The 144179-nt window shown below is 36.1% G+C and overlaps 3 protein-coding genes and 1 long non-coding RNA gene across 10 annotated transcripts; 1 reads left to right on the forward strand and 3 right to left on the reverse strand.

Annotated features, from left to right (window-relative positions):
* Positions 1–34740: 34740 nt before the first annotated feature.
* On the forward strand, positions 34741–36979 carry LOC125646378 (uncharacterized). The gene is made up of 3 exons (XR_007359696.2): positions 34741–34807; positions 36237–36368; positions 36874–36979. It is a non-coding gene; the product is annotated as an uncharacterized LOC125646378 (long non-coding RNA).
* An 8036-nt stretch (positions 36980–45015) lies between these two features.
* Positions 45016–49477, reverse strand: LOC125646373 (alcohol dehydrogenase-like). 4 transcript variants are annotated; one of them, XM_048872620.2, is made up of 6 exons: positions 47957–49477; positions 47136–47258; positions 46582–46924; positions 46174–46478; positions 45891–46040; positions 45016–45776 (listed from the first exon to the last, which is right to left on the reverse strand). In XM_048872620.2, exons 2-6 carry the CDS (start codon positions 47250–47252, stop codon positions 45648–45650), a joined length of 1044 nt encoding a protein of 347 aa, XP_048728577.2. In that variant the 5' UTR covers positions 47253–47258; positions 47957–49477; the 3' UTR covers positions 45016–45647. The 4 variants fall into 4 exon arrangements, with proteins under 4 accessions (XP_048728577.2, XP_055998489.1, XP_055998487.1 ...); XM_056142514.1 differs by having other exon boundaries at positions 47375–49477; XM_056142512.1 differs by having other exon boundaries at positions 45016–46040.
* Positions 49478–57293: 7816 nt separating this feature from the next.
* On the reverse strand, positions 57294–95408 carry LOC125647453 (RNA-binding protein 33-like). 4 transcript variants are annotated; one of them, XM_056142509.1, is made up of 18 exons: positions 95347–95408; positions 88060–88151; positions 87548–87590; positions 87057–87385; positions 85484–85580; positions 85168–85284; positions 84226–84373; positions 80154–80374; positions 78438–78623; positions 77807–77915; positions 76119–76485; positions 74359–74562; positions 73533–73707; positions 72293–72434; positions 69587–70221; positions 65301–65408; positions 64951–65033; positions 57294–62233 (listed from the first exon to the last, which is right to left on the reverse strand). In XM_056142509.1, the coding sequence occupies exons 2-18, from the start codon at positions 88095–88097 to the stop codon at positions 62185–62187; spliced, it is 3051 nt and encodes a 1016-aa protein (XP_055998484.1). In that variant the 5' UTR covers positions 88098–88151; positions 95347–95408; the 3' UTR covers positions 57294–62184. The 4 variants fall into 4 exon arrangements, with proteins under 4 accessions (XP_055998484.1, XP_055998485.1, XP_055998483.1 ...); XM_056142510.1 differs by having other exon boundaries at positions 78438–78620; positions 95328–95408; XM_056142508.1 differs by having other exon boundaries at positions 95328–95408.
* Positions 95409–103317: 7909 nt separating this feature from the next.
* On the reverse strand, positions 103318–109422 carry LOC125647452 (uncharacterized). The gene is made up of 3 exons (XM_056142036.1): positions 109293–109422; positions 107809–107935; positions 103318–104697 (listed from the first exon to the last, which is right to left on the reverse strand). Exons 1-3 carry the CDS (start codon positions 109365–109367, stop codon positions 104018–104020), a joined length of 882 nt encoding a protein of 293 aa, XP_055998011.1. The 5' UTR covers positions 109368–109422; the 3' UTR covers positions 103318–104017.
* Between the last annotated feature and the right edge of the window lie 34757 nt (positions 109423–144179).

Consider the following 144179-nt stretch of genomic DNA (forward strand, 5'->3'; position numbering starts at 1 on the left):
ATATTTTGTGCGTTGGCAAGTTTGATTTACTATCATATGTTTACAACACTGTTCCTTGTTTAAAGCTCATATCATATAGCAGAATGTTATGTTCTGTAAGTCATAATTTTCCACTTTAAAGATGATCCCTTAGAAATGTTTATCAAAAAAAACACTGAAAAATGAAATGGGAGACATCCATTTTAGTGTGCTAAAACAAATCTTCCTAGTTCATCCACGTTTTAAATAATGTCTTATCCCACTGATTCATAATGTCTGGGTCAAGGATATTGCACTATAACCTGTGTGTAAACAATGGAGGAAATCCTCATATGTTCCTGGGTCAAGGGGTTGTCCTTCCCCACTTTTTTGACAAGATATTTTTCCGTTCTTATCACATGCAAAGTTGAGTAATTTTTGCGTGATAATTTCAATCTATTGTCACGACTGCAGTGTCGACGACACATTTTAAGGGAACACTTTCACCTGGTCTATATATTTTGGGGGGTAGGGTTTTTGATATTTCACATATACATTTAGATGCTTCATGAAGAGACCTTTCTTTTGGTAGCAAGACGCTTGACCTTGAATTTTGACCTACTTTTCAAAATCTGTAACCTTGGCCTTATCTTTCGAACAAAGGAGGATAGGGTTATTATACATGTATATCGAATACACAGACTGCGAACAAAAGTAATCACAGGGACGTAAAACAATATTCAATCAATCAATCGATCGCACGGGCGATGGCGGCCATTTTGTTTATCGATAACGCTTGACGGTAAACAAACATGTTTTTGGAGTGTCTAAACGGCATATAATTTGTAAATGCACAAATATGGTAAGAAAAACATTTTGTTTCTATCAATAATCACTATAAATAAATAAAAGAATGTAAAGTACCTCGGGATATACCATCGGGCCCTTTGAACTTGGCGCACTCGTTGTGGAGGGGTGCATGGAGATTTTGTATAATTTACTGTAAATGAAATCCAGATTTCCAAAATTTTGTGATACAGTTCATCACCAGAATTTAATGTGCAAATGCGATATTGAAATTTTCTTTTTATTACCAGCCAAATGTTTTCTATTGGGCATAAATCAGGTGATTGTGTGGGCCACTTCAGTGCTGGAATTTGTTTGTCAGTTTTGTAATTGGTTAAAAGACAAGATCAATGAACAAATGTATTGTCATCCATAAACAGATAATTGTCATCTTGAAAGAGTTTTGCTATACAGGCCACAAGTTATCTATGTATTGTTCAGAGTTAATCATGTTGTTACATGCATTTACTCTACAAAGAGTACCAACGTCATGACACATAATGCACCCCCAAATATTGGACTAATTACGGGTGTGTGGGGTGTGGTACAGTCCGGCAGTCAAGATTTATTGTACAAGTTTCGGGGGGGGGGGGGGGATACAGTCCGGCAATCAAGATTTGAATCACTTCTTCTCCAAATATATACACTCGACAGCAATCTAATTAAAATTAGATGTTAGATACGCTCATATATTCGCTACACAAACATCTAACAACATCTCATAGAGGGTCACGTCAGAGGTAAAATTTGCAACAGCCAATCAAATTTCCCCCTTCATATCGATATGGTATTATCCCACAATTCCATGTATTGTTTACACGAGGAAGAGAAAAAAAATGGCGGCACCCACGATCGTGACTTATTTATCGCGTGTTTTGTTTAAATTTTAAACTATGGCGACATCGGGGGATCTGTTCATGTATACTTCAGCAAAGATGACTTTTAAGTAACTGTTCTTGTTCATTTTCAAATCCTCGAGATCAAATATATTCAAAGCGGTTTTAATCGCTTCCATTTCTTCATCGGTCGCCATCTTTGATAAGTAACCAAATACAGTATATAATGAGGATTTTCATTGGATGCCGATGACATTCCACCTTTGTAGCGATTGGTTAATTTTTCATGCAAATTTGACCTCTGACATGATTTTCTCCAGGGGTGCCTCCGTGGCCAAGTGGTTAGACCATGGCGCTATCACACAAATCACACGTTTTCTAATCACTACCTTGCATGTATAAAGAGATTTGCAGACAACAAACATCATTACGTCACATTAATGACCTTCAACTTTTTAAATACATCATCGGTGAAAGGATAACTCATGTCTGTGCAAAGAGAAATAACCCGCAATGTATGTTACTCGATAAACACGTTTGAAAAACATCGCGAACATGCGAATACTTTTGTCCACAGTCTGTAGATGACTCGTAAAATCGATAAAGATCCCTCGACCTAAAACCCTAGTCTAGGTCACCTATACGTTTGTCAATGCAGTATTCTACGAGACAAGTGGGAAGTCAAACGGCTTGCGTGACCTAGGCTACCTAAAACCCTTGAAGGGTTCATGGGCAATAGTGACGTCACGGTCTCCATATGAACGAAAAATTCTTGAGCGTCCCGTTACACAATATACCACCAACCAACCTTTGTTTTGGTGACTTTTTATCTCTTGGCCTTGGACTTAAATCTATTTTCGAAACCTTTTTCCTGAGCTATAGGAGATATGATTTTGATATTTCATATATACCGGTTCAGATGCCTCAAGAAGAGTCCTTTCTTTTGGGTCGTGTGGGGATTCGGGTTAGAGTAGGTCCTCAGCACCCTTTTTCTTGTAAGAGGCGACTAAATGGTGCGGTCCTTCGGATGAGACAGCCAAAACCGATGCCCTGTGTCATAGCAGGTGTGGCACAATAAAGATCCCTCCCTGCTCAAAGGCCGTAAGCGCCGATTATAGCCTTGCAGCCCTTCACCGGCAATGTTGACTTCCCAATATGAGTGAAAAATTCTCGAGAGGGACGTTAAACAATATGATATGTTTACGGTGTGACCGTTGAGACGAGCGAATACCCATAACATCTTGCAACACGACTTGAGGCAGTATTCATTTAACGCGGGAAATATAACGCGGTTGATGTAAACTGCATTGTGACGTCATATTAGCTGCGATTTGTTTTTCTTTCAAATCAAGCAATTATCCACAACAAAATGTACGAAGGTATGGGAAAGCTTGTCTGGAATTTAAAATCATTTGTGGTATTTTCAAAACTATTCGTTTGTTTAATCTACAGGATTGTCAATGAAGTATTCCGCAGTGACGGCGACATTTTTCAGCTGATTAAGAGCAAATCACGTGACTCCATTGCGTAATCATTGGAGCGAGCTCGTCGCGTTTTTCGCGACGCGAGCTTCGCTCGCTCTTACAAACCAACCTTTCTTTTCAGGTTAGAATAGGTACTTAGTACCCCTTGCTTGTCGTAAGAGACGACTAAATGGGGCGGTCCTTCGGATGAGACCGCAAAAACCGATGTCCCGCATCACAGCAGGTGTGGCACGATAAAGATCCCTCCCTGCTCAATGTCCATAAGTGCCGAGCATTGGCCTAAATTTTGCAGCCTTTCACCGGCAGTGGTAACGTCTCCATATGAGTGCAATATTCTCGAGAGGGACGTAAAACAATAATCAATCAATCGTATCGAGTCTTTTTGACCTAGTGACCTTGACCTACTTTTCAATAACTTACTTGGGCTATATCTTTTCAACCAAGGGGCATTGGGCTTTGATATTTTACATATAGGTGCCCCATGAAGAGACCTTTTTTTTTTTTTGGTACCAAATCGTTTGACCTAATGATCTTGTCCTTGAAATGTATCATACTTTTCAAAAACTTTAAACCGGGCTTTGTTTTGAACCAAGAGGGATAAGGCTATGATATTTTAAATGAAGATGCCCCATGACGGGACTTTTCGTTTTGTACCAAGACATTACCTTGAGTTTCGACCTTTTCAGCAAAATATTAACCTTGGCTAAATCTTTTGATCCAAGAGTGATAGCGCTTTGATATCTCAAATATAAATCCCTCAGTACAGGCATTTCTTTTGGTACTAGTGGTGTTTCCTTGGACCTTGAACTAATTTTCAAAGACTTTAACCTTGGCTCTGTCTTTGAACGGGGGGGGGGGGGGGGGGGGGGGTAGGGATTTAGCAAAGTGAGGTTATAAAATGGTTGTTTAATACTTGTATGTATATTTGAAATGAACACTAACCACTAGCTGCAATAATGTAGCTGCACATCTGTCTGTCAGTCGAATTTCTTTTTCAGTTGTCAGCTCCTAACCAGGATATCATGCTCAGTGGTTAACTTGTGCACAGCTCTGTGACGATCCTTTCACAACTTTCTAATGGGCATTTGTACTAAACCACAGTAGGATGTATGGTTACTGGTTGTGTGTCCAATGTGCACTCTGAACTTTTTATTGTGCCGCACGTGTGATCTAGTTTGCCATTGGCAGTACAACCTATCATTGGGTCAAATGTTGTCTGACGTGTTTCATGCCGATTGTTAGATCGTTCTTTGCACACTGATTTTGACTACGGATAATTCCGTTAATCTGATCAAGATATAGGCTTCAAGGCGGATGTGACCGATCGACAGGGGATGCTTACTCCTCCTAGACACCTGATCCCACCTCTGGTTTATCCAAGGGTCCTTGTTTGTCCAACTCTATTTTGTATTTCTTATAGGAGTTATGAGGTTGATCACTGTCCGTTAACTTCACCTTACATGTATAATTTTCAGAAAAATCCATGCCGAGCACAACCCATGACTTTGACACATTCTTTTGAAGCTCGGTAAACTGATTTTGCTGCCAAGCTGGGCAACGTTATTGAGTTCCCCTGGGCTACACCGAATGAAAGTTGAAACATGACGCTTTCACTTCTGAGTGATGTTCTTGGAAGTCTATACACATCCAGAAGTGGCTTACCTAACACACGACTTTCTTGCATATTCTTCTTTACTCTTTTGGCCATGTAGGTAGATTGTTCATCCTCTTTCAGGGGGAGACATATTGTCTCTTTACTTTCTGTTCGTTCGTCCGTCTGTCTTTCACAAAATCTTGTGAACACTTCTCCTATATGACTTATCGGATAGACTTGAACCTTCGTACAATGCTTCAATGCCATTTGTAGATGCGCATATTCTCGGGACAGGGGGTCCAATTATTTTCCTAAAAGTTATAGTGGATCTAAGAGGGGTGGAAAATGTAAATTAGCTTGTGAATATGAAACTTTATACAATACTTCATTCCCATTTATAGATGTCCATATTCTCTGGATAGGAGGATCCAATTATTTTCCTAAAAGCTATTAATAGTGGATCTAAGAGAGGTGGAGGATGTTAAAATAGCTTGTGAACACAGGCACTCAACGTTTTAAATATTTATAATAAAAAAAATGTCTTTCTGTAAACATAATACTCACAAGGTATATCACGCCGCCATCTTGGTTTTCTTTTTTACCCGCTACATCGCTTAAAAATTTCGGTGAAAAGTTCGATATAATATGATTATTAAACCCCTTCCGTTTAGAAGCAACTCTGTCAAGGTCTTACCTCTCGCATCGTCATGGTGAGCTGGAAATAAAGTCCATTTATCGGCTATAATCAACCGTCAAATATCGTCTACTGCTTCTCAAATGCGAGAAATCGCGGAAAGGTGTACGTACGTTGACATAATTTTGGGATAGACCTTTTTTCATTGGTCGATAAAATTAAAAATAGTAGATATTATAATTAGCAGTTATGTTTTAGAGAGCGAGGTAATAGATCTTGAACACTATTCTATTAATATATACTTTATTTATTTTTTTAAAACTTTAAACATGATAACTTCACTTATTCATGCATTCGTTGTATTAAAATTAGCCTAGTTGAAAGTAAATGTCATACGTATAAGAAAAGTTCAAAATGGAATTAACACACACGTGTACGCAAGCGCGCCTACACGTGGGTATACTCTCAAACGTTCACAGTGACATTTATACATCTAAATGTCCTGTACTGCCTATCTGTAAATTTTCAGTGTTGTAACAATGGGTGACAAAACGTGGGTTAGTGGCGAAACGGGGGGGGGGGGGGGGGGGGGGGGGGGGGTGTCATGAGCATTTCCACTGTTGTTTTGGTGATGCGGTATATTTTTAAAATAAATTTCCCGTGCCAGCCTGTCCCGAAACCACACAATTGTGCCTGAATTTTATTGTTTGCAGGGCTGTAACTACCCTGAATTCAATGCCACCCCCTTTTTCCCGCTCAATCGTCAGAGGGTACATTAACAAGGGAATTATCATTTGCATAAGCATGTCAACTTTTGTCCATATTTCAGCGATTGTTCGCTTTTGAGAAGCAGTAGACGATATTTGACGGTTGATTATAGCCGATAAATGGACTTTATTTCCAGTTCACCATGACGATGCGAGAGGAAATGCTTACAGAAAGACAATATTTTAATTATAGATAGAGTGTCTGTGCTTGTGAATGCTTCTCCTAAATGGCATTTCCTATAGACTTGAAATTTTGTGCAATACTTCAATGTCATTTGCAGATGTGCATATTGCAGGGATAGGAGAATCCAATTGCTGTCCTTTAAGTTATAGTGGATCTGAGGGGTGGAGGTTGTAAATTAGTTTGTGAAAGCTTCTCCTATGTGGTTTATCGGAGTTCGTAATGTCTATGTTCCTGTTCATGCTTTCTCCTCCATACCATGCAATACATTAAGGGGAGGAGGTTTCATTTGGTGTCCCCGTGAGGATCCGGGTTAGAATAGGTCCTCAGTACCCCTTGCATGTCGTAGAAAGCGACTAAATGGGGCGGTCCTTCGGATGAAACCGCTAAAACCGATGTCCCCTGTCACAGCGGGTGTGGCACGATGAAGATCCTTCTCTGCTCAAAGGCCATAAGCGCCGAGCATAGGTCTAAATTTTGCAGCCTTTCACTGGCAGTGGTGACGTCTCCATGTGAGTGAAATATTCTCGAGAGGGACGTTAAATAATGTTCAATCAATCAATCTTTTGGTGCACTTCCAATTTGGGGAGCTGGGGAGATATTTGTTTTTCATATAAGCAAGCTCTAGTTCCTCAATTGTTTTTTATCCTGGCCAGTAGTAGCATCTTTTTATGGTTGTTTTAGCGAAAATGGCCGTGCACCTGCTACATCAAAGCACTCTATTTTACAATAAATAATAATTGACAGTGAGATATAGCTAGATGACAAGATTTTAAGATAATATATTAATAGTCAAATTCGACTGAAATTTAGCAGGGGTCAGTCCAAAATTGTAACGATGTTGTGTTTGTTAGTTTTCAATTTCACTTGACGAAAAATGATAGATTTATTATACATATATATTATATATAATATTTGTACTGCTCAGCATACTGTCAAACTATACGGCATTTTTTTTTCGATTTGAACAAAAACTGTTTCACTGATTTGAATGAGTTATCTTTCTTTGATAAAGTTTTTCTCCCAAAAAAATCCATACCCTTTAGTGTACACCTGTACATAATCTCACCTCTACATAACCTAAACAATCCATCTCCTAGAAAATGAACGATAAGGATGAAATATTTATGTCAATTCATCACGGGAATTTACCAAAAAAATCGAATGCCATTGGCTTAAATACTGTATTTGTATACGCAAACTTCATTCAACTAAATTATGATCAAATATTAATAACCAATTTTTTTAGACGAATTTACATGTAATATGTGACAACAAAAAACGTTTCAAATTGTTATACAGGTATTTATTTATACGCATATAAAAACTTAATAAATTGAGATAAATTATGAAAAATGTGTAGAACGTATATAATTCTTATACATGTACCTTGGTTAAAAATACAATTATGTTCGATTAATACGACACACGAGTACATCTAAAGAAGAAATCAATTAGTTCTTAATTTCTATAGCATTTTATATTTCGAAGGAGCATAATCAAAATCACAGGAATAGGTTGTTCTATAATCATGTTTTATGAAAACAACGCCAAGCATCCTTGCACTCACATGGATTATGACGTACTTCCACGAGCACTGTTTGTTGATATTAGATTGAGTCAACGAGAGTTCACGTCGCACGACCGAGTTTTACGGTAGCTGATCTTGTAATGCCCACCATCAATATTTACTCTGCATGCATGCTTTAAATTCCTTTCAGAAGAAACATGACCTGAGAATATTTTTCTACACATGGATACCTCAATGAACTTATAGTATTTGTTGTACGTCTGATTAAGCTGTTTACGACCACATGGTCAATGGGCATATTGCCAAATGTCATTCAACGAGAGTTATTTTGTTTACATCACAAAAATGACCGCCCGGGTTCTCGTCTTCCCCTTCGATATTTCCATAATATTGACTTTACTATTCATTAAACAAAACAACCCAGCGCGGGTACATGTACACATTCGCTGGAAAGTTGCGCAAATTAACTCAGATTTATACACAAATGTCAACGAAATTAAAACAATACTGCTCCATGTAAATATATGTATAATAGTAAATATATGAACCCTTTTTTGAACACCAGAGCCAGCCAGGAAAATGTTTAGAAATAAAACGATAATATACTCGTAAAACCTGTATCCGATGCCATTGCTCCATGATGTAGGGAGAGTGTGACGGACCTCGCACTTGACCGATATATACAATGCTATACTACAAAACTGCAATGTATAAAATTTAGTCTATCTACTAGGATGACGGCTAGAAAGTGACCATAGAACTCCTCGCGACTATACACTACCCTCACATTGGTCAATAATGGAGCATAACAACTCTATTAAAACATTACACTGTATTTTACTAGCGAACCGCGGGAAAATACGTTACTTAATTAATTGACTTATTGTAAGTTATGATAAAAAGATACTGTATCATTATCATGTGCATGCCAATATATGTAGTATAGGCGCTTTAATTGCTTGTACATGTACCATTGAAATACGTTTAACCTAACTGAAATGCACTGTATTGTATCTGCCCTCAATAGGGACCTAATTTGTTTTGTTATGTGATTCTTGCAATACAAGGACAACCTTGACACATTTTGTTTTCTTGGCTATATTAATGCAATTTATCAGGATCCACGTAAAGGCATCTCGCTCATCAAAACAAATTGTAAGGTGCTGGTATCGGTGTTGGGGTTAGTAATGCTTGAACTTTTCGTACTGAAAGTGTAATGTCGAGTAGAATGGGAACATTGATTAGATGCTGTCATAAGACAGTAATACCCGCACGCATGTATAATCCCCGTCCCATTTGTGTAACTAACAAATAAGTCAAAATAGTTACCACATAACATACCATATATATTCTTGCTGCATATGTAAAGATGCATTAAATATTATTTTGTTGGGCAAGTGCTCTGTGATCATCTTAAATCCTCTTTCATAATAGTTGAAATTGAGGTCCTGACCCCTAAACCATAAACAATGTATTTTCCTACTGCACATATCAAGATGCATTGGGTATAGTATTCTGTTGGTCAAGTGTCCTGGAGTCATCCCAACTTCTATCATTTTCTGTTTGTTCAAGTGGTTTTTAATGGTTAAGATTCCAACCCTTAAAGCAAATATATTCTTGTTGCACATGGCACAGACTAAGCACCATGCCTGGAGGTTATAAAACTTTTACCGCACTCATACCCAAACTCTACCATGTTTGTTTTGAGTACAACTCTGAGCAAGCTCCAAAGCATGCTCGTAAACTCTTGAGCATGTACTCCATTTGAGTATGAGAATAATTTTATAAAAATTTTATAACCTTCACCTTTGAGTATGAGGACGATTTAGAGCACATAGTTCGAGTATGAAAACGTGCTCAAAAAGTTTTATAACCGCCAGGCCAGATTTTTCTGGACGTTTTTCCACCCCATTTGCCCCTCAGGATGAAAAAGAAAATTCCAAAACCTTATTGCACATTCATAGAACTCCATCAATCATTTGATTTGGCTACTGCATAAAACGTACGAGGAGTTCTGGGAACCAGGTTTTTCAACAGAAAAACATCGTTTTTCATCCCCTCATTTGGCCCCCAGCTGGGTGAGTATGAAAATTCCGAAAATTTATTGCACATCTACAGGACAACATTGAACATCTTCCAAATGATCATTTGGCTAACACGTAAAATGCAAGCTGAGTTATGAGAAGCAAGTTTGTGTAGTGAAACGTCGTTTTCGACCCCCATCTGGCCCCCAGGGTGAAAATGAAAATTCCGAAACTTTATGCATATCTACAGGACAACACCAATCATCTTCCAAAAGATATTTAAGCTATTGCGTAAATGTATGAGAAGTTCTGGGAACCAGGGTGGTCTAGAAAACACATCAAATTTGACCCCTATTTGGCACCCAGAGTAAAATAAAAAATTCCAAAACCTTGCACATCTACCGGACACCACCTATCATATTCCAAAAGATTAATTGATTACTTGTTAAAATAAAAGAGAAGTGTGACAGATGGACGAACGAGGCTTTTTAGGGAGAGGAAAGTGACAGATGGACGGATGGGGTTTTTTATGGAGAGGAAAGTGTGACGGATGGGGGTAATATACTCTAACTTTCTTTAGAAAGTATGGTTTTAATGAAGGTAACTTCTTCAAAAGAATAACAAGACTACAAATTGTCAGTTCATTACACATGTATCCTTATGTAGTGTATATTCCTATGTTCAACACGTGGCCCTCGTGCTCACAGTTGGAATAATTAAGTTTTTATATTTGATGGGAAAACTCTTTGAAATGCTTCATTAAAAAAAAAATCACAAGTTTGCAAGATTAATTTCAGATCACCCTCATATCTTGTTTGATGCATGTTCGTGCACACTGGTCAAGGTTGGGGTTACGTTGGTAATGTTAAAGTATGATGAAGCCAGATTTTAGTGTGAATGGAGGAAGATCAAGATGATCAAGTACTGTTGTGTGGCTGCGCCGTTTTGGTGGTGGCTCAGTCATGGTTTGAGCAGACATCATGGTCAGTTACGATGGAGACACGGGCCTGTATGTCATAAGCAACTTTACGGATCTTTAACTGGTGTTTGCTCAGAGATGAGATATGTGCATGAAAGGCGAAGATAACGAACAGTGATCAATCTCATAACTCCTATAAACAATACAAAATAGAGAGTTCGGCAAACACGGAACCCTGGACACACCAGAGATCAGGTATCTAGGAGGGTAAGAGGAGTAAGCATTCCCTGTCGACCGGTCATACCTGCCGTGAGCCCTATATTTTGATCGGGTAAACGGAGTTATCCGTAGTCAAAATCAGTGTGCCAAGAACTGCCTAACAATCGTCATAAACACGTCAGACAGCATTTGACCCAATGATAGGTTGTATTGGCAAACTAGATCGTTATAACGACCATAGAATTTGCAAAATGCTGATTTTAAACGAAAACTGACCATACGTATAACAAGCTCCTGCGTATCGAATCAGTTGAAAGATGTAAACACCCTATGCAGGTGATAATGGAATGTTGCTACATGAATAGGGGAAGTTGAAATCTATCGTTAGAACTTATTCTGGTGCCATCGAGGATCATTTCATTTTAATGGACGATAATACCTGACCCCCTCCGTGAGAGGAAACAATCATCAGGAGAAATTGGACAGCAAAATAACCGGACTTAATTCAGTAGAACATGTATGGGACATACTCCAGAGAAGCCTAAACCAAGCAAACACGCTCCGTGAACTTGAAAATTCTTCTGGTTGAAGAATGCTATAGAATATTCCAAAATAACTTTCGGGATTTAATAACAGTTTTCCAAATCGATACAGGGACACAATAAAGGCTAAAGGTGGCCATCATACCAGATACGAGCACAGGTGTGAATTGTTCAAGTTCATCAGAACCCCCTAAAATATCATTGTTTTCTTATGAAAACCAGTACTGATGGATTTTTTCATTGTTGTCTTAATTAACTTTTGTTGCGTTGTATACTTATTATTGAAAAAATTTGTTGCTTGTATGCGGTTTACACTTGTTAATGTTGAAGAATAAAGCGCCTTTTCTTAAGATTTACCAAATTTAGCAGTAACAAGAAATGTTTGTAAAACATGTATGCCCCCTGGTGCAAATTTGAAAAGGATTATACACATGCATCATTAAATTGATAGTAGTGCCAAACCATTTCAAATATTGAGCAGACAATATCTTCCTATGTCCAGAGTGGATTGACCATGTGACTTAAAAGTCAATAGGTGCCATATACTCCTTATGCTGTACCAGTGTACCAAGTTTGGCGTCAATCAAGCAAATGATTCTTTAAAAAATATAGGAGACAATATATTACTATGTCCAGTTTAACTTTTGACCATGTGACCTCAAAATCATTAGGGGTCATCTTCTCCTGAAGAGTCTGTCAAGCAAAGGGTTCTCCAGATATTGAGCGGACAGTATATTCTTATGTCCAGCTTGGCCCTTCACCTTTGACCATGTGACCTCAAAATCAATAGAGGTCATTTTCTCCTGAAGGTGTACCAAGTTTGATGTCTGTCAAGCAAAGGGTTCTCTAGACATTGAGCGGTCAGTATATTCCTATGTCCAGTTTGACCTTGACCATTCAAAATCAATAGGAGTCATCTGCACGTTAGGATTACCACTGTACCAAGTTTGATGTCTATCAAGCAAATGGTTCTTAAGATATTGAGTTGACAATGTCTTCCTATATCCAGAGTAGGGGGTCCTCTTCTACTTATAACCAACATACATATGGAAATTATATCATTACAATCAAGTGAATGGTTCTCAAGATATTGAGCTGACAACATGTGGTCTACCGACCGACCAACAGGTGCAAAGCAAAGCAAAATGCCCCTCTTCTTTGAAGGGGGTATAAAATAGGTTTCTTTAGTAGTCCCTTAATTTGTTGTTATAATAACATCTATGCAAACTTTCTACTTCACAAGAACTACAAGATTGCATTTGGTCAAATTAATTGAAAGCATTCCCATGTGAAATATTCTTTGGTTAGAAATGACTCTTGAAAATGCGGTATTTTAAGTGAATGGGGATCGGACAGCAGGCATAGCCTATTTTAGCCCCCACCCTACGCTAATATAATTATGTATATGAGAGTAGAGGATATTTTTTCTCTCTTCCAATATTGAATTGGTTATGATTTTTAAAATAAATACAGAACCGTTCCTTATTACAAATCCTCTCTTTCAAGGTTTTCACCCCACGTAAATGTATTCCAAACATCGGTCAGTTAAAGTTCAAACCTTGTGACCGAATTTTACTACGGTGAATTACATATGTAATGGACATACCAGCTGTTTCCCAGCGTGACGATGTCAACAGTGTCTGACTGACGACTATACTAGGACACAGCCTAGTGTAAGAGAAACTTCGCCCGTTCTGTGCAGTGTCGTAGTCGTAGTCAAATTTTTTTTTGGCATGTCTTGCATTCCATATTCTATGCCTTTTTTGTTTGTCTGGGGGTGGGGGGGTGATTTGTTATTGTTTTTTAGTGTGCACGCGTTGGTTTTTTGTTTTGTTATTATTTTTGACTGGTTGTATATCATTTAAATCCTTTACTCGTATGGAGAGGTCACCAATGCCGATGAAGGGGTGCAAAATTTAGGCCTATATGCTCGGCGCTTATGGCCTTTGAGCAGGGAGGGATCTTTATCGTGTCACACCTGCTGTGATACGGGGCCTCGGTTTTTGAGGTCTTGCTCTTACGGCAAGCAAGCGGTATTGAGGACATATCCTAACCCGGATCCCCACGGGACGTTATTGTGTGTGTGTGTGTGTGTATTTTTTTTTTTTATTAATTTATTTGTTTGGTGTGTGTTTTGGTTTGTTTTTTTTAGTCTGTGTGTTTTGTTTTGTTTGTTTAAAGGGGAATCTTTATTGTTGTTGTCTTATGTAGAGATGCCAAGGTACAATCAGCACTTTCCAGAGAGACTAATAAAAACATTGCAGCAGAAAGTGACTAATTAAAACTGGTATTGATTTTGTTTTTACTCGTTATGAATGTTTTCGTTTCATTAGATAGGGATTCCTAAATATTAAAATTACAAATAACTCTGACACAGAAATTGAACAGTTGTAAATAAATCAGATCGGTCTAGTGTGAAGGTGAGAACAGTTGTAAATAAATCAGATCGGTCTAGTGTGAAGGTGAGAACAGTTGTAAATAAATCAGATCGGTCTAGTGTGAAGGTGAGAACAGTTGTCATAAAAAGAGTCTACAACTGACAATCAGGTATCTGGGGTTGTTGTTTTTTTGGCGGGTATATATAATTTTAGCCTATTTTGGCAGTTTTCAATGATTTACGAAAATAAAAATCGCTAAATTTTAGTAAATCAGTATACATATACATGTATGTATACATTGTATAAATGAATAAAAATAAGATCACGAAAAATGTTATCCATCTAAATTAATAATATGCCTTGTGGCCCAAATCCGCCAAATTTGTTTCCTGCCACCCCCACCCCCACCCCCGGTTATATGTTATACAATTGATAGAACTTGATATTATCTAATCGGTTATTAAGCTACCTGATATGGGATCTGATGTTTTGCAACTTTCCCAACACTACTAGGACAAGTCTAAGATAGGAAAATCAAAATGGGGGTCATGCACTCCATATAGTTCTTGAAATGCAATGTTTCCACAAAACATTTTTAGCTTTTGGTTGCATATTGTTTAATTCGCATATTGCTTGAGAATATTTCACTCATTTGGAGACGTCAGATTGCAGTTGAAGGGCTGCAAAAATTAGGCCTAGTCTCGACGCTCACAGCCTTTGAACAGAGAAGGATTTTTATTGTGTATGTGATACGAGACCTTGGTTTTTGCGTTCTCATCGGAAGGACCGCCCCATTTAGTCGCAAGGGGAACTGAGGACCAATTCTAACCCGGATCCCCACAGGATTAGACTTTTGATTCCATGTCATGGTACTGTCGTATGGATATTCCCACACACAGGGGTTTTTTGTTCTACACATACCCGGCTGATAGCGGTGTAGGCACTGCACTGCCATCACATTAGTAAAATACCTTGAAACGCCTATAACTCGCTCGGGTTACTGAGAAATGTGCTGCTGTGTCCTTCAGAACGTTCATATATAATATATATATATAGTAATATAGTCAAGTCTGCTAGCTGCTACATTATGTAACACCATCATGTTAAAATAAACATAACCGCAACACACATTTCAATCGGACACTACATGTTGTTTGTGATCAGCACTACTCGGTGTTTGTGATCGGGCACTACACGGTGTTTGTGATGGGCACTACACGGTGTTTGTGATGGGCACTACACGGTGTCTGTGATCGGGCACTACACGGTGTTTGTGATGGGCACTACACGGTGTCTGTGATCGGGCACTACACGGTGTTTGTGATCGGGCACTACACGGTGTCTGTGATCGGCACTACACGGTGTTTGTGATGGGCACTACACGGTGTCTGTGATCAGGCACTACACGGTGTTAGTGATCGGGCACTACATGTTGTTTGTGATCAGGCACTACACGGTGTCTGTGATCAGGCACTACATGTTGTTTGTGATCAGGCACTACACGGTGTCTGTGATCAGGCACTACATGTTGTTTGTGATCGGACACAACACGGTATTTGTGATCGGGCACTACACGGTGTTTGTGATCGGGCACTACACGGTGTTTGTGATCAGCACTACACGGTGTTTATGATGGGCACTACACGGTGTTTGTGATGGGCACTACATGGTGTGATCGGGCGCTACACGGTGTTTGTGATGGGCACTACACGGTGTTTGTGATCGGGCACTACATGGTGTGATCGGGCGCTACACGGTGTCTGTGATCAGCACTACACGGTGTTTGTGATCAGCACTACACGGTGTTTGTGATGGGCACTACACGGTGTTTGTGATCGAACATTGACTCTCGATGTTGTGGTGTAATTTGAAGAGTTCGTCCTTTCTGTCGGACATCGAATGACCACATTTATCATAGTTTATCACAGAAGTATTGATTGCTACCTGGGGATGAACTGAAAGCAAAACAAAAACTAAATGCCGAAATGTTAACATATGGGCTCATACACAAAATGAGAATATGAAATCATGAATTTTAAGAAAATATAACTCAGATGAATAACTTGTCTTTTAGAATGAAAGTTTCTTTATGATATTATGCTTTTCTAGCTGAAATATAAAAATCTGTAACACTCGACAACCACATTATCAAATACTCTTCATATTTCTGAACAAAAAAATACAAGATATCACTACTCTCCGTTATATGGTACATGGGTCTACATACATTACACGTAAATGTCAATCACTTTTGTCTCACATCTTACTTTCAACACAAGAAAGATAAATCGGCCTTTGAAACATTGATACTCTTTCCAAAGGCTCAGCATTTCTGCACCACACCTATTGATTTCAAAGAGCTATAAAAAAAAAAAAAAATCTCCTTTTGTGAAAATAGAAATAACTGAAAATGATAGATTATAAATCCAGTATTTCTATAGGCCTGGTATATAATCTAGAACTACATGTATGGACAGATTTGAACCCTTAGAAATTAAAACTATAGCTACTTACATAAACTACAAACGGGCCCCTTGCTGACTACATGGGGCGGTCCTTCGGATGAGAACGCAAAAACCGAGGCCCCGTATCACAGCAGATGTGGCACGATAAAGATCCCTCCCTGCTCAAAGGCCGTAAGCGCCGAGCATAGGTCTAAATTTTGCAGCTCTTCGCCGGCAATGGTGACGTCTCCATTTGAGTGAAAAATCATTGAGAGGGATATTAAACAACATACAAGCAATCAATACAAGCGTGGTGGGTACAAAACTACGAATTTTACAATGAATATGGGTAACTGACAGGATCTGACTGGTTGATCGTGAACAGGAAGCCATGCAGCCAATTTGACCGACAGTTGTCTGGCGAGGTATTAGTACTCTAGACTAGGCTATATATAACACACATGTTAAATAAATCCTTATTATCATTGTTTTTAGATTTATTATTGTTATTTTTATTTTTTATTTTTTTGGGGTATTTGTGGCCTGTTCGAAACCTAACTTCTTATTCCAATTAAGAGTTGTCTTTCTTTGACCTTGGATGGGTTCAGAAATTATAATTAATTTGTTCGATGGTATTTATTTGACCTTTTTAAAGAGTAAATCTACAGTTCAAAGTCCGTTTGGTTATCGATGGACAAGCTCAAAGTCCAGTCTCTCGCCATTTTTCATCCAGATATGATTATTTGGCAAGATATAGGGGTGCACAGAGTGACCTTCTTAAGGTTAATTACTTCGAATTCTTCGATCTCATGTCATGAAGTAGTACTGTACTAAGAATTTGGACCGCTAAAATCTAAATAGGCTGTCAATCTTATCAATAAAGGGTCCATACAAGAATAATAGAAAAAAAGGATAAGAGATGAAAAACCCTCTGATTGAGTCATTTGAATCATTACTAGTACTTAGAATTTTTTTTTTCATGGAGAGGTATATATACGTACGTACCTTCCACGTGTATATGGCATGTCAGATGTTGCAATATTCAATATATTCCATTAATATTACAATTTTCTTTGTTATTATATGGTTTTCCATTGGTTTATATAATTTTTCATTCGTGTTACATAATTTTCATTTTATCATGTAATTGTCTTTTGTGTTGTATATTTTTGCATTTATGTTATGTAATTTTTTGTTTGACTTGTATTGTATAACAATCAATTTTGTAAATTTTCTGTTTTCATTCTACAATTTTAACAGATAGATGATTATTTTTTCATTCATGCGAGTTGTTTTTATTTTTTTCGCCATTCGTCAGTACTCGTCCATATTCGCGTATATAGGTCAGGGACAGGTTGTACGTCATACTGGTCAGCGGACAGCATTTGTAAACAACAAATGTTGTTATCAGGTGCATAAAAAATTCTTCGGATTCCTCTACATGTATTAGTAAAGTCTGTAATTCTCTAATTGCTGTTATGATTTCAAAGTCATCACTATTTTAATCTTAATTATTTATAATGAGAATATGTACATGTATTCCATAATTTTTTTAACTTTTTTTTTTTTACTTTTTCTGGAAATGCGAATTCAATATTATGCATGCATTTTTGTGAATTTGAGTGATTTAAAAAATTCATTCAACACAAGACGAGCATTTTTAATAGTACAAATTATCTATACACAAGATACAAAACTCCTTAGGATACAGCAATCAGCTCAATACGTAGCCTACTTAAGCCTACCATAAATTCCGCATACCGGGAAAAGGTGGTATTATAAAACAGAAGTCATAAAACGCAGATTATAATTCATATTTCTATTAAAACTCCGTATAAACTCATTATAATGTACATATGTAATGAAATACCTCTCCTTATTGATAGCAAACTTAATGGAACGCACTATATTATGGGGTGTTTACATTTTTTGCACTAGGAGAAATCTAGGTCATGTAAATTAGATAATTCATCTGTTTCTAGAGGCATGGCGAATAAGCCCTACCGTTACCAAAGTGATGTCGCCCTCTAGGGCTAATAATAAATCAACATAACCATGTAAAGTACGTGTATGTTTCATTACTATTTTTCAAAAACACACACCACACACACTTTGGGGGTGCGTTATATAATGCAATAAAAGAATATGACAGGTCAGTAGCACACGAGAAATGAGTACAAGGGCTCACACGGTAGACAACGTGAGGAGAAATCACTGCGACCTCCATCCGTGTATCGTCTGCTGGCAGTGGGACAAGCGAGATATCGGAGTACATATAAACCCTGACGTTTCATGATCTTACATGTAGGGAACTGTCAATTGAAATTCATATCCCAGGGATATTACATCCCTTTGGGTGAGGAAAAAGGGGGAGGGGGCCAAAAGAAACGTTTTAAAAACAAAAGTAAAAGATGATATTGCGCAATATCAACTTTTTACAAGCACTGACATACAGAAATGTATCATCTTATATCTCTGAAATAAAACATGTATTTTGATGGAAGTGAACGACTAGATGATGTATTTATTTAAACAATAAATCTACTGTGAATTTATCTAATCTAATTGAATTCGCAATCATTCTCATACACAAGTCAGAAAATACAAGTGACGTAGACGGCTACAAATAGCTCTCTCTCTCTCTCTCTCTTTCTCTCTCTCTCTCTCTCTCTCTCTCTCTCTCTCTCTCTCTCCATACTGCATTGCTAAAATGGCATAGTGATCTCTACACAAATTATTTTTTTTATAATAAAAAAAACCCAATGTTGGTTAAAATTCAAAACATGTATAATTATTGTCAATATTTACAATTGTCATTTCGAACATTTTAATTTCGAAGCAAGAATTAAACAAGACAAGAGTACGTCGGAGTCCTACATTCTTTAACGGTTTCTTTCATAATTTGCATAATCTATTGGATACGTCTTGTGACCCAATTTCACGTTTTGACCTACATCTGTGGATTTCACTGTCAAAAACAAAGGAAGGCGATAATGTCTATCAGGGGTCTAATTTATAGAATATTTTCATGAGAATTTTTTCCCACCACAGTAGATCTTTGAAACACTTCTTTGTCCCATATAAAGTTTTAATTGTGACTGTGGCATATAGATGTGTGGCTGTCCATTTATAGAGTTCTATTTAGAGGAATTAGGAATGGCACCGTGTAATTCATGGACTGGAGTTATGGAGTGGAGTTTGGAGTCAAATTTTGGATTCTGAGATTTTTAAAAAATATGAATGGAAAAAGACGTTCAAGAATTTGCATTAGTTTGAAAGTCTTCAATATTTTTGTATGATTGTTGGCTGCTTCACATCTGATTAGTAATTCACAGGAACAATGACCCAATTAAAATTTATGTTTCTGACACTTAGTCAGAACTTAGGAAAATTAAACCAGAAGTGAATAGATAGACATGATACTGACGAAATAACTACGGTTCTTTCAAAATATTTGGAAATATTTTGAACATAATTAATCAACAGATTTAGTCTGCCTTACTGGTTGTTTAAATGCAGTTTCATTAGATGTGTTAACAAGCCTCTCAAGAGCTATTAGGTTCAGAGTTTATAGCAAAGAAAGCAATTTTTCGGTGTTACACCTACCGTTTTTCATAAAATTTTAAGAATATTAATTAATTAATTTTTAAAGCTATATATGGCGTATCTGAGCTTAAAAAATGATATGAAATTGAGCGTAGATATACATGGTATATGTTATGTACGCTAAAATTAAAATTATCATCGATTTTGAACTCGGTGAACCTCTTGTTTCTATAGTTAAATTGACATTCAACTTTTCTGTTGAATCTTAATAAGATCCGCCAGGCGCATGACTGCGGGAAAATACAGAATTAAAGCCATGATGGAAGAATGTACATAATATTGTTAATATAGCATAATTTTCTCTTTACTTCTCTCCATATCTCCCTATCTCTTCCTCGCTTTTCTCTCTAAATCTGTTAAACTGCTTGTGTTCGCTGGTCTACCCCTCGTTTTCATTGTTCGCCATTATTGTTGATTGCCTAGATATAGTGTCGTGGGATCAAATTAAGGCGGAGTTATTCAAATATATTATTTTTGTGGAGTCGGTATAAATAAATCGGTTATTGTTTTAGATTTTTTATATCTTTGAAACACGATTGATTTAAATTGTGTAATTAACAGAAAAAGTCCTATCTTTATAGAAAATAATAAAAACAAATAGAAAGATCTTTTTCATTTGGTTATCTGAACTTATCAAAAATATATTTAAAATAAGTTATACACTTATACCACTACATAGTAGTGATAGTCCACTCCCTCCCTCAAAAATTTGCACTCTTGTATTCCTATTCTGTAAGCATTCTCTCCCTTGTGCTAAATTAATAATTCTAACAGACAGATGCAATGTAAAATATCTTCATTAAAATGCTGTCTGAGAACAACAAAATCAGCCACGGGTCATATCACACCTCCAGTCAATTAAAGCAAAGTATTTATTGTTTTTGAAACAGTTTATCTTTATTAAACATTGAATAAACTGTCACAGTTTTAGATAGTACACTAATTGACAATGAAAGCTCTATTAGATTACATTAGCTCATAGATAATTTTCTAAGTGAAAGCCCAGAATCCTTACACCCTGAGTAAACTGTGAACAATGACCGTTTAATTTTGATCTATGTGACCTAGTGTTGGGTTAACTTAGTTTTCCGCAGAACAACATGAGTCACCAATATATTGAATGCATAGCAAAGTATATTATTTAAGTAAATGTATATGTGAATTGATAATCTTTTTAAAGTGCCATGTTAAGAAACCAAGTTGATAGTTGCATATTTAAAGTAAATGAGAGAAAAATCATTGAATAATCTTCCTCAATATGGATTATATGGAAATGCATATAAACCATGGAAGTAGCTATTTGAACGAATTTGCAAAAATCAAACAACCTTGTAACATTTTATTAACCTACATTGTACAGCTGTGTGGTCAAAAAACCTATAAAAGTTTTAGCAGACATAACAAAGATGTGACAGAAAGATAAAATTTAGTTTAGGGGTTTTATCACCTTCCAATTATGTGTTGAAAGCAATGGTGGTCATTATTTATGTAACAGTTAAATTTGATTAAAACATAGAATAAACTGTCACTGTTTTAGGTAACATACTAATTGAAAATGAAAGCTCTGTTAGATTACATTAGCTCATAGAATTGCTTTCCAATTAAGTGAAAGGTCAGAATACTTCACACCCAGTTTCAGAGATGCTGATTAAACTGTGAACAATGACCGTTTAATTTTGGTCTATGTGACCTAATGTCGGGATAACTTGGTTCTCTAAAATCCAAATCATCTGGGGCCACAGAGGGGTAAATGATATTCGCACATGCAATACAAAATTAGATTCCATTGAACACTACTTCTATTAACAAACAAAACCACAAAAGAAATTAATTTAAGTTTTTGCTTGAAAGCAAAAATTAAACTAAAGAAAAGAGAAAAAACAGACTCCAAAATTTGACTCCAAACTCCACTCCATAACTCCACTCCATAACTCCAGTCCATGAATTACACGGTGCCATTAGGAATAACATCTGTAGTGATACATTAGATCTTCAGACGAAAAATAAACACACACATGGCGGAGTCAGACAGAAAACCCCTTTACCTCTTCTGTATTCTAATTATCGACACTCGATTACATTGCCAAATATATGAAATGTTCCAAAAAGGAATTTTAAGTCCAGAATAACATATATATCTTTTGACAAATGTATTGGAATTCCCCTCCTGGTAGCACCATCTGACAGGAAAGACGGTGTACGCAACCCTCAACGACCCTGTGGATAGTCAAAATCAATTGATAGTAATAAAAAGTGATCTGACTACTGTAGATGCCTATACATACGCTAGGAAATTATTTTCACGTAATTTCGCAAGAAGCGCTAGCGCAGCATTACCCGCGAAATAAAATTATTCGCTTTCATTTTTATATTGCCAAAATACTTGTCAAAACTCTTGATTAACAAACCACTTGCGAATTCACGTTTTCGCTGTTTAACGTCTACGAGTCATTTCATGATATTTAAAAGTAGGCCTACTCGCATAAAGTAAGGAATCCACAAATACGAGCTTTGGGTTATACATATATGACGTCATGTATTCAAACTAAGGTGTAATTTAACTCCTAACACTAAAATCTCACTGTAATGATTAATTATCTAAATCCATCAGCTCCAATTCATTAGATGTATATATCTCTAAAAAGCGTCCATCGAAGAATTTCAATCCGGCATTTCTCAAACCTTTCAACATACAATTGTACATGCAAAATCACAAGCAAACATTGAACATGAAATATGTATCATGTAACACAATAATAATATATATCGCAGAATGACATAACCCCGGCTCACACAATAGTTGACCATCTGTTTTTGTCCAAAATCTGACAAGATGAACTTTCTAAAAGTACAAGTGAAACAATTAATATACTTTAGTAATGCGCTATTTAAATAACATTTATACATAGTTAATGTGGTAAGAGAGTGTTTATTTCTACAAAAAACCATTTTGCGTTTTAGATAATGAATGTCAAAATATGTTTTGTTCTTGCCCAGCGCATACGAAACGATTTGCTATTCTGTAATCAAGGTGTTACGACATAAATAAAAGATTAAAAAAAAAAGAAAGAAAGGAAATGAGCTCAGTGTACACATGATATTTACATAATCTCATAAGAAGATAAGATACGAAGTATTTTCATTTTATTGAGTTAAAATAACATGTTTTCACGTTTCAATGAAGTAATATACCATGGTGCAAACAATTTGAAAGATATGCGTTGTAAATTTCACTCTGATCAATGCCTGAATTAGAATGGCGAATAATGGGTCACAATGTCTTCATTAGTCAACTCCAAGTTCCATTGTTTCTACATGTCTGACATGCTGTTTATCGATCAGCACTGATTTATTGGTCTTTATGTATATAGTGTCTATTTTTTGTTTGCATATTAAAATACAGTGATGAGAACGTGATCAAAACAAGACTGTTGAATTTTGCCTTCCAACGTTACTCGATGTAAATTGCGACCTTGTCCGAAATCTAGATGTATTGTTAATCTAAAGATTGGATGTGTATTCAACAAGTAAATTTCAGCTTATTGTGATTAGATGAATTATCATGCAGATTTATTCGCCATTTAAATACATGTACGTGTATATTATCTGATGATTAAATTAAGGTCGAGAGAAGACAAGCAGATTTCTTAATCACATTAAAATCAGACTTCCTGTCCACATGTATCAAATGGTTAATTTTTCACTGTAAACTCTGGATATGATAAAAGACACATATACGATTTCTGCAATTCTCAAAATGTTTGAAATGTGTTAGCGAACAACATGTACATGTACCAAGAAGAAAAATATACATATCAACTCTCACACGCCAAGCTATCATTTATATGTATCAACTTGTACATGTCAAACTCTTATATATAGCAATCCGTATATATCAAGCTATATAGATACATATGATATAGGGCTCACGGCGGGTGTGACCGGTCGACAGGGGATGCTCACTCCTCCTAGGCACCTGATCCTACCTCTGGTGTGTCCAGGGGCCGTGTTTGCCCAACTCTCTATTTTGTTTTGCTTATAGGAGTTATGAGATTGATCACTGTTCGTTGTCTTCACCTTTCATCGTGCTATAATGTACAGCAATTCGTACACGTCAAGATATGATACATATATCAGCTTGTACATGTGAAGCTACAATAAGCTATAATACATATTCATTCGTATATATCAAGCTAATATCCTGAGAGCAAGCTATATTACATATCAAGCTAATTTCCTGAGAGCAAGCTATATTACATATCAAGCTGATTTCCTAAGAGCAAGCTATATTACATATCAAGCTAATATCGTGAGAGCAAGCTATATTACATATCAAGCTAATATCGTGAGAGCAAGCTACATTACATATCAAGCTGATTTCCTGAGAGCAAGCTATATTACATATCAAGCTGATTTCCTGAGAGCAAGCTATATTACATATCAAGCTGATTTTGTACATCGCTGATACCAGTTAGTAGGGTGCCGTGTGTTATTTACTGAGTGGCTGTAAATGAGAATTTTACAACTTAGCTGAAAATAACACAATATATATTATTTCTTATTCATAACACTGCATCTAGGGGTTTGTATTGTTTGTGAATGGTGACAGAGTGTTTTATTCTGTCTTTTGTTAAATGCTGTGGATTAGTAAGGTCCAGTTAGGTGTCGACTGAAGTAAAAGTGTAGAGTGAAGACGAATAGATTTATTGAACTTCGCAGGGGTCTCAAACTATCCACAATTATGTTCCCTCCAGAACTTTCTATATCATAAATATTTCAAGAATCTGATTAACAAAACACAATTACAGCACTAACAAACTGCAATTACAGCATTAACAAACTACAATTACAGCATTAACAAAACATAATTACAGCACTAACAAACTACAATTACAGCATTAACAAACTGCAATTACAGCATTAACAAACTGCAATTACAGCATTAACAAACTACAATTACAGCAATAACAAAACATAATTACAGCATTAACAAAACACAATTACAACATTAACAAAACACAATTACACCATTAACAAAACACAATTAAAGCATTAACAAACTGCAATTACAGCATTAACAAACTGCAATTACAGCAATAACAAAACATAATTACAGCATTAACAAAATACAATTACAGCATTAACAAACTACAATTACAGCATTAACGAAACACAATTACAGCATAAACAAACTACAATTACAGCATTAACAAACTACAATTACAACATTAGCAAAACACAATTACAGCATTAACAAAACACAATGACAGCATTAACAAAACACAATGACAGCTTTAACAAAACACAATGACAGCATTAACAAAACACAATGACAGCATTAACAAACCACAATGACAGCATTAATAAATACAATTACAGCATTAACAAACTGCAATTACAGCATTAACAAACCACAATTACAGCATGAACAAAACACAATTACAGCATTAACAAACTACAATTACAGCATTAACAAAACACAATTACAGCATTAACAAAACACAATTACAGCATTAACAAACTACAATTACAGCATTAACAAACTACAATTACAGCATTAACAAAACACAATTACAGCATTAACAAACTACAATTACAGCATTAACAAACTACAATTACAGCATTAACAAACTACAATTACAGCATTAACGAAACACAATTACAGCATAAACAAACTACAATTACAGCATTAACAAAACACACTTACAGTGTTTGTAGTATAGACCTATCTGTTTGTGGTATAGACCTATCTGTTTGTAGTATAGACCTATCTGTTTGTGGTAAGAATGGTACAACTATATTAATGCAGTCTGTGATGTCTGGGAGGAACGTGTCTGTAAAGTAATTAATGATACTCTCGTAAGATAGCTAATCTTGCAAGACGAGAGAGATAGAGAGATGAGATAGATAGATAGATAGATAGATAGATAGAGGAGAGAGAGAGATGAGAGAGAGAGAGAGAGAGAGAGAGAGAGAGAGAAGACAATCTGATTAAAACCAGATATTCGATCCGCTCCTCTTTTAGCCATGTCTTCTACGCGGCATGGCCAACAGAGGAGCGGATCGAAGATCTGGTTTTAATCAGATTGGAGATCAGAGAGAGAGAGAGAGAGAGAGATTAACAGAGAGAGAGATCGAGATCAGATAGAGGGAGAGGGAAAAGAGAGAGAGGTCTTGAGGAAGATCAGAGAGGGAGAGAAAAGAGTGATCAGAGAGAGAGAGAGAGAGAGGGGGGGGGGGGGTTTACCACTTGGTTACGGAAAACTCAAAAGTCATTACTTTTTTCAATGAATACATAATTATATCTATAATTAGTTATAAAAAAAATTAGTTTAAAAAAAACAAAAAAACCTGTAGTTTGTTATTATACCTAATATGTCCTTTCTATGTATTTAATTATTCCTAAGGGATGTTTTAAATTGTTTCATATGTTATTAGAGTAATCATATCATTACATTAGGCGCTATATATTAATAATAATCATTATGCATTTTAATTCTGACACTATGAAGATTTTATTCACATGTATGTGTTCATCGATTTTATATTATCTTTTCTTTCACATTTGTAAAGCGCTTTAGAGAACTAATGTTGATAGGTCGCTATATAAATCTTAATTACAATTACAAATTACAATTATATGTACATTTGTTGAGGGATCCCAAGGCCGCTTGTCTTAAAGTAAATGATATAATTTACTGATTACCACTAATAGGATACCAATCTCCAACTAATCAGGTGATTCTGACGTCACGTATGAGCCTCGGCGACCGATGTATAAACGGCTTGTAACCTCACCTTCAATTTATGAATTCCAAAAACTTGGGTGATTTGTTGTTGTTTTTTCTGAAAATTATCTATTTTTTGATCGAACAAAAAATTAAAATTGCAGAAGTTGATTAACTAAGCATTTTGTTTCTTTCATGACAGGTATTTTATTTATATACTCCTAGACAGGAGTGAATTTCAATTCGCTGCATTCATAAGATTAATTACTTTCTTGAAACATGATATAATCGAGAACATGCACATGCATAATGGTTTAGAATCTTCGCAGTTTTCAAGTGACCTCGCGCCATCGCTAGCCCACGATTGTTAATCACTATCCTCTGCACAGAGACAGAACCCAGCGAGAAAGACCACGACTCACTTCATTGTTTGCTACAGTTTTTAACTACAAATTGTATATTTCAAGAAAGGAACGTGAAGATTTAATTTTGTTTTAAAAGATATCATTACTCTCTTTAGAGTATTGTTTGAATTTTATTTAAACTCCAAGAAATACCTTTTACTTGGTGTCGGTACATAATTTCCACGTGTTTATCTCTATTCTGATTCGTTATTTTCATGTACATAATGTTAAAACTAAATACAGGAAACCATTCTCAGTCAGGTGATCTTTTCTCTCATTGTACAAAAATACAACTTTATTTCAATTAGAAATTGCCTTTATTTATTTATATTTTTTTTTTATCCACGGAAATGTTTTCGGCCACTACACATATACATGTATATATGGTTGCTATGAACTGAGAGAAAAAAAGGTTTCCGTTTATGTCAAATATTTAATCAACAGCAGAAATCTATTGATGAAATATGTACAAAATTCACAATTGAAATCATAATCTGAATTTGTTATTTATATTTCTAGAAATTATAAAAATAAAAAAATTAAAAAAAAGGTAGACATAAGAATTTTTAAAAATCCTGATTTCTCACTAACAAAATTTCCAAAATCTTTATTTTTCTGTAGTTGGCTGTATTTTCTTAAGGTATCAGAAACTTGCGTATAGAAATATTCACTATTGTAGTAAGACTTAGGGAAAACCATGTAGAAATTCAAACCGTGATAAAGTTTCTGTTTATCAATCTTTACTTGAAAATAAATCTATCATTGAATAAAATGTTTAAACGTAAATTTCCTTCTCTTGAAACATACATATTATAATCCATATCATATTAAATCACTATGCCGATTATCACACCGTGAATCACTAATTCTGATAAAAAGTTGATGTGAACTGCAATTAGAATTTACCCTAGTTCAAAACAATTAAACGCATGGACGGCGAACATGGGGGAGAAATAAAAAAACGTTTCCGTACTTTACACGATAGGTGAATCCGGAGTCACGAATCCTTGTTAGCAAGTAGCATTACAGAGTCACTCTTTGTGCACGTTTTGTGCATCCAGGTATTGTGAATATTAATTCTAAACAAAAAAAAAAAAAATTTAAAAAAAAAAATAATTCCGCGCTGTATCCGCTCTAATCATCGTGTGCTGTGTTAGCGATGTCATTAAATCTGTGGAAATGTAACAATCATTCCATAATTTGATGGAGAAATTAGACGGAAGCGTAACCTTGTGACCGTTCAGAATCAGCCTTGCATCGAAATCGAGTTAATTTGTTGGGTGGTGAAAATGAAATCAATGACAGTCTAAAGACTGAAATGAATTATCAATTTCAGACAAGAATTTTTAACTAAAAACTCACTGTAATAATGAAGAAACGATAGAAATATATTTTATTCTATTTCATCTATTTATCTCCGAATTAGATAAATTATTAAATATATAGTCCATATCATAATTCTTGAAATATCTAAACGATCATGAAAAAAGGTCGTGGACACTTCCGCTAGGCGGAAACATGCATGAAGGTCGTGTGTATTTCATCGCTGTTGTGAACACGCGCCAATCACGCCAATACAATCCCCCATCGATCTTTTTCCCCTCTCTATTCATAAATGTATGTTAGACGTGAAATCTGTACTTATCACCCCCGATCACTTATCAAGTGGATGCCTGATTACTAAGCTAATTATTTTTTTATATATCCATTAAAACGCCATAGGTATAGTTCGTGTTACCCGCCTGTCTTTTAATTTCCAACATATCTTCTAAATCAAAAAAGAAAGAAAAAAGAAAAGAAAAAAACTGTATCGGAAATTTCGCTTTGAAGATTAACTTCGATATTGGTAATATATATGATATAGATATGATTTGGGAATATTCTCACATACTTTAAACACGTGCTTGTGTAGCGGCACATTGATTGACATACCTATATATGTCCCCTTAAATATAATAACTTTTATTATTGAACTTGTCACGTTTTAAATTTTAGTGTCACCCTGTAAATCAGAATTTACCACCTGATAACGACAATTCAGACCTATTCCTGGTGTCTCAACGTCAGCATATACATTATGTACATCAGATAAAGCATTGTTAGTGATAAATATACCGCAGGTCTATGTAGGCCAATAATAGGATGTGAGGAACCGATATGAATGTAATAATATATATATATATATATATATATATATATATATATATATATATAATTACTTTTTTAGCTAAGTCTTTGTACATTATCTATTGTTTCGTCATTGGCACACTTCAGCAAAGACTGGGGACGCGTGGGGGGGAACACATGCAATGTTACTAAGGTCTAGTGAATCAAAATAGATACTAGATATTTTCAAAGACCCGTTATATAAATATCTACCAGTATTGTCTGAAGTGGAGACTTTTGAGGTATCATTGCTTTGTTGTTCTTAGAGTAGATGTGTGAATCAACACTTATTCTTAAACGATGGAAATAGCATATATATTAAAATTAAAGCAAATTACAATTATAGTAAATTCAAATCTTTTTGATAGAGTCGTAGATGGGTATTAAGTATAAAATACATGTATGTGTGAGATGTCGAATTGTTAAAAATCATTTTATTAAGGAAAAATGATTCATATGATAAGATCTTCAATCTCTGCATTTCTGATCCTTTGTAATGTTTGGGGGTGGGTGGGTGGGTGGGGGGGTGGGTGGGTGTATAACATTTACGTTTTCTTTCCTAGCTATTAAGTACTATTTCTAATTCATAAAACACTTCCTTAAAGTATTAAAATATACCTTTCTTTCATTTGCATACAATTATTTCTATGCACTTTACAAAACAGATTAACCCGAAATCTCTGACGCAATCCCAGCAAGCAACACTATAGAATCATTCACTGAGCACGGATCGCGCAGTCATGTATCGGCAATATTCATTTACTCTGAACTAGGGGGAAAACGGCACTGCGTAAACCCTAGCCATTGTTATACAGCCATCACAGAGAGTTCAATATTTCTAGCGTGAAAAATACTTTCGGATACAAATTGTTTCATGTCATTCATGATAAAACACCACCGCCACGTTAACATTTCCACTCTTAGACTTGTTTGTCTAATTCCAAAGACTATCCCACATTGATAAAAAAAACAAGACATGGTATGTGTCTCTAACCGATGATAATATTTTAATAATATTGATTATAGTTATAAAATAATGATTAATGATAATAGATAATACATGTAGTTTTCCTAAGCCATACAGGTTATTTTGCTTTATGATTTATTTGCATGATAATTATATTCTTTACACTGTCACCATTAGTATTTATACCGATGTGTTGTCAATAATGAATTCATGCTGTTTCTAGGTATCTTATTTCTCGATATAAACAATGACCTTTCAACCTGATAAAAACAACTCAGCTGACATCACAATATATGAGTATCTAGCAATAGGGAATGCTTTATACCAAATTTGAAAAGAATTGGAAGGGTAGATATCAAGAATTTTAGTATGTTTAACCTGTTAACGCACAACGGACGACGACGGACGCCGAGCAATAGGTCACCTGTGTGACTCAGGTGACTTAAAAACCTGTAATATGTAAGTTGTGTGTATTGTGAGGGTATAAATATAAACAATCGAATCTTGGGTTAGATTCCGTTCAATCGGCTTCCGGTTACACCAATGACGTCACGATTCCATTGTTTATAAACTTCCTCTCACAAATTCCTGATTGGTAGTTAAGATCCTTGTTCTTTCTATTGTTTTATTATATTTATCGTTTAGATTAGACAGGTCATAAGATAACGCGCTGTTATTCCTGCAGAATGTACCTGGATATTTCTCACCTCGATCAATCTAAAGAAACGGTGCCAAATTCCCGGAAACATCTTCAGTAGATCCGGTTCTGTCGTTCGTCAGGAAGGCGCCATATTTTATGTGCAAACATTCTAACTTTGAAATATTTAGATCCGTGCATCAAAGGGCCCTATTCGAAATAAGCTTTCGAGCTTTCATGGGTTATCCTTAGTATTTATGTATGTATGTTTGTATGTATGCATATACCGAATAAACATTTATTTATTTTTATTTGAATTCAAGAAATGCAAATTAAGACTTCATTCAATTTCGCTAAACTATGTTTCCCTCTTGAGCCACTGTGTGGTCATATTTAGATTTGTGGAACTGTAGACAATGGCGGCATTTTCTCTTAATCATCTTTATTGTCGGTGAACTTAGTACAAATTAAACTGTAAGTAGATCTAGTTCTTGGGGGGGGGGGGGGGGGGTTCAAATCTTATGGACATCGAGGTTACAATAATCACCAAAATAAGCTGAAGGCGGCCTCATAGAATCGTTAAAGATGCCAAGAGGAAAGGGCTCGTTAGCTATATTTTAGTTACAGTGTTCTTTCAAATTCTTTTTTCAAAAGCAACAACAGGTTGCTACAATTAGATAAAACAATAATTAATAGAAAATATTTTCAGAATACGAACATTTTAAAGCAGGTGCAGATTCAGGGATTTGTTGGGTAGAACAATACAGAGCATCCAAGCCTAGTGTGTTAAATTTATCTGATCCCAGTGTGTTAAATTTATCTAATCCCAGTGTGTTAAATTTGTCTGATCCCAGTGTGTTAAATTTGTCTGATCCCAGTGTGTTAAATTTGTCTGATCCCAGTTTGTTATATTTATCTGATCCCAGTGTGTTAAATTTGTCTGATCCCAGTGTGTTAGATTTGTCTGTGTTAGATTTGTCTGTGTTACATTTGTCTGATCCCAGTGTGTTAATTTTGTCTGATCCCAGTGTGTTAAATTTATCTGATCCCAGTGTGTTAAATTTGTCTGATCCCAGTGTGTTAAATTTGTCTGATCCCAGTGTGTTAAATTTGTCTGATCCCAGTGTGTTAAATTTGTCTGATCCCAGTGTGTAAGATTTGTCTGATCCCGGTGTGTTAGATTTGTCTGTGTTAGATTTGTCTGTGTTACATTTGTCTGATCCCAGTGTGTTAAATTTGTCTGATCCCAGTGTGTTAAATTTATCTGATCCCAGTGTGTTAGATTTATCATGTATTAGATTTGTCTATGTTACATTTGTCTAATCCCAGTGTGTTATATTTATCTGATCCCAGCCTTTTAAATTTGTCTGATCCCAGTGTGTTAAATTTGTCTGATCCCAGTGTGTTAAATTTGTCTGATCCCAGTGTGTTAAATCTATCTTATCCCAGTGTGTTAGAATTTGTCTGACCCCAGTGTGTTAAATTTGTCTGATCCCAGTGTGTTAAATTTATCTGATCCCAGTGTGTTAAATTTGTCTGATCCCAGTGTGTTAGATCTGTCTGTGTTAGATTTGTCTGTGTTATATTTATCTGATCCCAGTGTGTTATATTTATCTGATCCCAGTGTGTTAGATTTATCTGATCCCAGTGTGTTAGATTTATCTGATCCAGTGTGTTAAATTCATCTGATCCCAGTGTGTTAAATTCATCTGATCCCAGTGTGTTAGATTTATCTGATCCCAGTGTTTTAGATTTTTCTGTGTTAGATTTGTCTGATTACAGTGTGTTAGATTTATCTGATCCCAGTGTGTTATATTTGTCTGATCCCGGTGTGTTAGATTTGTCTGTGTTAGATTTGTCTGTGTTACATTTGTCTGATCCCAGTGTGTTAAATTTATCTGATCCCAGTGTGTTAGATTTATCTGATCCCAGTGTGTTAGATTTATCTGATCCCAGCGTCTTAGATTTATCTGACCCCAATCTGTTAGATTTGTCTGATTCCAGTGTGTTAGATTTGTCTGATTCCAGTGTGTTAAATTTGTCTGATCCCAGTGTGTTCAATCTATCTTATCCCAGTGTGTTAGAATTTGTCTGACCCCAGTGTGTTAAATTTATCTGATCCCAGTGTGTTAGATTTGTCTGACCCCAGTGTGTTAAATTTGTCTGATCCCAGTGTGTTAAATTTATCTGATCCCAGTGTGTTAAATCTATCTGATCCCAGTGTGTTAGAATTTGTCTGACCCCAGTGTGTTAAATTTGTCTGATCCCAGTGTGTTAAATTTATCTTATCCCAGTGCGTTAAATTTGTCTGATCCCAGTGTGTTATATTTATCTGATCCCAGTGTGTTAGATTTGTCTGTGTTGGATTTGTCAGATCCCAGTGTGTTAGATTTTTCTGTGTTAGATTTGTCTGATCCCATTGTGCTGGATTTCTCTGCTGGTGTAGAAAACAGGAAGATAAATGGACACTGAATGACGTATATCAGTTCAGATTACAGGACATAAATCTACTTTATTTGAATATATGGGTCATCCTCCTCACTGGCCGTATTTACGAATGTGTCGGTCAATGACCCTGCCTGAGCATGAGGTAGCTAATCCCATTGTTACCATTGTGGTTTTGTTTACTTTGGTACCTTTTCGATTTTTAGTAATTGCAAGCTGTGGTGTATTCTAGCATAAAAAAAAATCACGATAAACATGTTTCCATTCTTCTAGAATGCAAAACATGATAAACAGGATTACAGCATCTGGAATATAAGTCTAGGTTTGCTGTGTGTGTTTGTTTACTTTGTTTACGTACTACATTCGTTTACGAAAACATGCTCACGAGATGAAATTATTGTGTGACGTGTCATATTTTTGCCATGTCTATGGTAAAAAGGTGCTATATGTGATTTACATATTTTTGGTTCAGGAGTTATTTTTGTCACCCATTTATATCAACTTGTTAGATATTTAATTTCGACAGAAATCGTGTCGACTTGTCAAATAATCAATTCTGCTGCATTTGGCCAGAAAGGCGTATCAATGCCCTATACACAGATCAAATTCATTTTCTGATAAGTCAACACAAAGTCCACATACAATTATGGGACAATTCGAAATAACCCCCAGTAAAGTGGACCGGCAAAACCATTTAACAAGAGGCCCACAGGCCACATCGCTCACCTGAGCAGCAGTTCCTAGCAATAAACAACCTTGAGCAAAACTATAAAGCAGCTTGGTTCAGAAGAAAAAACCTTTCAAAGGTAACGACTGAAAATTCATTAATTATCAAACTTGACCAAAAATTCATTAAATGTCATATGCCCTTGTAGACGGGCATGGCCTTTCATATTAACAAATTTCACCCAATGATGTTTTGTGCCATTGAGTTTGGTTCCTTTCACATGTAAAACTTTGATACCCTATTGTGGTCCCATCCTAAACCCAATGGTGATGAGTTTTATCAACTTGAATTTCCACTTTGTCAAGAAGTTATTCTGGCTTAGTGGTTCTTGAGAAAAAGGTTTTTAAATGACCTCATCCTATTTTTGCATTTTTGTAATTATCTCCCCTTTGATTTCACCAAACTTGAATTTCCTGCACCTAAGGATGCTTTGTACCAAGTTTGGTTGAAATTGAACCAGTGGTTCTGGAGAATAAGATGATAATGTGAAAAGCTTATGACGACAACAACGACAATTTTTGATCAGAAAGGCGCACTTGAGCCTTCGGCTCAGGTAAGCTAAAAAGTTGACCAAGTCGACATAATTTTCTGAGATTTTTTTTAATGTCGACTTGCCAGGTGATTATGTCAACTTGTCAGATGTTTTGTGGACTGATAAGAAAAAATCGTGTCCGTTTGTCAGAGATTTACATCGACAGATAAATATGTAGATTTTTCAGAAAATTTAGTTGAGAATGGATGGCAGTTAAGGATGTTAAAACACCTTTTTGGTAAGATAGTATTACTAAGATTCTTGTTATCAGCATCGTTATATCTGACAAGTCAGTCTAATAATGATCTAGCAACTCGACAAAATTATATGACAATGGAAAGGGAGAAATATGTCGCCAAATGATATCCACCTGCACACGTAATCACAGCTGGTATGGTATATATAACATATCATATCATCCCTTTATTTTTGTATGGCATCTATGACTGAGATTTTCAATTTAATCCAATCCCAGTTTTAATACTACAGCTGTATATATATATATATTATATATATATATAAAGCTCTAAATAATCACAACTAGGTACTGAAAATTTTCGCCCCAGCCCGGGGTCGAACCAGCGACGTACGGCACCCACCGCCTAGCAAGATTGTCAAACCAGTGCGTAAGTCCACTCGGCCACAACGACTTCCCTAAAAAAGGAAGTTTTGTTATGCTCCTAAAGCGCTACTTATACACACTGATGCAATCTCACACAGTCGCTGTGTCATTCAGTGTTTAAGATATATATATATATATATATATATATATATATATATATATATATATATATATATATATATATATATTATTGAACAGAAGGTCAATACGCCTTAAAAGGTTCATCTACAGACCATGTAACATCTCAGTGATACATCTATACAGGAAAAACAATTGGAATTCTCACCCCACCCCACCCCACCCCACCCCACCCCACTCCCTGGACGCTTGATACTAACCGTTCACTAAAACAGTCTTTAAATAAAACTTGGTCATATCTGAAATAACGGATATATGAACTGTTTATTTATCAAGTTTCGTTAGCAAATTATTCAGAGAGACATAAGGTCAGTTGTTTCAGGTCACTGTAAGGAATGAACTGTCAATATGCAATTTTCCATATATCAGCTCTTCTGTGATGGAGGTACGTTCAGTATTCTATTGAACACTTGGGTGGGTACAAGATGCGTACACATATCATAGACTAGTTATGTAAATAATGATTAATAGTTATGATAGAGTAAATTTTGTTTATATCAGCCGTGGTATATATTAGACTGACCATATCAAGAATAATTTGTTTGAATTAGGAAATTAAATTAAATACGAAATTATTATTTATTTCCTCTTCGATACTAGTAATTCTTTTATCAAAGAAAGATGATGATTATCGATTTTAGTGTGAGCTATTTTATCATCAAATACTTATATATAAACTTACTAAGTTTGTGTTTCCTTAGAGTTCATGTAATTGCATGGTAGCTGGTAATCATCCTTTAGGCAATGTATGAATTTGTACTCACCGCGTGTGTAAGAAACATATTTTACGTCTCACCATACGTAAGAGCTCCACAAAGGGAAACAACTATTGGGAAACTCGGAAATTGCATATTGCTGCAACATGTGATGTACATTGAGGCCTATAGTCACGAACAATCTCTTTCAGGTATGTGAATTGGCCTTTATAACGATGACTTTGCTCAACAAAGGGAAACAACTATTGGGAAACTCGGAAATTGCGTATTGCTGCAACATGTGATGTACATTGAGACCTATAGTCACGAACAATCTCTTTCAAGTATGTGAATTGGCCTTTATAACGAAAATGACTTTGGACTTGTCCAAATAGCTATGATTAACTGTAATGACACATGCATAAAGTTATTTTTAATCTTAGACTAGCATTAGCCTTACTTGATTATCAAAGACATTATTAAGTGTCGAAGTCCTAGTGTCAAACGACAACATGATTAGACAAACTGCGAGTTTATAAGGGGGTTTAGGGTTAAGTTTGGGCAAGGATTAGTCCTAAAGGCAGGAAGAAGTAGGCTATACAAACTGTCATCGTTAGAATAAAGGCTCGGGTTAACTTTAACCTCGATGCAAATATGGGTCGTCATCGAAGTCCGGGTTTTGGTTTGGGTAAGATGAAATAGAGTGATCTTATTTTTCGTCATGGTCATGGGATACTCTTAGATAAAAAAAAACAAAAAAACCACCAGCTAGGTAATGGTAAGAACCCCATCTTTCATTACTAAGACACAACACGCGGTCATTTTTAAAATCGTTTTTAATAATTCCAGGAACAGTTTGGGCAGAGGATGCAAGGAAATCGGGATGTCAGATAAACAAGTTGTTGAAGCAAACATCGTTTGTAATACTTCTTTGAAAAATAAAAACATAACTGAAGCAAGGTCATTTTGTATTCCTGGACAATCTTCTTGTAGTAGGTGCAGGTTTAGGACACTCTTATTTCCCGTGTTATATATACTGTCAGATAGGTGTCAGTTAGCATTCCGCGTGGTATATTAAATGACTAACATATTAGGTCTTCTTTGATCTCGGTTTATCAGTCACTTACATGGCTAAAATCTAGAGAAACACAGAACACCGCCACGTCACGTTTGACCTACAGTATTTAAAGGACTTTATATAACACACTGCGTCACGGGTCCAATACACAGAAGTTAGATAAGATTTACTTGAACAAGGTCATTGGCTTTAGTCTGTATCAAATATGTTGTCAAGAATGAATGCCTTTGGTTACAGAAAAACGTCCAGTAAAAAGCGTACATTGACGTAAGATTGGTAGACATTGATTAAAATATTCATTTATTCATTGTTACCTATTACCTATTAATCAATGGTCATACAATACAGTGACACTGTTGTGCATTTTAATCGATATATATATATATATATATATATATATATATATATATATATATATATATATAATCCAAATAGAAAGAGTTGATATCACACAGTCAAAATAATTCAATAAAAAAAGCAGGAAAATATACAGTTCCAAAATATATTTAATATTTATATATATGAATATTTATAGCAGTTAATTTATTCAATGTATAGGAGTTATGAGATTGATCACTGTTCGTTATCTTCACCTTTCATTTAACACATTGAACATTTTATAAATTTTGCATGCAAGTGAATTGTCAACCCGACCAAGGGGATAGAAAATGAGACGAATGTCCATCTTATGACCTAGATATTACCAGTTAATTGATTGCTAATTAACAGAGAGGCGTGCAGTAGGAACTGACTGGTCCATCTAATGACCTAGATATTACCAGTTTATTGATTGCTAATTAACAGAGAGGCGTGCAGTAGGTACTGACTGAAAATGTTTCCTTGTATACTCATATTTAAAATTGATACTTTTACGTTACTATGTATATCATTAAATATCCGTATTTATGTTTTGTCATGTATAGAGGGAGAGGAGGAGGGGGGGGGGGTCTACCTGAAGCTGATAGAGCGTGTGTACGATCCCATCGTAAAGATATTCTGATCCCACCTCTGGTGTGTCCAGGGGTCCGTGTTTGCCCAACTCTCTATATTGTATTGGTATATGGGTTAGGAGATTGATCACTTTTCGTTATCTTCACCTTTCATTACATATACCATGTCCAAGGGTTGAAACCAAGAGAGTTTTGCTAATTTACGATACTTTCATATTTTTGTCAAGTCATTTTTACTTGAGGTCAATGTGACCTAATTTTGGGTCGCGACACACCCTCTTCCTGACGCATCAATTGGCAAAGTTTGATGTCATTACCCGCATTACAGACAGAAAAGGCACTGGAGGGACGCCTCTGTCATATCAATATACAACTGGTACACGGTACAGCATGAGAGACGTAGTAAATCTGTAAATAGGTAGAGTGCTATGACGTAGTAAATCTGTAGATAGGTAGAGTGCTATGACGTAGTAAATCTGTAGATAGGTAGAGTGCTATGACGTAGTAAATCTGTAGATAGGTAGAGTGCTATGACGTAGTAAATCTGTAAATAGGTAGAGTGCTATGACGTAGTAAATCTGTAAAAGGTAGAGTGCTATGACGTAGTAAATCTGTAAATAGGTAGAGTCCTATGAACGCCTAGCTGGACTTTGATCCTATAGTTTAAAGTGCTCAACAAGATTAAGGTAACGGAAAGAAAAAGAGAAACTTTTTGTTTTGGCCTTGTAACGGGATTTATTTCTTGCAATATTTTTGTTCCGGCAACATTCTTTTTTCTCATAAGATTCTTTTCAGCGCATCGTTTCTATAGACAGACAACCACAGACAACCACCCTCGTACTGTGAGAAATCTCCGTGTTGTTAGACTCGGGGGTTACAAAGCGAGAGAGCTTGATATCTTCACAGAATTACAAATGTACGAGTTAGATAAAAATGTTATTTCAAAGAAGATGAGACTTAAAATAAGGGATGTACTACATACACATACTAAGTGTTTTATACCTATATAATAATAATAGCATTGTGACATAACATTCTAAAAATACAATATGCCTTTTTTCTTCTTCTGTAGGTGTAGATTATATACATGTAACATATCATTTCATAAGATTTATTTATAAAAAATAACCTATTCAATTCTTTGTCACGTGATTGACATTTAATTTCTCTGCCATTGACCCAGATTTTGTAATAATTAAGTATTGAGATTTGAATGTTTATTGATATTCAATATTGACTTGCTAAAAAGGTGCCTTCTATGAAATATATCTGTAGATGGTCATTCGCCACTCGGACAGGGTTTTTCCTAAGATCCACCCACCGATTTTTTTAACAGGGATTCTATAGTTACCTCAAAATAAAACACATTACACAAAACACAAACGTGTCACAGAGTAGGATTATATCGTTCACGATGATTTTTTTTTTTTTATCTGTTTACATCCCAAAAATTAATATATTCCTTATATTCATATCTAACGAGTATCTTCTTAGTGCAAAAAGTCACGTGTTACTCTTAATATATCGAGACCTATAAACAATGGCGCGTCAAACGTTTATCAATGTATAATATTAGCAGAGTATATCTTCATCATTTGTTTATTTTAACTGGGTGGAAGTACACATACCCCAAGTGATATGTCGCTAAATAGACAGTATCTAGAGCTAGTACAGGTATGTATTCACTTCCACTGTGCTGTGTGTTGTCTAGGATTTATATCACATGACCAACTGTATTTGTACTAAAATAAAAAAGAAAATCGAAGGGAAATTCGGGATTCTGTGTGATCTTTCACGCATAATTCCGGTAACATGATATATTTTTTGTCGGCATGTCTACACAGATAGGTGGTAAGTTGACAACATGATACATTTTTGTTGACAAGTCTACAGATAGGTGGAAAGTTAATTACATGATACATTTTTGTTGACATATCTACAGATAGGTGGAAAGTTAACTACATGATACATTTTTGTTGACATGTCTACAGATAGGTGGTAAGTTAACTGTCAAGCTTTGGTTGGTTGGTTGAATAGTGTTTAATGCTCCTCTCGAGAACTTTTCATTCATATGTATAGACAATGCCGACAAAGGGCTGCAAAATTTAGGCCTATGCTTGGCGCTTAGGCCTTTGAGCAGAAAAGGGTCTTTCTCGTGTCACACCTGCTGTGATCACGGGGCCTCTTACGACAAGTAAGGGGCACTGGGGAGCTATTATAAGCACAGCATTGCCCAAGTCGTTCAGATGGGTGCCGTCATACCTAAATAGCTTTTCCACAGCAAAGGTAATAGTTGGATGCCTAATGACTACCCCCTTCCGTTCTAAGAAAGTTTTTGACCTTACGGTCGATGTCCTTGTGCTGACGCGGATTCCCTTGGGACGTCAAGCTTTGGCAATCAAAACTATTTCAGAACTCCTATGATCAGGTCTTCCAACGGGCTGTTGGAATTACCATGGGTACGAATTGTGTTTTTAGATTCCTATGAAGCAGATATTATTCAAAAACTTCTACCTGAGAAGTAAAAAAAATCTCCTGCTTTGGCCTTCAATTCGAAATTTAGACATATCGACGACGTATTTTCCATCAACAATAATAATTTTCATTCGTATGTCGATTCGATATATCGTTGTATTCTCTATTTTGTATTGCTTGTGGGAGTTATGAGATTAGTCACTGTTCTTTATCTTCGCCTTTAATGATTGTCTCTGATATATACCACATGTATACTGTATGATATATACGAAGTGTATTACATCTGATGTAAGTGTATTACATCTGATGTAAGTGTATTACATCTGATGTAAGTGTATTACATCTGATGTAAGTGTATTACATCTGATGTAAGTGTATTACATCTGATAGAAGTGTATTACATCTGATGTAAGTGTATTACATCTGATGTAAGTGTATTACATCTGATAGAAGTGTATTACATCTGATAGAAGTGTATTACATCTGATATAAGTGTATTACATCTGATGTAAGTGTATTACATCTGATATAAGTGTATTACATCTGATGTAAGTGTATTACATCTGATGTAAGTGTATTACATCTGATGTAAGTGTATTACATCTGATGTAAGTGTATTACATCTGATGTAAGTGTATTACATCTGATGTAAGTGTATTACATCTGATGTAAGTGTATTACATCTGATGTAAGTGTATTACATCTGATGTAAGTGTATTACATCTGATGTAAGTGTATTACATCTGATAGAAGTGTATTACATCTGATGTAAGTGTATTACATCTGATGTAAGTGTATTACATCTGATGTAAGTGTATTACATCTGATAGAAGTGTATTACATCTGATGTAAGTGTATTACATCTGATAGAAGTGTATTACATCTGATAGAAGTGTATTACATCTGATGTAAGTGTATTACATCTGATGTAAGTGTATTACATCTGATAGAAGTGTATTACATCTGATGTAAGTGTATTACATCTGATAGAAGTGTATTACATCTGATGTAAGTGTATTACATCTGATGTAAGTGTATTACATCTGATGTAAGTGTATTACATCTGATATAAGTGTATTACATCTGATAGAAGTGTATTACATCTGATGTAAGTGTATTACATCTGATATAAGTGTATTACATCTGATAGAAGTGTATTACATCTGATAGAAGTGTATTACATCTGATGTAAGTGTATTACATCTGATAGAAGTGTATTACATCTGATAGAAGTGTATTACATCTGATATAAGTGTATTACATCTGATAGAAGTGTATTACATCTGATATAAGTGTATTACATCTGATAGAAGTGTATTACATCTGATGTAAGTGTATTACATCTGATGTAAGTGTATTACATCTGATAGAAGTGTATTACATCTGATGTAAGTGTATTACATCTGATAGAAGTGTATTACATCTGATAGAAGTGTATTACATCTGATATAAGTGTATTACATCTGATAGAAGTGTATTACATCTGATATAAGTGTATTACATCTGATGTAAGTGTATTACATCTGATGTAAGTGTATTACATCTGATATAAGTGTATTACATCTGATAGAAGTGTATTACATCTGATGTAAGTGTATTACATCTGATGTAAGTGTATTACATCTGATGTAAGTGTATTACATCTGATGTAAGTGTATTACATCTGATAGAAGTGTATTACATCTGATAGAAGTGTATTACATCTGATATAAGTGTATTACATCTGATGTAAGTGTATTACATCTGATAGAAGTGTATTACATCTGATATAAGTGTATTTTCCCTGAAAATAAACAAGTAAAATCATATCGATTAATTTATCATTCAAATGAGTATCACAATATACCTTCGTTTTTCCAAGATTACAAAATATAGATGAGTTATGCGTTTCATCTACTGGTCAGAAACAGAAACATGAATTTCAAGTTTACAGGAATTTGAAATAAAGGTGTGTATACGGAACTTCGAGAGGCGTGCATAGATAAACAAAATCTGTGACAGATGTTGATAAATACGCATTTGGTGAGATCTTTTATTTGTAGAATCGGATATCATGTGGCAAATCATAAAAAATGAAATGTTAACACTCTCCCGTCTTTTACGCATTAGAGAACAGCTCCAAAAAGTAGGTCAGTTGACGTGTCATTAACACGTGCAAGGTACATTCTAGTAAACAAGTGCAAGGCGTCATGCTTTTTGTCATGTTTACATTTGAGTATTTTTTTTCGCGTAAACAACTCAGTATCGATCTATTGAAATTGCGCCTGCTCCTTTATCAGCACATGTAACTCTGAAGCAGTTCACGGGGTTACTCTCAAGTGTTTACGTTTTCTGTATTAATATTTAATGCAAGGCAGGAGTTGGATCTGTAACCTTATGTTGACTAAAAACACCATACTGTCGAGGTCACTACTGGCTACTGTTAAGATCTCCAGACACCGGTCTCTACACCAAAACAAATGTCTTCTTTATGAACCAAGATGATCACATTGCATGACTCTGATTCAATTGGCATCATTACATTTTTTTAATGTAATTATTGGATTGCGACAAGGATATGAACTGGAAAATGAGTGTCGGAAGACCTCACTTGACTTATTTATGCTTAGAAGCGGAAACATGGGGACACACACTACAACTCATTGTAATGTATATGGCTGAAATAATGTTCTCTCTAGTCTCTGTCTATCACCCCGTTTACCTATAGAGCACACCGGTTAACAGGGAATGCATACTGTTCCTTGGCACCTGGTCCCAGGCCACCTATGGTATGTCCAGGGGTCCGTGTTTGCCCCACTCTTTAAGGTATTCAATGTATAATGACCATATTTCATATCTAATAAATGGATGGTGGAATATTTGTAATCATGGTATCATTTTGAAGGGTTCATCAAATGAAAATAACCCACGGTAGGAATTTTCTAAATTTTGTTTACTGCTTGATATATTTCACCTAGAATTTAACATTGAAGTATATGGGAAAAGCATGTTTTATTACAATATTTTAAAAACAAATTATATTTTCATACTAATCTCTTGGTAAAAAGTTACATACACTTTCTTTTTATGAAAATATGAAATAAAATTAATCATTGACCACACACATTTTTAGAAAATTGGATTTTTCTTATTTTTACAAAGGGCAGACAACTCTTCCAAAAAGTCTTAAGTGCAAAAAGGTCAGCTTCTAATCATTTACCAGTCATGTGAATTTCATCTGCTTCACTTCCATCATTATTTAACAATAAAGTTTTATGTTGATCTAAATCCTTCAAAATTGTTCATTATCCTTTCATTATACATGGAATACCTTAACCTTGTATTACAGGAATTATGAGATTTGTGAATAGTCAGTCTTCACTTATTTCATTACTTCCTGTGTTTAGTAAAGACCTGGTACCGATCGCGGAAGTCACGTGGTTAAGATGTGAAGATCTCGGGTTTGATTGATTGAATATTGTTTAACGTCCCTCTCAAAAATATTTCACACATATGGAGACGTCACCATTGCCGGTGAAGGGCTGCAAAATTTAGGCGTATGTTCGGTGCTTACGGCCTTTGAGTAGGGGGGATCTTGATCGTGCTACAAATGCTATAATACGGGACCTCGGTTTTGCGGTCTCGTCCGAAGGACCGCCCCATTTAGTCGCCTCTTAAGACAAGCAAGGGGTCCTGAGGACCTATTCCAACCCAGATCCCCACGGGAATCTCGGGTTTGAGCATTGGCCCCGGCGCCGCACTAAACCTAAACTGTTGGACACACATGCAGGTAGTGATTGTTCCCTCACCAAGCGCCTGGATTAACGTCACGTGCTTTTTGAATGACCGTAAAAACAAATCATGCGTCACTGGAGAGACATTAGAACGATAAAGAAGCCACATTGCTCCATCTTGGAGCGCCATGCACAAGTTAAATGTTGTAGTACTTCACCTAAAGCTGGTCAGGTCACGTCTCCATATTACGAGTTACAAACATGTACAAATAAAACTATTAAACCTGGCTTTCCCAGACACCGTTTTGTATTTAACCATGGAACTCCGGTGAGTTAATGCTTGCATACCACTAAACGACTGTCCAGTTTAGTTATCCAGAGGCAATTTCTGGTAGGTGTCTCCATTTTATTGACGTAGTCCCATGTGTTCTTACAACACCTAGAACATTTGCCTCATGATCGACTATATATAATGGCATTTTATTAGTAATGCTTATAAGACGAGGAGCGAAGCCAGATGATAATGATGCCCTTGATGTCTCCTTGTTTATAAACGTGATCTAGCCGTTTACAACCGACTAAACCTGCGCTCTTTAAAGTTTGTACTTTAAATCCCAATACGGCCATCTGCGTAAAAAAATGTCGCATGATCCTCTTAACTTTATTCTTCATATCCAAATTATGTTAGTTGTAAACACGTCAACGCCTTCCAGAACATACTGCGGTTTGTCATGCTGCTAAATCTGGTCATCTACAGTCATAAATCACTGGCACACAAAGTTTCATGAATTTTAATAACTGTATAAAATTATACATGACAAACTTGCTATAACAAATAACATTTTCTCATTTTCACACAAGCATACGCTGTTCACATTATTTCACAACAATCTTGAACTACTTTCATGCTTATCTTCGTTCTCACACAATATCACATTTAAAATGCTACCAATAATGCCTCAACGGAAATAGGACAACGACTACACAATAAATTAATAACTAGTAGGCCTTTAAAGTCGCCCACGAACACGTCAAGCACATGAATGTTCCGTCATCGAGGTCAAGACGCTCCGGCAGACTATATTGGTATTTATCATGATTAATTATTGAACACCAGTGGCACGTCATTGCAGTAACAGTACTACAAGTCCACCTCAACTGACTGTCATTTCAGATCGTCACGTGGTCACCGAAATTCTCTCAGTCTCAAAGCGCTTTACACAGAGCACCATATACTTTGCAGATCATGGATTGAATGAGGAAGTGGCTGTCCGAATTTCAGTCCTCCCGGGACTGATGGGAAAAGCTCAGAATTCGAGGAAACCGCTATGTATTGCATGTCAGCACTACATTACTTCGAAATCTGTATCATTAAGCTGGCTTTGGTTTGTCCGTCTGACAAACAGTTCAGTTGTCTACTGTTTGTGAATGATTGATCTTCAGAATGGCTCTCCCCGTTATCCGACTCTGATAAAGGTCTTCGAAGACTTGATTAGCATCAGTGATGTCATGAATTGAAAACACAGGTGGTTTAACCTGAAATAAAGCAAAGTAGATCGAATTATATAGCAAGGATAAATTTTTATCGAAAATTTTAAATTTGATCACCGATATCACATGATAGTCGATGTGAAGGGATCCGATACTAACCTTCTGTTCAGCCACTAGGTCCACTAATTCCAGGAGCTGCTTGAGGGTACCCTTCGGTATTCCTACAATGCTTTGTTGTTTTGCTGCCAGGGCATTTAAGTTGATGCAGACCTCTGACATCGTGTTGCCTCCAACTAAAATCAACCCCTCCTGAAATACCAAACAGATACAAGCTATCAAAATCTGCCAAAAAAAAAACAACATCAAAAAAACTGCACTGGCATTAAAGGAAATTGTTTACATATCTCGTGGCAAAATAAAGACAAAGAAGAAATGTACTCACCCTATTAAGGACTCGGAGAGTTCTGTGAACAGTTCTTGGCGAGCTGACAAAATCAATGACTACATCCACTCCACCTTTGCATGATTCTAGCGTTCTCTCTACGATGTACTGCTCGTGATCCTCCTCGTTCCAGTGGATGACGTCATAACAATTATGGTCAAGGGCAGTTAGTAGTTTGTCAATGCTATTGTCCGATACAAACAATTTGATATTAGTCTGACTGAATTGTGAGAGCATGTAATTGGCTAACTGCACCGCCCAAAGTCCCATTCCTCCAGCTCCGACCACCAAGACATTGATTCCAGCTGCAAAGAGAATGACATTCTCCTTATTTTTCTTCTACCTTAATCAGAGTCTTGGCTCTTTTAGTGAATGAAATGACTGATAAACATCTTGAAAAATACTTACATTTGACCTCTTGTAGTTTCTGTATGTGCAGCTTGGCTTTCATGACGGCGCTGTAAGCCGAGAGAGCACTTCCTGGCAACATTGCCGCCACTTCTATAGGTATGCAGTCTGGGATCTGAAGACATTTGTCGACGTCATCGACAGCTATGTATTCCTGGTAGCCAGTCTCCGCAAAGTCTTCATCGAGGTACAGAATGACCCTGTCGCCGGTGCTGAAGTTCCTGTTGGGTATTGAGGGGCACACGTCCTGCACAACTCCAGCTACTTCAATGCCTGGCAGTATAGGGTGCAAATCCTTTCTCTTTATTTGCCCTTCTGGTGAGCACGCGCCAAGGCACTGAACCTGTGAAGAAATCGAACACTTCCATTTTTATAAACGCTACGACAGAAGCAATATCATTTCATTTTTTTTAATATCTCATTTTCAAAACGTACTAGGTCCTAGTTTATCATTCTGATTTAAAAGAACGTCCCATTCGATATTTTGAATAGCATTGAGCCCTCTTTTTTTCTAACATACTAAGCTTTATTAGTAGCAGCCCTTTAGTACTCACCCTGACCAGAACACCCCCTTTGGGAATACTGGGCATCACCATAGATGTGGAGGCCTCGATCGGACTACACAGGTCGTGGGCCGAATGTCTGTCTACCAACATTTCGTTGTCCAACATGATTGACTGTTGATGGAGAAAACAATATTTCTTAAGTGAAAAGACAGCTAATGAGAAAACAGTGTATTCACTTCAACGTTCTGAACAAAACAGTTCCCAAGTTTTATATTTCGAACACGTACATTCCGGTTGCTGTGCGATATATAACTAGGTATCGTTCAGAGATTCATCTGTCTATATGAACTGACCTCATTTCACAACATTATTTGTGCATGTTGTGATCATGCACTCGTCATTATGCAATATGCGCATGCGTGTGACTCTTTTGTTTATCAATGTTTGTGGCTATTTTTTTCAAGGTTTAACTCATTGAATGTCTTATAAAGGAATCCCACATAAATATATAGATATTTATATACTTGTCAACCTAAACGATCGCCGATAACAACGTGACCCTATCTGGTCACTCCGAGAACAGCTGTTTACAAGGAAAATAGGTCGCGTAACCTCACGCGGTCAATGAATGCTAAAGGCCCACGTCTACACACCGTGTCGTGCTCGATGCTAACTACACGTTTAATCAGAAATAAAATGCATGAATATCACCGTGTGTTTCTCTCTCTTCACATAAAAAAATCAACCCTCGTTTAGATCTCTTCAGACTAAATAGCCCTAGCTGCAGATATTTAATGGTAGCTCGATTAAGTTCCTAAATAACTTCCTAATCTAGTTAAATTAAGATTTAATTTTAAAATGCGGCTTACCTTTCTATTTCACAGAAAAATATTCTCAGTTTATATCATCCAAAGTTGCTTCTTCGTGTTTCAGACGTTTAATGAATTCCGAAGGCCGTTTGTTTATATATGAACCTACGAAAACATCCACCTTTCACGTGGACATGGAACTTTGTAAACATGATGGGCAAAAAGCGGTCGCCCTCCAACCAATCAAATGCGTTCACTATAGGCAAGTCTTTATTGTCCGTTTCAAAATTCTTAACGTTCAATACGATATTGTTACATATTCATAACATTTGCCTTTCTTCGGCATACTAACCCTTCGTGATTATGAGGCGATTTAATACATTTTATTTGAGAATAATGGTTTAGGACTAGGCCTGGTATGTGAAAGAAAAGCGTAAAATTATCGCACATTTTTTTTTTCATTTTATGAGAATAATATTACGGTATTTTTTAACAATAAAATCATAAAGTCATTAGTGATATTCAATAAAAAAAGAACAGATTTACATATACAAAATCATTAACAACAACAAAAATGTTATAAAATATTTACTGAATCAAACTACACGATTTGACAAGAAAGACGCAGTTACTCATCTTGATCTTTAATTGAAAGTTTCAACTACCTATTTTTGGTCCTATGTGGAAAAGATAATTCCTTATGTTCACCTGGAAGGTCTATTTTGGTCCTATGTGAAAAAAATAATTCCTTATATTCACCTGGAAGGTCACGTACAGGTAAACATAACGTAGTATGACTTCTACATTGTTAGATCTCAGCCAATTAGAGAGCTAGGAATTATTCAATCATATAATAATATAATATAATACCTACACTAACAGGTGTGATTAAGTTTCCATATTGGGCTGATATGTTGGATCTTGAAAATATTGAAGATGCACAATTGCAAAAGATGCTTTATTAGAAATGTATATTTCAGGAAAAAAGAAAGAAAGATTGTAACTCCGTGTAATATATAGACTGACGGTCTTGTACTCTTATGTAGTCAAGACAACCCATTCTTACCCATATATGTTTATTTATATACAAATAAAAATGTACAAAGCGAGGAGTTTAACAATTTAATTAAAATTAGATCCTTTGATCCGCTCACTTACGGGCGTTACACGTACTGCACTGTACGTCTACATCTGTAAGTAGATAGGTCGTTCAACAACCTTATAGATTGACAGTTTTACATAAAGTATTTTATATTCCTGTTTTTCCTGATAATTTTGCTGGTTTTTTCGGGTATTGCACATGAGTCAAGACATCTTTTGATCTCAGTCCATGTTCATGAAAATTCTTGCAAAAGTTGACCCCCCCCCCCTCCCCCCCATCATCAAATGTATTGGTGCTACATCCCAGACAGTGGGTTTTTCCTTGATAATCGACATCTTCCAGCATTAGTCTAGGAGCAGTCAGCTGATATGCTGTAAAACGTGCTAATTATGCTTATGCGAGAAATAATAGCCGCGCCGTGTTAAAAAAGATGCAGATTAAACAAAAATATCAAAAGTTTTATTAATTTTCAGCAACTTGCAAAAAAAAAAAAAAAAAAAAAAATCCACGTGCAAAGGAATGGGACCTTTCCTATTTAATAGTTGAATTCCCACGAGACAAAAACTTGCAATGGAACTGATTTCTTACAGAATACAAGTTTATTATAAGGGTCAACAATACATATTAATTCCCCACTATAATTAATTTAGATAACGGGAAATTTTAATAAACATTGGTATCCCCTTGTCTAGAAATCGCACGTGCATGTTCTTATCAACATTTATAAATCACAGAGAGATAGTCTTACCTTGAGGATGGCATCATGGCAGCTCATATGGAATGCTTTCTAGGAAGTCAATCCATGCCGAAACTTCACCGCCGTGCGTATCGAACGTGATTGCCGCGTGTGACCTCAAGGCCACACCACGGGAAGAGAGAGGGCATTTTCATCTGGTCCTTTTTGCAAAAAAGATCCATATGGTTTGCACAGCAGAGGACATGATTGCAACCACTATCAAATTACATTGCACATTGATGTAGATGGAATATGATTAATAATCAATTATTTTTATAAGACTACGAGTTAGTTTTCTTCATGTTCTACCTCAGCAAGCACACCTCTGCAACACGTCACTATCATCTATATAATATGTTAATTTGTCAAGGTGCGGTACTATTTTTCCTTTGATCTTAGCCACACTTTAAATCAGACAGAAAACCTTTGGCAGAAAACTTCCTTGGGGGGGGGGGGGGGGGGGGGGGGGGGGGGGGGTCTTAGCTGTACAATAACTTTCACGACACCGTACTATAACTTCCAAACTATGAACGCAGCTAGACAACAACAATTCTGTAATATTAATAAATGATGAATACATAAGAAATGCAACATATAAATGATATAAGTTTCGTGGGGATCCGGGTTAGAATAGGTCCTCAGTACCCCTTGCTTGTCGTATGAGGTGGTCCTTCGGATGAGACCGCAAAAACCGAGGTCCCGTGTCACAGCAGGTGTGGCACGATAAATATCCCTACCTGCTAAATGGCCATAAGTGCCGAGCATCATAGGCCTGTAGCCCTTCACCGGTAATTGTGACGTCTCCATACGAGTGAAAGATTCTCGAGAGGGACGTTAAACAATATTCAATCAATCAATCAACACACGCAGTGGCGGAATCCGATAAAAGGGGCCGGGGAAGTATAATTGACCAAAATACTTAGCCATTATGGGTCCGGAATCTGTAGTTCCACCCGCATAACTTCTGATTTCAATATGTTCTGCGCAGGATTTGAATGATTTCAACCTTATCATTTGTATATGCCACGCAGTAATGTCTTGTATTTGTGGCGGAAAGGGGGGCTAACCCAGGTCCACCACTCACAATGGCGGGGTTGCTGAAAGTAACAGATTTTGTATTACAGTATTTCCCTTTAAATCTTGGAGACAATTACTTTTAACATGTCCCTGGACAGACGGAAATGAGTTTTAAAACACTCAAGTGTATATGGTGGTATAGTAATCGTTCAAATAATGATTTCGTCCGATGATGTTTTGCAAGGGAAAAAATTTATACATATTCGCTAGCCATGGGTTTTGGGTCCACTCCGCTCCTCATTCATCGATCGAAAACTCTTTGCTAGCGAGATAGAAAAAATAATAAAAAAATAATCTGCAGGAGAAAGTAATTAACAGTACTGAAAAACATTCCTATCTACCGCATCTTCTTGTTGCAAAATCATACGTGCATAGATATGAATATACCTTTTGTTTGACATTTTGTGCCAACTGATCAGCCAGTGCTGATTAAATGACACCATTGTTGAATTTCTCGCCAAACTCGTTCAAAGTACACAGGGATCCAGTGGTACCAACGACTCACACTTTACTATTGGCAAATCGATGATGGTATCAATGGGTTTACTCGCTCATGTACTACAATGGTAATGATTCTCAACTGCAATAAGCACGTGTTAGCTAAAGTCTGCGACATACTTATTCTGCCCAATCCCTCATCTGCACTTTTTTCATTATCCATTACCATACATATTTAAGTTAACGTAATGTCATCCGAATCATTTTGAAACTCTAAAAGTCCGAGTCACCGATCTTTGATCAACCACAGACTTATGACGTCACAACGCATGTAATTTTGCATAAAATTTATTGTATACAGAGGGGCGTGACAATCTCGTCGCTGCGCAACTAGACTCCCACACCCCTCCGTACAATAAATCCTATACAAACGAAAGAAAGTACTGTAAATATATAACTTATGTACATCGAAAGTATCCTTGCATACCGTGAACTGAAAAAGAAGAAAAAATATTCTATCGATTGGCTGAACTCACATACTAGTTTGCGTCCAAATTGATGAAAATTATATCGAATTCCAGGATATGGAACGATTTTTTCGAAAGATTGCAAGGTGTCACGCGATTGATCAATGGGAGATAACTGCAAATGTTATGATAATGTAAAGCAAACGTTAAAAGTTTTTAGACGTACTGAAATTAGGTGATGCTTTGACCGACACAAAAAAGATCTTAAATTCTTCTGTCTAAAGGTTCAATGTGATCAAGGGTTTGGAATTTTGCTGAGATTATCCTTCACTCCAATATCAAAGTTAGTAGTCAACTCAGACTATACGACATTGAAGGTCAAGGTCATGTAATGATGTTACTGATTCACTATCCTTCTATGAATACCCATAGGAACGTTTTTATTCTTTAAGCTATATATGGCATATTCTTTGGATATCACCGTAGGAATAAAAAACCATGTATTTTATATCAAGCTATACAATAGTCTGACTAAAGCCAGAAGTGAATGCGTAGGGGCTGGCTTTAGTCAGACTGACTATACACTTTCTGCAAATTATGCTATTTAACTCAGTCGGATTAAAAAGAAATCAAGCCAGTTTCCTGTTTTACTACATGTCTGTGTTCCCTGAGTCGGATAGTGAATGCCACATTTCGAAATATTTAATATGATCACGCGGAATTTCGAAAGTAAACAACAAAGCAACGTGCAAGCGTGTACGGCCTGCAGGCTGTTGACAGGACACATTTAGCGATACAGATAGTCAGGCGGAGAACAGGGTAGAGAGAACCACTCTCAGCAATACAAGGGGAGTTAAATTTTAGGTTTAACATGAAATCACCATCCATTACAACTGTATACCGTAACTGCCACGTGTTTCTAATATTTTTCTCGCGCTTTTGCACACCACCTCCATAAACGCCACCCTGTCATGAATATGCACTAGAAATCGAAACATTGAGTAGACCATTACTCCTTGTATCCTTTTTCATATTGACAAAACTTAGGTCTAGTTTTTAACATCAAACAGAATACTGTTTAATACGGCACATATACCTTTTAAGTGTCTTGAATATTGCTCACATTTCGCCGGTGTTGTGAGTTTTGTGATGTATACAGAAGTCTATCATAATATGCATCTCTATAAATTCATTGACTTTTTAAAAATAGGTCAGTACGATGATTTAGCTACCTGAATGCAGGGGCAAAACTGTCTTCCTGTAAACAAACTAATCACTTAATAGTTTACAGGAAGACACTCATTTTTACTTATATTTAAAACGTCAAGTACCCATGTCTGAATGGTATAATATTCACTGGGACTGGCTACAAGAGGCTTAGAGCTAACAATACCCGGTCGGCCATCTTTATTAATAGCTAGAGTGCAAGACCTTGTAAAATGTAATTAAAGACGCAAGTTTTCAATGGAAGATCAAACAATAACTACTAATTAGTGCGTCAATTATAGCTCACATAGTTTTAAAAATCGCGGCAGTCCTGTTATATCAGAAGAGAAGTTATGCCTTTAATTGTAGGTAATGTTGATAAAACACAACAAATAATTTCATTTAAAATTTTTAATGATATAACATTTTATAAAATTAACAATTAAAATTTTTAATGATATAACATTTTTATAAAATTAACAATCCTCAATAAAGGCTATCAACATAGTAACAATTGTATACAGTGTAAAGTTATTTGGCACAAAGTCAGTAAAAACGTTCCACAGGAGGCATTTGAAAATTAAACTATTCTACATTAACAGTCATTATTATGAAACATGTTACATATCATGGCGTTCCACTTTCCTATTTTCTGTGACGTGTTTCCAATATTATTGGTCCTGGTTTTAAACAAAGTATATAGATCAGAAACTATAGTATAAAATGACCAAACAGTTACAGCCAAAAACATTGCATTCAAAATTCAGAAAACACCTGTATTCATAGAACAACCTTTGAATCACGTGCACACATTGGCCATCTCTAACACGAGGGTTTCAACAAAGAGTATGTTCACTTGCAGCGGTAAACCAAACTCCCGGTACATGGACAAAGTCAAGAAGTATAGAAACTTTCTGAAGTCTAAGGACAGTACAAAATACCTACATTTTCCGGGGGATGTATAAAATCTGTCTTGAAAAGAAATGAATAAAAACCATGTATAAAATCTGTCTTGAAAAGAAATGAACAAAAACCATCCCACTTGCAAAGAGAGATATGACCAGTCAAATTTTGCAATATTTAATCTTTTCCACTTGTAATTTGCATTGTGAAAAATGCATTGTAATGTACATTTTCATTTGTATTGTGTATGTCAGCATTGTAAACTTTCCATCTATATAGTACATGTATATTTTCAGTCTGCTTCATATGTATTGACATTTAAAAATTCTCGAGCGGAATGTTAAACAATATAAAACCAACCAACCTTTCAATTGTATTGTATAATTTCAATTGTATTGTACAATTTCATTTGTATTGTATAATTTCATTTGTATTGTTTAATTTTTCATTCGTATTGTATCCGAAGGATTGTTTATTTTAGCTTGTTACAAAGGATTTCAATTGGTTTAAACCATGGTTCGATTATCAAGCTATTATCTTTTCATTACTACTTTTTACCCACAAGTATATGTAGGTTCTACTGAACTTTCCCTTGCTTATAAACCTAATGTTTAACTAGTCCTGCGCTGAACATGATACAGACGAAATCCTTCATAACAACTCAAAATAAACCACTCCTCAGACACAACACAATGAAAACTTATACTACAAATAAAGAAAAATTTACAATACAAATGGAAAATATACAATGACAAATTATAGAAGGCAAATGGAAAATATACAATACAAATGGAAAATATACAATACAAATGGAAAGTATCCTATACAAGTGAAAAATTATACAATATAAATGGAAAAGATAAAATATTACAATATTTCATATACCATGTTTGATATGCCATACATAGAAATGATAGAATTCCTCCTAATCATTACAGAAAAGGCACATCTCAAAACCTGAAATTGTAATAAACCTGCCATAAAAACCCAATACTACAAAAACCAACTAAGTCTGGTAGGAGTTGGAATTCAAACAGCCAGACATGGGCGCCCTAACATCAATACAACACGGAGGTGAAAAGACTCAAACAGCCAGCTATGGGCACCCAAACATCAATACAACACGGAGGTGAAAAGACTCAAACAGCCAGCTATGGGCACCCAAACATCAATACAACACGGAGGTGAAAAGACTCAAACAGCCAGCCATGGGCACTCAAACATCAATACAACACAGAGGTGAAAAGACTCAAACAGCCAGCCATGGGCACCCAAATATCAATACAACACGGAGGTGAAAAGACTCAAACAGCCAGCCATGGGCACCCAAACATCAATACAACACAGAGGTGAAAAGACTCAAACAGCCAGCAATGGGCACCCAAATATAAATACAACACGGAGGTGAAAAGACTCAAACAGCCAGCCATGGGCACCCAAACATCAATACAACACGGAGGTGAAAAGACTAATCATCCCGATTCTTTATTTGGTTTCTATGGTTAAATGATTTGCAAAGCATCAGAGGCAACTCAGTTGCCAAGACGCTGTCTTGTTGTCATGGTAACCTACGTACTATTGCCTTAAATATATATGAAACAATGAAGCTATATATCAGAATAAATTGACACCCTCCATACAACAGACCACTGTGCTTCTCTAGATAAACCAATACATGTACTCCCTACAGCACAACCATTTCACAAAAATGAGAGACATATAGTTTCACATAAATTTCTTAATACAGGTTTATAAGTACTTTACTAAGCATTAATTATAATCAGTCAACCGAAACCCCCTAACAACAGAATACTGGGCTTCTCTGAACAAGGGGAGATACCCCTTCTCCCCCGGTACAACAGACCAATGAGATTCTCTGGATGAACAGATATCATTCACACAACAGACCAATGAGATTCTACAATCTAATAAACACCCCACCCCCTCATAGCATACCTACAAATGAACTAATATCCACAGCACAACAGACTGCCAGTAAATTTAAAACAATACTCGGCAAGAATAAATTCAGTGATGCTGCCACAATATCAAAACCGTCGATGACGATGCTAAATATCGAATGAATGTGGAAACAGATCACACACATAAACTGTACACATCAAAAACATCTTTTAAATAAATAAAATAAATAAAAATATACATTTTAACATATAGGATATTGCACAATATATGTTGTAGCTGCCAATTATAAGCTGAAAAACAAACTTGTTTAGATGTTAGCTATTATCATCAGATCACGCATGTAATTCAGAATGCGATAAATATACACAGGAAGAACCAGATACATAATTAATACATAAACAACTTTCTTCTAAACCACAAATAAAGAATGATCATTTTCAAATTCTTCTCTACCCAGCATGTAAATACAGTAATCTATATATCTAAGACAGGTACAGAATTACATACCATAGACAGGTGCTTGTACATACAGCAATCTACATACCATAGACAGGTGCTTGTACATACAGCAATCTACATACCATAGGCAGGTGCTTGTACATACAACAATCTACATACCATAGACAGGTGCTTGTAAAATACAGCAATCTACATACCATAGACAGGTGCTTGTACATACAGCAATCTACATACTATAGACAGGTGCTTGTACATACAGCAATCTACATACCACAGGCAGGTGCTTATACATACAGCAATCTACATACCATAGACAGGTGCTTGTACATACAGCAATACATAAATCAATGAGAAGTACAGACGACAGGTACAAATGTACTCACCGTAAACAGACTCAAATGGCAGGTATGGTATGCACAGCAACATCATTAAGTGTTTAGCTTCCTATAAAACCTATATTCTGCCTTACCATACAAAGCTATACATTTCCCTCTCACATCTTTCAAGAATCTAAAATTAACAGGGGATATGTATCCATGCAAAAAATCTTTCCATTTACAGCATGTTTTTTTGCTCATGATACAAGTCTCACATTACCAGTAACCTCTGCATTTTAATATTCAAAACTATTTTCTACAGCTTTTCCCTCTATGCTTGTGTTAAGATACATACTTTCAAGCATTCATAAGAACCCGATTCGAACTGAAAACTTGCTGCTTCAGGAAAGTTGTGCTGTAAATTGAAGGTTGTAGCTCCCTGGTATGCCAATGTCTCCCCCCCCCCCCCCCCCCCCCAGAGAACTACAGTTTTGCAACTAGTGCGTTGAAAGAGCAAAGGACAAGTCATTGAGAATTTTTGGAAATAAGCTCACATTCTGGGGAGCCCAGATTTGAGTTTTGAGAATACATGTCCATATTCAGAAAAAAATGCCCAACATTGTTGTGTTTTGAGATATGCCCATCTTTACGTTCGGGAATATGCCCACAATTTGAGGAAATTTGGGGGAATATGCCCATATCACGAGAAGATGCCCAGATTTGTGTTTTGAAAATATGTCCACTCTCAGATATTCAGATTTGTGTTTGGGAATATGTCCACACTCTCAGATATTCAGATTTGTGTTTTGAAAATATGTCCACACTCCCAGATATTCAGATTTGTGTTTTGGGAATATGCCTTCATTCTGAGATGTCTGCAGATGTGTTTTGGGAATATGACAAGCTTTGTAGTCTAGGAATATGCCCATATTGCAAGATGTCGGGCTTCAGGATTTGGGAATATGCCCACATTGTAAGGTCAGGTGCTGATGAATGGTGTTACACTATTGGGTATTTTTCCTTGCAATCTAATTTTCCTCATGATAGTGCAATAAAACTTCTAGTCTGTCACTTTCTGTATGATGATCGAAACTTACCTCTAAATCTCTTGTCACATTTGTCCAATATTTTCTTTCCCTCGAATGATTAAAAAATCTCAGATGTCATTTCTAATTCCTTACCCTTGTGTCCAATACTTTTTCTAGTTATAGAAACGACTCTTATTTCTACTGCCTCTGAAATAAGATACAGGAGTTAAAACATCTCAACAATTCATAAAACACATGAACTAAACCAGCAGTCCATGATACACTGATAGTGTGAGCTAAAAATGTACACACATTGAACACTACCAATGGACATAATAAATATTCTGTCAGAAATCTGTTATTCTGAATCTAGTAAAACCTGCTTAATCTGAACATAACACATTTTATATCAGAGATCACATAAATACAATAAATCACGTTTATAACAATGTGCTGAGGATCAACATTTTGATTTGCTATAAACGTAATAGTTATATCTCTAAGTTCATGATACGTTTCAAAACTACAGGGAAAGAAAATCACTTCACTATCAACGTGAATTCATTATAAGCCTGTTCAGTGTAACTGTATTTGACTGTACATGTATATAACAGATGAAGTTTGAAGTAATGAATGAAAATCAAACTTAATAATAAAGTTGTATGTCTGATTAAACAAGTTTCACTAAACTCAGTATAATACTCTATGAAAAATTTCATAATGAACAATTAATCTTCATTACAATCAAAAACAATCTTACAACATGAATGATCTGATGAAAAATAGCATAAAAAAAGAATGCAGATCCAATGTTTATCAGAAATAAATATATAAAAAATCATCTTATTGCAGACAATGTAAATACATTTACAAATAGCAAAAGTGTGAAATTCACACAAGGTTATATAAAATAAAACCATGAACATCAAAAAGTCTCTGCATTCTTCACAAATAAACAACAACAAAGTGACAAGAATCCATTAAGGTTCAAAGTATAACTATTTATTGACAAATGTAAATTTATACCATAATCATGTACACAAAACATACCAGTTTGTATTTTTGCAATATTTACCTCTTCAATATTCTAAATGGCATGTTAAGATGATTTTAAGTCACTCGTAAAATCTCAATTGATATTTACAACAAATTCACAATTGTTGAAGTTAATCAACAGCTCGTTCAAATATAAACAAAGTCAACATCAACATTTTTACTGTCAAATACTTCTAACAAATGACGCTCAACTCCTACATCACTTCATTTAAAAGCATTCTACAAAATTACAATGTAGCTCTATCAGTGTTTGACTTCATAATTTTTGTTTATAAGTCTTATTTTTTCAAGATTTGTGAAAAATAATGATGTAATATACAGAGGACTATTAGGGGATGATTACTTATGAGGGACTATGATTTAATGTGTATATATATATATATATTATATATATATATATATATAAAGTGAGTAAACTGTTCAGGCTTCCATTTTGCGTCCTGTAATATGTATCCTTAGTCCATTTCTTTCCATTGTAGAAACATTTGCACACACCGACAAGTCAAGCTTCGATATAAACAAGGTCACGTTGAAAAATCTACACACACCGACAAGTCAAATTTCGATATAAACAAGATCACGTTGAATAACAGACAATGTTGGGTAAATGCATGTTTTATATGAGATAGGCTGTTAAACCTTTAAAGTTTATGTAATCCAAGAATAATGAAGATCAGTCTCCTGAGACATACATTGTCTCTTCCACATTTTCACTACAAGTAGCATATTGTTTCTTCCACGTTTCCATTTCAATTTTCCCATTATTTCTTTCACGTTTCCACACCAAGTAGCATAGTGTTTCTTCCACGTTTTCATTTCAATTTTCACATTGTTTCTTCCACTTCTCTACCTCAATTAGCACATGATTCTACATTTCCACTTCAATTATCATCGTTCAACTTTCTCTGGTTACACATAGGACATATTAGAATAATTCATCACAGTTCACACTCGACTTCATCCCCGTTGTACAGTACAATGTTTTGTAACTGAATTGAGTTTTTATTACGCCTCTAGTCTATCAGTCAGTTACTCCTTTTATGTTGTTTCTTGTCTCCAAAGATTTCAACTGACTTTCAAGACTCAAGACAAGAAATGAACACATAGTTTATATACATGTATGTGAAGCGAGTGTTAGTTTATATACATGTATGTGAAGTGAGCGTTTGAGGGAGGGCATATTGTTACACGTCATCAGTGTGTAGTGGTATTCAATGACAATATTTCATTCCGAAAAAAATATAAGTCCTTCCATATTTACAAAAAAAAAAACCAAAAAAAAAAACCCACCACGGACAAGTTTGATTAAGTGTAGAGGCAGACATCAAGAAAAAGGTTTTTAAAAAATGATATTTTTGTTAAATGCAACCTAGCTAACTATAATCGGATGAAATGACATAAAATTCTTTTGTTTGTTCTAAATCAGATCCCCCCCCTCTTTCTCCCTCTGAAATTTTAGGCTATCTGATAGAAAAACTGTCACACATGGGACGGTCTGCATCATTGTAGGTTGAGCCCCAAGATCAATGTAGTGATTTTATTTATACTTTCTGACGAATTCAAATAACGGTTGACATACCGTCTATTTTACAATTATTCTGAGTTAATTTCGTTACTTGAACCCAGTCTATTTCCTTACTTTGTACAATGGTCAACATACATTTCAAATGTATTAGAAGTTTTCAGAGTTAGTTGTCTATGACATGAGCGATATGATTACCTAAAGATATCGAGGAACTGCAAGAACAAAATCTATTTAACTTTATAGTCATAGTCCTACTTCAATAATGGGAAACTTTAATCGTGATTACTTTTATTTTCACACCCTAAAACAGGTCCTTCCAGTCTGTTAATTTCATATTCATTTCCTTCTAGGTTTAAAACTCTACTTTTAACTTTACAGTTGCCTAGATATATATTCAAGCATTGTTTTATTTTGCACAATGGTGGGTACCATTGATTATCTAAAATCTATTGTACCTGTATCGGTCTTTTGTCTGCACTTTCATAAACCTAACTTTATTTCAACATATATAAGGTGCAAAATTAAAAAAACCCCAAAAATTGTGTGATTCCGGTTTCCCAACCTACTCTATTTTTCGATCCCTCGCCCAATTTTCAAAGCTCAGGATTGGGATCCAATTATTGTGATTAAATTATATGCACTTGGTAACCCCAAAATGTTGATGATTCAAAAGTATGGACGATATTAAATTTTTGAGTGACATTCACAAAATATTTCAGTATCAGAGTATTATGCATATTTTTCATTTCTCTACTGGAGTTACAAACATTTTCAATATTTCAATCACAGAAATGTTTTTTTTCTAACCTGCCTACTCTATTTCTGAAAAGCATGTCATGGAAACCACCCCATCAATTTCTTTTGGCCTAAACACAGAGAACAATTTCACTTTTCTTCTACCAATTAACATGGGCGATTAAATTGCTTAGTTTCCTGAACACAAAAAATAACTACACTCCTCCTCTACAAATTAAAATCGGAGATTAAATTTGCTTAGTTTCCTGAACAATCTAATTATTTTGATCATTTGAAGCTTTTCGCAGAAAGCAGATCGTCTTTTCCCCAATTAAATATAAAAATTCAACCTCAGTAACAAATGAGCAACATTTAATCAAATTATTTAACGTAAATTTTAAACCTCCCAGGAAAGAACATCCCCCATTTCACTACTCCCGTTTTAATCCTATAAATAATTAAATTTAAACTGAAAATTAATCCTGTATCTATCTCTCACCACCTCCTCAGTGCTGCTAACACCAGTGTGGTGTATAAAATTATGAAAATAGGTGTGAATGTATTCTAACAAGGAAATGGTTGACTGTAATGTCATGTTAATATCTCTGATTGGGTAATATACGACTGAAATTTACCAGCGGTGTTTATTACACGTCCATTCATCTAAACTACTTCCACTCCCACCTCTTCCCAACTCAAAAGTGCTTCTAAATGTCAGATATTACTTTCATTGAAATTCTACAAAAATATCACAGCTCTGGGGACCAAATACAGTATACAGATCTGCCACGCTGTTCTATGACATAAATACATTTCAATCATTTACCATAGAAGGCACAAACCACAGTAAAAAGTGTGGGGGGAAAATACACACCTGTGTGTGCCTTCATAGCAAAATACTACCGGGTCAAGTAGAAATTTTTGGAAAGAAATTGGTGCGAGATTTAAATTTGTATGTTGGAGCTTCAATTTGTTTTGTTTTTGTCTGTAATGTAAATTGTAAAGATGTTATCCATTTGAAAAAATAACCAAGCTAATAAAAAAAACCCACATAGATGTTGGTCAATGTCATTTTAGGTGACATTTTTTGTGAAGTTATGCTACTATCTATATATAGTTCATTTGCAATAAAAAAACAACAACAATTTCTCACTAATCCCCAACACGGTCTTCTCAAGTTCTATAAAGATGGAAGCTAATTCTGTCGAGATGAACTCTGTTCCTGAGACTGTTTTCCTTCGTAACCTTCTCCATATGTTGCCCCTCCCTCTTTCACTGTTTCGTCCTGATTTTTGATGATCTTGAGTTATGTTGTTTCAGTATCGTACAAGTGACACAAGGATTGTAGAGAGGTCTAGAAGTGTTCTGCAAACAAAGTTTATTATTTACACACAGGTTTTCAAACATGGATTACCTACTACGACATCAACATTTACAGTGAAGCTCCAAAGGATTTTCAAAATAGGCATAATATTAGTTATAAATATTAGTTATGGTGTATGAAATACAATCCAGAGTTAATGCTCTTACATCCTTGATTGGACCTGGATAACAAATTTATTATAACCAAAGGATATTACACATATCTATTAAAATTACGGGGAAACATATGCGAGAGTTATGAATTTAGCAGATGTGGTAGTATTGGCGATCGATTAAATTTTGTTTAATGTCCCTCTTGAAAATATTTCACTCATATGGAGATGTCACCATTGTTGGTGAAGGGCTGCAAAATTTAGGCCTATGCTTGGCGCTTACAGCCTTTGAGCGGGAGGGGGCGATCTTGATTGTTCCATACCTTCTGTGTCACAGGGCCTAGTTTTCTCGGTCTGAAGGACCGCCCAATTTAGTTGCCTTTTAAGACAAGCAAGGGGTACTGAGGACCTTTTCTAACTCGGATCCCCATGGGATTGTTGGTGATCAATTGGCTATTTATATTTTTTCACAGGTGCATAGGTTGGTATTGTGCTACACATGATTTCATCCTTGTATACAGTAGACTTTCAATGGACTACACCTCCTCCAGCCTATCCAAATATTGTTACATTCATGTCTATTTCAATACTGTTGCTTTTTCTTCTTTTGTAAAATAGATACATACATGTATAAGTCCAATCCCTGTTTTGAAGATTGGCAGATGAATATCAATCAAGTTTACTACACTTGTGAACAAAGCTCATTCTACATATAAAGTGTTTGTGTTTTATTTTACGAATAATTCATGTTCATTTGAACTGGTGATTCAGAACATAAATGCAATTATTTAGTGATGAAAATTAGGAAATTCATATCAAATACTTGAGGTGTTTAACAAGCTGGGGGTAAATAACATGACAACACAGTACACAGAATCAGAATTAATATGTTCTCAGTAACAAATGTCATTAATTTTATAAATACAAACAGTGACGTCATGTTATTTAACTTCAGTAGGGTGTACAGAGATTTACACCGATCTCATTAACTAATCAGAACTCATCTGATAAGCCACATAGGAAGTCATTTGTGATATCCAATGAGTCAATGGTTATTTTCATCTACGTGGAGGAATGAAAATCCCTGCATTATAAGCGGTAATTCACCCTATGAGGAATGAGAATCCCTGCATTATAAGCGGTAATTCACCCTATGAGGAATGAGAATCCCTGCATTATAAGCGGTAATTCACCCTATGAGGAGTGAGAATCCCTGCATTATAAGCAGTAATTCACCCTATCAGGAATGAGAATCCCTGCATTATAAGCGGTAATTCACCCTATGAGGAATGAGAATCCCTGCATTATAAGCGGTAATTCACCCTATGAGGAGTGAGAATCCCTGCATTATAAGCAGTAATTCACCCTATCAGGAATGAGAATCCCTGCATTATAAGCGGTAATTCACCCTATCAGGAATGAGAATCCCTGCATTATAAGCGGTAATTCACCCTATGAGGAATGAGAATCCCTGCATTATAAGCGGTAATTCACCCTATGAGGAATGAGAATCCCTGCATTATAAGCGGTAATTCACCCTATGAGGAGTGAGAATCCCTGCATTATAAGCGGTAATTCACCCTATCAGGAATGAGAATCCCTGCATTATAAGCGGTAATTCACCCTATCAGGAATGAGAATCCCTGCATTATAAGCGGTAATTCACCCTATGAGGAATGAGAATCCCTGCATTATAAGCGGTAATTCACCCTATGAGGAATGAGAATCCCTGCATTATAAGTGGTAATTCACCCTATCAGGAATGAGAATCCCTGCATTATAAGCGGTAATTCACCCTATGAGGAATGAGAATCCCTGCATTATAAGCGGTAATTCACCCTATGAGGAGTGAGAATCCCTGCATTATAAGCGGTAATTCACCCTATGAGGAATGAGAATCCCTGCATTATAAGCGGTAATTCACCCTATGAGGAATGAGAATCCCTGCATTATAAGCGGTAATTCACCCTATGAGGAATGAGAATCCCTGCATTATAAGCGGTAATTCACCCTATCAGGAATGAGAATCCCTGCATTATAAGCGGTAATTCACCCTATCAGGAATGAGAATCCCTGCATTATAAGCGGTAATTCACCCTATCAGGAATGAGAATCCCTGCATTATAAGCGGTAATTCACTATAAGAGCAATCCCTATAACCTTACTCTACAGCAGAGAACTAAGAAGTTCATTCCAGAACTGGACAACATTTACAAACACAACATTTACAAACACTAGAACCTATTGTATAAACACAACATTTACAAACACTAGAACCTATTGTATAAACACAACATTTACAAACACTAGAACCTATTGTATAAACACAACATTTACAAACACTACATTTACAAACACAACATTTACAAACACAACATTTACAAACACTAGAACCTATTGTATTTCTGTGCAAACAATGCTGCATGTTTCCCATCAATAAACACAACATTTACAAACACTAGAACGTATTGTATTTCTGTGCAAACAATGCTGCATGTTTCCCGTCAATAAACACAACATTTACAAACACTAGTACCTATTGTATTTCTGTGCAAACAATGCTGCATGTTTCCCGTCAATAAACACAACATTCACAAACACTAGTACCTATTGTATTTCTGTGCAAACAATGCTGCATGTTTCCCGTCAATAAACGTCACCAAGGCATCATTCTCTGCTCTCTCTATGCTCTGCAAACAAAGTATAAAATTTTGAGTATCACAAACATATATGACTTCACTTTTAAGATTCAGAATTCAAAATGAAACCACAAACTTCAATGAAAATAGATCTACCAAATGTACTTTTATATGATTTTCTTCTAACCTTTTTTCTCTCAGCCTTTTCTAATAATATTGATTAAACTACCAAAATCCTTGAGGTTCTTTAGAGGAGAAGCTAGAATATTTAATTAATATATTGTAATCCTCGTTCTGGAGAGGATAATTAATACGTACCTCCACTGGCCCTACGGTTGTACAGAGATTCTTGATCATCACATCAGATGTAGACACAGAGAGATTCTTCACCATAACCTTCTTCGGTTTCGAAGTAACAACAATTCTCTGAATTTAAGAGAAAAATTTAATAATTCAGACTTTTCCATAAACATACTACTTCCAACATGCAAATACACCAAACTAGGCATATTCAATTTATTTCATTCTGAATTACCTAGATAATGAATGACATTGGCCAAGACCATCATCGCTAGCAATGCTTACTGAGTCCTGTTGTACCTACTCTACATCAAACTGAGGCTGTATAATCAGCGAAACCATAGATTTTCATGAATATTTATGAAATGACAATGATATATCGACCAATCAGTCACGATGACACATTTTGATGTTTTAATTGCTGCACACACACAGGTAAAGGTTACAGTGTTTGTTTACAAATAGTAAGAGACAGAAAAATCAATATATGCACCCAGGGGTGCATGAGCCGAGTTGCATGGGATACATTGTAAAGTCAGGAATGATGTGGCATATTTATAATTGTGAAGAACTAATTTCAGGGTTAAACTTTTCGAGTTACTGTCCAGAAACCATATTGGTCTGAAGTTTTCAATCTATTTTCGGTCACTGTGACTGTGACCTTGAACTTTGACCTTTTTTTCTCCAAAATCAATAGGGGCCTTGCTTTGCTGGTATCCAACAATATCTCAAAGTTTCATTTGATTCAAATTAAAATTTTTCGAGTTATCCTCTGGAAACCAAAATTTTTGGGAATTTTAAAATCTATTTTCGGTCAGTGTGACCTTGACCTTCAACCTATTTTCTCCAAAATCAATGGGGGTCTTCCTTACCTGGTACATAACAATATCTTACGTATCATTTGATACGGATTTAAACTTTCTGAGTTATCATCCGGAAACCAAATATTTCTGAAATTTTCATTCTATATTCGGTCACTGTGACCTTGACCTTTAACCTTTTTTTCTCCAAAATCAATAGGGAGACCCTGGTACCCAACAATACATCAAAGTTTCATTTGATTCAGATTTAAACTTTATGAGTTATCATCAGGAAACCAAATTTTCCTGAAATTTTCATTCTATATTCGGTCACTGTGACCTTGACCTTTTTTCTCCAAAATCAATAAGGGTCTTCCTTACCTGGTACCCAACAATATATCAAAGTTTCATTTGATTAAATTGTAAACTTTTCGAGTTATCATCCAGAAACCAATTGTTGACACCCAACCAATAACCGAGTTCAACTTTGTGCAACTCGGCTAAAAAGTTTACAAATCACTCTTTTAGAAGCAAGTCAAGTATATAGCTATATATCAACTGAAATCCACCTTAATTATTCAAAAATCAATGCTATGCTTGCAAATTCTGTAGTGAACAAGAGGCCCACAGGCCTTATCGGTCACCTGAGTACTAGTGAAAAAGTATCACTATTCCCAAGGGCTATGAAATCTAGAAATAATTTCCTGTTCTGAATATCTAAGCTAAAATTCTAATGTTCAGCAACAGTATAAAACGAGATGTGCTCTTAAAACTTCATTGCCCTCAAAAGTGCATACACTGATGAAAGGCTTTACATAATATAATAGTAGTGTTAAATCTAAAGCAAACTAGCATGACGCCGCTCCATGCCCTTTTTAATTGCACCATGCCCTTTTTAGCCGAGTTGCAACGAAGTTGAACTCGGCTATTGGTTTGGTGATGCAGGCGGGCGGCCGGGTTGGCGGGCAGACTGGCGGGTGGTTGGGCGTCAACAATTGGTTTCCGGATGATAACTCGAAAAGTTTACAATCTAATCAAATGAAACTTTGATATATTGTTGGGTACCAGGTAAGGAAGACCCCTATTGATTTTGGAGAAAAATGGTCAAAGGTCAAGGTCACAGTGATGAAAATAGAGTGAAAATTTCAGAAAAATTTGGTTTCCGGATGATTACTCAGAAAGTTTAAATCTGAATCAAATGAAACTTTGATATATTGTTGGGTACTAGGTAAGGAAGACCCCTATTGATTTTGGAGAAAAATGGTCAAAGGTCAAGGTCATAGTGATGAAAATAGAATGAAAATTTCAGATAAATTTGGTTTCCGGATGATTACTCAGAAAGTTTAAATCCGAATCAAATGAAACTTTTTATTGTTGGGTACCAGGTAAGGAAGACCCCTATTGATTTTGGAGAAAAAAGGTCAAAGGTCAAGGTCACAGTGACCAAAAATAGATTGAAAACTTCTGACAAATATGGTTTCTGGACAGTAACTCGAAAAGTTTAAAACTGATATTAGTTCTTCACAATTATAAATATGCCACATAATTCCTGACTTTACAATGTATCCCATGCAACTCGGCTTATGCACCCCTGGGTGCATATATTGATTTTTTCTCTATAATTAAAAAAAAAATAAAAATTTGTTGATATAAATAATTATTCTTTATTTCCCAAGGTTGAATGAAAAGTTTAAAATCAAGGCAGCAGATGTTAACTTTTAAAGAGACTAAATGATTATTCTATTACTATCATAGTATGATACAATGAAAGTGCCCAAAAATTGTCTTGCCGCGAAGAAAAGTGCCCTTTTGAACATATGTGTGTCCTCTCTAGATCCTAAATTTAACACTAAATAGGTGTATAACATTAAAAAATCAAAAGATATGACTAATTTGGACCCATCCTAGAGTCAAAACCCTAGGTTGTGAAATTCACCATTTTTTGTAAATCCTTTTCTGCTATTCCTTAAGTATGCATTTATATTTTATACAGTATCAGCAAACTTTTAACACATAAATACTATATACTAAGTTTGGCTCCATTCTGGGGTCAGAACTCCTACTCTGGAAATCATCAAATTTACAATTTTGGTAAAAGACTACTTGCTCTTTCTAAATATCCATTTAGTTCCAATTTAGTATTAATAGCACTAAAGATTTTATCAAAGTGTTTTACACATAAACATTATATACCAAGTTTGGCCCCACTCTGGGGTCAGAACCTCTACCACGGGGATCATGAAATTTACAATTTAAGTAGAGGCCTTCATGCTCTACATCACTATGCATTTAGTTTTTCTTAAACATGTGCAGTTCTAGATAAGATTTTTTAAAATTGGTCAATTTTGGGCAGTTTTTGCCCTGCCCCTAATGCCTCAGGGGTGCAGGAATCCTGAAATTGACAATTTATGTCCTCTTTGTTCCAAAGATGCTTCAAACCAAATTAGAAAAGAATTAGAACGGTGGTTATCAAGAAGAAATTAAAAATTTCTAGTGTTCACACATTTAATAACTGACCATTTTGGCAACACCCCGATACCAAAACCCTAACCCCTGTGATCATCAAATTGACAATTTTGGTAAAGGACTACCTGCTCTTTCTAAATATCCATTTAGTTTCAATTTAGTATCAATAGCACTAAAGAAGATGGTATTTTAAAAGTGTTTTACACATAAACACTATATAATAAGTTTGGCCCTGCCCTGGGGTAAGAACCCTTACTCTGTAGATCATGAAATTTATAATTTTGGTTGAGGTCTTCCTGCTCTACATCACTATGCATTAAGTTTTTGTAACACATGTGCAGTTCTTGAGAAGATTTTTGAAAATTGGTCAATTTTGGGCAGTTTTTGCCCCGCCCCTAGGGGTGTAGGAGTCCTGGAATTTACAATTTATATCCCCCTTGTCCAAAAGATGCTTCATACCAAATTTAAAAAGAATTGGAATAGTAGTTATGAAGAAGTTAAACATGTTAAATTGTTAACGCACTGACAACAGCCAATTGCAATAGGTCACCTGAGTAAACTCGGGTGATCTAATAAAGCTCCACACATATGATAACCACATGGAAGTAACTCCACCCAGGCACACTGTGGTCTAGCAGCAGGACGGGAAACACAGGGAAATTATAAGCCAGTCACAGAGATGGTTACATTCAAAAGTTGCCAGTCCATTCCAAATCTGCCAGTCCTGATTTACAGTTTTGTGATATTTATCATTTTTCATGAGGGAGTTTACTAATAAAAGCTTGTTTGTGACAATTGTTGTAGTACACTGGCTGTTAAAATTAACCCGAATTCTGGGCCATGAAAATTTTTCCTCGCCTGACTGAGAAATACACCATCTTGGGCAGGCAGGCTGGCCGTAATTTCCAACCCTGCTTATTGTCTGCCATGAAAGCCATTTCCTCCTGACTGGCAGTGATCTCAGAGTCTGCCATGATCACAAAAGCCTGTTCCTGTTCACAGTTTCTTTTACTTAGGTACACATTTTTCTACACTTACCCTGTTAGTTCCTTGCTGACTGACCACATTTCTCTGGTCTCCTTCCTCATTATCCCCAGGCACTGGGTTTATCCTGACTACTGCCCTGTTGCCAGACCTGGGGGACAGGCCTGGCGAGATAACGGACCGATTCCCAGAATTCCCACTCACTACAGTTCGATTTCCTGTCTGTTGACCTCCAATGGGGGACACGGGGGCAGTGTTTTTGATCACCTGAACCTTGCCATGCTTCAACAAAGATGTTTCCTCACTAGCGTCTGCCTCATCTTCAATGGGAACCAGTTTAATTTCCCTGGATATGATATCCCCTTGAGCGTTTTTCTTGACAGTTTCTATCCTCTTCATCAGTTTTTTATTGGAACCAGCAGTCTTTGCACTCAATGTCTGGTTTGTAGCCGTTTTGTTGATTGGCTTACTAGCACGGATGTTCCCAATTGTCTTCTGTGCATTTGTTTGAACAGAATGTGCAACTTGCGCATTAGGAAAGCGAACCTGATTTGAGTTTAATGTCTTGATCTGTGGACCAACACGTGGGGGCTGTATAGGTTGTTGAACCTTTTTTGGAGTGGTCTGCACTGTTTTAATCTGGTTTAAACTAGGCGTATCAAGTTGCTCGACGTCATCAATTGTCTGACCTATAAATAAACAAAATACAGGCATGTAACTAACAGCAGTAAATCCTTACTGCTACAATAACAAACCACACAACATGGAAAGGCATGAAAACAAACAGTAAATGCTCTCGAACCATGAAACAAGAAAGCAACCTGAATGGCGATTCCCATTCATAAAAACGTGCCAGATCAGCAAATACTTTAATTCTATAACATATATAGCGAATTTCTGCGGACAATCCTTAAAAATTCGCTATACGTTAATAGTAAATTCATAATTCAAATGTAACGAATTTGCTATAAAACTGATTGTTCTACATGTACATGTATATCAGTGGTATAAGAAAGCAGCAATCATTATACTTGCGTTTGTATTGTGAGCCTATATATATTTTCGAGAAGAAATATTTTTATACAAGAAATATATACACTGATTTATATATGATAATTTATCTTGGTTGATTATGAAATCACGCAAGAACTTGTCGAAAGAAAAATGTTATTAAAATTATGTGTAATACATACAGTCTATTACAGTTGTCATTTACTTGCTGCTTTACACAAATAAAGGAGTGTACAATAAAATAAATGTAATCAAATTTCAAATTTGATTTAGAACGAGAATAGTAAACAATACCGACAACATATTTCATTAAACATATGTGTAAGTATTGTTTTGCATTAACAACCTCTTTTGAAAAAATACAAACAAGTCAATGGAAAACGATTATTAAAAATCACAAGGAGTTTAGAATGGGAAAAAATCGTTATAAAAGGGGATTTTTACATTCATTTTTAATTCAAGGGAAATAGGAATTTACATCGTTAAATCTGTAAATTCGCTATATTCGTGTTTGTTATAGATGCAGATTTTTATATAGAATATGTAAAGAATTTGCCGGGGAAATAAATTTCACTTCTCTATAGCCGTAATTTCACTTTATCCGTGTTCGCTATATTTGAGTTTTACTATATTCAGATGTGTACATATACATATTTATATGATAAATTTCTTGTATAACGAAGTTTCGCAGTCACTAACTACATGGGAAACAATCGTAACAATTTCCAGTCGCTTTACACAAAACACATTATCATACCTCAGTATTAGAATTCTATGCAACACGTAATCTGATTGGTTTAGACAGTCATGTGCCAGAGATGACAAAATTTCATATCTCCCTCGTTAAATCGCCTGGTTTGGGTTGATACAAAAACAAGCAAGTAAATCTACATACAAGGAGAATGGAAATAAAAAAAACCCTGGTTACCAGATCACTGCATTTCGTTGTTTGTACCTTCTACTGTAATACGTTGACGGCGCAGTGTTACCGTTAGGGTGATCTCGGCTACATACAATGAGCGGACTCCAATTTCAAATGCACTATTGTAGTCTTGCTTTGTTTCAGTATAATAAACAATTTATTGCATGAATGTTTGGGATATATGAAGATTTATTCACCCAAGAAAAATCATATTTTCCTCGGGCAACGAATATGATTTTTCTTGGGTGAATAAATCTTCATATCTCCCCCACTATCATGCAATAAATGTATATAATCAAATAAATAAAGATGTTTCCTTGGGATGTCTCTAAATTATATTCTCAACATTACTGTCTCATTGTCCAGTCTAAACATGTCGTAAATTTATCTAAAGCAGAATTCTATAATTAAAACAAAGTGCAGGGGTAGGGTTAAAATGACCAATCAAACAAATTAACTATCCATCCCAAAAAGAAGCTCAGGCGATGTATCACCTACACAAATATAAACACCCAATGATCACAGCCAAGCTAGCTCAAGACACTGACCATTATCTAGGTAAGGTGTCCAAGTGGAAATAACACTACCACCACTTTAAGAGATCAAGAGTGAGAAACAAAAAATACAGGACCCAAATTTCATTTCAAAAGACTGAGAGTAAATTTGCTGTTATTATAGAGAAAAAAATCTGGACCGAGATTTCACTTTGAAGATCAAGAACTTCTCGAGATCGAATTTTCAAAAAGTCACCTGTACATTAAAATTTTAAGCAACAAATACTCCTCAAGAAATACTATATTCTAGTTTCATTTCACCAGCACACGTACCTTTCTCTGCCAGTCTCTGTGTCAGCTGTTCTCGCTTCTTCTGAGCCAATGCTTGTCTGTTTGCCTCTTTCCGTTTTCTGATCAGCTCTCTCTGTCGAGCCTGCAGTGCTAACTTTGCCTGTAGCTCTCTGTCCTCTGGGGTCTGGTAATAGAGATTGTATCGTAACAGTGTGGTGGTACAGGGCTAGAAATACACTGTAACTGTTTTTATTCACTGGTCCCTTGGGCTATCTACTTTAATTTCTACTGGTCAATTGCTAACTTTTACTGTCCCTTCTGACTAGTGGATATGAAAACAACTGGCCCAAATTCCATATTCAAAATAATGACACATTTTCATAGTTAAACCTAATATCTTGTTTATTCATACTAGCATCAACAGTGGGTTTAAAAAATGTCATATCTTACTATTTTTATTCACATTTTTCAATAAAAAACTTAAAAAATAGTCGGCGTCATCTTCAACTTTCTTGTCATTTGTGTATACTAATCTCACAAGATTATGAATGCATCACAAATTAGACAGCTCATTCTAAGAAATTTGCAGCTGAGCTTTCTTGGGTATACTAATTCAGAAAACCTCCTGTGGCTTCTAACTTTGTGTCAAGTGTTGAGGGATCATTGAGGGATTGTCGGTTGTATACTCCGCTTAAGACAACTCGTTTTTAGAAACATTGAATTTCATGAATTTACCTACATGGTGCAACTTTTTTCGTACAACTTACCAAAAAGAAATCAAGAAAATATTTTGCCTGCGATAAAAACCTGGATGCACACACATCTAATATTTACTAGCCCAATCGTTAAGGAATTTTGATAAGTATTTAAATCAACCAGCCGAAAGGGCACATGGTTTTTACAAATCACTAGCCCAAATCCATAATTTACTAGCCCCTGAACATTGGGCCATCGATTATTTTGAGCCCTGTGGTAACGTGCAGAATCTGCCCGGTGCCTAAACATTACTGTTAATTGAAATGATACAGCCTGACAACATCTGCCCGGTGCCTAGACATTACTGTTAATTGAAATGATACAGCCCGACAAACTAACAAATAAGTGCAGAGTAATAAGGAGATATGAAGTGTATATTTGGGGATGAACAAACCAGATTTGAAACTGATTAAAATCCCATTCATCCATTTTTTATCTGTGTACAAGAACAAATTGGCTGAACATGTGTTAAATGTATAATCATTCAGTTACATCAGTTCTATCAATAGTCAAAAGAATTCTTTACCAGTTGTTCTATTTCTACTTTGCTCTGTTTTACTGGGGAGGCATCTATGATGGTTTCCTCAGTCGAGGCCCTTTTCTGGGGCTTAGTGGCCCCTACTGGTGTAGTCTGCCCAAATTTCTTGGCACGATCTGTCAGTTTTTTGACATGTGCCAACAATACGGAATTTTGCTTTGCTCTGTAAAAAGATTGAAAGAATTTGAAGATTTATAGTCATGTACATATATTCTTCCCTTGCAACTAGGTTGTGGAAGAGGAATATTAGGGGCAGATCCAGGGTTTTTGAAAGAAGGGGGGGGGGGTGTTTCCACCCTCAAAATGCTTTTTTTTTACCACAAAATTTTCTAATGAAAGGGGGTGGTGGTTCCAACCCCCACCCCTCTGGATCCGCCACTGAATATACATGCAGTAACTTGCCTGTTTGTGTGTTTTATCGTTCACATATTAAAATTAATTGAGTACAAAAATCAAACTTTCGAAGAATGAAACTTTACAAAATATCCCAGTCTTACTGGTTTTCAAGAAGAACTGCAAACAGTCAAGGCCACTAGAAGAGTCATTTGTAAGCTAGCTTTTTCATTCTATTAGATTTTCATATTCATACATGTTTGTTTGCAATAAACATCCACCACATTTATCATAAAAAGTTGTTCGATCGCTTTGCATTAATTTCAGTCATCGGTCACATAACATACAGTGTAATGTTGAATTTCCATTATTCAAAACAAGACTGCACTTTTCATTTCAGAAACTGACTATCATCTCATACAGTGTATGTACATGATACGAGTCAACTCCCTTTCCTGCAGCTAACTGCTTCACAACTTACTTCAGAACAGGCTGTCTTGGTCCCCCATTATTTTGATTGGGATTTCTGGGCATTCTTTGTCCCTGGCTATGAAATCCATGAGGTCTAGCTTGGTTCTGATACCCAGGGGCCCTTTGTTGAAATCTTGGTGGCTGCTGTGCCTGTGTTCGGGGCTGGAAATCATGCCGTATGAAGGGCTCTGGGGCACGTCCTGGGGGTGGATATCTACATAAACATTAAGCACTGTAAATTTCCTTTATTGTGATGGGGACTATATCCAATAGTGTATACTGTGATCTTAAAGGCATAGTGTCTAAGATATTGGTAAAATTTTGCATGTTCCAAAAGTTGGCGAAATTAAAGATCATAACTAGAAAATCACAAAAAGTTTTTCAGAATGTTTACAAACACATTGGATACGATAGTAATTACAAAATAATTCCCTGTGCTCATTAGCCTAAACTGGTACCCTGTTGACTTCGCAACTCTCATGTTTGTGAGTAGCCACCAATCAGCGGGGTACCAGTTTAATATATTGTCCTTCAGACAAAATTTTTATAAAGGGCTACAACGTCAAAATGACTTCAATTTCAAGGCGCTGCAGCTATAGATAACTCATAATTAATACTACAAATTTGTCTTTTGGAGTTCTTGCAAAATATTGTGATGTCATTTTTGAGATAAAAGATAGACCCTATGTCTTTAAAGCAATACAAGCTGTAATTGACGGTATTTTTTCAACTACCTAATTATGAATCATTTACCTCCTATCGATATAACTGATATAATCCCCAAGATCTTAAGAAAAATTCAACAAAATAAACAAGGAAATATTGTTTGAGAGCATACCTACAATGAGCGTTTCGTATAAACGGCCATTGTGTCGTATACATGGACACGGGAACGATGATTGCTGAACATATCGGGTTGCTGAGACCGACGTCATATACAAAGATGGAAACTGACGTGAGTAACTACACGTGGCGTTTGTTTTAAAATATTACATCGTTTCAAGAATGACAAGAAGCACTATAAGTGTAAGAAAGCAATAATTACACAAATGTGCAACTCAAATGAAATATTGATATTAAATTTTCTATAAAATTGGCATGTTAAACTGTTTACAAATCTGCCACCTCTCTTTCGCTTTTTTCCGAACTGGTGACCTCCGAGGTCAATGCACATCGGAGATTACGAGCAGGAATTACTGACAGGATGACAATGATTTATGAATCGACATTTTCTGCTGATTTGACGGGTTTACTGCTTCAGATTCACTCTGATTCTATTAAGTAGTATGTACAGTGTGTATTTAATCAAAAATATGTTAAATATTCGTTCTTTTATTTTTCAATTTATTTACCGTCAGTTACAGCTTGTATTGCTTTAATATTATGCAAGTACTCACTTCAGTGAAATCGCCATTCATTGTGAATGCTATTCTACTTTACAAAAAATTGTGATAATCACTTCTGATTTCACACGAGAGGTGTCTTATGAATGAATGTGAATATTAATTTACTGCATAAAAAGGAAACAAGATGATCAAAATTGCCCCTTATACATTTTAATAATCGTATGTTGTCATTTTCAACAGGTACAAAAGCAAAATATGACTTTCATGCACACACCTATCATCGTAGCATGAGAAACAAAACTCCCTGCCCCACTTAAGACCACGTCACTACAACTATTGCTACCTCTGCTGGGCATATTTGTGTCCCTACCTCTACTGGGCATATTTGTGTCCCTACCTCTGCTGGGCATATCTGTGTCCCTACCTCTGTTGGGAGTACTCCTGTTGAATGTAATGACGAGGTGGGGGCGGTATGTTATGACCCTGCTGGGACGGGGGTGCCATCCGTACATGTGGGGGTGGTTCTGCCCTGATCAGTGGCTGAGGAGGTTGCTGAGCGGGCGGATACCTATGGCTAGGTGTCATCAATGGCTGTGGTGGAGGGGGCCTCGAAGGATGGTACTGACTGTGTGGAGGGAACTGCTGTCCATGAAATGGAGTGGGTCCACTGCGAGGTGCCTGGTTATAATGCCCCATTAGGGGCTGTGGTGCTGGATGAGGGTGAGGATGAGGTGGAGGCCCTCTAGAGTATGCTGGGTAAGGAACACTCGGCCTTGGTGGAGTCTGCTGACCTGGTCAATAAAAATCACAAATGCTTATCATGTTATGATGTAAGATTTCAGTACAAACAGAATGGTTCCAGGTGAAATTACTACTAATTGATTTTTTTTTAAATTCATGTGACTGTATTTGGGTACTGAAAATCAAAATCACCTGTCTCACAACGAAGTACAGGTATTTATTCCATGAAATTCACCATGTATCATATTAACACCTCACTTAAATTCTTTCCATAAAGTAAACCTAAATTTAAACCATTACTTCAAACTGTCACAATTTACATTTATACTGATTGTGGGCAGGTGAAAACTACAGCTTACCTCTATACTGATGTAGACAGATAACTTACCTCTATACTGATGTAGACAGGTGATAACTTACCTGGATACTGATGTAGACAGATGATAACTTACCTGGATACTGATGTAGACAGATGATAACTTACCTGGATACTGATGTAGACAGATAACTTTCCTGGATACTGATGTAGACAGGTGATAACTTACCTCTATACTGATGTAGACAGGTGATAACTTACCTGGATACTGATGTAGACAGATGATAACTTACCTGGATACTGATGTAGACAGATAACTTACCTCTATACTGATGTAGACAGGTGATAACTTACCTGGATACTGATGTAGACAGATGATAACTTACCTGGATACTGATGTAGACAGATGATAACTTACCTCTCTACTGATGTAGACAGATGATAACTTACCTGGATACTGATGTAGACAGATAACTTACCTCTCTACTGATGTAGACAGGTGATAACTTACCTGGATACTGATGTAGACAGATGATAACTTACCTCTCTACTGATGTAGACAGATGATAACTTACCTGGATACTGATGTAGACAGGTGATAACTTACCTCTCTACTGATGTAGACAGATGATAACTTACCTGGATACTGATGTAGACAGATGATAACTTACCTCTCTACTGATGTAGACAGATGATAACTTACCTCTCTACTGATGTAGACAGGTGATAACTTACCTGGATACTGATGTAGACAGGTGATAACTTACCTGGATACTGATGTAGACAGGTGATAACTTACCTGGATACTGATGTAGACAGGTGATAACTTACCTGGATACTGATGTAGACAGATGATAACTTACCTGGATACTGATGTAGACAGGTGATAACTTACCTCTATACTGATGTAGACAGATGATAACTTACCTCTATACTGATGTAGACAGGTGATAACTTACCTCTATACTGATGTAGACAGGTGATAACTTACCTCTATACTGATGTAGACAGGTGATAACTTACCTCTATACTGATGTAGACAGGTGATAACTTACCTGGATACTGGAGGTGGACAGGTGGAGCTTGGACATGATGAGGAGGGTGGTGGTGGTGGGAGCTACTGTACATGGGCTGAGGGGTGGCCTGGGAGGTCCATGGTCCACTCTGTAGTAATTACAACAATCTCAGATTGACTCTGGAATCATCCTTTAAAACAATTACTGTATAAAGGGTTATTTTCGCCCCATTTCTACACTTGCAGACAGTTTCGTCCCGTTTTAAATTCGCCCAGACATAGTTGTGTTAAAAGAGAGATATGAGAGAAAACAGTTTTGCCCACTCTTAAATTCGCCCAGTGACAGGAAGGGCGAAAGGGACGAAAATAAAATGGGGGTGAATATTTCCCTGTATACAGTAATTGTCAACACTCCTAAAATATATCTGCTTTGTGTGAAAGAAAGTAGTCTTAAAATCCAAATCAGCACTCCATGTTGCTAAAAATATGGGAGCATATATGACTAAAACTTTAATCTTGCTACTGAAAATAACTTGTATTTTTAGGCTATCAACTTCTGAATTGATTGATCAAAATTCCACCATAATGGAAGTTGAACAACAAAAACCAGATGGTGACTATAAATCTGTCTCATGCAAAACATTCTACCCAAAGTTTACAAAAAATCCTACCTGTGGCGAAGAATGCACAACAGGGGCTGGATGCTGTAGTTGAGTTAGGGATGGGGGGCCTGGGGATCTATACTGAGGGGGTACTGTTGGGCTTGGCATGAGTCCGTCCCCATTTCGCGAGTGCGGCATGGCCCCTCGACGAAAATGTGGATTGATATGGATCTTCTGGGGTTTTGATGGCGACTGCTGATAAACACGACTATGTTTTTTACCACATTAAAAAATCACTACATAATATACAAAATCTTTGTAAAGTCCTACATCAATAACAAAGTAATGTCAGAGCATTTAACCTTTAAGCTGCTAATAGTAAATATACAACTTTCTCACACTCAAAGTTATCTATCAACACATGGGAACTCATTTTCAGTTTGGTGAATTTAAAGTTGGTCACCATTCAAAGATGAAAGAAAGCAAAAGTGAGCAAGCTCACATACCCCATGCTCCAACATTGCTTGACAATGTCTCACATAATGAATGGTAACGCTATGCATTACTGCAAGAACATGACAGACGGGCTTGAAATTCCAAGTTCAAAAGGGGCATAACTCCCACAAAAATTATTGAATCAGAATTTCCTGGGAATATGCACATCTAAACAGTGTATCCTTATCAATTAACTACAAAGTTTCACAAAATTCTGTTGAGCATCTCAGAGGAGTTGTGCTGACAAGAAAGGGACTGACGTACGGGTCAAAAACATTATACCCTCTGCAACTTCGTTGCACGAGGTATCACCAATAGTACACAATATGCCAATGAAAAGCTAATATAAGTTGTTTTTCTTGCACCATGATTTGTTGAACTTGGCTTCAGGTAGTATCAGCAATCATCAAGGTGTGACATACTTTCTTGGCATCATGAAAACAGACAAATCATGTACTCTCTATGTAATATTTCCACTTGGCATGTATGTGTACCATGTGCACCAAGTTCTGTGGTCCTAGCCTCAACAGTTTGGTCTGTATCCTGCTACTATGGCCTTAACCTTTGACTTTGAGAAACAGTAGGCATCCTCCACTTGGTATATAAGGTGTATGTGTACCAAGTTTGACAGTCCTAGCCCCAACAGTTCGGTCTGTATCCTGCCCAGAAGGTTTTCCTACTAAGTGATGCTACAACCTTGACCTTTGATCTCTGACCTTGAAAAACAATGGGCATCTTTCCCTCATCATGTTGATCAAATGTACCAAAGTTGTAAAATCCTGGAGCTTACAGTTTGGTCTGTATCCTGCCTACAAGGTTTTCCTATGAAGTGATACTATGAACTTGACCTTTGACATCTGACCATGAAAAACAATAGTCAATCTCTACTCATCATGGTGATCAAATGTACCAAGTTGTAAAACCCTGGAGCTTACAGTTTGGTCTGTATCCTGCCCAGAAGGTCCGGACAGACGGACATCGCCATACCATAATACGTATGAAAAATTCCATATGAAAATAGTTTTTTAAATACAAAAATTCAATCTATTGACAGCATTACTGCATTGGCTGAATTCAGAATTGGACAGTAAAACTATAAGTAGGTTGTCATTTGACCACCTGATTGTAGATGTAGATTTGACCTTTGCTTTGACCTCTGTGGTGAAGCAGCAAACTAAAAACACGTTCAAATTTGTTACTTTTCTACAATAATCTAAATAGGACGACATGAATGTATGTATGTCACCTCCACACGGCAGGACATGCAGTCACGTGCTTCATCAAACTCACCTGGTCCGGTGCACTCTGGGGTGGGGCCTGGTGGGAGTAACTTGGGGGAACCTGACTGTGATTAATACTCTGAGAGGACAGTGGTGCCCTGTTACCCATGCCTCTTCTCTGTGGGTAATTGGGAAAACGTCCTCCACCTCTGCCCCTATTGAACTTATGAGATCTTTTTTGTCCGTGCTGTAAAAACTGCTCGATTTCTTTTTCTTGCTCTTTAGAAATTTCTGAAATAAAATCCCCGGATATCTTACAATATTTACATTCCCTGAATCTCTTATGTTTCTTTTGATATTGACATTACCTTTATAATATACAATGAACGCATGTTTGCTGCAAACTTGTTTTAGGATTCTGGATTTTAGTTCCCCCTGTGAGCTTACTCATTACCAAATATTGAGCATCATCAACAGTGCTCCCACTGGACCAGAATTCCCTTTCGCCACTTTTTCAGGGAGTGGCGCGGCACAAATAATCACATGCTTTACAATTATTTCCACCATATTATATATTATTTTATTCATTACACTTATTTTAGCATTTTGAATCAGTTACATTACTTAATCATATCCAGCTACCATACTTAAACATTTCTTTCTGAAATAATAAAAAGTTGATTTGTTTGATAAATTCTATTATGGAAATCAAAATTCAGATAATAAATCATATAAATATAAACTTCATGATGCTACACCCCTCAGTGAAAACATTGTGCACATTGGCCGAAATGCAGATGTCACAAAACATCAAGCCCAATTTAGAGTCGTATCTCAACCATTCCCTATTAAATTTCCGTTTTTGTATGGAAGATTTTGCAATTTGGAGAGAATCAGATGTTTGAGCAGGTGGGGTTGACTGTAAAGCCAAACATAGATATTTTTTAATTTTAGACTGACTAGGGTCAGAAGCTACAAGTTTAGTGTCAAAATAGAATGGGGTGCATAGTCTTATGAGATTAGCATTTTTATACTGTTGCGCACCGAACTTCAAAGAAAATTATTTATTAAAATTGCTATGTCCATATCAATGGTGACCGACCGCATTGTTTATGAAATATTCGAACTAAAATCAAACACATCAAAATCAAAACTTGTAATCAACAAGTTTGGCCGCAAAAACAAAGAATTGATGTATTCATATACATGTATATATTATACACAATAATACGGCCAATTTAATTACCGGTCGGTTCTCTGGTTAAGAATTGACATTAATGTGGAGATGATAACACGATAATGAATACGACTTTAAATGTTAAACAATTGAACAGCTGTCCGATGTACTTTATTACATAATCACCGACTTTTTTGCAGCCATAAATTACCTGAGGCTGTGACCAGCTCTGTGTGCACTGGAGCGACGCGAGATTTCCGGTCGCACGCGTTGACTGAATAAACAGATTTTGACTGACTGCATAAACAAACAGGCGATAATGTGTCACTGACAAAGGATTAAAAATACAATTTATTGCAAAAAGGGATTTTCGCCACTTTCATTTTTTCCCCGCCATTTTTGAAAAAAATTCGCCATTGGCGAAAATGGCGAAGCCCAGCTCGAGCACTGATCATCAAGGTCAAAGGTTGCATGGGCTGTTCTGTTTAAAGTAACGAAATGATCAACGATATGACATTTCAGTACTTTAATCTATTTCATATTTAAAATAAAGTGCACCGCCACGGCACATAATACGCCCGTCACATATTGTTAACAGTATAGATTGTACCCATTAAAACATTTTTTTTTAATATCACCTTAATTAAATGTCACAGTGACCTTAAAGTAGGATGCGACACACCTTCTACCTAAGATGCATTAGTTGACCAATTTTGGTGATTCTAGGTCTAATAGTTTTCAAGTTATGAGCCGGACAAGTTTTTGCCATCTATGGCCATATCTTCTTAATGGAAAGTCACAGTGACCTGGTTTTAATGTGCGACACACCTTCTACCTAAGATGTATCTACAGACAAAGTTTGATGATTCTAGGCCTTGTAGTATTTAAGTTACGAGTCGGACACGAAAAAGCTAACAGACGGATATCTTCTTAATGAAAAGTCACAGTGACCTGGTTTTAATGTGCGACACACCTTCTACCCAAGATGTATCTACAGACAAAGTTTGATGATTCTAGGCCTTGTAGTATTTAAGTTACGGGTTGGACACGAAAAAGCTAACAGACGGACGGACGGACATGAATGCCATACCATAATACGTCCCGTCTTAAGACGGGCGTATAAAAAAACACATGAAGAATAAAAAAAAAACAAAAAAACAAATTCTTAACATGCTTACACGAGTTATGATTTTTTTCTGCAATGTTAGCTACCTTCATTAATGATAAAACAACAAAGAAGGCATTTATTGTTTAAATGAAATAAAAAAATTCAAAGTCGTCCAATTTATGTACTAGAAGAATGCTACTGTATGTATGGGAACTCAGACTGTGTACCAAGTTGTACAGATGAAATATGATTTTCCTGTCACACTATATTTTTTAAAATAGAAATCAAAGATATAGTGCTACACAAAAATCAACATTTGTCTACAATTTAACACCCCCCCCCCCCCCCCCCCCCCCCCACACAAGAATTTATATTTAAAGTGTAGCTGACAAAAGCAACATTCATGCTGCAAAATAAGCCTGTTCAAAATAAATCATTATCCCCGATTAATGATTAAAAAGAAAGTTTAGTAAAATTTTTGAATTGTTTGAAGCTTTCACTCAAATCTACCTTAACTTGAAAAGCATATAAATTTCTTTTCATATATACTTGACACCAACACCATGAGCAAACATGCACACCAAGTTTGATGATCCTAGCCTTATAAGCAAATTGTTTTTCATGTATGACCTTGACACATTGCGAGGTGGTGTGACATTGCAAGGTGCTTTGTGATATTGAGGTGCTTTGTGATATTGAGGTGCTGTGTGATATTGAGGTGCTGAGTGATATTGAGGTGCTGTGTGATATTGAGATGCTAAGTGATATTGAGGTGCTGTGTGATATTGAGGTGCTGTGTGATATTGAGGTGGTGTGTATGATTGATTGATTAAATATTGTTTAATGTCCCTCTCGAGAATATTTCACTCATATGGAGACGTCACCACTGCCGGTGAAGGGCTGCAAAATTTAGGCCTATGCTCGGCACTTATGGCCTTTGAGCAGGGAAGGATCTTTATCGTGCCACACCTGCTATGACATGGGACCTCAGTTTTTGCAGTCTCATCCGAGGGACTGCCCCAGGGGTACTGAGGACTGGATCCCCTCGGGACGAGATGGTGTGTGATATTGTAAGGTGCTGTGTGCTATTATGAGGTGCTGTGTGATATTGTGAGGTGCTGTGATACTGATGTGTTGTGTAATATTGTGAGGTGTTTTGTGATTTTGTGAGGTGCTGTGTGATATTGCCAGGTACTGAGTGATATTGAGGTGCTGTGTGACAATGCAAGGTGCTCAGTGATATTGAGGTGCTGTGTGACATTGTGAGGTGCTGTGTGATATTGAGGTGCTGTGGTATATTGTAAGGTGCTGTGTGACATTGCGAGGTGCTGTGTGGAATTGTGAGGTACTGAGAGATATTGTGAAGTGCTGTGTGATATTGAAGTGTTGTGTGATATTGAGGTGCTGTGTGACATTGTGAGGTACTGTGTGATATTGTGAGGTACTGAGTGATAATGAGGTGCTGTGTGATATTGTGAGGTGCTGTGTGACATTGTGAGGTGCTGTGTGATATTGTGAGGTACTGAGTGATAATGAGGTGCTGTGTGACATTGTGAGGTGCTGTGTGACATTGTGAGGTGCTGTGTGACATTGTGAGGTACTGAGTGATAATGAGGTGCTGTGTGATATTGTGAGGTGCTGTGTGATATTGTGAGGTACTGAGTGATAATGAGGTGCTGTGTGATATTGTGAGGTACTGAGTGATATTGTGAGGTGCTGTGTGATATTGTGAGGTACTGTGTGATATTGAGGTGCTGTGTGATATTGTGAGGTACTGGGTGATATTGTGAGGTACTGAGTGATAATGAGGTGCTGTGTGATATTGCCAGGTGCTCTGAATTGCTTTTAGTGACTGACCTAGAGTATCTGGGATATCAGCCACTGGTTTATGACTGGTCAGATTGACGGTTCCCTGCCGTTCTGTCCTAAACCGCCCCCGTCTGTCATCTTCCTTGTCACTTTCATCACTTTCCTCACTGCTATCCTGCCCTCGGTCAACAGAAACCTGCAAGTCAAATAAGAAACAATCTTATACCAAGCACTGACAGAACCCTGCAAGTCAAATTAGAAACAATCTTATACCAAGCATAGGTGTGTACAATATAACTGAGAGAATTGTTATACATCATGTAAAGATAAACTACAACGATCTGGTGGACCATATTCTGTTGGTATACAAGTGGTGAAAATTCTAACTCTCAACACAGTAGTGATTTAAATCTCGATTGCATAAAAATCTGCATGTTCTGCACATCACTCGGATGCCATGTTTGTTGTTTTTTGTGTATATGTAAAATCTAAACCAAACCGAACTCCAGAATTTGTAATCGGTGCATCGAATTGAATGGTATGAATCGCAATGCAACGATTGCTAATGTTACCATATATATATTGGATTATGCTAATTAACATTACCACATATATATAGGATTATGCTAATTAACATTACCACATATATAAAGGATTATGCTAATTAACATTACCACATATATATAGGATTATGCTAATTAACATTACCACATATATATATATATATATATATATATATATTGGATTATTCTAATTAACATCATCACATATATATTGGATTATGCTAATGTTACCACATAGATATTGGATTATGCTAATATTGCAACATATATATTGGATTATGCTAATGTTACCACATAGATATTGGATTATGCTAATGTAACGTCATGTATTGAAATTGCACCCCCTCTGAATATATGTAACTGTATTTTTGTACACTTTAAGCTTTTGTATAAAAACTGAAACAAATAGTGAAGATTGTTTTCTTACCTCCATACTTGAGATATCTGATTGGTCTTCTATCTCTTCCTCATCTGTCCGACTAATTGGGACAATATTTCTGACCACCTGGGGCTTTACGAACGGATCATCTTCTGTCCCTTCACTCTGTAACACAATTACAAATAAGACATTTATATATTTACTCTATCATAACCTGCCTACTTTTAATGTTAATTCATGAACTTCTTGTCTGATCACTGTTCACATTAACCGTTTACTCCTAATAATGGATGAACTCCTTGTTGGACTACTGCTCATCCACGTTTGCTTATTTCTAATGTTAATGCATGGTTAAACTTCCTACCTGACTACTCTCAAAAAACGACTCCGTCATTCCAGACTCGTCAAAGTCGTAACTCTCCTCCGGATCCAAAAGTAACACAGGCTCGGGCTCAGAAAACCTGTACAAATTTAAATCTCTGATAGTTAAAACAATGGGTGTGTAACAAAATAATAATTTCCAGTCAGAAAGATAGTCCTTAAATCTCTGATAGTTAAAACAATGGGTGTGTAACAAAATAGTCATTTCCAGTCAGATATATAACCGTTAAATCTCTGATAGTTAAAACAATGGGTGTGTAAATAAATAGTCATTTCCAGTCAGAAAGATAACAGTTAAATCCAGGAATGGGTGGAAAAAAAAACCCTTCTTTTCAAACAGTATTTCTGAAGACAAAGAAAACTTTAATGGGATCTGTTGTGAAGTCCGGGTTGCAAATAACCACTCGCAAATGTGAGTAATTCTATTTGTGGGCAACCAGATTATGAAAATCCTCTCGCCCACATGACGAGTAAAAGTTTATCAGAACTTTTTTCGGAAATCTGCTCACGGTTTGATACCTCTTTTTTCACTGTTTCATTATCAATAACCTTGAAACGAATCAAACGTTATATTGATGAAGGTTATGGGAAAGTTAACAGGTGGAAATTCATTGAAGGGGTTTCTTAACCCATTGAAAAATGCAAAGATTATTTCTCCGACTATCAAAGAAAAAAATTTCATTGAAATGGGGGAGAAAAAACGTGCATGGTTAGCAAATACAGACATGGTAGAGGACGAGTCAGAGAGAAATCAGAGGACTGATGGTGAGAGAAATAGACAATGGATGAGAGTTTGAATGAACTTGAAATGGAGTTGATTTAAAAGAAAAAGACATTGTCATAGGAGTTTTATCCTTTTATATACATATGTAGGTACGTTTATGATAAAATTGTTATTTGCAACTATAGGCCCTAAAAGTATTTATGTGGGCCCAAATGACCCATAAACTTTTGACTGTTATTTGCAACCCTGAAAGTACAAGTAAATGTATTTTTTTTTTTTTTTTTTTTTAAAGCTAGAACCTATTTCTGCATGCCCTATGTATAAAACTATCTCTCCTAAAATATGAAGAAATATAATTATTTACTGCCACTCATTTTTAAATTTTCATATTGTTATATCTCAAGTCTGTAGCAACATCTAGATTTCTAAATTTGATTTGCAGGTATCATTTTACCACTACCCCCCCCCCCCCCCCCCCCCCCCCCGAAAAAAGAAGAAGAAGCTGCTTGACAGATAATTTTACATGAGAAGAACCACTTCTGATGCCAGGTCTTCTAAAGACCATGTTTATCCTGGGTACTGTGAACTTTTGACGGTTACACAGTACAGAACAGCACTGTAAAGTACTCTGACAGATAATTTTACATGAGAAGAACCACTTCTGATGCCAGGTCTTCTAAAGACCATGTTTATCTTGGGTATTGTGAACTTTTGACGGTTACACAGTACAGAACAGCACTGTAAAGTGCTCTGACAGTTTTTCTTTATGATCGAACTTCCCTTTTAAATAGTGATACAAAAGATTCCACTCAACGCGTTCAGAAAAACTTACACAATAGGAGTGATCGTTTTCTTTGTCTTCTCTGTTGACTGCGAAGTCCTGGTAATCATCTTTGATGCCGGTGTAGTTTTTGGAGTTCTTTTCATCGATTCCTCTTTCTTCGCAGTCGTTTTAGAACCCGGTGTTCCATTCCTGTTTGTGGTAATGGTAGATATCACTCTGTTGGTTGCATTTTTATTTCCTGTTCCTTTTGTGGGTGTTTTCTCTGAGAGTGAAGACGCAGTCTTAGAGGTCTGGGGCACCGATTGAAGTGAAGATTGACAGAGTTCCTCATCTGATCCTAGTAAAGCATCTTCATCTAATTCTTCATCATCATCACCCTGTCAACAAATTGTTTTATATCTTACTTGACGGAGCACAATGAAGATGGGCAGTACAAAAATTACTTATCACAATATTTAATTAGTTTTTCTTCATTTAGGCAAAACATGAGCCATTGAATGTGATACTTTGCAGATCGTTTAACACAGCGATATACAAACCTTGAACTTTGTGTTGATACTTAAAAGTTCCTCATCTTCATCGCTGAAACATACAAAAATATTTATACGCATGTAAACTATTTACATAAACATATATGGTATTACATATTTTACTAAGGAATTTGGTCATAAAACATTAAAAACCTACCCAAGGCTAAGAAAAAAAATCCTTTCATTCATTGGACCAAACGTTCACATTTCTTGAATTTCTAGTATTGGCTGTATAGACCATAAATAACAGCTTTCAGGATGTCAGTAGTATATATTCTGGGCTGTGCTAATACATGTAGCTATACATGTCTGATACTCTTTTACTAGTTCTTTAAATTAATAGGTTGAAAGAATACATTAATATTGAATCTTACTGAGTCTGAAATAAAACATCTGTATACAAGTTTTTTAGCTAAACAAAGAGAGGTAACTCTGGATAAGATTAAGGTCCATGAATCAAAAGACTAGATTTCTCCCAACCTAATGTAATCATTATATATGTGTGTCTGTTTATTCATCACCTGTCCCATGATACTTCTGTTGGACGCTTGAAAGACATGTTGATTTGGTCAATTATTGATTCTTCATGTTTGATATCTTATTCACCCAAATTCTGGAAAGAGAAAGAGATCAAGACGATATGACATCTTGGTAAATAGTAACAGTATGTATAAACACACACAAGTTCATTTCTAAGTCATGTTTAGATATAATAACATCACAATGTGGTGATTGCACCCAACTTTGCCAGGCCATTGCTTTACATATCATTAGGCATATATGCATATCTCATTATTGGCGTGTAATTTTGGGTAATATCATATAAACAAAATCCTCACTATATACCATTATATATAGGGCTGTGTGGTGAACCGAAAATTTCGGTGCACCGCGATTCATACCATTCGATTCGATGCACCGATTACAAATTCCGGATTTCGGTTCGGTTTAGATTTTACTTACACCAAAACAACAAATATGGCGTCCGAGTGATGTGCAGAACATGTGTTTTTTATGCAACAGAGATTTAAATAAAAAATGTTGAGAGTTAGCATTTTCACCACTCATGCAGATACCAACAGAATATAGTCCGTAAGATCATTGAAGTTTATCTTTACATGATATATAGCATTTCTGTCAGTGGTGGAGTGAAATCAACATCGTAGGTAACAACACAGATTAGACAGTTAATATAAGAGAAGTAAATCAATAAAGGAGAGATTTTCACAGACTCTCAATTTATAGAATTGTTGAATTTTTGCATATCAATGAAAACAATATCATATACATTTTAGATTCACTATAGATTTGTTTAATAATCCAAAACTTATGCAGCACATTAATATAATTTTGATAGACTGTCAGTGTTTTCTTTTTCTATCAAAGTTATAAAAGTGGTGTACATGTACGTATATCCAATTTATGTACATGCAAATGATTTCATGATAAAAGATATAACACACATTGCACACATGCATTAATCATAATAGCAAAACTATCAAAATTCAGTTTGTTACTTTCGTTTTACATTCACATTGTGAATACCCTCTTCTAGAATGATTTGTTTTCAGATAAAATGTAAAATCTAATTGCAAACCACATGTATCTATAATACTTATAGTCTAACATAGTTCAAATTATTATCCAAAGTTGTAAATATACTTAAATTTCACAGACGTATGAAAATATGATTATGTATAATTCAAGATTTTTTTTGGGGGGTGGGTGGGTGGGGGTGTACTTGTTATAGAGCTTATAGCTTTTAAATTAATGCATCAACATATGATTTTCTAACACAAATCCTTTTTCTGAGATAATAATCTGTAAATTAGAAACAATTTATTCAAGGTTTAGTCCATAAAAATTGGGAGAAAAGACCAATTGACATCAAATGGCATTTTCAACAGTATTTCTTTTAACATGTGTGGGCTCACAAAGTGTACATTATGAAAATAGTTATTCAAATTTATTAAAATAAATGATTACATATCATTAAAAAATGGGTATATAGTCTATGTTGCTTCTTACAGCTCATTTGTTCTGGGAAAATAATAATTATTAAGAAAAATAAGAAGGAGGAATACATTTTCATTAATGCTGATTATATGTGGATGGGGTACTTACTTTTGAGAAGCAATAACAATGAAATTAGCATGTTGACATATATATTTTTCAATGTTTATCTATTACTGGAATATATATCTATCTTATAAAGACATTTTTCCCATGATTGAGTCTATTTAAGGCCGAGTATAGGTCTACCTTAAACAGCATTATAATCAAATTATTACTGTGATAAAATAGATGCGTTCTAGTTATGTTTGCCGACGATCTGTAAAACCTACCAAAGTTTACAAACTAAGCGCACGCAACTTTCGATTCTAATAAAAATGGCTACCGGAAGACAAACATTTATTTTCAAATATAGATCCTGATTTGTAAAAATAAATAACTAACTAGATTTAAAGAAATAAAAATAAATAATAGTCAGTGGTTAAATGTTCTTCATTTTGCATCTTATCTAATTATCTTTTTAGTATTATATTCTAATTCCCACCTAATTGACTGACGCTAAAGCAGGGTTCCAACTTCGACTGAATACCTAAGGGGCCAAGTGGGCCCCTGAATAAGAAATCCTGTTAGCCCACATGGAATTTTAGTAGCCCACACATAACATGAAATTGAATAACATTGGGGGGGGGGGGGGGGGGGTCACAAGAAAGAAACATCAAGTCACATTGCAATTTATTTAAAAAATTAAAATATCAATATTTAAATTCTGTTTCCTTCTCCGTAATTCTTTCAAATACCTCTCATTTCCACTCTCATTTCGTCAACCTAGCAAAAATATCAGAGTTCATGGACTTTTATGATCTTTGCTGCGTCTGACTCACATTTCTTCAGACTTTTATGTTATTTCAAAATTTCTCAGCTTTACGATGCTGTCAAGTTTATAACTTGGGCAAGCTGACACAACGATTGGACCTTTCGTGTCATGTTTTGTACACGCAGCACGTCATCCCCTTTTCGCCGTCATCAAGCCATATTCTCCCCTTCTTTCCACTTTGGTTAAAAGCAGAAGCTTTCTTTTCGTTTGAAGTAACCCTAACGTTGTTCAACTTCTGGTTTAAATACATTTTGGAAAGTTCGATACCCCAGGAATGTCTCGCAAAGTGGCAAAACCTCAACCGGAAATTGAACTTCAATTATAATAGGACTCGAATCGGTCGGAAAGAAAAATGTTGATCGGACAACTACGGTCGCCAAGTGGGCGATGAGAACAGAAATTTTGGGTGCCCACATGCAAAGTCTAGTCGCCAATGCGAGTGGGCGAGTGGTAATTTGGAACCCTGTAAAGTCGGATTGGGACACTGAACTCTGTGGTAATATATTGGTTCACTATAGCGCAATGTTTTACCTAGTTTTTTCCTACTACGAGTTTTAATCTATGCACAATATCAGGGCTTCTAAGTAAAATTATGATTTTAACTAGGAGTCCGTGACACGTACCTCGCCATATCGCACAAACTTGCATCCCAAATGAATTTTCTGCGTCTAGGACGCAGATTCTTGCGTTAGTGACAACCCTGCGCAACATGATACATAAAACGACTGACCTGTTTAAAAGATGCGCCTTAATTATTGTTTATTTCTATTTTAAAACCAAGTAAATGTTGGTAGAAGTAGCTACTTTAAGTAGGTTTAAATACCTAGGTAGCTATTAATAGCTAGGACTGGACCTGCACATCACTAATCTCAGCAATGATCATAGGAGCCCATGTTCATAACGGTGTCAGTTTACTCAAAATTAAGTAACAATATTTTATTGCGTTATTTCTCTCTCCAGAAAATATACTTATTGGCCTACACAACAGCGTTGAACAAGTGATATGTGGGCAGAGTTCTTGAAAAGTGTCGGTAATGTCGGATTATCCGATAAAAGTAGTAAATGTCCGACACAAGTTACTTAATTGTCAGTCCTGACGGCCGATATAAGATCGGAATTGAAGTCCGTTTTTAACCGGGAAAAATGGCGGCCATGTGGCCCTAAATTTTCAAACCGATGTTAAATCCAGCAACACATTGAAACGTAAACGTGAGGAATCAATTGTGAGGAACTACGAGGAGAAAAACCGATTGTATCTCCGCCTGGCAATCTGGGAGACAATGGCTTTTGTTTGCAGTGGTTTTACCTACTGCTTGGTGACACAATCCGCTCAAAGTCGAAACTGACGAAAGACCAGCTACATATACACCCGGGCAAAAGTGAGAGAAAAAGTAGTTACAACGATCGCAGAGGAAGATGAGAAAGAAGTTGTGAGGAATATACAGGATAGAGAGAAAAATGGAGGATGAGAGAGAAGTGGAGGGTGAGAGAGAAATAGAGCAAGAAAGTGACTCAGATAGTGAAAGTGAGGAACATTCAGTGTAAGGAAGATGAGAAAGGGTATGAAAAGATAATTTATAAAGTTATAGCTGAGATGGAGATTGAATACAATAACACATGTTATTGATTCTAAATAAAATTTATGAAAACCTCAAAAGCGATGCATTTTTATCTGGACTGACAAAATTTTGTTTGGGCTGACACTATTTCTAACAGTGTCAGACCAAATGTCCAACACTTTAAAAGAAATTTCAAGAACTCTGTGTGGGTATTATTATTCTCATTAGAGAAGTCGAGAGGCATAGCCTTCATCGACTTCTCTTCGGGTTTAAATCACAACTCTGATTACATCAGCCTGATTTTCTCTTAACTGGTCCCCTATTGTGACAGCTCCCAAGACAAGTTAATGTAAACCCGGGACAGGGGACATGTTGAAAATGGATTAAAAGCAAGCAAGTTTTGATTTCCTTTTGACAGTTTTGTGCATTACTGTTAAACAGGTTGGGAACACTTCCCCTATAGCGAGATACTCTCGCTAAAATGTGATTATCCCTCTTTAGTGAGAAATAAACATTACCATAAACAGGTTTTAACGTCTTTATTGAAAATAATGGCAAATCCCATGCGACGCTGAATAAGCACAACACACACTCAACATGATGCGAATTGTTTCTATGAAATTGACAAGATAGTCAAGAAATTGCATATCAAAGTTGCTGCATAAGAGGGAAGCAGTTTGAAATCCAATACACATCGTGAGTGTTTTTGTTTTGATTAATATATTTGCAGAAGTATCGGACATTTTAGCACTTTTTCTTCTTTTCCCGTGAAACATGAAGAGATGTACTTCACCGGGTGTTTTTCTTGGTTGAACGGGATGTATTTACTCTCGCTTGGGCAGGATAATCGCAATTTAGCGAGAATATCTTGCTATAGGGGAAGTGTTCCCAACCTGTTAAATGGGTAGCAGGTCGTTCTGTCCCACAGTCAGTCCGTCCCATGGTCGATGCGGCCCATTTTGCTTAGTCGATCCGGCCCCTCCATTTTTTTTTTATCAAAGATATAATAAACAGCGATTTTTTTCTACCCACTGGTACTGGTACCGGTACCCATTCAATTGGGAAAAATAGCATCAAAATCGAACAAATTGGGAATTTTCTACCAATGTATCGGCAAATGATTTCAACTAAAAGAAAGAAAAAAAGAGAACAAAACAAGAAGTAGTCATCCCTTTAAAAACTTTTTTACAGTAATATTTGCTGTTGTGATCCATAAGGAATAGTCGTAGCCTCGTTTTAGAATCGTCATAGCTCTACAAAACACGCACACTGCCATGATCTGTACTTTCGATTTAATACTGGAAGTGAACATTTTAGTTAACTTGTACAACGTTTCAGACTAAGTAAATTATGATGTCAGCGGTCTATTTTTCAGCAAGTAAATTGGAAATTTTTAGTCTCAAAATTGGGAAAAATCAATGGTTTTTATCATTGGGAATGGTACCGTTTATCGGTACCAGTTATATAAGGAAAAAAAATCGCTGATAAATGAATAATTACTTAAGACAAAGGGATGTTTTTGCATATATATTGCAGTTAGTTATCAAAATTAGATAACTGGCGATGGTGTACAGTAGATTTATAGCGCAGACTGCCCAGTAGGGCCCCTGCTATTAGATAACTGCCGAAGTTAACGTGTAGATAAAATTGTTTATTTAGGATTTATGATTTTTGTTTGAAGTGTGATGGTTATGAAAATGTGTGCTCATTAATTATTGTAGAAACATCGTTATTTAACCATGTATAGCAATCAATGTAAATGTGTGTCCCCTGTCCACTGATCATTGTGAAAACACCTTAGTGAAAACAGTTTTATAACTGCATTGTTGCGCAACCTTTGATCATTAATTACGAGCTTACAGTAACCTAACTATTCTTTGTATTGAAAATGAGGCCCACTTTATCGAATACTGTGATGCAGGGTTTGAAATTAACTTTTTCAAGCACTAGTCCATATGGACTAGTCACTATTGATGTTCACTAGTCCGCAAAGCATTTCACTAGTCCGTCCAGTATATCAAAAAATGATCTTCATTTTAATCAAACTAAACACATCACAGTTGCAAACAATTCGATTTCTGACACCTACAGAAGAAAAAGAGATCACCATATTTTATTTCGTATTCAAGATCTTCAAAAGCATACAATATTAACCTCCGAGTTAATCCTTTGATAAACGTCCATAAGTGCGTTCGAGATCGACGTTCCTGTTGTTCAGACCTTAGAGTCACAGGAGTTCGAAATTTTATCAAGAAAGTCAATAAAATTCACTCGATTGACCAAGTCATGAGCTATAGTGTTATGAACTACTGTGTTAGAGTCACGAATGACGAGAACATGTGCATACAAACGTGCATGTTCTCAGACCACACTACTTGCAATTCTTGCACCTAGAACACGTTCTCGTGATGTGTACTCGGCGTTCGGAATCGGCAGGAATTTGACAATGTGTGCACGTTCGAAGAACGGTGGTCTCGAACGCACTCCATGTGTTTGGAAGATCAGACTGTCATAGTCAGGCAAACACCTGACCATGCAGGTAATCAACCATAAGTTCAAACATCTAAGAGACTCAGACAAATCTTGCTAAAATCTTTACCAATTCAAAATTGATTTCCGGATTTTCACTAGTCCGTACAGACTAGTGCTATAGAGAGTTCACTAGTCCGACACATTTTCTACTAGTCTCGGACTTACGGACATGAGTTAATTTCGAACCCTGATTGATGTGTATAATGATCTTAGAAAAAGCTGTCAAATATCAAAACAGCATATTGTCATCCTACCTGATGACAGAAGACATCAGCTGCACACACACCATGAAGATGAAATACGCAGATGAATTAAACCAATTCAGTACTGTAAATAGCTTGGAAAAAAGTAATTATTTTTCTGGGCCGGATCGACTAGGGGACGTATTAACTAGGGGACGGATCGGTAATGGGACGAATCGACTAAGGGACGGAACGTCTAGAAAGCGTTAAATGTTTGAAAACAAGTTGTCTATTGCGTAAATCCCGACATATCAGTCGAAATATAAACCGTCACCGACTCCGGCATTTACACGTTTTCCAGAATCAAAATATGAATGCTTGCGAAGAGAAGTCGATGAAGGCTATGCCTCTCAACTTCTCTAACGAGAATAGGGTATTATATATATATACATGCATGCACGCCATATTACCAGTGCTAATACCAGCCTCAAGTCACTGGTTCGTTTAGTATGCAACATCATATGTTGCTGAACCAAATGCATTGACAGTAGCCATGCAAGTCTTCACTTTTACTCGATAATTACTTTGCATTAAACACAGTAGCATTTAAGTAAAGTATAGTTACAAACCACTTCAAAGACGATAAACCCCGTGTTTCTGTAAAAATCAAAGATGGCTGCTACCTTTCTTCAATAGGCAAGTCGTACTATAAATAATTCTACAAAATGTGTTCAGTTATGTATTTGCTGCGAGAAATTTGCCTTTGTGCTCATCATATATTTTAGTAGACGGATTTAGGATATCCATTGTTAAAGAGGTTCGCACGATATTTGGAATAATGTCATGGGGGGTGGGGGGGGTGGGGGTGTATTTTAATTATGAGGCGCCGTTTTAATATTTTTGAAGTATTTGCTGATATCAACAGGGACCTACATATACTGGTCCCTGATATCAAAAATCTCATTTTTTTATATCAAAAAGTCTAATTTTTTTTATATCAGAAAATGATTTTCTGATATCAGAAATTCGAATTCTTGATATCAAATAATAACAGTCATTTTCTGATATCAATGATTATTTGATATTTAAAAAATCATTTTCTGATATACAAAATTCGAATATTTGATAACAAAAAATCATTTTCTGATATAAAAAAAATAATTAAATTTTCTGATATCAAAAAATTTAATTTTTCTGAAATTCACATTCTTGATATAAAAAATATTTAGAAGACATTTTCTGATATCAAAAATTCGAATTCCTGATATAAAAAAAATCATCATTTTCTGATATCAAAAAATGATTTTCTGATATCAGGAATTTAAACTGATTTCTTGATATCACAAAATATATTTTCTGATATCAGAAAATAAAAGAAAATGGCGAAAAAGCTTTACATAAATAATGAATACTCCCTTGACACGTAGAAAACTTCATAAGTTTTTTGCAAAATATATTAAAAATACATTAATCATTTTGCATGATAGAAATATATACCTTTGGTGGGAATTTTATTCAATGAATACAATATTTTCTAGTAAACTATCTGATACTGAAAAGGTTTATATTATCTGTAAACGATCATTTAACTGTCGAGGGTAACAACTCGTGCTGGCATTTTCTCTATTGTAGGTCTGTTATACAATGATCTGGTTTATCTCCCTGATATGTAGCAGCATTCCATTATCACCTGCATCTGGTGTTTATGTCTCTCAACTGATTTGATATGCTAAAGCATGTTTTGTGTATGGACACTTAATTGTAAATCGAGGCAACCTACTGACAGATAAGTTGATATCAAAGGGGTTTCACCAGTCTCGTTTGAAGTCAACTTTTCTTCGGGATCGACCCCGTTCATTTCATAAAGAACTTTTAGTAAACTTGAAATCGTAGAATTTTTCCCAAATCAATAACATTAAAACCTATGACTTTTCAACACTTTACACGACCATTCATCACGATAAATTAAAGACTAGACTTTTTGACATTATAGACAGTTGCTTCTTCAACAAAAATGGAAAACGGAAATGTTCATTTCTAGTGATTAGTCATTCAAAAACTTACTTTGTTAAACACCACTCTGATTCCACGCACAAGTACTCTGAAGTTGAAATAAAAAATATTCTAGAGTTCCTCATTGACAATATTTTTGTGGTCTTTAGTGATCAGGTATTCCAACAGTCTGTTGGAATTCCCATGGGCACGAATTGTGCTCCTTTGTTAGCTGACCTGTTTCTAAATTCATATCAAGCAGAATTTATTCAAAAACTTCTACGTGAGAAGAAACAATCTCTCGCTGTGGTCTTCAATTCGACATTTCGATATATCGATGACGTTTTGTCTATTAACAATAATAACTTTCATTCATATGTCGATTTGATATATCCCTGTGAGCTCGAAATAAAGGACACCACAGAGTCGTCCACTTCTGCTTCATACTTAGATATTTTATTGAAAGTAGACATTAAATTAACGGCAAACTGACAACTCAACTGTATGACAAACGGGATGATTTCAGCTTCTTCATCGTTAACTTCCCATATTTATTATAGGATTAAACATTCTTTTTGAAGAATTTATCGATGTGTAAACTCCGGACATTTTACTCACAAACTGAATAAAAGTGCGAAGCACATTTATGTTTAGTTTGTGAGTAAAATGTCTGGAGTTTACACATCGATAAATTCTTCAAAAAGAATGTTTGATTCTTATAATTCCAATTCGTTCACTTTATCAACAATTGCAAAAATTTGAATAGTTTCCCTGCACTATGTTATTTGTTTTCAGGCGTGTATGAATACATCGCGTTTTCGGATTTATTGATGTGTAAACTCTTGTTCAGCTTTATTTTTGTCCAATCAAAACAATTGTAATAAATGATATTGGAATTATGTAGCAATATTCCATTATCACCTGTATTTGGTGTTTATATATCTCAACTGATTCGATATGCAAGAGCTTGTTCTACGTATAGTCAGTTTTTAAATCGAAATAGGCTACTGACAAACAAGTTGATGGTACAGGGGTTTCAACAGTCTCGATTGAAGTCAGCATTTCGCAAATTCTATGGTCGTTATAACGATCTAGTTCGTCAATACCACCTATCATTGGGTCAAATGCTGTCTGACGTGTTTCATACCGATTGTTGAGCCGTTCATGGCACACTGATTTTGACTGCGGATAACTCTGTTTATCTGATCAGAATATAGGGCTCACGGCGGTTGTGACCGGTCGACAGGGGGATGCTTACTCCTCCTAGGCACCTGATCTCACCTCTGGTATGTCCAGGGGTCCGTATTTGCCCAACTATCTATTTTGTATTGCTTGAAGGAGTTATGAGATTGATCACTGTTCGTTATCTTCGCCTTTCATTAACATGACGATGACAATCATCAGTAGATTAACATGACGACGACAACCATCATAATGTAAAAGTTATACGGTACGAATTTTGATGCACCAGATGTGCATTTCGACAAACAATGTCTCTTCAGTGATGCTCAAACGAAATGTTTGAAATCCGAAATAACAATGAAGTTTTAGAGCTATTTTAGGGGAAAACAGTGTGCCAAAAAAGTGGAGTCAAATTCGTCTAAGGATAAGAGATATGTGTGAGGGAGATAATCCTTTTGAATTGAATTTCTAAATTTTATAACAGCAATTATAGGTACGGTAACTCAAATCCATCCGTTCCATTGACTGGGATATTGAATGTGTCTAAAACTGAACATGATTTTAAAGAATTTCGTCTTTTGAAAGGCAGTTGAGTATAAGTACGACTATCAAATGCAGAATTAATGCCAAGTTCGTTGAAAATCAATCTAATTAATATTATTTGATTGAAAATACAGTTGTAATAATGAGCCTTACAAACAAAGACAATGTTGATACATGTTTTGTCGGATGGAACCAAAATATACCCCTCACGTAACCTATCTAATTCTTTTATCATTCCTGGTTTACTAAACGCAGTAGGATCGATGATACGCATTTTTGTTTTGATGTGTCTAATATGGGATTTTGATATTCCTCCTATACTTTTGATTCATTCTGACAAGTTATCAAGTTCTTTTTCATATTTAGCCCATCGTCCAATCTGATTAAAACCAGATCCTGAGATTCGCTCACTTAGATCGCTACACTAGTGTAGCGATCTAAAGTGAGCGGATCTCAGGATCTGGTTTTAACCATCGTCTGGCATAATCTTCGACATAATTCTTAACGGAGATGATGTTCTGCCGCCAGTTGAAAGACCGAGGTTCTCTGAATATAGGAAATTTTAGAATAAGTCATTTAAAGTCCTCATTTTCAACTATATCAACATTACCAATAACGACATGTCCAGCTGTTTAAAGATGGTGAAGACGAAGAACACGTAGGTGGATTAAGTATAGGATGGTCTCTATCTAAACACTGTAAGGATTGTTTGTAAATAAAAAGTTTGGATGCAATAGTGGAAGTATATTTGTGGGAAATATAGGGTGTAGACTCGAACTTAGAATAAGTTGGAATACACGACTGAACTTTATGTGACAAAGAATGTTGATTATGTTTATATTCTGAGATTGAAAATTCCAAGTATGGACTAGTGTTAGCTTCTTCAAACAACGTATTCAAAACTATCAATGGAACAGAGTAAAGTTTTGTGAGAATGACGTGGACGTAATTGTCGAAAGGTAAAAGTGAATCAAATGTAATACAAGAGATGTTTGTAAAACACCTATGCCCCCATGGTGCAAAATTGAAAAGGGTTATACACACACATCATTTAATTGATAGTAGTATCATTAATTCAAAATATTGAGCAGACGATATCTTCCTATGTCAAGAGTGAATTGACCATGTGACCTAAAAATCAATAGGGGTCATCTACGCCTTATGCTGTACCAGTGTACCAAGTTTGGTGTCAATCAAGCAAATAATTCTTAAAATATAGGAGACAATATATTACTATGTCCAGTTCAACAATTGACTTTTGACCTCAAAATCAATATGGGTCATCTTCTCCTGAAGATGTACCAGTGTACTAAGTTTGATGTCTGTCAAGCAAAAGTGTTATCAAGATATTGAGTGGACATTATATTCCTATGACCAGTTTGACCTTTGACCATGTGACCTCAAAATCAATAGGAGTCATCTCCTTCTGAATATACACCATTGTATTAAGTTTGATGTCTGTCAAGCAAAGGGTTCTTAAGATATTGAGTGGACAGTATATTCCAATGTCCAGGTTGACCCTTGACCTTTAAACATGTGACCTCAAAATCAATAGGGATCATCTTCTCCTGAAGATGTACCAGTGTACCAAGTTTGATGTCTGTCAAGCAAAGGGTTCTCAAGATATTGAACGGACAGTATATTCCTATGTCCAGTTTGACCCTTGACCTTTGACCATGTGATCTCAAAATCAATAGTGGTCATCTTCTTCTGAAGACGTATCAGTGTACCAAGATTGATATCTGTCAAGAAAAGGGTTCTCAAGATACTGAGCAGACAGTATATTTATTGTATTTCCATGTCCAGTTTGACCCTTGATCTTTAACCATGTGACCCCAAAATCAATAGGGGTCATCTTCTCCTGAAGATGTGCCAGTGTACCAAGTTTGATGTCTGTCAAGCAAAGGGTTCTCAAGATATTGAGCGGACAGTATATTCTAATGCCCTGTTTGACCCTTGACCTTTGACCATGTGAACTCAAAATCAATAGGGGTCATTTTCTCCTGAAGTTATACCAGCGTATCTAGTTTGATGTCTGTCAAGCAAAGGGTTCTCAAGATATTGAACGGACAGTATATTCCTATGTCCAGTTTGACCCTTGACCTTTGACCATGTGATCTCAAAATCAATAAGGGTAATTTTTTTCTGAAGATGTACTGGTGTATCAAGTTTGATGTCTGTCAAGCAAAGGGTTCTCTGGACATTGAATGGTCAGTATATTCCTATTCCCAGTTTGACCCTTGACCTTTGACCATGTGACATCAAAATCAATAGGGGTCATCTACTCCTTAGGATGTACCAGTGTGTTAAGTTTGATGTTTTTCAAGCAAAGGGTTCTCAAGATATTGAGCGGACAATATATTCCTATATCCAGAGTAGATTGACCCTTGACCTTTTGATCTGAAAAACAATAGGGGTCTTTTTCTACTCATAACCAACCCATATATGAAATATCATTATCATCAAGTGAATGGTTCTCAAGATATTGAGCGGACAACATGTGGTCTACCGACCAACCGACCGACAGGTGCAAACCAATATGCCGCTCTTCTTTAAAGGGGGACATAATTATGGATATTTGGTCTTTTATATGAACCATGTCCATGACTGCGTTTGCGTCTTTGTGTATTTGGAAGAAAGTCCCATCACGTTTACACTTGTTTCTTGTGCCTACCCTGTATACGTTGTCGTTGCATCGCTATGGAAATGCAGTGCCCAGAGTCTTGATCCAGTGAGGCGACTAAATGTGACAGGCCTTCGGATGAGACAGCAAAATCCGAGGCCCCATGCCACAACAGCTGTGACACAATAAAAATTCATCCCTGCTTAAAGGTCAAAGGCGTCGATCAGAGGTCTAAATCATAGGCCCTTCAGCGGCAATTGTGACGTTTCATAGATGTATGAGTGAAAATATACAACAATATACAACTAACTACAACAAAACAAACAAAATGTATCAAGTGACTTTATTTAGTTTGAACAATATTTATTCATAAATGATTTGATACTAGTGTTTACAGTCAATGCCTTGTAATTTAGATTAAGAAACAAGCCAAAATATTTTATATTAATCTCGCTCTCGTTTAATTGTCGCCAGAAGTAGTTTCACACAAGACTGATGACAAAATTATCATGTTTTAATCCATTTTTAAGTTTCATAAGTTCTTGGTTCAATATTCAATATAAAGATCAAAGGTCACCCAATGGAATTTCCAAACGTCTTCACTAACAAGGATAGTTCAAGATTTACGTATAAAAGCTGAATTGTTAACGACAGAAAAAACAAAAACAAAGACATCTAGAGATCCACCTTCTCTTACTCATGTACTGATATAATCAAATATAATAACTCTGCTGCTTGCCTTTAGATATGCTCCCATTTTCAATACGGAACATGGTGTTTTCAACCAACATGACCAGTGACGTTAAAAAGAACGGTATTCTGAGTATTTAATAAATACCCTATCTACAAAGGACAATTAGTTTGAGCCACTGGACACTTTCAAAATACAGGTTCTTCTGTGTAACCTTTCTATCTAGCTACTGTCAACTAGAAAATAGAAATACTGTAGAAAATCTCAAAAAACACAACATTGTTAAGGTCTTAGGATACCCAATATTCTGGACGCATCAAAAGAAGTAGGATTTTGCTATGTTTACGTGGGATCTTTTATTACTAGTATTTGATCAAACAAGGATGTAAATCGGCCATTAAAACATGAAATACACCAATCAAATGCTGCATTTTTCGAAGTTTCCAAATTTTTTGTATTGTTTTCCATTCATGCAATGATTTGTGAATCATGCAAAATATAAAGGTGGTTTCATAGGGAACTTTAAGATTGTAAGAGAAATGTAATGCATATAATGTATTTAACGCATTAATGCAAGGTGAAGATAACGAACAGTGATCAATCTCATAACTCCTACAAGCAATACAAAATAGATAGTTGGAGAAACACGGACCCCTGGACACACCAGAGGTGGGATCAGGTGCCTAGGAGGAGTAAGCATCCCCCTGTCGACCGGTCACACCCGCCGTGAGCCCTATATTCTGATCAGGTAAACGGAGTTATCCGCAGTAAAAATCAATGTGCCAAGAATGGCTTAACAATCGATATGAAACACGTCAGACAGCATTTGACCCAATGCGAGGTTGTATAGAAGAACTAGATCGTTATAACGACCATAGAATTTGCGAAATGCTGACTTCAATCGAGACTGTTGAAACCCCTGTACCATCAACTTGTTTGTCAGTAGCTTACCTCGATTTAAAAACTGACTATAGGCAGAACAAGCTCTTGCATACCGAATCAGTTGATGTGATACTATATGTGAGTCCTATATCCCGATAATAGTGTTTGTCATGATTTAGAGTAATCAATAATATCATTTTAATGAATAGTTCCATAGTGTTTTAACATGTAGATTTGTAGTAAAGTAATATGTGAATAACGCCACTTGGAGATAAGGGTCTACACTGTACAATAGAGCTAATTAAGGGCAATGTTCAACTTTTGTGTTATTCAGAGTGAAATTCTACTCTTCTAGATCTTTTATATTTCTTTCTTATAAGTGTTTTGTCACGTAATCACTTGTTCACTTTTTTTTGAAACGTAACCAAACTCGCTCCCTCGGGTCAAAATTGCCTAGTGGCATATGAAAAGCAATATGGGTCTCAACTCAAAGTCTGGCAGAAGGAATTTCCATTTTGGAAAGCAAACAACTTCACTGTTTGAACAGTGATTAATCTCAACTCCTATAAGGAATACGAAATAGATAGTTGGGCAAACACGGAGACCTGGACATATCAGAGATGGAATCAGGTGCAAAGGAGGAGTAACCATCCCCTGTTGACAGGTCATACTTATCATGATCCCTATATCCTGATCAGGTAAACAATACTTTAAAATATAGTAATGACATTTACTCTTTAATGATAAGTATTTAAAGTTAAGCTGTCACGCTAATTTTGAATACCGTTTGAGGGAATGTTTTATTTCTAACATATGCTATTTTAATTCTACAATCAATTGAAATGTGCCCAGTGTATTTATGAAAAGCTATACATACAGTGTCCTGAAATTAGTCTAACAAAACAATGGCACAGTAGTGACAACAAAACAGCACGGGGTCACTATCCTCATCACAACGGGGGTCACTATCATCATCGGGGAAAAATTACTTCCTTAGTCAAGCAACGATGCATATGGTTTCCACTCCGAGGTGATGAGTTAAAATCTGTATTTACCCTAGATTATGTAAATGACAGGTCAAACAAATTTGTTTCTAAATGCAAGTTTCGATGCTAATATTGTAATGTATTTTTTTTTTTATAAACATGCAGGTATGTTTCACTTAGAAACAATCACATAGCAAGCAAGAAAATAAACTCTTCGTTCACTAATCAAGGGTCCACTGGGGGACATAAATAACAATTGAATATGTATAATATTAACACACATACTGGATGAAGGTGGGCAATAAAGTATAAATATCGTAAAGTCATAAGAATTAGCACATATGAATTATCCGTATCACAAATTCAGAAGAGATATTTAGACATAAAGATTTTCCTAATGTGCATTCTTCTGACCACCCATCAATGATTCGTTAGCCCTCGGAGGTTGCTGAGATCTATCAAAACAATCGCTCCCAGGAAGACAAGCAGTATTATCACACCGCTCGCCCCGATGCTTTTAGACGAAGGACGCGGGTCGTGCGCACTATTCAGTTTCCGGTAGTTAGAGGACAGTGTCTTTTTATCTACTTTTAGGATACTCTGTATCTTTTCTATCTTTAACTTTAGTTCTTCGTCGGTTACATTTTCTCCATGACCCTGACACACGCATGTGCACAGAACATCGGATGACGTCATAGCGTTTTGGGTACTGCGTGTCTGTTCTGTGGGATTACCAACCACACCACCAGCTGTATCTCCGGTAGTGGTGTCACTGGTTTGGGGTTCGACAGTTGGGTGAACTGTAGCAGTTAGAGTGGTTGTGTCTCCATTTCTGGACTCTGTTGTTAACACGCTACTATAAGAAGATCCAACAATAACTCTAGTTACGTCACCAGGAACAGCTGAATCTCCAGATGAAACAAAAGCTGTGGTTGACTTTGTAGTTGAAATTTCGAATGCGCTAAACTCAGTGACTGAACTTTCCGTTGCTGTATATGAATTAGGATCTGTATAGGTATTGGAAATACGCGTGTTAGTTGTTGATGAAAGTGGATACTTCCCAAGGACTGCGAGATAATCTGCTGGAAAGAAGTGGTGTCCTGCAACGAAAGAATAAACGCATAGAATGTCATCTAGTGCAAACAGTTAAATATCGTGCTGTCTAAATATGAGGCAAATGATTAATATTCAAACGTTACTATTATAAACCGTAAGTGAGTAGAATGGGTGTTAGCTCGTACACAAGAAATATTTACCACGTGGATTTGTACAGTTTTGGTTTACTAAATGTCTATCATTAATCCTTAAAGAAGATGATATAATTTCCATTTTATTTTCGATGCTCCAAGTTGACTTGTCTCGCACTGCAGTGTCACATACTGTGGGAACTACCTAGAAGACAATACGCCTTCTCTGTAGACATTTACATCCACTGATGATCGGCTCCACAATGACAGGCACAGAGTTACGACCCCTAAAGAAAACTTCTACATTTGCAGAATATATTTCTAATTGCGGTAAACACAGATCAGAATGCTGTAAAGAGAAGAATTACTGCTCAAACAGTGAGGAGCTGGGTAAAGCCTGTACGTCGCAGATATGTTGCAGTTCTGAATGCAGGAGATGACCACACATCATAACCAAGGGTAGTTTAAAGCATAATTAAATGTTAACTTGTAAATCAGATCGATTCCTTTGAGAGTAATAGTGTAGTGGAGAGTATATAGGGAACGTGTTGACTCTGATGTTTGGCGGGAGGCCTTCAAGTAGATTCTCTTTAGAGCTCTGTACGGACGAGGTTTCGTCTGGGGACGATGGTGGTCGTCGTCGGAACGGCGGATGCCGTTGCTAAAGAGGTGCCAAGCATTTAGAAAGAACCCATGCTAAGCTTCTGGACGAAGCTTCCCTGAACGGCGAGAAGTGTAGCAAACAATATAGGAAAATTATACTAACTCGCTAGTGACCTAGCTCTTCTGGTGATTTGGTAGAGTCCCTCTCTTGACACTTAGTTGGGTGACCACTACACGTTGCAATGCTGTTAAACTCTAGTACTTTTGATAAATAACAGGAAACTGAATAAACGTTACCCCCCCCCCTCTCTCTCTCTCTCTCTGCACAATTGATGTTGGAGAATTTAAAGATGGAATTGAATGAAAGCTGAAGATAACGGACAGTGATCAAACTCCTTTGAGGAATACAAAATGGAAAGTTGGGCAAACACGGACTCCTGGATATACACGAGGTAGACTCAGGTGTCTAGGAGGAGTAAGCATCCCCTGCCGATCGGCAACACCCGTCCTGAGCCCTATATATTAATCAGGCAAACTGAGTAATTCGTAATCAAAATCAGTGTGTCAAGAATAGCCTAACAATTGGTTTGAAACACATCAGACAGCATTTGACCCAAAGGTGTGCTGTATTGGCAAACTAGATCCAGGGGTCCGTGTTTGCCCAACTATCTATTTTGTATTGCTTATAGGAGTTATGAGATTGATCACTGTTCGTTATCTTCACCTTGCATCATTATAACGACCATAGAATTTGTAATATGCTTACTTGAAACGAGACAGTTGAAACCCCTATAACATCAACTTGTTTGTCAGTAGCCTGCCTCGATTTAAAAACTTCTCATACGAAGAACAAGCTCTTGCGTATCGAATCATTTGAGAGACATAAATACCACACTGTGGTGTCTTTTATTTCGAGGTCACAGGGATACATCGAATTGACATATGAATGGAAATGATTATTGCTGATAGATAAAATGCCGTCGATATATCTAAATATCAATCCATCATTTTCTTTCTGATTACCTCTTTGTAACGAGCTTTATCAACCACGTAAAATATTACTCAGAAGAAATGTGGGGATCACGGTTAAAATAGATCCTCAGTACTCATTGCTTGTCGTAAAAGGCAACTAAATGGAACGGTTCCTCTGATGAGACCGCAAACACCAAGGCCCCGTGTCAAATCAGGTGTGACACGGTAATATTACTCCCTGCTCAACGGCCATAAGTGCCGAACAAAGACCTAAATTTTGTAGCCCTTCACAGGCAATGGTGACGTCTCCATATGACTGAAAAATTCTCGAGCAATATACCACCAACCAACCAACCCTGGTGCAAATTGAAAGATATACATGTATCATGTTATTGATAGTAGTACCAATCAATTCAAAATATTGAGGGGACTATATCTTCCTATGTCCAGAGTGGATTAGCCCTTGACTATATGACCTCAGAATCAATAGTATTTCTTAAGATGTAACAGTGTACCAAATTTGGTGTAAATCAAGCACATTCTCAAAATATAGAGGACACCATATATTACTACGTCCAATTTGACCCTTGACCTTTGACCATGAGATCCCAAAATCGATAGAATTCTTCTACTCTTTACGATGTACCAGTGTACCAAGTTTGATGTCTGTCAATGAAAAATTGATCAAGATATTGTGCGGATATTTTCCTGTGTTTAGAGTGGATTGACCCTTGACCGTCGATCATTGGACCTCAAAATCAGTAGGAACCAACTACTTCTTAAGATGTACTAGTGTACCAAGTTTGATGTCTGTTAAGCAAAGGGTTCTTAAGATTTGATTGGACAAGACTTGGTCTACAGATCAACCAAATGACAGTTGCCAAAACAAATATGCCTCCTGTTTTTAAAAGGGGTCATAAAGATGCAAGAACTAAGTTATAATATCAAATGTACATGACAAAGCAGTTTGTATAGTAAATTACATTAATAAGAGAGGTCTAGCACAATAAAAATCGAGGATGCCCCCTCCTTAATTGACAGACCAATGAAGGTATGCGGTTTATAGTGAAATATTTCCGGAAACTAATTGGTGTAACATACGGGTATTGTACTACGATGATTTACAAACCGATCATGATGACTTAGTATGTATCTTCCTCGTAAATGGGATAACATGTTCGATTCTCGATTTCAGTACCGTACTAAATAGTGAAAGTCACGGGTCTTTCAGATATGACCTTCGAAACGAGGGTCCCTTGTTGGCACGATGATGAAGCGTCACTGCTACGGCTTAGGCACCACACTATTACATATCAGTCATCACTTCAGCTAAAGCCAGTAGTGTTTCTAAATGAGTGGTCAATTCTCGAATGGGACGTTAAACACCAGCCAAAACTACTGTCTACCTGGTTGCTGCAAGGTATAAAAAACTGAAGATAAATATTTCACCTGTAGTGGGCGCGCATATGTGTAAATCCAATTCAAAGGAAGTCCAGCTTGGCCATTGATTGGGTACAAACCAAATACAGACAGCTCGTATCAGGGTGGTGTTCCAAACTTCGCCATATTGATAGTCCTGTTAAAAAACCAATGACAGTGTAACAAAAGATCTGAACTCGAAAATAGCGAAGGGACATGTAATCTGTCTCTCTGCCTTATAAAAATCCATCATGTTTTGTCAAAATAACGCACTGAGATTTAGAAGACGATCGTGAGGATTTGAGGTAGCACTTGCGTAGTTAATTAAAGAAACTAATTTTTAAACAATATCCATGTGATATAACTTAGTATGGGGCAATCTTAACTTCATAAAAAGGCACGAAGTGTTCCAAACCCTGTCTATAGTATGAAAGGCGAAGATAACGAACAGTGATCAATTTCATAACTCTTATAAGCAATACAAAATAGAGAGTTGGGCAAACACGGACCCCTGGATATACCAGAGGTGGGATCAGGTGCCTAAGAGGAGTAAGCACTGCCGACCGGTCACACCCGCCGTGAGCCCTATATCTTAATTAGGTAAACGGAGTTATCCGTAGTCAAATTCAGTGTGCCAAGAACGGCCTAACAATCGATATGAAACACGTCAGACACCTTTTGACCTAATGATAGGTTGTATTGGCAAACTAAATCGTTATAACGACTATAGAATTTGCGAAATGCTGACTTTAAACGAGTCTATTGGAACCCATGCACTAGAAATTTGTTTGTCAGTAGCCTGCTTCGATTTAAAAACTGACCATAAGCAGAATAAGCTCTTGCGTATCGAACAGTTGAGATATATAAACACCATATGCAGTTGATAATGGAATATTGCTACATAAATATGAGAAGTTGACGATGGAAAAGCTGAAATCATCCCGTTTGTCATAGAAGCAGAAGTGGACAACTTTGTATTGTCTTTTATTTCGAGTTCACTGGGATATATCGAATCGACATACGAATGAAAATTATTATTGTTAATAGATAGTACGTCGTCGATATATCCAAATGTCGAATTGAAAGCCACGTACAGCAAGGGGTTTTTTCTTCTTACATAGAAGTTTTTGAATAAATTATGATTCTTAGGAATATAAAAATAGGTCAGCTAATAAAGGAGCACAATTCGTGCCCATGGGGATTCCAACAGACTGTTGGAAGACCCGATCATCAAAGACCACGACGATATTGTCAATGAGGAACTCCAGCATATTGTTTTATTTCAAATTCAGAGTACTTGTGCGTGGAATCAGTATATCATATGAAATGATTTAAAATTAACTTTATCAGTTTGATCATTCTCAAAATTCTTATGTAAATTCGGTCACAGATACACAGATACCATCAGAATGTAAAAGAAAAATGAAAATAGTGAAGTTAATTTTTGACCATTATGTATATAACTCGATACTCCCTTCTCCTCTTAAAATCAAACAAGAGTGAACGTTATTTACCATTCTGTTTCCAGTTTGTAAATCAATGTAGGGTGTCCGAGTGTTGTTGTCACAGTCTATAGGGTTATAGAACATGGAGTACGAGGCATTCAACGATGATCCTGGATATAGTCTTGATAATCGGTGCCCATTGGTGTAAAAATACCGGGAAGACACGTTTGCCTTTGACACCTGAAAGACTCTTGACTGTGAAAATCACAAATAAAATGAATGCATGTGTAAATGAAACCTGACTACTGGAATGTCCGGAGCGGTATATGTGGGGACTTGTTAAAGATCGGTAAAGTTGTAGCTGCTAGTAATTTGCCGCTAGTAATAGCTACCATCTACTGGAAACTGGAAGCGATAACTAGTGTTCTCCGGCAACTAGTAATCAGCTACATGTACTTGAAGCGAGAAAACCTAGTTACAAGTATCCAGCTACTTAAAGTGAGAAAACCTAGTTACAAATAACCAGCTACTTAAAGTGAGAAAACCTAGATACAAGTATCCAGCTACTTAAAGTGAGAAAACCTAGCTACAAGTATCCAGCTACTTAAAGTGAGAAAACCTAGCTACAAGTATCCAGCTACTTAAAGTGAGAAAACCTAGCTACAAGTATCCGGCTACTTAAAGTGAGAAAACCTAGCTACAAGTATCCGGCTACTTAAAGTGAGAAAACCTAGCTACAAGTATCCAACAAAGAATGAAGGCTATAAATACTGATCGCGAGCTACAAGAGACAGGTGGTCATTGAATTAATTGGTAATTATCTATCGAGTTTATTTAGATGATGAGGAGTTATCTTCATCTTTCATATTGAAATTTCAAAGAATATTTTTATATTAAAATGAATCCTCGCCATCTAGATAAACCTGACACATAATTGTATTCGATCCCCGGTGTCTTGTAGCAGGTTAAGTAGTTATAACCGTTCTTCCTTGAAGTAACTGGATACTAGTGGTTAGCCTTTCTCACTTAACTAACTGGATACTAGTGGCTAGTCTTTCTCACTTAACTAACTGGATACTTGTGGCTAGCCTTTCTCACTTAAATAGCTGGATACTAATGGCTAGCCTTTCTCACTTAAGTAACTGGATACAAATGGCTAGCCTTTCTCACTTAAGTAACTGGATACAAATGGCTAGCCTTTCTCACTTAAGTAACTGGATACAAATGGCTAGCCTTTCTCACTTAAGTAACTGGATACTAGTGACTAGCGTTTCTCACTTAAGTAAGTGGACACTAGTGGCTAGCCTTTCTGGCTTAAGTAATTGGATACTAGTGGCTAGCATTTTTACCTAAGTGGCTGAGTACTAGTACAGCTGTAGTTAACTTTTAAAGTTTTAAATCGACCGGCTACCAGCAGCAAATTTCCTCTTTTTACGTAGGCAGTTACTAGTATGCAGTTACTAGTAGCTACAACTTCACTGATCCGCTTGTTATGTTCATAATCGAACAAATCTGTCTCCTTTATCCATAAAAAATAGCTGATTCAGTTTATTACAGCATCAAGGGGACCATATGGAAATACTCCGAGCTCATCCTTTCTAGATACACACCAGTAGTTCCCCATTATGTGAAGTGTAGGTTAGCGCATTCATCCCACATGGAATCGTTGTAATGCCTTGAGGTTCCTTCTCTACGTGAATGAAAAAATAAGGTAATCAATGTATGCACTCTCGGAGGAATGTTCTTTCTGATCACCAAAGACTAGAGAGATAGTGTCAATAAGGAACTTCAGCATATTTTTAATTTCAACTTCTGAGTACTTGTGCGTGGAATCCGAGTGGTGTTTAACAAAGTAATTTGGATGACTGATAACTAGATATGAATATTTTCGTTTTTTAATTTTGTTGAGGAAACATGTTAAGGGTGATATAAACTCGATATAAAGGTTTAGTCCACCATACCAAAGTCCAATCAGATCTACATTTGCTGCACTACAAAATCCATATCACTGTAACAAAACAAATCTGGAAAAGTATAAAACAGGAAGTGGAAGAGATTCATGACACCCTGTGATGAAGTTAATTTTCAATTTAGTTAGTTTTTGTGGTGTTGTCTGTAAATAGTTGTTTATGCTTGTAATGTGTTTCCGTAGTGTGAGTGTTGGTCGATAAAGCTATTTTTAGTATGGTCAGTCAGAGTAGCGGCTGTTTGTCAAGCGTGCGGCCACATTTTCATGCTGTCCAGCAGGGATCTTTTCTTGGACAATTCCAGAAGTTAGTATGGGTAATGGGTAGCCAGAGAGACAAACATTTTACTGTGTGGGCATTTGTTTCCTCCAGCCGTGCAGAGGGGATTTAAGAAGCTATCTGGGCCATATTAGGCAGTACTCTAAGCGTTTCAGTAGGTGCTCGGCGTGGGAATCAGAACACGTGAGACCGCACTGTACATGGGTGTTCCACGTGGTGGACTCGGCAATTATTTTGTGGGCCTAGTGTTGGCATTGGTTTGAAGTCGGCGCTACCCAGTATCGTTGTTCAGTGAGAGACCTGTGAGTCTGGGACTGGAAGCGGAGGGGTTGTTCGCGTTGTATGGAGGCCTGGTTGTGCCAAGTGTGACGTGGCGTTAAATTGAATTGTGCTGAGTAGCCAAACTTTCATATTGAGTTTCAGCATATTAACATTTTATCAAAAAGGAATATGAGAAATTTCGTATTTACAAAACATAATTTACTACTGTTTAACCTTATTTGTAGTTAGCGGAATTCGCTACTATTTGAACCATTTTGTAATACATTTATTACTAGTTATATTTTCAGCCTGGAATAACATATTTGTTGTATTGACTATTGAATTGTCTTGACAGTTATACGTTATATTGATTGTCAATATTGCCAGGTTTATTATACCAATTTATATTTTCTTTCTCGGTGAGAGAGAATGGGTGTGTGTATTTGAAAGTGTGATTTCTTTGTTTTTCAAACATCTTAATTTTTCTTATCTTATTGCTAAATAAATTTTCTTTTTATTTAGTCTACGATTTATCATTTTCTCTATTGCCGACACAAAATCCAAAAGAACTTCCATTACACATCCCTTGTTTGTCACCGAGTGTAAAACGGATACAAGTAAGTGTCTGATCTGATTCAATGTAATCCAATTACCAGCAAGGAGATTATACTAATTAACCATCTAGTTTACAAACCAACAATCCTGTATACTGCTACCACGGTACTATCGCCTCCACACTTGTCGTCTGAGCCTGGGCAATGTATGTCGCAATGTAGCCCCGTGTTTGTGCCTAGGGTTGCATGATGACGTAATGACCCACAAAAACATTTATATCCCATCTGTAATAGAAGTAATAACATACCAAATTAATGTCTATAGCTATATTCTATTTCAGATGTCTCTATCAACACTGCTCTCTACGTCAAACTATCTTTATCTCCGGTGTTTGTATATCAATATTAATTGTATTTCTGTTCTCTATTTAAGAAATGAATTCTTGAAAATACATGAGGGCATGAACTGCGGTGCTTTACGCCGGCATATTTCACGAAACGCGTTCGTGCTTCATGAAAAGTATGCTGGCGAGAAGCGTTGTTGTTCATTTGCAAAAATGGAATTTAGTTTTCATATTTACAATTTACATTCGAATTTCATTTCTGTCGGAATATCTCCAGCCGTTAAAATAGTCGTACTACATTTCTGAAGATTCATACGCACATTGTTCACATTCATGACGACAATATTTATAGTAAGATTTCCATTGGTAAAGATATCGAAGGTAAAAACTTTGGGAATGTAAATATATTATTATTAAATCTGTATCAAATATCTATCACAATATCAATGCTATCTCAGCGGTATCCTTTCCAGTATGCTATTAACAATTTACAAAATGTAGACGATTTTTTTTGTCCACTTCAACGTTACACATGGATCAAACGAAGTGCATTACTAGTATATGCGGCTATACAACATCAGATTTCTCAAATGAGTCAAGCTTTAAGAGTCTATTAAACGTAATGTATCATACGTATATTGACATATGTCGATGACATGGAGGTGACAAGATTTTTCGTATATTATTTTTATAACGTCACAATTGAACCATTTTCCGCAATTAAAAACAAAACAAAGCCAGAAGTTTTGAAATATTAGCCACATTTTGATTTTGTTTAGTTATTGAATCATTATTCAGATAGGACAGAGGAAAATGTATATAATCTGGATCTTAGTCAGTAACTCGGTTTATATTTTTCATTGCATTAATTATTGTTGATCCGGTGTTCAATTTGTGGTACTTCAATATGCGTGAAATATTCTCGAAGGGACGTAAAACAAAACCAGAACAAGCATGATCAGTAAACAACTAAATTCCGTGTTTCAAAATATTTCAGAATAGAAAAGATATATGAAAATTATGTAAATTCCAAGGCGATTTTATGAATCATTGATGTACGTTATGAAGTATTTTTTCTGGGTTGATTACAAAACCATTTTACATAGCAATTATGTAATTCGCTTTCAAATTGTAATTAAGCGGACAGAAAATTCACTGCTGTATTTAGTGCTTTTGACAAAAACGTTTCGTCAGGAGTGCAACACAATATATTGTTATGGGTCAGAATTACACTTGATAATACAGCAGCAGAATTTACTAACAGAAGGTAATTAAACAATTAATAAGATTTATTTACAATTAATAATTGAAAGAAAATTGTGACAATAGCATAATACTAACAATAAATATGAAAGATCCGTGCCGAACTGAATATAGAAACAAAATAGTAAATTCCAAAATCCTAGTTCCCAATTATAAATAATCCAGTTGCATAGAAAGTGTATAACCAGAGCTTTTTATCGTAAAAATTGACAGTGTATTTACAATAAGAATGAATTTTCTAGTACAATGATGCAACCACTTCGTCAATTTTACTAAAGATCTAGAACAATATAAGTCACAGGTGTCAACTGAGTGCAAGTAGTACATAACAAAAAGTAAACATCGAGCTCTAGAACAATCTAGGTCATAGGTGTCAACTGAGTGCAAGTAATACGCAAAATATTTCCATACTAGTAGATAGTCACAACGAATTACGGTGAATGATGTCTGTTTTTCTATCTCTCTAGATTCTTTGATTACTAATTGCGAACTACAGAGGAAAACAATGTCATCAAAACGGCTATGGAGCAAATGCACAGATAAATTGAGACAATATTAGTATGAAAGTATGCATACTTGTCTACATAATATCACTATAGCTGAGCAAATGCTTTCAGTTTTTCGCGGCAAAAATGATCTAAATTTTTCATGTGCAATACTTGAAAAAATGCATAAGCCGGTATCATTTTCTGAAAATAACTATCAAACAGGACCATGGACGGGATTTGTACAGCCAGCTCGTAGCATCGATATAGATAAATAGATAGATAGATAGATAGATAGAAAGATAGATATATAGATAGATCAGTGCTGGATTTAAGGGGGGCGCAGCAGGCGCGCGCACCCCATAAAATTTTAAAATTTTTATGTAAATCGTGATATCATGTTTAGAAAAATGTACTAAACGATAGAAGAGGCAATAATTTCTTCCACTCCCTGAGAAATAAATGACAAAATCTTTTGTTTCCTTGAATTACTTATTTATGAGAACTTAATTTTTTCCCCAAAACCCTTAAAATTTGCGTCATTTTATTAATTTCACCTTATCAAAAATGATAAAATATAGTACAAATGACTAAATAGGAGACATATTTCAGGCCGTATAAAATCCGTAAAGTCCAGGAGCTTCGGGGGCTTCGCCTACCGGGCTTCGTCCTGTACCCACTAGGGGCCTCAAGGCGGCCCCAGCCTCATACAGTGGCGCCCCCCGTAACTGCAATTCCTGGACCCGCCCCTGTAGATAGATAGATAGATAGTAGATATATATATATATAGAAATAGTGGATAGATAGATAGATAGATAGAGATAGATTAATTCCATCTTACTTTATGAAGAATCCACATGCACTTGCTACATATACGAGTCCCCCTTCCTTAATAATACCACAAGGTACCTAACTAGATTTCGGACATCTCTCGCTTCAAGTCTCATTTTACGATTAGTTCGCTATTCATTCTCACTTTTGTGATATAAGTCGCTTTAATAGACGTTGTCCTTGCTGGTATATCGTTTTCAGCACCTTACACGAAGCCCCATGTCTATAAACTACTTATTTATTCATCGATTCCTACCGTTTAACATTTTCAGACGATCCATCTACTACAACAACTTCCGGTCGTAAGATCAAAATATTATAACGAAACTCACAAACTGGAAGGTAAACGTCATGTCGTTGACAATAACGCAACAGCTGATTTTCGACAAGGCGAAGAGTGGCCATTCTATACTGGTTTTGAGGCAGAGCAGTACCGGTAAAAGTCATTTAGTAAAGGAAATCGCTCGAGCATTGATTAACGATGGAAAAAATTAAGACGTTTGGCATCTGTTTATAACCTTATTTCGAGTTTTGATAGTTGAGTGTGAATTTATTGACTTTGAAATGAAAACAATTATTGACTTTCTTTCTTAGCTTCTACTTTACATGAAAAGGGTAAAGATAACGAAGGAATACATTTTACTGAGTTGGACAAATACTTACGGACCACTGAATATACCAGAGGTGGGGTCAGGTGCGTCGGAGGAGTAAGCATCTCCTGTCGACCGGTCACACCCGCCGTGAGCCCCATATCTTGATCAGGTAAACGGAGTCATATGATATGAAAAATGTCAGATAGTATTGACCCAATGACAGATTGTATTGACAAACTAAATCGTTGTAACGATCATAGAATTTGCGAAATGCTGGCTTTAAACGAGACTGTTGAGAAAGGACTGAAACTGACCTTAAATTACATGCGCCATTGCTTATTTCACACATCCACACGTGCATGTGTATATATCATTACCTTCATTATCACATACTGCATTGTCGCATCCTCTAAGCACCGTTCTTTACACTCCTGTACTTGCATTCCATTAATATCTTCGTACTGGTATTTCACCTCAAATTTCTCGTACCTGTCACAGGTAACATAACTGGCAGTTACGGAAGCTGTCAACGAAAAAAAAAAAGATAGCTGAAATCCGTTTTTCCTATCATTCTTTGTTTCCATCGCAGATAAAGGGACATTCTAAATTCTTCAGTTTTTGTCTGAGTATCCAATCCATTTGAAAAATAAATACAAGGGAGCTTAGCGAACCACCAATATTACTGACTTGTAAATGACAAAAAGATCCATTAAGGTTAGGACCTCATAATTGAGTGTAGATTGACCTTTAACCTTTTAATTTATGTCTAGTGCCCAAGTAGGCGTTGGCACGATAACTAACTTATTATTAAATGGGAGTCATGTATAGGCCAATTTTGTTGCACTTGACGGACAGCTAATGACCCTGTATGAGTGAGAGAATATTGAATGGGAAGTAAAACAACTTTTTGTAATCACTCTAGATTATGACACCATATGTTTTACTTTTTCCCATACTTAACTTCAACCAAATAGGTTAAGCCCGTTTTGACCCGAAACTCTTCGTAACCATAAATATTGGTTGATTGATTGTGTATTGTTTAACGTCCCTCTCAAGAATTTTTCACTCACATGGGGATGTCACCATTGCCGGTGAAAGGCTGCAAAATTTAGGCCTATACTCGGCGCATACGGCCTTTGAGCAGGGAGGGTTCTATATCACGCCACACCTGCTGTGACACGGGGCCTCGGTTTTTACGGGCTCATCCGAAGGACCGCCCCATTTAGTCGCCTCTTAGGACAACAAGGGGGTAATGAAGACCTATTCTAACCCGAATTCCATTTATCAAGATAAATTTTGGTTACAAGGAGTTTCGGGTCAATTAATTAATGGCTTAATTCCTATGACTTTCAACTATTGAATGTTGTTAAAAAATGAAACATTTTCTGAACATTCAGTTCAGATTTGTTATTGTGAAAAAGAAGTCCGATATCTATATTATTTTCCTACAGAAAATATGATATATTATTTTTCAAACTTTGAGCAATCTAGATTCATCATATTTCTTCGGCAAATGATAAAAACATTCGTAGATTTTCCTCAATGACAAAGAATAACATAGAAAGCTAATATTTGATTACCATCACTCCCTAGAAACCCAGATACTAACTGAATGGACTTGTACTTTCATCAGTTTCGATAACATAGAGCCACATTCACTTCCTTGCCTACAATTTTTATTGACACATAAATACGAATAAAGAGAATTTAAATTATTCATATCACAATAAATAGGAGGAGAATCCACGTTTGATCATGACGATTACACAAAGAGAACTTAGGTGTAGGGATGCAGAGCAGATGTTCTGGTGCATTGTTGCCTGATTTCCCGGAAGGATTTTTAAATAACGTAATTATTTTCACTCCGCCCCAAACTGGCACCGGTCGGGACCGCCTACGATCAGGACGCCTGCGTGTGACAACACGTCGACAATATTCATATGTACAGAACTATATACGAACGTTACATTTGCGTAATCGATTCTAATTGGCTTCTTTGACTGCTAGATACATCCCTGGGCATCGATGGATAGGTCCTCGTACCGTAAGAGAGGCCAACCCCCGTCCTCGATGTCCTGTTCTCCTCTGACGTCACCATGTTGGGATTTTAGCGTGGTGTAGGAGGCAGCGTAACAGAGATTGGACGGAAATTCTGATTACAAACAAGTCAAAATTTCATATCGACCACAGTCACGGTCGTGCCGGAGAACGTTATATTGACGCCTGCGTTATTCAGCGCCGCCAATTCGGCAGAGGGAGCGTTATAGTCTGGGGTGAAATTACAAGGACCCTGGTCTGCGATGTCACCGGATTCATCGCCTATAGAACATGTTTGGGATGAAATGGAACGACGTCTACGTTAAGAGCCAGCCCCCTGCTGCGTTGAACGCTTTGCGTTATTTTTTATTGCGCAGACATGTATTTCTCGGGTATTTCTACGTAACCTGATTCGTTCAGATGACAATGCGTCGTACGTGTGAAGAATGCCGGTCATACACGCTAATAAACTTGTGAAACTTTTTTGAAACCCCCTATTTTCAGTAGCTGTTCCGTGATTTGATGTTTGAATTGAAAGCCAATGCATTATATCTAATAATGATATACTTCCCATATTTGCATAGCAATATTCCATTAGCACCTGCATGCATATGGTGTGTATATATCTCAACTGATTCTATACACAACACCTTGTTCTGCATATAATCAGTTTTTAAATCGAGACAGGCTACTGACAAACAAGTTGATGGTGTAGGGGTTTTAACAGTCAGCATTTTGCAACTTTAATGGTCGTTGTACGATCTAGTTTGCCAATACAACCTATCATTGGGTTAAGTGCTGTCTGATGTGTTTCATACCGATTGTTAGGCCGTTCTTGGCACACTGATTTTGAATACGGATAACCCCGTTTATCTGAACAAGATATAGGGCTCACAGCGGGTGTGGCCGGTCGACAGGGGATGCTTACTCCCCCTAGGCTCCTGATCCCTCCTCTGGTATATTGAGGGGTCCGTGTTAACCTAACTCTCTATCTGGTTTTGCTTATAGGAGTTGTGAGATTGATCACTGTTCGTTATCTTCACCTTTGATACATAACGCAATATAACATTTTGTATTTGAATCTATAAATAAAAGTACTAAACTACACATTTCTGAGCTTAACCGTGTTTGAAAATAGGTTTGTTTCGGGGGGGGGGGGGGGGCAAAATATCGTTGCACACCTGGTGTATTTATATATATATATATATATATATATAAAGATATAGAATTTTTCTCCTATTGATATCTATTTACGGATTAAAATTCAGATACCTGTGATCATATTGAGACAATACCAGTTATAGCTGAGTACCACAATATTTACAGGTCGTTTCCCCCCAAGTTTCGTCATTACTTTTTTTCCGGTGAAGTTTTGATAAATGAATTTCTATTTAACAAAATACCACAGGTTTTACAGAACATTTAGAGATGGAGCATATTTTGTCTGAAAAAAGAAATGTTAATAAACCCCGTCTTGTATTGAAGGTTTTCATTCTGTAGCAGACAGTATACAGGGAATTTATACTGCCCCTAGTGATGTGGTAGAGTCTCTTTTGATCACCCAAGCAACTGCCAGCCTGATCAGCCCTTAGATGGGCGAGTGCTACAAATTACAATTCTTTAATTTGGGTATACAGTATGAATTGTTATTTTGTACTAAACAAAACTAATCAGCTGACGAGTGTACACACGAAGAGTCAGTGATATTCTGAAGGATATTCCGAGGGATACCACTAGCCACTGTTCTGTTAGTGTACCCCCTACATATTCAACACAGTGACACCTTTTTATACTTTTAACATTCATAAGTAACAAATCTTTCAGACTTAAAACGGTCCCATAACAATTAATCATAGCCTCTCTGGAAAACAATACCCTCGTTATAGTAATCCTATCCAAAACGGACTCCAAAGGAATTATTGATTTCTACCCTTGGATTATACGAATGTGCCCAGAACGAGACTTCATAGAGGTGGAATTTCCATATCCCGCCTGAGAAAGTAATGAAGGATTATTTTTCTCACATTTGAACCATTCCAATGCATTGATTCAGGAGATCGATGAAAATGCTAAAGCATTAAAAAATAATAATTAGATAATCAGAAAGCATACCCACCAAAGATTACATTTATTGTAAAGTAAAACCCCAAGAATATCCCCCTTCAAAACCACATTAAATCGAAAGTATTAATTCAGGGTAACAATATTGGGCCAGATTTGATTTTATTCTTTACAAAAAGCTCATCTATATCTATTCTAGTTTATGATTTTGGACAAAACAAATGCAATAAGTTGTTTTTCATCGCAATGCCTTTTGTATGTGGATATGGGAGGAAGCTTTTAACTGATCTCTTGCTACGATGTAGCATGTTACATGAACATGTATTGTGTGCGTTATTTTCCAAATAATATTTTTGTTTCAATATGCGGTCTTAATAATCCGGGTTAGAATAGGTCCCTTGCTTGTCGTAAGAGGCGACTAAATGTGGCGGTCCTTTGGACGAGACCGTAAAAACTGAGGCTCCGTGTCACAGTAGGTGTGGCACGATAAAAATCCCTCCCTTCTCAAAGGTCGTAAACACCGATTTTGCAGCCCTTCACGGCAATGGTGGCGTCTCCATTCTCGAGAGGGACGTTAAACAATAACAATCAATCAATCATTTGGGGGCAAATTGCTTAGTTATGTTTTCTTGCAACAGTAAAACATATCACTGATGCATTATATTAAAATGAAAATCTGAATCAGAGGAAGTGTAGGTACTGTTGTGTAATCCTGCAGTTTAAAAACCTTATTGTCGGCCGCCAGAGGGCTGGCGATTATATGTTATGGTTTTAGAAAAAACGACAGTAATTTACTGTGGGCCTACACAATGAAATAATAAACTTAATTATATATATATCCAAAGCCATCATTGCCATTTGATTATTTTATTGACTTACGGTTTTTACATATATCTAATCACGATATTTTAATAGATAACAATAGTTTTTGGTGTTCGGACTCGCATGATTTACGTTCCGGGAAGTTTAGCGTTCCGACCGGAACCCTAAATACCTATAATTTTCGTTCCGGACTATTATTTACGTTCCGGCCCGTGTAAGTTTGGTTCCGGCCATAATTTTGGTTCTGAGTTATCTTTTCCTGTGCGTGATCGACGACAATGCAGACAGCTTGAATTATTTTCGTTTATAAAACTCATTGAATTAAATATGAAAGGATTGGACTATGTTGGACCTGTATTAGGAGATGTTTAACACCCTTAGGGTAGGGAGATTGGACCTGTTTCTTGGAACTAAGGCGATTTTGAGCTTTGTTTACAACCGGTATCCTATTTTCGAGTCATCCCTTGTTAGATATTTATATATAGATTAGGAACAAAATGGATAAGAAGTCCCTGTGAGTGAATATTTGATTTCAATCAGACTGATCAAAGACATATTACTTCAAGTAGTATCAATCATTGTCAGAAGGCACAGACGTCTCTTTTCATACCTTCTCTCACATAACAATATTTCCCAGTCACAAATGAAACAGGATTTGATTTTATTGTCATTATGCTGACGTAAAATTGTTGATATATTTTTATTTATGGAATGTATTTTGGTTAGATGTAGCTCTATCACCAACTAAAAAAGACGGAAAACTGCATTATTGCGCGTAGTATTTATTTACAGTGACTATAAATACGCATAAACGTGCCGGGAAGTAATCATCATCATTATCATTAAATCCTTATCTACCATAAAATTCGTGTATACAAGGTCTAAACGGAATAAAGAAAATGCTGTTCATCGCTCAGTGCGTGACACTAGTTGACGAATTTATTACGAAGTTTCCTTAGAATCTAATTGTCCCTCATCTAGGAGGTATAGTATTTTCTAAATTTACATTACTGAAATTGATAAATAAGGTTAATGGTTTGTTAGTTTGCCGTTAACATCTATGTCTTTTTTCACTTCTCCAATGAATGGCTTTGGGCTTCTCCGGATGAAATGTTCTTTATTTCACCCTCTATTTCTATGGAGCGACAAAACATAAACTCAAATAATTGAAGATATCTTCAATTATTTGAAGATATCATCAATTCAGTTATAGCTCTCTTCAATTGAATTAATGCGCGCATTAAATCAATTATTGCTCTCATCAATGAATTAATGCGTGCTTCAATTAAATTATTGCTCTCATCAATTGTCCATTGTATTCCTCTCTTTGAATCAAAGGTCTGTCTTGTAACCCAGTAAATTACTATCAAAAACAAGGTAGGTGATAGAATGCATCCTTGTTTAACTCCAATTGTTACTTTAAATAGTTCAGTTATTATGAATCATGCAAGGTGAAGATAACGAACAGTGATCAATCTCACAACTCCTATAAGCAATACAAAATAGATAGTTGGGCAAACACGGACCCCTGGACACACCAGAGGTGGGATCAGGTGCCTAGGAGGAGTAAGCATCCCCTGTCGACCGGTCACACCCGCCGTGAGCCTTGGAATCTTCATATAATGCTTTTATCATGTTGACTATTTTAACTGGCAGACCGTCGTGTCGTAGCAATTTCCACATTCCATCTCTGTTTATACTATCAAAAGCTTTCTCAAAGTCTATAAAATTTATACATAGTGAGGACTGCCACTCCACAGATTGTTTGATGATGATTCTGAGTGTAGCAATTTGGTCTATGCAGCTTCTGTTTTGTCTAAAGCCAGCTTGTTCTTCATTTTAAAGCAGTATTAAATCGACCAGAACCAGACGAACCAATATAGTTAGACCCAGGAGAAGAGCTTAATATCAGAACAGAAGGTGTCAGCAGGAATGAAATAAAGATTGCCATTAAATCCCTTAAAAATGGAAAATCAGCTGGAATAGATGAAATCCCATCAGAAGCATTGAAAGCAGGTGGAAATGAAATTATCGAATACTTGTACGGATTGCTGAACAAAATATGGAACCAAGAGTGTTTCCCATCAGAATGGTAAAAAGGCCTACTAGTCAAATTAGCAAAGAAAGGTGATCTTAGTAACTGTGAAAACTGGAGAGGTATCACCCTTCTTACAACAGCAAACAAAGTTCTGAGTCATATAATACTGAACAGGATTAAAAATGCATTAGACAAGAAGTGCCAAGTCAACGCCAATGAAAATGAATTTCAGTGTGCCGCAAGGATCAGTGCTGGGTCCCAAATTCTATACAATGTACACAAAACCAATTGGTTCCATCTGTAGATATCATGGACTTGATCACCATTTTTACGCTGATGACTCTCAGCTTTATCTGTCTTTTAAACCTAGGGGCATAGCTACACGGTCAGAGACATTACATCGTATTGAGCGTTGTCTATATGACATCGTGTTTTGGATGCATGGCAATATGTTGAAACTCAACACGGATAAGAACGAGGTCATTGTGTTTGAATCTGATCGTAATGCAAACCTCATTAGAAACATTTCAGTGACAGTAGGTGACTCACAAATTAATCCTTCAACCTGGGTTCGAAATCTTGGTGTCATGTTTGACTCCAAGATGGATATGGAGAAACAAGTGAACTCTGTCAGCTGATCTTGTTATGCACAGTTGTGGCAAATAGGCCACATCAGAAAATATTTAACAACAGAAGCAACTAAACCTCTTGTGAACTCCCGAGTTACATCAAGGTTAGATTACTGTAACGCTCTCCTGGTCGGTGTTCCAAAGAAAGTCCTGAGCAAGCTCCAACATATTCAGAACACTGCCGCACGTCTCATATCCAGGACCTCTCGTTACAACCATATCACTCCAATACTAAGAGAACTACACTGGTTACTTGTGTAGTATAGGATACAATATAAGATACTTACTTATACTTACAAAGCCTTACATGATGCGTGCCCAACTTATATCAAACAATTACTAGAGGTATATAAACCTACCCGAAATCATAGGTCTATAAAACAATCAGTCACTCTAGTTGTTTCAAAAAGTCGAACTGTAACGTACGGGGATCGGTGTTTCAGAACAATAGCTCCAAAACTGTGGAATGCTCTTCCAGAACATGTGAGGGACTGTAGAACACTGTGTGCGTTCAAGAAGTCACTGAAAACACATTTTCTCCATCAAGTTTTCCAGGACTAGTTTCTATCATTTCAGTCATTCGTGTAGGTTAGATTCTGTGAAAAACTGTGAAAACTAAAGACTGTGTGTCTTTGTTTTCGAGTACCATTTTGTGATGTTTTATTTAAAAAAAAAGAATTCTATGTTTTAATTTATTATACCTGAGAAATTATATGCTGTGTGTGCGTGTGTGTATTTCATTATTATTATTATTTTAATACGCCCTGAAACTGATGTTCATTCTTATATAGCATATTTATGGAATCTTGTGTTTTCATGTTTTATATGTACAATGAGGATAGGTACAGCTTTTAATGTTTTATTTATTTTCTACGGATTATGTGTATAGCATTCTGTTGTAAGGTATATATGCATTATAAAGCACCATTGAGCGTACATAGTGTATGAAAAGGGTGCTATATGAATATGGTATTATTTATTAAGTCAATGATCAGTCGGCCTGTATATATACCCGTCGGGGTCCAATCGTAACTCAAACAGTGATCATCTTCGATTCTGATCGTGAAAGACATTGCTATCACAATCGTATCCCATCGCAACATAGCTGTTTCGTGATTAACGTATAGTAACGTATACCAACGTATATGATCGTCCCAAATCGGAGATCCGGATCGTGATGATCGTAGAAGATCGAAGGACAATCGTGAACTTAATCGGGATAATCTTATAACGTATGTGATCGTTTCTGAACGGGTGTTCAGATCGCGACGTATCGTGACAACAGTAATGTATCTATCGTGACCTAACGGGATCAAAGCCCAACAAATCGTTTAAAAAAGGATTAACTCGCATCATCTCGTATTAAAACCTGAAATTCCAGAAAACGTCCGCGATCAGCTACAAATGATCAACCGTGGCGTTCGTAATGGATCACACAACAGAGGGAACCAGGCATGAAAAGGATGAAATATATTTCTCAAATTTGAAAACTTTGTTATTGAGGGTGAAGATTACGAACCTTCATGCCAGAAAATATGTGTAGGTTACGCATCCAATGCATATTTCACTATCCTTTTAAAATCGACTTTGAAGTTGCTCCGACAAAAAATACAGGGAAACTAGTCTTCAAATATCAGAAAATATAATAATGTGTAATGTTGGGTTTAATGAGAGCTTTAAACTACTTCAAAGCTATTACATGCAACAGTGTCGCCAATCAAATGCAATATAGTAAACTATAGATAAGTCATTAGCCAGGTACCGATCAAAATTGATGGAATCATGGGAACGAGGACTTTTTCAACTTTTCTAGTACTTGGACCCTGATATTTTTTGCAATACAATAAAGTATGCATTGACAGAAAAAAGTATATTTAAAAATGCAGCAAACTTAAAACTGTGACGGTCAGACAAGTTCGATCGCGGGTGGCCAGAGTTCTCATGCAGTTGATAGAGCACCTGACTGGAGATTCAGGGGGTCAAGGTTCAAATTCCGGTCTTGGTTCGTTGAACTGACAACTGAAAATGCCTGACAGGGGATAAAGAGTTAATGTCTTAAAGATGAAAATGTGAAGATAACAGTGATCAATCTTATAACTCCAATAAATACAAAATTAAGGGTAGGGCAAACACGGATCCATGAATATACTATAGGTGGGATCAGGATCACAGGAGGTGTAAGCATCCCCTGTCAACCGATCACACCCGCCTTGAACCCAAAATGTTGATCAGGTATACGAAGTAAGCCACAGTCAAAATCAGTGTGTAAAGAACGATCTAACCATTGGTATGAAACAACCAGATAGAATTTTAAAACCAAAAGAAATGTCTAACTGCTAAATTAGATCGTTACTACGACCATAAATTTTGCTACTTTTTGTTGACTTTAAAGGAAATTGTTGAAACCCCTGTAACATCAACTTATTTGCCAGCAGCCTGTCTAGATTTTAAAACTGATGATACGCAGAACAAGCTTAATAACATCTATGTTTAATAAAATATCTAAGTACGAAGCAGATGTGAAAGACTCTGTTTTTTAATGTGAACAGTCCATTGTCATGTAGCTGATATCGGACACTGTCCAATCAGATGAAGACTTAAGTTAAAGTAATTATTGATAGTTTTGATCTAGACACAGATAGTAAAAGTGATAGTGAATGTGACAATGATATTAGTAGCTTTGAAAGTGAAATACCCAGTGGTCCGTGTTTTCCCAACTATCTATTTTGTATTGCTTTTAGGAGTTATGAGATTTATCACTGTTCGTTGTCTTTGCCTTTCATAAACTTTGCAAACATCTCTAGTGTCAGGCTACCCAAAAGATTCTAAAACTATGTGTCGTTTTTTTAAATATTGTAATAGTCGATATGAATGGATTAGGTAAATTGTAAAGCTGAACATATTTTTTCATAGAAAAATAAAGTGAAACGAATCTGAACTACTTGTGTACGGTGGAGAGAATGGGGTCGTAGTTCTTTTACTCAACATGACGCTACGGGGGTTGAATTTTTAAAACGATGAATTTATTATTTTGCGCCGGTCCCATGCTTCCATAAATTTTCACCGGTCCTTCAAAATTCTCCAGTAAGAAATTATTTTAAAATGAATCGCAGCAAAATTTATAAATACTTACTATATCATTCAAGCTCATTATACAAAAGTTATTTAATAACTCATTATTCTCTTATTTGCAATCTCAACATTTTTTTTTTTATCATTCTGGGGGAAAAAAGCACCAAAAAAAAAAAAATAATAATAATAAAACACATGTAATTGAGAACTCGTATTACTTTTTCCATGGCGAAATAATGTGCTTCAACGAGGAGACATTAAATAAACTTTTAGCATAACGAGTCATCTTAATTCGAATTTTGTTTTTGATTTAAGCTATTATTCAAATATCACGGAGAATTATTGAATTTTACCTCAGAGACTTGCGTACAAATAGACTTAAAATCTTGTTTGACACCGAGAAAGCAATCTGTATCTTATTGTACATATGTTGATTTTCAATTCTATAGAAAGCCCACAACTTTACGGTACTGCAATGTAAATTAAAAAGAAGTAAACTCAGATTGTTAGGGGATGTCCCATACCAAACCTATCATACAAAATTGAAAATCAATCAAAGACTAGAATACAATAATAATTAAATCTCGCGCGCACGCACGCACACAGACACACTGAAAATTGTTCTGAAGTTGTGTCTTTGGATGTCTTTCAAGTCATGAAAAGGTGCAGATAGCAAACAGTGGTCAATCTCATAACTCCTATAAAGGTGAAGATAACGAACAGTGATCAATTTCATAACTTCTATAAAGGTGAAGATAAAGACCAGTGATCAATCTCATAACTTCTATAAAGAACACAAAATTAAGAGTTGGGCAAACACGGACCCCTGGACACACCAGAAGTGGGATCAGGTGCTTAGGAGGAGTAAGCATCCCCTGTCGACCGGTCACACCCGCCGTGAGCCCTATATTTTGGAGACCTGGTGGGTTGTGGTTTCGTTGACTCTTCTCTCTCTGTTCGTGAGTCTTTGATGAAGTACGTGTACATATATGCTTGTTGGCGTCAAGAATTACTGAGAACTTTCACGTTTACAGGAAATGTCACCCATGATTACACGTGTTCAGGAATGTTAGTAGGGTACATCTTAAAACGGCATTTCATTAAAGAGCAGAACAGTGGGATGCTTTGATGTTTAAAGCCATAGTTCTCTATATGTGTTCAGGGAAATCTAATGAGTACTGTATGTTTCATGATATATGCCATCACTGGAATATGAAAACAAATCTGATTTATGTTCAGTACTGCGAAAATGGCCTGCAGAACAAATGTAGCGTCAAATAGGACTGGAATTTAAGCTCATCTGTGGATTCGTCATGCGAGGAGATAGACATTTTCCAATTACCTAACAATTTTTAATTAATGAGATATACTGTAGTCAGTAAAGGTGCTAACACAGGCGGCGTTGATCAATCATTAATGGTCATTTTAAAGGAACGTTTCTCATTAAACTGCAGTTTGATGTATTGTATTTCTAAAGCAAATTCTCATCAAAGGCCTTGTTAGAAAAAACACCAAATAATGAGTTTGAACAAGAATACATTTATCAACATATTAGCTCGCCGACCAAGTGCTTTAAAACTGCGGATTAAACGAAATCAAATGGTTATTATTCAAAGTACTATACAAAATTGAAAAAGTAATAGTTTGTGTTTGATTTGGGTCAGTTTCTTTTTCTGTTTTGTTTTGTACACTGGCCACACACAGAGACCCGAATGACCGGTGCTCAAAACGTTTCTCGTTAGGACTGCAACACTTTGATATGTTCAATATTTCTATTATGTCAGAAAGTTAAATCATTTCCCGATTCTGTAAAATCTCTCCAAAAAATTCTATCAGGTTTATCGGATTGAGAATTTCCCTAAAGGTGCTGCATGAAAGATCGAAAAATTTAAGTTATTCGAATATATGATAAAACCAATTGGAACGTATGTATTGATTCAATAATTTTTGAAAGTAAGTTTAAAAGACGTGTGTTGACAAAATTAACCAAAATATTTCAAGTTTAAATCAAGCAATAAGCGATTTATATGAATTTTTGCGTTAAAATGGAGGGGTATCCCCGAATTTCAGAAAAACTGCCTCCGTGAAACAAAATAAATTTAGCATGAGCATGTTCTTCGAGTTTTCCTCTAAAAAACTGTCGCTCTGAAATTTTGTTTCACGAGGGCATTTTTTTGTAAATTCAAAAAATCGAAACGACTTCACTAGTATTATTTTCAACTTCACCTGTATGTTAAATTTCCTTAGTAATGTATGGGTTACTGCGTGGTTCAGTGGATAAGGTCGTCGACTATTATATGTGAAGATGATTTCTATTTTTAACACGACCGGGTTCGACTCCCTCACGAACACATTTTTTTTAATATGCCTTTCACATCTAGATTTTTTTGTTTCATGTCAATCTCTGTTTATTACCATGTTCCGAGTTTGAAATAAGTTTCCAACGTGGACACTGTTTAGTTCGTGAATAGGACTCTCAACAAACACGCCGAATACAGCATGCAATACCTGTGTTTTGATAGTCAGGCTGCTAACGAGAACTTGTATGTTTTTTTCGAATGAAAATTGTTGACAAAGGCTTGGTGCCTTTTACGAAAAACCGTTGTGAACTTTGCAAAGCTTTGGAAGAAAAACTTTAAGGCCAAACGAGGTAAATAACCGTTAAACAGTTTGAGTTTATATAATAATAATAAATAATGATTGGTTTTATATAGCGCCTTTTCCAGCGCATGCTGCTCAAAGCGCTTTACAATGCATTATTACCCCGGCAGACCTTATATCAATCTAGAACTTTCTCAGCTTCCTGGGAAGCATACAGTGCAAGTTGTCGTTACAATCGCTAGAGCACTAACATTCTAACAATATCTTTCACTGTATATAGCCAGGTACCCCTTTTACACTTGGGTGGAGTGAGGAAATCCATGTAAAGTGCCTTTCCCAGAGAGTCTGACGGCCTAACCACTAGGCCACCGACACCACAATACAGCATATATGTATTCCAGTAGCAAATTGCTATGCTGAATAAATTTTACAGGTGCATGTACTTTGAATAATGTTGAATTTTTAATGCGTATTAAAGTTCCCCTATATTGTTTTGTGGCCAGAGTCATGTACAGTTGCCAATTGTTGGTTGTAGAAAATAATACATACGAGTAGAAGAGCTTTTGGACTGTAGTAGTATAGAATATTAAATACTTGATACACTCGTAACATGTAACATGTAACCGTATACATTGTATCCGATACTCAGAGAAAAAAAGAAGACAATTTAATTTTCACGATTTCAAAAATTATCTTTAGACTACATGTATAATGTATTGACACATAAAATGTATTAGGCTTGTCCTCAGTACTGGGGAATCCTTCAGGTATTTAAATGGCAAATGCGCAATGAGTATAAATATAAATGAAGGTCAGTTCTACGTCACGAATTTTGGCACGGAGCTCCGATAAGGGAACATTTCCGCTTCTGTGCAACACCCTCTTTTATTAAATCAATTAGTAAGTCTAAAATTAGAATTATACTCACCTTGTGGAAGTGCATGTAGATGATCCTGGTCAGCATTAAAGAGGAAGTAGGGATGGTTACTATTGGTCGGATTACAGACAGCTGCCAAAGTATGCCCGGCTCCGTCTCCAATGGTCAGGGGATAGAAGGATCTACCGAGAGAACAGCAGTTCTTCAGCTGATCGTCACGGTTGATTGGTAGGAGTTATAATTTCCAAAAAAATTTCACCGATATGAAGTGTCACCGTGTATAACGCTTAATTTAGGTCTTTGTCGTGGGCTTTAGACGAACATAGGTTTTTTTTTTCTTTTTAATGTTTGTGTGCGTTTGTACGCGCGTACATGTGTGTGTATGTGCACGCGCGCACGTGTGTGCGTGCGTGTTTGTATGTATGGTAGTACATGTAGTAATAGTAGTAAATTTGTTCCAGTCGGCATTCGAACCAGGTCTTGAAGTTGCCTGGTCACTTCCGTTACCGAAAAATTGCGATTATGATTAGCTGTGAAAGTTATGACAAACTTTTCCCCCTCTCAATGGCAAAGGAATATACAGGTACTTTATTGATTAAAAATACATTTATTTTGTACGTAATCTAAACTCAATAAAATTACAAATTCGTGTGCCTGCATTGAGGTTAAAAAATTGTTTGAAATGATTAAATACTGGTGTTATTACTGAAATATATGATGTAGAGCAATTTTCATTGAATTCAATATATGTGACAAAATGACATATAATGCCTTATAAAGTGAATTACTAAACCAAAATTTTATTCAATGGCTCGTTAAAGCACCTCATATGCAATACGATAGTGATACAAACTCACAATTATTTTAAGTGATCTTTGGTTTGTTTTTATGTTTTTCAGGAAAGAAGAAAAGTTGTTTTGTTTACAAATAAGATATTTTAGAGTCCAAATTTCTCTGGGATTTGACGCATGATATGATCATCTAATGAATTTGTGCTTAGGAGACTCAGATGGACGTATTAACTTTTTTATCTAGATAACAAAAATATTTATGAAAACTGAAAAGTTTTTCTCGATAGTTTTAAACTTCGGGTTAAAATCTTTAAGAAATATGTCAATTAGAAAAAGATCCAAATGTATTAGATATATTGTAAAAAGAATTTGAAAGAAAATGGTCAAAATTCAGAAAAAATTGCTATTTTTCAAATTTGAACCAAACCTGATCAGATTTACAAAAAGTGGTACTACAACATGTAGATATCAATTTCATCTGTGAACCACGTTCCCGTATGGTAAAATAGTTTACAGATGCAGCAAATATTTTTATGGCAAGTGCATCAAATAAAAAGCAATTTGATTATTTCAGTATCAATCAATTTTGATCGGAATTTTAAAAATATTTTATCCTCTGGTTTGTTCAAATTTTAAAAAGGAGCAATATTTCAATTTAGTCAATTCATTTTAATACCTTTTTAAAATATGTTTGTCTAATGTATCTTCTTTTTTCAACAGAGATATTTCTTGAATATTTTCGCCATAGATTTTTTTAAAATGTTAAGCAGCACCTAGCTTGATAACGCTAACGGACGTCATACGGATAACGAAATCCTTGTCAATCCGTTCGTCTCCGTTCCTTGTCAATCCGTTCGTCTCCGTTCCTTGTCAATCCGTTCGTCTCCGTTCCTTTGCGTTTCTTGTCTGCTTCTCATTCGACCAACGCGTTCTTTGTCCGGCGAAGTCCGGTCTATCTGGCGGAAAGTTTTGAGCATGTTCAAAACTCGAAACGGACACCACCAGACTATGGAGTCCGCTTAGTGTACGGTACCAATGCGTTGTTTTGCGTTTTAATCGGAACTCATGTTTCTTTTCCTGTACTTGTCCAGTTAACATCCGTTAATGTCTGGTGGACACGAGTCATGGCCGGACTACAAGCGGACACGCAGCAGGTCAACCGAAGATGTAATGGACACCAACCGCATGTTTACGGACAAGAAACGCATTAAACTGGCGAATAACGGTTGTCAAACGGAGGTCCACAGGACCGGTACAAGTCCGTTCGTCTAACGTTGAAAGAACGTTATATCAGTTTGTCATGGGTCCCATGATCGTTTAACCCGGTACTTGTTCGTTATTCAGACGGTAATGTCCGTTAATCGACCGTTGATAGTACGGCACGTGTCCAGTAATCATGCAGTTCTTGTGCGTTTTACACGCTTCATACACCGATCGTAGGAGTCCCGAGCAGCGGCGGGAACGACTTTCATCAACAGATAACAACGAACAGCGTTATATGTCACAATCATTTTCATCCGTGCGACGTCCGTGCGACATCCGTGCGACGTCCGTTTACGTTATCAGGTTAAGGCGTGACTGCTCCTAAAATAGTTTATAACGTATATAATTCTTATAAATATTTCATCTTTAAATATAGAACGTTTACCTGAACCTTCCTGATATATTTTGTTAGATATTTATATCACGTATCAAATCACAGCGAAATTTGGATTCTAAAATCTCCTATTTGCAAAGGAAACACTTTCTTTAAGAAAAACCCCAAACAAAAATAACAGCGTTTGAATCACTCTTACGATAGTGAAATTATTCTTCATATATCCACATTTCCAATGGTGTTTCTTCCTTCGGTATATTTACCTATTGAAAGGAAAGTGCTCACGGTGGGTGTGACCGGTCGACAGGAGATGCTTACTCCTCCTAGGCACCTCCTCCCACCTCTGGTATATCCAGGGGACCGTGTTTGCCCAACTTTTTATTTTACCTCATTTATAGGAGTTATGAGATTGATCACTGTTCGTTATCTTCACTTTTTCATGATAGGCATAAAATTTTCTCATGAATGCAATGCACTTGTGATTTATGCACTTATGAATATTCATAAGTAGTGCACGTTTAATTTTACGGCTGAGATTATTCGGACAGAAATTGAAGTAGACTGTAAATATAAAAGATAAAATTTCCTTTTTGAAAATTCATGAGGGTATGAATGTTGCACGCCAGCATACTGTTCATAAAGCATAATGGAGTGAAACATCCAATTTCATACCCTCATATATTTAAAAAGAAAAGAAATTCATCTTTTAAATGAGCTGCTTTAATAAGCCATTGGATAAAATTTTTCTCTAAATTGCTCGATCCATCTCAACTGCTGTGTTTTCAAGGGGGCATATAGACATCAGCGATCATTGCTATCTAATAACAAAACCTAACCCTGAATCTGTTATTGTTACGTCATAACCCGAAATGTCAGATGAAGATCGCATCGCTTGCTGAAACCATTCCCCACTTCGGACGGCTGTTCCATTGAATACCATCCACCACAGGGGATCCGCCAAGGCATTCATAAACACCAGATGCACCTATGGTCAAAACAACAATTTGGGGTAGTTTAAGCATCGTAAGAAAGGTCAAATAAATAAATTTGCTTCAAATCTTTTTAAAATGTCAAAAAATGTATACATGTTAGTCTAAAAGAGGGCGTATTTCGTGGAATACCCACTCTCAGCGTCACTTTAACGTTAAACAATGATTTTTTTTTTAAATATTGGAAATCTTGCAATGTTTAATGATGATCAGGTAAATATAACAATTTGGATGGTGCTTTAAATGGAAAAATAATCCATTTGTCAATTTCTTGTGTTTGTGACTTTCCAATTAAGATATTTCACAGCATTAACCTGTCCATGCGACAGGTCAATAGAAATATCGGACCATGTAATGATATAATGACCTGTGGCAGATCCAGAAAAATGTTAAGGAAGGGAGGGTTGCAACCTAAGTTCGTACTCTCCCCAGGGTGAAGACGCCAAAAACAACCATTTTTGTTAAAAATATCCAAACAAATGAGGTGCAAACCCCGCCTAGATCCACCACTGATGATTTTCATGGGTGACAGATGACAACAGGAAAGTCGGTCTATGATAAACTTACGTATTTGTACAGCAGGTAGTCAAAACGTCGATCTGTGATAAACGTACGTATCTGTACAGCAGGTAGTCAAAACGACGGTCTATGATAAACTTACGTATAGTCAAAACGTCGGTCTATGATAAACTTACGTATAGTCGAAACGTCGGTCTATGATAAACTTACGAAAATGTACATCAGGTAGTCAAAACGTCGGTCTATGCAATGATAAACACGCAGACTTGTTTGAGTGACAGTTCGTCTTGAAATAGGTCAGTTTGTATATTGATACATTCATATATATATTATTCAGAAAACCGGTCTATGTAAATTATATCTTTGCCTCATTGCTTTGCAAGTCGTTAACAGAAAGGTTGTTCTATGAAATAGCAATGGTCAATCTCATAAATCCTATAAAGAATACAACATTTAGAGTAAGGCAAGCACGAAAGGAGGATACTGACTACTTCGTGTGGCAAGTCGTCGACAGAGAGGTCTATGTAGTGATATTCTGTCCTTCTTGTGTGACGGGTGGTTTATAGAGAGGTCTGTTTATGTAGTGATATGTTACAGGTGCTTTATAGAGAGGTCTGTTTATGTAGTGATGTGTGAAAAGTGGTTTATAGAGAGGTCTGTTTATGTAGTGATGTGTTACAGGTGGTTTATAGAGAGGTCTGTTTATGTAGTGATGTGTGACAGGTGGTTTATAGAGAGGTCTGTTTATGTAGTGATGTGTGACAGGTGGTTTATAGAGAGGTTGGTCTATGTAGTGTTGTGTGACAGGTGGTTTATAGAGAGGTTGGTCTATGTAGTGTTCTGTGACAGGTGGTTTATAGAGAGGTTGGTCTATGTAGTGTTGTGTGACAGGTGGTTTATAGAGAGGTTGGTCTATGTAGTGTTGTGTGACAGGTGGTTTATAGAGAGGTTGGTCTATGTAGTGTTGTGTGTGACAGGCGGTTTATAGAGAGGTTGGTCTATGTAGTGTTGTGTGACAGGTGGTTTATAGAGAGGTTGGTCTATGTAGTGTTCTGTGACAGGTGGTTTATAGAGAGGTTGGTCTATGTAGTGTTGTGTGTGACAGGCGGTTTATAGAGAGGTTGGTCTATGTAGTGTTGTGTGACATGTGGTTTATAGAGAGGTTGGTCTATGTAGTGTTGTGTGACAGGTGGTTTATAGAGAGGTCTGTTTATGTAGTGATGTGTTACAGGTGGTTTATAGAGAGTTTGGTCTATGTAGTGTTCTGTGACAGGTGGTTTATAGAGTGGCTGGTCTATGTAGTGTTCTGTGACAGGTGGTTTATAAAGAGGTTGGTCTATGTAGTGTTGTGTGTGACAGGCGGTTTATAGAGAGGTTGGTCTATGTAGTGTTGTGTGACAGGTGGTTTATAGAGAGGTTGGTCTATGTAGTGTTGTGTGACAGGTGGTTTATAGAGAGGTCTGTTTATGTAGTGATGTGTTACAGGTGGTTTATAGAGAGGTTGGTCTATGTAGTGTTCTGTGACAGGTGGTTTATAGAGTGGCTGGTCTATGTAGTGTTGTGTGACAGGTGGTTTATAGAGAGGTTGGTCTATGTAGTGTTGTGTGACAGGTGGTTTATAGAGAGGTCTGTTTATGTAGTGATGTGTTACAGGTGGTTTATAGAGAGGTCTGTTTATGTAGTGATGTGTGACAGGTGGTTTATAGAGAGGTCTGTTTATGTAGTGTTGTGTGACAGGTGGTTTATAGAGAGGTTGGTCTATGTAGTGTTGTGTGACAGGTGGTTTATAGAGAGGTTGGTCTATGTAGTGTTGTGTGTGACAGGTGGTTTAAAGAGAGGCTGGTCTATGTAGTGTTGTGTGTGACAGGTGGTTTATAGAGAGGTTGGTCTATGTGGTGTTGTGTGTGACAGGTGGTTTATAGAGAGGTTGGTCTATGTAGTGTTGTGTGACAGGTGGTTTATAGAGAGGTTGGTCTATGTAGTACTGTGTGTGACAGGTGGTTTATAGAGAGGTTGGTCTATGTAATGTTGTGTGTGACAGGCGGTTTATAGAGAGGTTGGTATACGTAGTGTTGTGTGACAGGTGGTTTATAGAGAGGTTAGTCTATGTAGTGTTGTGTGACAGGTGGTTTATAGAGAGGTTGGTCTATGTAGTGTTGTGTGACAGGTGGTTTATAGAGAGGTTGGTCTATGTAGTACTGTGTGTGACAGGTGGTTTATAGAGAGGTTGGTCTATGTAATGTTGTGTGACAGGCGGTTTATAGAGAGGTTGGTCTATGTAATGTTGTGTGACAGGTGGTTTATAGAGAGGTTGGTCTATGTAGTGTTGTGTGACAGGTGGTTTATAGAGAGGTTGGTCTATGTAGTACTGTGTGTGAGACAGGTGGTTTATAGAGAGGTTGGTCTATGTGGTGTTGTGTGTGACAGGTGGTTTATAGAGAGGTTGGTCTATGTAGTACTGTGTGTGACAGGTGGTTTATAGAGAGGTTGGTCTATGTAATGTTGTGTGACAGGTGGTTTATAGAGAGGTTGGTCTATGTGGTGTTGTGCGTGACGGTTGGATTACAGAGTCTGTTTTTGTACTGATGTACTGACCTCTTCGTGCGGCAGGTCGTCTACAGATAGGTCGGTCCTGTAGTCACCCTCCAAAATGATTTCCCTCAGAGTGAGGTTCCGATGATGACGCTGAACCTGGCTGCTGTTACCCCTGTCTAGCCATACATCCCTTACATCAGCACCTCCACCTCTCCCCAGAAGCATGTACACTTCTTCATACCCATCTGAAATTGTACAAAACCATTGAACCCTTGAATACATGTATGCGAGACCATAACATGCATTTAATATGACATAAAAGTGGTGGAGTGTTAATGAAAACTATGTGAATCTAGTATTTTTGTCAGACATGAAATGAGCCGTTCCTAGCAAAAGGGGCCCTTAAGTATACTAGTGCTAAAGTGTGAACTGGAGAGAACATCCCTCAAAAGATTAGAGCAATGTTGATTGTCGTTAGAATATTACATTCAATCAACGATGACAACCAACTCGTGATTGGTAATCAGGACCTTTTTCTTTACGAGTATGCAAAAAATGACGTTATGTTTTTATGCCCCCGAGATCGAAGATCAGGGAGCATATTGTTTTTGTCTTGTCTGTCATTCTGTCTGAAACTTTAACCTTGCTAATAAGTTTTGAACAGTAAGTGCTAGAGTTTTGATAGTTCACATAAATATTCCTTGTAACAAGACCTTTCCGTGGGCACCAACATTTTTTACCCTGTGACGTTGGAGTTTGGCCTACCTTTTGAAAACTTTAACCTTGCTAATAACTTTTGAACAGTTAGTGTTAGAGCTTTGATATTCCACACGGGTATTTCTTGTGACAAGACCTTTCGTGGGTACCAAACTGTTTGACCTTGTGACCTTAACCTTGGAGTTTGACCTATTTTAAAAAAAAATTGACTTTCGATCATAACTTCTAAATGGTATTTATATTAGAGTTAAACCAGGGAGGGAATTTGGTCTTTATGTGATGTGAAATCTGAATATTGTGCTAGCCATATACTGCAGTGGTGTTTGTATTCGAACAGGAATATACTGTGCTAAAATTCTGTGGATACGAAAAAGGTACGTATTCATAGAAACGGATAAAAAAAAAAACTCGGGGAGTACAAGGCCCAGAACTATAACAGGAAAACTTCAAAACTCTAGTAATAAGGATCGTATCCTTAGCGCAATCCGACAGAAGAGAGAAACATCGGGACTTTCGGACATGCCTTTCTACATAACCCCGCAAACGCCGCTGCAGATGAATGAGAACAAGAAAAAACTGCAGGAAATGAACAAGTAAAATATGTACATCATGTTTTTTTTTCTAACTTGAATATCTTATATATAATCCGGATTTATCTTTTCCGTTCTTGGGACGCACTTGTAGTAATTCCGGATATGAAATGTCCTACTGTTTTCAGTTCAAGATTTATAAGGCAGTTTATGTTTCCGATATGCACATTGGGTGCACAAATGTTTGTCACTTTGTGTAATATCTTTACTATTTGTGTTTATGTTACATCTCGACCAATTCTTTACCGATGCAATGATTGCACGATGATACAGCATCGTACAGGATTTTGTTATTGTAAATATCTTATGTTTTTTCTTCTTTATTCACTATATCTTACTGTCTTCTTAAACTTCAGGGGCATATTTTATTTTTCAAATCATGTCATTGGAAATACATAAAGGTAGCCAATTGAAAGTGAATACAATTAATTGCCAGGGTCTTGGAGATATTAATAAAAGGCGTGATATTTTCAACTATTTGGAAAAAAAAGAATTTTAATGTTTACTTCCTGCAAGACACACAGTTTACTCCCAATGATGAAAAGTTTATTCAAACACAGTGGGGTTATAAAGCCTATTTCAGCTCTTTTAAATCAAACTCCAGGGGAGTAGCCATACTATTTAATAATAATTTTGAATTCTGTATTTTAAATGAATTATATGATGAGGGTGGTAATTATGTAATTTTGGATTGTACAGTTGAAGAGCACAAATTTATACTGGTGAATATTTATGGTCCAAACTCGGATTCACCAAGTTTTTACTCAAGTGTATTGTCAAAAATTATGGAAATTTATGTTGAACACCATATTATTATGGCAGAGGATTTTAATTTGATTATGGATAAAGAACTAGACTCTGGATTATAAAAATATAAATAACCCTAAAGCAAGAATAGAAGTTTTTCATCTAATGGATACTCTAAATTTAAAAGATGTTTTTCGTGAAATGTACCCACAGAAAAAACGCTTTTCATGGAGGAAAAAATCGCCCATTAAACAAGCTAGGTTAGACTTTTTCCTTGTATCAGAATCTTTAATATCTTCAGCTATGTGTGTTGAATATGAAAATAGTTATCGATCTGACCATTCTCCAGTTCTGTTGAGTTTGAAAATTAATAATTTTATCAAAGGTTCCGGATTTTGGAAATTTAACAATTCTCTACTTACTGATAAAGAATATGTCAATTTAATTAAAGAAAAAATGAATGAAGTGAAAACTCAATATGCTTGCCCAGTTTACAATACTGAAAATATTAGATTTATAGATAATGCATCCCTATGTTTTACAATTCGTGATCAGCTGTTTTTAGATATTTTACTAACAGAAATTAGGGGTAAGACTATCTCCTACTCAACATACAAGAAAAAAAAAGAATGACAAAAATGGAAGATGAGCTCAAAAAAGAAATCCAAGATCTGGAACAGAATTTAAATGACAATGTGTCAGATATTTTGATAGAAAAACAAAAAGAGCTAGAAAGTATGCATAAATCTAGGATAAAAGGACAAGCTGTTAGAGCTCGAGTAAAGTGGATCGATGAAGGGGAAAAGCCTACTAAATATTTCTGTTCCTTAGAATCTAGAAATTATATCTGTAAACAAATACCTAGAATAGAAAAAGAGAATGGATCAATTATTTGTAAACAGGAGAAAATTCTTGAGGAACTAAAACATTTTTATGAAACCCTCTATAAAAAACCAGCTATTTTAGAAAGCGATAACTTCTCTAATAATCTTAATAAATATAATGATATTTCTAAACTGACTTATGATGAAGCACAAAGCATAGAAGGTATGTTAACTGAGAAAGAGGTGCTTAACTTTTTAAAAAAAATGAAAAATGATAAAACCCCAGGCCCTGATGGATTCACATGTGAATTTTTTAAATTTTTCTGGAAAGATATCTGTTCTTTTGTTACTCGAGCAATAAATAACTCCTTTGAGAGGCACAATTTTTCTGAATGTAACAAGTTAGGGGTGATCACCTGTATTCCGAAAGCCGGAAAACCGAAACAGTTTCTAAAAAATTGGAGACCCATCTCTCTTTTGCAGAAAGAATAAAAAAATTTCCTAGATAAATTAATACATACAGATCAAACTGGATTTATTAAAGGTAGATATATTGGTGAGAATATAAGATTAATTTATGATATCCAAACAAATACCGGGTCTTCTGATGCTTATCGATTTTGAAAAAGCTTTCGATACTGTCTCCTGGAAATTTATTCAAGAAACATTTATGTTTTTTTAATTTTGGTATTTCTATTCAAAACTGGATAAAATTATTCTACAATCAAATAAAGCCATGTGTCATTCAAAATGGAATTGTGTCGCAATACTTCAGTCCAGAACGGGGCTGTAGGCAGGGCGATCCTATATCTCCTTACTTATTTCTTCTATGTACTGAAATACTTGGTATTCTAATACGCAAAAAACAAAGATATTAAAGGCATTACTATTAATGGGGAAGAATATAAAATATCTCAATATGCAGATGACACCTCACTTATTTTAGATGGGTCTCCCACTTCCATGGATGGCATTATTAGAGTCCTAGATTACTTAGCAATAATTTCAGGTCTAAAGATAAATTTTTCAAAGACAAAAATGATTTGGATAGGTAGCAAAAATTTTCAAAGAACGTTTTCCATCATACAAGGTGGAAATTTGATTGGAACAATAAAACATTTGATTTATTAGGAATAAAATTTAGTATCAATTTACAAGAAATGGTAGAACTGAATTATAAGACTAAACTGAAGGAAATAAAAAAAGTTATGATGCAGTGGAATAATAGAAGTCTTACTCCTTTAGGAAGGTTAACAGTAATAAAAACATTACTGATACCAAAATTAAATCATTTGATACTTACAATTCCAAATCCTAAAGATGAAACCATTTGTGCTTTTGAAAGTGATTTATATAACTTTCTTTGGAATAACAAAACTCATAAAGTAAAGAATAATGTCATAATTCAAGAATATGCTAATGGGGGTATTAAAATGGTTGACTATAAAGAATTTACCATGCTCTTAAAGCAACATGGATTCGACGTATTCTACATTCAAATGCAAAATGGACAAAACTACTGGGGGCAGAACTAATGACTTGTATAGAAAAGATATGGGTATTTGGAATAGATTTTATCAATAATTTAAGGGTAAAAATAACCAACAGTTTTTGGATAGATGTGTTTCAGAGCTGGTCAAATATAAATTCTGCAAAAGATAAAATTAACCCAGATTTTTATTGTGAACATATTTGTTATAATCCAAATATTACTATTGGTGGAAGATCAGTATTGTTTAAAAGTCTGCATGAGTTAGGGATTATATTTATTTATGATCTTCTTGACGAAAATAGTAACTTGTACAGCTTTGATTATGTACAAAATGTTTTGAAAGTTAAAATGAATTTTGTAGAATATGCAGGACTAAAGAAAGCAATCCAACAAAGACAAGTTCTTATACAAGACAATACAAGAACTACAAAACCACTTTTGCCTATTATTCCCTCTACTATTTCAATATATTTCAAAGATAAAGAAGGTTGTAAAGATATGTATAAGCAATTGATAAGCCATAAAGCAACCAAAATTAAATCTATATCAAAATGGGAAGAAACAGAAGAAGGTTTTTCAGAGCTAGAATGGAAAAATATATTTGAACTTCCTTTAAAAACAACTCAAGAATCTAAATTGCAATGGTTACAGTTTCAAATCTTACACAGAATATTTCCATGCAACTACTATTTACATAAACTTAGAATTGTTGATTCCCCAATTTGCACATTTTGCAAGAGGGATTTTGAAACTATTGATCACATATTTGTAGAATGTCCATGTGTGAAAGAGATCTGGTACGGAATTGAAGAATGACTTTGCGAAAACTGGACAGGCATATTAGTTTTGATAGACAAGCAATTCTTTTTGGAAAATTTGCTAATAAGAATGTACACAAGGTGGAAAATTTGATAATTCTGATGATAAAGCAATATATTTATATTAGTAAATTCTCAAGTATAAGCAAATTAAGTATAGATGCATACAAAAAAATTATCATTGATAGAATTACAGTTGAAAAACTTTTGTTGTTGAAAAACTGCAGGTATAGGGAGTTTGAGAGATACTGGCAAAATATTTATGATAAATTATGATTGTATTAAAAAGTTGTTGGTTTTTTGTTTGTTTGTTTTTTTAACCTAAGATTGTGTTCCATGCCCCCTTTGTTTTATATGTTTTCTTTCTTTCTTTCTCTCTTTCTCCTTCTTTCTATTTATGAAAATGTCTTTTGCATATGAATATTGATGATCTTATTGGGTAGTTTAAATTACATATATGTATATAATGTAAAAGTCAAATAAAAAATCAAACAATAAAAAAAAAAGAGCTTTCATATTGCACATAAGCATTTCTTGTGACAAGATCTTTCTACTGGTACGAAAATATTTGTCCTTGTGACATTGGCCATCTTTAGAATTGGCCATTATCGGGGGCATTTGTGTTTCACAAACATATCTTGTTTCATTATGAGGTTTTTTGAAAAACATTGTTGGATAAGATAAGGGCCTTTTTTGCTAGGAACGGCTCAAATAGTTTCTAATAATAAATTCTATTAGAACCCAACCCCTTAAAAGTTGGAAATAATTGTTGAAAACTATTTTTGAGACTGATCTTTTATCTATCTATCTATCTATATATATATATATATATATATAATTATTCACTGAATTAGTGTAAAATGATTAGTTCTATCATGTGATTTTGAATTGTTTTTCATATTAAGCATTTTTGATATTAGCTTCTTCGAGGAGAGACAGTCACCGTTTCTTAGACGTACTAATAAACAGACATTGATAAACAATTAAGCAGTATTTACAGCTTTGTTAAATTCCAATATATTCAGGATCCTAACGTGAAATGAAACTAAGTGGGACATGTTTAAGATGGAAAGAAATAAACGTGTCGCGGATATTTCGCAAAAAACTGAATCTCCAAATTCATCGTATTTCGGTTGAGTTCTGCGTCGAGATTCTTTGTCAGAATTTCATTCGATACAATCATAATTGCCTAAAATTTATGTAAATAGGAATTTCATTGCGCTAGCATTTAAGTAGTATTAATTAAGGGAACAATATAATATTTCCTGTGAGCCAAAATTACCCGATGTACGGTAGATCCTACCTGGGTGATAATCTCCAGATGTAAAGTCCAGAAATAGCACAAATACAATTATAACATATATATTCAGAATCATAGTGCAAAACACGGGATAGGTAGCTCAGGGTGATACTGCCACTTAAAACTTACAATTGCTCTGAGGAAGCACTCTATGGTATTGATTTTAATATTTAATGGTATTCTTGAAGTTGCAAACGCGACTTCAAGCAAGATCGATGGTGTTATTATATTCAAAATACATGTAAATCAGCTACAATGGATGATCACGACACTATCGTTTTTAAAATCAATATCTTACATCTGTATGAGAGAGAGAGAGAGAGAGAGAGAGAGAGAGAGAGAGAGATCTTGGAAGTACATATCATCCTTGTGTAATAAAGGTAATGGGGAACCATCGTCACTTGTTCAATTTTTCAACACACTGGATTCAAACTAAGCAAGCAGGTGATATTGAAGTAAATTTTTAGTCATTTGACGATTGAAATTAGCTCATTTTTTATACACTAGAAATGATTTATATTAAACAACATCTGTTGTGGTCTCGCATACACGTATTCAAGGGTTCGATGGCATTGTACATTAGTTATATATACACAATAAAAGAAATAGAAGAGAAAAGATATATATATATATATATATATATATATATATATATATATATATACAATTATATATATATATATATATATATATATATATATATATTCTCTTCTAGTTCTTTTATTGTCATTGTTTCATCATACAGTAAATACATGTTTGTTTGATTGAAATATTCTCCAGACAAAGAGACATTTTTAAACAATATAAAAAAAATCAGCATAACTTTCCAATACTTTAAATATTCTAATTGAAAATGAGAATTGCATAACTTCAGTTTAAGAACAAGCTAGTGACAACGTTGAATCAAATAAAATAATCTCTTCATGAAGTTTTAAGATATACTCTTTTTAGTTTAAAAAATGACAATGTCTAAAAGTAGAAAAAAGCCTCTAAATTGAAGAAAAAATGTCCAATCAATATGACAATACCAGGTGCACATGTTCATATGGTGTGTAATAAGTGTACACATTGTCAAAAAAAATCCATGTACTAGTTTCTTAGAACATGCCCGGACAAAATTATGTATGCAGACAGACGGACAGAGGGGTGGACGGACATGTTTATTCCAGTATACCCCCAGACTTCGTTTGCAGGGGGAGGGGCATAATAAATGCTGAATTAAATTCAAGATTATTTAAACCTCTTTTAAAATACAAGCTTGGCACGCATGTTCTGAAATGTTTTTCTTTTCTTTCACTAATTTCGCCTTGTACTATACCAAAT

Source organism: Ostrea edulis, chromosome 6, assembly GCF_947568905.1.
Source record: "Ostrea edulis chromosome 6, xbOstEdul1.1, whole genome shotgun sequence".
NCBI lineage: Eukaryota > Metazoa > Mollusca > Bivalvia > Ostreida > Ostreidae > Ostrea > Ostrea edulis.

Bases quoted from the DNA above. Each gene is read 5' to 3' on its own strand.
- LOC125646373 (XM_056142512.1), bottom strand. From the start codon at position 47,252: ATGTTGGACAACGAAATGTTGGTAGACAGACATTCGGCCCACGACCTG. The intron at 46,925-47,135 runs GTGAGTACTAAA...ATTTCTTCACAG, and splicing joins AAGGGGGTGTTCTGGTCAGG to GTTCAGTGCCTTGGCGCGTG. The intron at 46,041-46,173 runs GTGAGTACATTT...TTGGTATTTCAG, and splicing joins CTCTCCGAGTCCTTAATAGG to GAGGGGTTGATTTTAGTTGG.
- LOC125647453 (XM_056142509.1), bottom strand. From the start codon at position 88,097: ATGTCTTTCAAGCGTCCAACAGAAGTATCATGGGACAG. The intron at 87,591-88,059 runs GTGATGAATAAA...TGTATGTTTCAG, and splicing joins ACAGAAGTATCATGGGACAG to CGATGAAGATGAGGAACTTT. The intron at 78,624-80,153 runs GTGAGTTTGATG...CGTGTTTATCAG, and splicing joins CCCAGAGTGCACCGGACCAG to CAGTCGCCATCAAAACCCCA.
- LOC125647452 (XM_056142036.1), bottom strand. From the start codon at position 109,367: ATGTTCTATAACCCTATAGACTGTGACAACAACACTCGGACACCCTAC. The intron at 107,936-109,292 runs GTAAATAACGTT...GTTTTTTAACAG, and splicing joins TACAAACTGGAAACAGAATG to GACTATCAATATGGCGAAGT. The intron at 104,698-107,808 runs GTGAAATATTTA...CTTTCGTTGCAG, and splicing joins CATATGCGCGCCCACTACAG to GACACCACTTCTTTCCAGCA.